Source organism: Agelaius tricolor, unplaced genomic scaffold, assembly GCF_023055355.1.
Source record: "Agelaius tricolor isolate 1412-34295 unplaced genomic scaffold, bAgeTri1.0.p SCAF_102, whole genome shotgun sequence".
NCBI classification, from domain to species: domain Eukaryota; kingdom Metazoa; phylum Chordata; class Aves; order Passeriformes; family Icteridae; genus Agelaius; species Agelaius tricolor.
The window spans coordinates 302,032-436,585 of record NW_027269362.1 but is presented as its reverse complement, the minus strand read 5'-3'; the positions used below and the strand labels follow the sequence as shown (position 1 = coordinate 436,585).

The window sequence follows — 134,554 nt, the reverse complement described above, 5'->3', positions numbered from 1 at the left end:
AAATACTTAAAATATTGGCCCGAAATGGGAAATAACTGAAATCCACCAAAAACTCCCAAAAAATCCCAAAGTTCTACCCAAAAAACCCCTAAGATAAAAACAAATTATCCCAATATAAAAAGAACTTTAAAAAAATCCCACAAAATTCAAAAAACTCCACCCAAAATCCCAAAAATCCGCCCTGAAATTCCCCAAAAATTCCCCAAAAAGTTCCACCCAAAACCCCCCCAAAATTGCTCTAAAAAGTTCAAAATTTCCCAAAATTCCCCAAATTTCCCAAAATTTCTACAGATTCCCCAGAATTTCCCAAAATTTCCCCAAATTTTCCCCCATTTTTCCCAATTCTCACCTGGGGCTCTCCCAGGGGCTCCTCGGGCTCCTCTGACCCCACCTGAAAAGACCCAAAAAAGCCAAAATTGATCAAAATTTCACAAAAATACCAAAATTCCCCAAAATCTCTCAGAAGTTCCCCAAAATCTTCCCCAAAATGGAGAAAAATCCCCCAAAAAAATCCCCCCAAAATCCCCTAAATTTTCCCCAAAATCCCTTCAAAATTTGCCCCAAATCCCCCAAAAATTCCCCAAAAATCAAAAAAATCTCCCGAATTCCCCAAAAAATCAAAAAAATTCCAATCAATTTCCCCCAAATCTCCCAAAATCCACTGAAATTGCCCCAAAATTTCCCACAAAATCCCATAAATTTCACCAAAATTGCCCCAAATTTCCCAAATTCTCCCAAAATCCCAAGAATTCTCCAAATCTCTAAAAATCCCCTCAAAATCCCCCCAAAATTTCGTAAAATTCCCCAAAAATTCCCGTAAAATCTGCAAATTTTCCCAAAATTCCTCCAAAAATCCCCCAAATTCTCCAAAATCTCCCCCAAAATTTCCCCCAAATTATCCCAAACTTCCCAAAAAATTTCCGCAAAATTTCCGCCAAATTCTCCCATAATTTTCCCCCAAAATCTCCAATTTTTTCCCAAAAATTCTCCAAAATTCCCAAAAAAAAATCCTCCTCAAAATGCCCCCAAATTCCACCAAAAATCCTCGAATTGTCCCAAAATTCCCCCCAAAATTTCCCAAAATTCCCCGTAAAATCCCCGAATTTCCCAGAATCCCCAAATTTTCCATTAAAATTTGCCCGAATTCCCCGGAATTTCCCCCAATTTCCCTCACCCGGCCCCTCCTGCGGTCGATCCTCCCCAGCTGCAGCCGGGCCCGGCTCAGCAGGTCGAAGACACGCCCCGTGACGTCATCGCTCAGCCCCGTGACGTCATCGCCCGGCCTCGTGACGCCCTCGGGTTCCGCCCCGACCTCAGCAGGCCCCGCCCCGCCCTCCCCGCCGCCGCTTCCGGTTTGGATGACGTCACTTCCGGCCGCGCCCTCAGCAGCCCCCAGCGGTCGGAGGGCGAGGTTGTTCAAACCGGAAGTGGGCAGGAGTTGAGCCGGAAGTTGTGTTGTTGCACCGGAAGTAGGCGTGGCTTGGGTCGGAAGTGGCGGGTTAGGGGCTGAAGTGGGCGTGGCTTGGACAGGAAGTTGTTGACTGGGAGATGGAGTGGGCGTGGCTTGCACCGGAAGTTGGAGGGCGTGGCTTACGGGCGGCGGGGAGCGCAGTGATTGGTAGATGCGGAGGTGGGCGGGGCTTGGGGTGAAGAGGGGAGTTTGCAGCAAAAGGGGGCGGGGCCGGAAGGGGGCAGGGCCTGGGGAGGTCAGCGCGGGGTCAAAGGTCACGGTGGGCTCGGCCAGGGTCACCTGCAGCAAACGCAGGGGCACCCCGGGGTCAAAGGTCACCGGGGGGTCAAAGGCCGGCCCAGGGTTCCCAAAGGGGGCGGGGCCTCCCGCTGTCCTTGAGATGCTCCCAGTGACGTCACCACTGGGCCTGATGACGTCATCGCCGTCCCCAATTGCGTCGTCAGCGTCCTGGGCGGCGGCTACGCCGTCGATGACATCACTGCCGTTCTCTGTGACGTCATCAGTGCCGTTGGCGACGTCACCGCCGCCTTTGATGACGTCACTGGCGGTCTCAGAAACGCGAGGCGGCGAGGCGATGACGTCACAGGCCGGTCCAATGGCATCGCAGGGAGGCTCGATGACGTCACAGGCTGGTTTGATGACGCCACAGGTGGGTTTGATGACATCACAAGTGGGTTTGATGACATCACAGGCGGGTTTTATGATGTCACAGGCTGGGTTGATGACGTCATGGGCGGGTTTGGTGACATCACAGATGGCTTTGGTGACATCACAGGCGGGTTTGGTGACATCACAGAGGGGTTTGATGACATCACAGGCGGATCCGACGACTTCCTGTCTCGGCGCGATGACGTCATCGGTGAGGTCGATGACGTCACAGCCGCGTTTGGTCACCTCGGGGCCGCCTTTGATGACGTCACAGCCGGGTTTGACGACGTCACGGCCAACCCTGACGACGTCGCGGCCGCCCCTGATGACGTCGTCGCACGGCTTGATGACGACGCGGCTCGGCCGGATGACGTCGTAGGCGGCCTTGATGACGTCACGGCCCAGCTTGATGACGTCACCGCCGTCCCAGCGGAACGTCGGCGCCCTCAGGATGGCCCGGCGGGGGGAGGGCACCCCCAAAGGGGCCCTGGGAGGGGCTTGGGGGGTCCCTGGGGTCACCCTGGGAGTCCCCAAGGGGTCCCCAAGGGGGTCCCAGGTGGATTTTGGGGGGTCCCGGGTGGATTTTGGGGCATCCTGGGTGGATTTTGGGGGGTCCCAGGTGTGTCTGGTGGGGTCCCGAGTGGATTTTGGGGGGTCCTGGGTGGATTTTGGGGGGTCCCAAGTGTCCTCATGGGGGTCCTGGGGTTCACTTGGGGTCCCCAGAGAGTCCCGAGGGGTCCTGGGGGGTTCCCGGGTGGATTTTGGGGGGTCCCTGGGGAGGTCCTGGGTGCCACATGAGGTCCCCAAAGGATCCCAGGTGGATTTTGGGGGGTCCCAGGTGGATTTTGGGGGGTTTTGAGCAGAATTTGGAGGGTCCCGGGTGGATTTTGGGATGTTTCGGGTGGATTTTGGGAGGTCCTGGGTGGATTTTGGGGTGTTTCGGGTGGAATTTGGGGGATTTTGGGTCTCCCCAAGGATCTCCTGGCTGTCCCCAAGGGTGTCCCAGGTGGAATTTGGGGGGTCCTGGGCAGATTTTGGGGTGTTTTGGGTGGAATTTGGGGGATTTTGGGTCTCCCCAAGGAGCTCCTGGCTGTACCCGAGGGGGTCCTGGGCAGATTTTGGGGGGTTTTGGGTGAATTTTGGGGCGGTTTGGGTGGATTTTGAAGGGTCCTGGATGTCCCCAAGGAGGCCCTGGCTGTCCCCAAGGTGGTCCCGAGTGGATTTTGGGGAGTTTTGGGTAAATTTTGAGGTGTTTTGGGCCGATTTGGGGGGATTTTGGGGGTCCGGGCCGTCCCTGGAGTTCCCGCCGATCACTTCCGGGGTGGGCATGTCCGCGAAGCGCCGCGGGGGCCTGATTGGCCGAGCCGAACGAGCGCTGACCAATGGCATCACGAACTGCCGCCGCAAGCCCCGCCCACTGCCGCTGCGGCTCCTGGCCCCGCCCCCTCGGCCGCGGGGGGCGGAGTCCGCGGTGGAAGCTCCGCCCCCTCTGCCGCCGCGCCCCCTCCGCCAGACTCCGCCCCTAAAGCGCAGCAGGCGGAGCCGAGGGCGGGGCTTGAGGCGAGGTGGGCGGGGTAAAGGCGAGGAGGCCACGCCCCCCACGCGGGGCGGGGAGGGGGCGGAGCCAGAGGGGAGCCGGGAGCCTGTGGGGGAGGAGAGAGGGGTCAGGGGGGATTTTGGGGGAATTTTGGGGGATTTTGGGTTCATTTAGGGGGATTTTGAGGGGAATTTTGGGTGGGATTTTGGGGGGTCCTGGGTGAATTTTTGTTGATTTTTGGGGGGGATTTTAGGGGGTCCTGGGGACATTTTGGGGGGTGGGGGGGGGGGAATTTGGGAAATTTTGGGCAAATTTTGGGTGATTTTGGGCAAATTTTGGGTGATTTTGGGTAATTTGGGGCATTTTGGGGTGATTTTAAGGTGATTTAGGGTAATTTTGGGGTGATTTAGGGTAATTTTTGGGGTGATTTTGGGCAATTTTGGGGTTATTTTTGGCAATTTTGGGGTCACTGACCTCTGCGGGAGCGCCGTGGGGGGAGGGGCATCTCCAGCTCCTCGGGGAGGAACCCCCGGAACTCCTCCTGTGGAGGGGGGCGGGGTCAGACACGGCCACGCCCACAAAGCCACACCCCCTTCCCATAGCCACGCCCCTTTTCCAGGCTAAAACCCAAAAATCTGCTCAAAAAAACCCCAAATTCCTGCCCCAAAATCCCTCAGGATCCTCCAAAACTGCCCCAAAAATCCTGAAATTCTCTCAAAATTTGCTCCAAAACCCCTAAGGACCCTTCAGACCCCTCAAAATCCCCTCAGAATTGCCCAAAATCTCCTCAGAATCCACAAAAATCCCCTAAAAATGCCCCCAAAACCTCTCAGGACCCTTCAGACCCCTCAGGATCCCCAAAATCTCCTGAAAACCCCAAAAATTTCATCAAGAACCCCCAAAATCTCCTCAAAATCTCAAAATCACTCAAATCCCTCTCAACCACCCTGAAATCCGCCCAATTTCCCATAAATTCCCTCGAGGACCACCCCAAACCCCACAGGACTCCTCAAATCCTCTCAGAACCCCCCCAAAATATCCCAAAATCCCCCCCAAAATCTCCTCAGAACTCCCCAAATTCCCAGAAATCCCCTCAAGAATCCCAAAACAACCGAAAAATCTCCTCAGAAACCCCCAAATCCACCCAAATCCCCTCAAGAATCCCAAAATCCCCCCAAAATGCCCCCAAATCCCCTCAGAACCCCACAATTCCTCCGTCACCCCCTCAGGACCCCTCAAATCCCCCCCAAATCCCCTCAGAACACCTCAAATCACCCCAAAATGCCCCAAATCCCCTCAGAACACCTCAAATCACCCCAAAATGCCCCAAATCCCCTCAGAACACCTCAAATCACCCCAAAATGCCCCAAATCCCCTCAGAACACCTCAAATCACCCCAAAATGCCCCAAATCCCCTCAGAACGCCTCAAATCCCCTCAGAATGCCTCAAATCACCCCAAAATCCCCTCAGGACCCCTCAAATCCCCCCCAAATCCCCTCAAAACGCCTCAAATTCCCCAAAAATCCCCCCAAATCCCCTCAGGACCCCCCAATTCCTCCGTCACCCCCTCAGGACCCACCAATTCCCCCAAAATCCTCTCCAGAATTCCCAAATCCCCTCAACATCACTGAACTTACCCCCCCCAAAACCACCTCAAGAACCTCAGATCCCCTCAATTCCCCCCAAAATCCCCTCAGGACCACCCAAATTCCCCCAAAATCCCCACAGGACCCCCCAATTACACCGAAATCCCTTCAGATTTCCCCCTCACCCCCTCAGGAGCCACCAAACAGGCCCAAATCCCCTCAGAACGCCCCAAAACCTCCTCAGAATCACCCAAATCCCCTCAGGACTCCCCAAAACCTCCTCAAAATCACCCAAATCCCCTCAGGACTCCCCAAAACCTCCTCAAAATCACCCAAATCCCCTCAGGACCCCCCAAAACCTCCTCAGGATCACCCAAATCCCCTCAGGAACCTCCAAACTCCCCCAAATCCCCTCAGGACTCCCCAAAACCTCCTCAGGATCACCCAAATCCCCTCAGAACGCCCCAAAACCTCTTCAGGATCACCCAAATCCCCTCAGAACGCCCCAAAACCTCTTCAGGATCACCCAAATCCCCTCAGAAAGCCCCAAAACCTCTTCAGAATCACCCAAATCTCCTCAGGATCCCCCAAAACCTCCTCGGGACCACCCAAATCCCCTCAGGAACCTCCAAACTCCCTCAAATCCCCTCAAAAGCCTCCTAAATTCCCCCCAAATCCCCTCAGGACCCTCCTCACCCCCTCAGGACCCCTCAAACAGGCCCAAATCCCCTCAGGACCCCCCGAAACCTCCTCAGGATCAGCCAGATCCACTCAGGAACCTCCAAACTCCCTCAAATCCCCTCAGGACCCCCCAAATCCCCTCAAAACCCCCCTAAATTCCCCCCAGATCCCCTCAGGACCCCCCAGATCCCCTCAGGACCCCTCAGATCCCCTCAGGACCCCCCCAGTTCCCCTCAGAACCCCCCGAAACCTCCTCAGGATCGCCCAAATCCCCTCAGGAATCTCCAAACTCCCTCAAATCCCCTCAGGACCCTCAAAAACCCCCTAAATTCCCCCCAAATCCCCTCAGGACCCCCCTAACCCCCTCAGGACCCCTCAAACCGGCCCAAATCCCCTCAGAACCCCTCAAATCCCCTCAGGACCCCTCAAATCCCCTCAGGAACCCCCAGTTCCCCTCAGAACCCCCCGAAACCTCCTCAGGATCACCCAAATCCCCTCAGGAATCTCCAAACTCCCCCAAATGCCCTCAGGACCCCCCTAAATTTCCCTCAAATCCCTTCAGCACCCCTCAGGACCCTCCTCACCCCCTCAGGACCCCTCAAACTGGCCCAAATCACCTCAGGACCCCTCAAATCCCCTCAGGACCCCCCAGTTCCCCTCAGGAACCTCCAAAACCTCCTCAGGATCACCCAAATCCCCTCAGCAACCTCCAAACTCCCTCAAATCCCCTCAGGATCCCCAAAATCCCCTCAAAAACTCCCTAAATTCCCCCCAAATCCCCTCAGGACCCCCCTAACCCCCTCAGGACCCCTCAAACAGGCCCAAATCCCCTCAGAACCCCTCAAATCCTCTCAGGATCCCTCGAATCCCCTCAGGAACCTCCAATTCCACCCTCACCCCCTCAGGACCCCTAAATCCCCCCCCAAATCCCCTCAGGACCCCCAGAAACCTCCTCAGGATCACCCAAATCCCGTCAGGAACCTCCAAACCGGCCCAAATCCCCTAAGGACCCCCCAAAACCTCCGCAGGATCACCCAGATCCCCTCAGGAACCTCCAAACTCCTTCAAATCCCCTCAGGATCCCCCCAATTCCCCCCCCCACCCCCTCAAAGCCCCTCAGGACCCTCCAAATCCCCCTCAGTTCCCTTCTCACCCCCTCAGATCCCCTCAGGAGCCCCCGATTCCCCCTCAGGACCCCTCAAACCGCCCCAATTCTCCCCAGATCCTCTCAGAACCCCCCAAATCCTCCCTCACCCCCCTCAGGACCACCCAATTCCCGCCTCACCCCCTCAGTTCTCCCCAGTTCCCCCCCCCACTCCCCCGAGGCCTTTCCCTCCCTCCGTCCCCTCTCCCCTCAGGCCGCTCCCGCCTCCGCTCGCCCCTCACCGTTCGGTTGGGCCCGGGGCGCTCCCCGAGCAGCGCCCGCAGGCGGCGGAGGCCGCGGCCCAGAGCCACGAGCGCCCGGAGCGCGGGGTCGGGCCGGGCCGGGCCCTCGGGGCCACCCAGCGGGGTCCGGGATCGGGGAGGGCCGGGAGGGACCCGAGGCCACGGCGGGGGCCGGGCGGGGAAGCGGCCGCGGGCGGCGGCGGCGGCGGGGCCCGCCGCCATCTTGGGCCGGGGGCGGGGCCTTGGGCGGAGCCAATGGGAGAAGGGGTAGGGAGGGAAGGAGCCAATGGAAGAGGGAGATGGGAGGGGTTAAGGGTGCGAGTGGCCAATGGGAGGGAGGGAAAGGAGGGGATACGGAGGCGGGAGATGGAGGGAAGGGGAGGTGGGGTTAAATGGAAGCGGAGCGAATAGAAAAGAGCGGTGGGCGGGGTTAAAAGCAACCGGGGCCAATCGGAGCGCGAGGTGGGCGGGATAAAGGAGAGGGGAAGGCTTAGCGTAACCGGAGCCAATAAAAAACGAGTTTAAGGGAAAGCAACCAATCAGAGCGAGAATAGGGCGGGGTTGGGCAAAGCAGCGCCCAATCAGAGCGGAAAAGAGGCGGATTCTAAAAGAGGGCGGGGCTACGGCTAACCGGATCCAATGGGAGAAGGGCTGGGTGGGAAACGAACCAATCAAAACACTGATTGGGCGGAGCTTAAGTAGGGGGCGCGGCCACCCCGTGCATAACCAATCAGAGCGCTGCTAACGCCGGGGGGGCGGAGTCTCGGAGTTGAGTGGGTCCCAAGTCCATTTTGGGGGAATTTTGGGGGAATTTTGGGAGATTTTGGAGGTCCCAGCCACTTCTGGTGTGAAATTCGGATGCATTTTGTGGAATTTTGGGGATTTTTTGCGTGAATTTGGGGGGAATTTTGTGTGAGTTTCAGAGAATTTGGGGAAAATTTTGAGGAATTTGGGAGAATTTCGTAGAATTCTGGGTGATTTTGGGGAAACTTTGGGCAAAATTGGGGGAATTTGTGTGGATTTTGGGCCCAGGTATGTAAATAACCCCCAGGTGTGCAGTGGGTGTGGCCCAGATATGCAAATGTGGCCCCTCCCACTCCCCCGTTCCCCACCCCGAGCAATAAATGCACCTGGACACACCTGAATGAGTCACCTGTGCCTTTATTTTCTGTTTTAATTTTAAATTAAATTAATTAAGTTAATTTAATTTTTATTAAAATAGATTTTATTAATTTTAAATTAATTAATTTTAATTTTAAATTACATTTCAATTTTAAATTACCAATTTTCTGCCTCCTAAATTCCCGAAAATTTTCTCCCTAAAATTCCACACAATTCCCAAAAGATTTCCCCTACTAAAATTCCCAATTTTCCCCCCAAAATCCCCAAATTTTTCTTCTTAAAATTCCCTCCAAAATTTCCCAATTTCCTGCCCCAAAATTCCCAAGTTTTTCCCCCAAAATTCCCTTCTTTTCTCCTCCAAATTTCCCGCTCCAAAATTCCCTTTTTTTACTCCCCAAAATTTCCAAAATTTCCCCCCAAGTTTCCCAATTTTTCCCTCCAAAATTCCTCATTTCCTCCCCCCAAATTCCCAAAAATTTTCCCCAAAATTCCCGAAAATTTTCTTCCAAAATCCCCAATTTCCCCCCCAACCCACCCCCAATTTTCCCTCCAAAAAAATTATAACTTTTCCCCTCGAAATTCTGCTTTTTTTCCCCAGAATTTTCTGAATTTTTCCCCCTAAAATTCCCAAGTTTTTCTACGAAAATTTCCCAATTTTTCCCCAAAAAAATCCCAATTTCCCTCACGAAAATTTCCCAATTTTTCCCCCAAAAAATTCCCAATTTCCCCCCCAAAAATTTCCCAATTTTTCCCCCCAAAAAATCCCAATTTCCCTCCCGAAAATTTCCCAATTTTTCCCAAAAAAATTCCCAATTTCCCTCCCGAAAATTTCCCAATTTTTCCCAAAAAAATCCCAGTTTCCCTCCCAAAAATTTCCCAATTTTTCCCAAAAAATTCCCAATTTCCCTCCCGAAAATTTTCCAATTTTTCCCCAAAAAAATCCCAATTTCTCTCCCGAAAATTTCCCAATTTTTCCCAAAAAAATCCCAGTTTCCCTCCCGAAAATTTCCCAATTTTTCCCCAAAAAATTCCCAATTTCCCCCCCCGAAAATTTCCCAATTTTTCCCCAAAAAAATCCCAATTTCCCTCCCGAAAATTTCCCAATTTTTCCCAAAAAATTCCCAATTTCCCCCCCAAAACTTCTAATTTTCCCCTCCATTAACCTCCCATTAATCGCTAATGATTCATATTTCCTTTATTTTCCTTTTATTTATATTCCAAAGCTGTGGTTTTGAGGAAAAAAGCAATATTGTAAAATTATATTTTTAAAATGCGATTTTTGCAGGGCTTTTTTGTGGATTAAATGCAAGCAAAAAGCGACGTCCTTAGTGTTAAAAACGTCAATCACTCATTTTTAAAATTAAAATTGGACAATTTCAAAAATTGTTAAAAGTTTAATAGTAATAAAATGGTTATAAAAATAGCAACACAATTAATAAAAATTGGACAATTTTAATTAGGGCAATATGAGACAATAAATACAAAGAGTTATGGATGTCCAATATTAAAAACGCCAAGCACTCGTTTTTAAAATTATTAAAAGTTTAAAAGTAATAAAATGGTTATAAAAAATAGTAACACAATTAGAGTAATAATAATAATAATTTGGACAATTTTAATTAGGACAATATGAGACAATAAAAAAAATAAAAATAAAAGCATGGACGTCTGGTGTTAAAAACGCCAATCACTTGTTTTGAAAATTTTTAAAAGCTTAATATTAATAAAGTAGTTATAAAAATAGTAATAAAATTAGAATAATGATAATTTGGACCATTATAAAAGTAGTAATGCAGTTAGAATAATAATCATTAGGAGAATTTTAATTAGGAAAACATGAGACAACAAATACAAAGAGTTATGGACAGTCTGGTGTGAAAAATGGCAATGACTTTTTTTTTAATTTTTAAAAATTTAATAGTAATAAAATGGTTATAAAAAAATAATACACTTAGAGTAATAATAATAATTTGGACAATTTTAATTAGGAAAATACGAGACAAGAAATACAAAGAGTTACAGATGTGTCTGGTGTTAAAAATGTCAATCACTCGTTTTTAAAATTAAAATTGGACAATTTTAAAAATTGTTAAAGGTTTGATAGTAATAAAATGGTTATAAAAATAGCAACACAATTAATAAAAATTGGACAATTTTAATTAGGGCAATATGAGACAATAAATACAAAGAGTTATGGATGTCCAATATTAAAAACGCCAAGCACTCATTTTTAAAATTATTAAAAGTTTAAAAGTAATAAAATGCTTATAAAAAATAGTAACACAATTAGAGTAATAATAATAATAATTTGAACAATTTGAATTAGGAAAATACGAGACAATAAAAAAAATAAAAATAAAAACATGGACGTATGGTGTGAAAAACGCCAATCACTTGTTTTGAAAATTTTTAAAAGCTTAATAGTAATAAAGTAGTTATAAAAATAGTAATAAAATTAGAGTAATGATAATTTGGACCATTATAAAAATAGTAATACAGTTAGAATAATAATAATAATTAGAAGAATTTTAATTAGGACAATATGAGACAATAAAAACAATAAAAATAACACAGACGTCCGGTGTTAAAAACGCCAAGCACTTTTTTTTTTAATTTTTAAAAATTTAATAGCAATAAAATGGTTATAAAAATAGTAATACAATTAGAGTAATAATAATAATTTGGACAGTTTTAATTAGGAACATATGAGACAATAAATACAAAGAGTTACAGACATGTCCAGTGTGAAAAACACCAAGCAATTGTTTTTAAAATTGTTAAAAATTTAAAAGTAATAAAATGCTTTTAAACAATAATATTACAATTAGAGTAATGATAATTTGGACAATTTTAATTAGGAAAATACGAGACAATAAATACAAAGAGTTATGGATGTGTCTGGTATGAAAAACACCAAGCAATTGTTTTTAAAATTGTTAAAAATTTAACAGTAATAAAATGCTTTTAAACAATAATATTACAATTAGAGTAATGATAATTTGGACAATTTTAATTAGGAAAATTCGAGACAATAAATACAAAGAATTGTGGACATGCCCGGTGTTAAAAACACCAAGCACCTGTTTATAAAATATTTAGAAGTTTAATAGCAATAAAATGGTTATAAAAAATAATAATACAATTAGAGTAATGATAATTTTGGACAACTATAAAAATAGTAACACAATTAGAGTAACTAATAACCATTTTATTACTATTAAACTTTTTTAAAAAAAATTTTTAAAACAAGTGCTTGGCGTTTTTAACACCGGACACGTCCGTAACTCTTTGTATTTATTGTCTCATATTGCCCTAATTCAAATTATCCAAATCATTATTACTCTAATTGTATTTCTACTTTTATAACCACTTTATTACTATTAAACTTTGAAAATTTTGGGCGTTTTTAACGTTTTGGGTCGAGAAATCTGCCCCAAACACTGGCGGGGACTCTGGAGCTGTTTGGGAACCGTTCTTTATCGGAATTCTTTTGTGTCGGGGATCAAAGGGTCGGCACTTACGGCGGCGAAATAATTCCCCGTCGGTCCTGGATTTATAAATTTGTCACATTCCAGCCTCGCCGCCCGGTTTGTGCGCGCGGATGCGGCCGAATCGTGCACACAAAGTAGTCCCACACCCGGTGCCGGGAGCGCGGAAGGCGAAAACGCGGAGGGATACCGGGTGGCGTGGGGTGCGCAGCGTCCCGCGCTGCGGTGGGATCTTCCGGTGAGGCTGAGATGGCGGAAGGATACACGCGAGCCGCTGCGGTTTTCGCCCGCTGTGCCGCCGTGTGCGGACCCGGTGGCGGCGGAAGCGGCGTGCCCGGGCACCGGGATGGTGCCGGACAGCGGCTCGGAACCGGGACCCGGCTGCACCAAAGCTGCGGCGGGAATGGCGGCGGGGCCGTGCAGCAGAACTGCGCATGCGCGCTGCCGATCCCGGAAGCGGCGCCGTGGTTGGATGAAGCGGCGCGGAGCGATATCGCTGGTGCGGCGGTTGTAGCGACCGCGCATGCGCGCCTTGCGTCACTGGCTCAAAATGGCGGGCGGGCAGCGCGGGAGGCGGCGGAGCCGCGGGAACGGGAGCCGGCGCCGCGGCCGCGGCCGTGGAAGGGAACGCCGGGACGGCCGCGGTTGCGGCAGACGGCGGCGGAGCCGCGCCATGCAGCGGCACTGAAGCGGGAGGGGTGCGGTGGGGGGAAGGCGCGGCTCGGCCGCCATGGAGCGGCGGCGGCGGCGGCAGAAGCGGGAAAACGACCACGGGCGGCGGCGGAGCGGCCGCGGCAGCGGCAGATGATCCCGGAGGGGTGGCGGGAGGCGGGAGGAGCGGCGGGGAGGCGGCGGGAGGAGCCGCGGCCGCCGGTGCGGACGCCGCGGCGCCGGCACGGGGTGGAGCGGCGGGCTCCGGTGCAGCGGCGGGACCAGGGCATGGCGCCGAAACGGCGGCAGGGACGGGGTTAACCGGGGGCGTCCGCCCCGCGCGGGGCCCGTGCGCAGCTCGGAACGCCGGGGTTGGGGGGGGCGGCAACGCGCACAGGGGGCGCTGAGGACGCGGCGCGGCCGCGCCAGGCGCGCGCGGCACCGCAGAGCCGGGAGCGGCGGGGAACGGCAAAGACGCAGCAGCAGCGGCGGGACCGGGGCCAGCAGCGGCCCCGCCGGGTCCGCAAAGGGGGCGGGGGGGCGGCAGGAGCGGCGGCACTCGCGGTAAACGGGGGGAAAATGGCGGCGGCGGGAAGGGGCGGGGCCGCGGCTACGGGAGCCGCGCGGTGCCAAGGGGAGGCGGGGGCGGGGCCGCGGCTACGGAAGCCGCGCGGTGCCAAAAGCAAGTGGGGGGCGGGACGCGCTGCGGACTCGCAGCGGCGGCGAGGGGCGGAGCTCGCAAAAGGGGCGGGGCGGCGGCTGCGGGCACCGCCCATGCAGCAAACGCGGCTCGAGCAGCGCCCGAGGGCTGGGAGTGGCCCCGCGGCAGCCACGGCGCGGCGGGAGAGGCCAATAAAGTGCTTTAAACACCCGTGTTCAAAGGCTCTGATAAACACGGCTGAACGGCAGCACTGGGGAAATGCAATAAAATCCAATCCGGGAGGCTGAACGGCCATTTTGCGACATTCGCGATATACGGCCCCTTTTACGACAGTCGCGGTTTTGCGACATTCGCGATATACGGCCCCTTTTACGACAGTCGCGGTTTTGCGACAGTCGCGCTTTGCGGCGCCTTTTACGACAGTTCTGCTTTACGGCCCCTTTTACGACAGTCGCGCTTTACGGCACCTTTTACGACAGTCGCGCTTTACGGCACCTTTTACGACAGTTCTGCTTTACGGCACCTTTTGCGACAGTCGCGCTTTACGGCACCTTTTGCGACAGTCGCGCTTTACGGCAGTTTTGCGACAGTCGCGCTTTACGGCAGCTTTTACGGCAGTCGCGCTTTACGGCCCCTTTTACGACAGTCGCGCTTTACGGCACCTTTTACGACAGTCGCGCTTTACGGCACCTTTTACGACAGTTCTGCTTTACGGCACCTTTTGCGACAGTCGCGCTTTACGGCACCTTTTACGACAGTTCTGCTTTACGGCACCTTTTGCGACAGTCGCGCTTTACGGCACCTTTTACGACAGTTCTGCTTTACGGCACCTTTTACGACAGTCGCGCTTTACGGCACCTTTTACGACAGTCGCGCTTTACGGCACCTTTTGCGACAGTCGCGCTTTACGGCACCTTTTGCGACAGTCGCGCTTTACGGCACCTTTTACGACAGTCGCGCTTTACGGCCCCTTTTGCGACAGTTCTGCTTTACGGCACCTTTTACGACAGTCGCGCTTTACGGCAGCTTTTACGACAGTCGCGCTTTACGGCACCTTTTACGACAGTCGCGCTTTACGGCACCTTTTGCGACAGTTCTGCTTTACGGCAGTTTTACGACATTCGCGTTTTACGGCACCTTTTACGACAGTCGCGCTTTACGGCACCTTTTACGACAGTTCTGCTTTACGGCACCTTTTGCGACAGTCGCGCTTTACGGCACCTTTTGCGACAGTCGCGCTTTACGGCACCTTTTACGACAGTCGCGCTTTACGGCCCCTTTTGCGACAGTTCTGCTTTACGGCACCTTTTACGACAGTCGCGCTTTACGGCACCTTTTGCGACAGCCGCGCTTTACGGCACCTTTTACGACAGTCGCGCTTTACGGCCCCTTTTGCGACAGTTCTGCTTTACGGCACCTTTTACGACAGTCGCGCTTTACGGCACCTTTTACGACAGTCGCGCTTTACGGCCCCTTTTGCGACAGTTCTGCTTTACGGCAGTTTTACGACATTCGCGCTTTACGGCACCTTTTACGACAGTTTTGCTTTACGGCAGTTTTGCTTTACGGCACCTTTTTCGATAGTTCTGCTTTACGGCAGTTTTTCTTTACGGCACCTTTTGCGACAGTCGCGCTTTGCGGCCATTTTGCGACAGCCGCCATTTTGCGACAACCGCCATTTTGTGACAGCCGCCATTTTACGGCAGTCGCCATTTTACGGCAGTCGCGCTTTACGGCCGCTTTTACGACAGTCGCCATTTTCGGCTTTTTGGGGTTTTTTTGTGTTTTCCGCAATTTCTTTTGGGTTTTTTGGGATTTTTTGTGCAATTTTTGGGGGAATTTTTTAAAATTTTGGCCGGATTTTTTTTTTTTCAATATTTTTTAAATATTTTGGGGGAATTTTTTCGTGCAATTTTTTTCAATTTTTTTAATTTTTTTTTTAATTTTTCGGCATTTTTTGGGATTTTTTAATTTGGATTTTGGGGCAGTTTTGCATTTTTTTCGGGGTTTTTTTTTTGCGGGGGGGGTTTGGGGAGATTTTTTCTTGCAATTTAATTCAATTTTTTGTTTTTTTTTTTTATTTTTCAGCATTTTTGGGATTTTATTTTTTGGATTTTGGGGGGATTTTGAATTTTTTTGGGGGTTTTTCCGGGATGATTATTTTGCTTGGAGGGGGTTTGGGGAGATTTTTCGTGCAATTTTTTCCAATTTTTGGGGTTTTTTTTTTATTTTTCGGCATTTTTTGGTTTTTTTTTTTTTTGGATTTTGGGGAGTTTTGCATTTTTTTGGGGGTTTTTCTGGGTTGATTATTTTGCGCGAGGGTGTTTGGGGGGATTTTTTCGTGATATTTTTTCAATTTTTGGGGGTTTTTAATTCATTTTTCGGTATTTTTTGGGATTTTTTATTTTGGACTTTGGGGGAGTTTTGCAATTTTTTGGGTTTTTCTGGGGGATTCTTTTGCGGGGAGGATTTTTTCGTGCAATTTTTTTCAATTTTTTGGGATTTTTTTTTATTTTTCGGCATTTTTGGGGATTTTATTTTTTCGATTTTGGGGGGATTTTGCATTTTTTTGGATTTTTCTGGGTTGATTATTTTGTGGGGGGGGGTTTGGGGGGATTTTTTCGTGGAATTTTTTTCAATTTTTTGGGTTTTTTTTTAATTTTCGGCATTTTTTGGGATTTTTTAATTTGGATTTTGGGGGGATTTTGCATTTTTTTGGGTTTTTCCGGGTTGATTATTTTGCGGGGGGGGTTTGGGGAGAATTTTTTTGTGCAATTTTATTCAATTTTTTGGGGTTTTTTTTTTATTTTTTTTATTTTTTGGGATTTTTTTTTTTTTTTTTGGATTTTGGGGGAGTTTTGCATTTTTTTGGGTTTTTCCAGGGGGATTCTTTTGCAGGGAGGATTTTTTGGGATTTTTTTGTGCAATTTTTTTCAATTTTTTGGGGTTTTTTTTTAATTTTTCGGCATTTTGGGGGATTATTTTTTTTTTATTTTGGGGGGATTTTTTAATTTTTTGGCGGTTTTCTGGGTTGATTATTTTGTGGGGGGGATTTGGGGAGATTTTTTTGTGCAATTTTTAAAAATTTCTTAATTTTAAATTTTTTTTATTTTGGGGGACTTTTTCGGGGGAGTTTTGCATTTTTTGCGGTTTTTCTGGGGGGATTCTTTTTGTGCAATTTTTAAAAATTTTTTAAGGTTTTTTTTTTATTTTGGGTGGTTTTTTGGATTTTTTTTCTTGGATTTTTGGGGGAGTTTTGCATTATTTTGGGTTTTTCTGGGGGGATTCTTTTGGGGAAGATTTTGGGGGATTTTTTTTTTTTTTGGTGCAACTTTTTTTAATTTTTTGGCTTTTTTTGGGGGGAGGATTTTGGGGCGATTTTTTTGTGAAATTTTCAAATTTTTTGGAGGAATTTTTTTTTATTTTGAGGGCGTTTTTTGGAGATTTTCGGGGTGGCTGGAGCTTAAACAATTTTTGTGGATTTTTTAATGATTTTTTTAAATTTTTTTGAGATTATTTGGGGCTCTTTTAGCAATAAACGCACCTGAACACACCTGGCTGAGTCACCTGTGCCTTTATTTGGGATTGGGGGGGGAAGGAAGAGAGGGGATCGAGTGCAGGGAGGGACCCAGGTGGGTCCCAGGTGAGTCCAAGGTGGGTCCCAGGTGAGATCCAGGTGGGTTTCAGGTGTCCAAGGTGGGTCCCAGGTGCCCCAGGTGTGCCCAGGTGAGTCCCAGGTGGATTTCAGGTGTTCAAGGAGGGTCCCAGGTGAGTCCAAGGTGGGTCCCAGGTGCCCCAGGTGTGCCCAGGTGGGTCCCAGGTGTGCCCAGGTGTGCCCAAGGTGGATTTCAGGTGTTCAAGGTGGGTCCCAGGTGAGTCCAAGGTGGGTCCCAGGTGCCCCAGGTGTGCCCAGGTGTCCAAGGTGGGTCTCAGGTAAGATCCAGGTGTGTCCAAGGTGACTTCCAGGTGTTCAGGGAGGGTCCCAGGTGGGCTCAGGTGAGTCCCAGGTGAGTTCCAGGTGTGCCCAGGTGTGCCCAGGTGGGTTCCAGGTGTTCAAGGAGGGTCCCAGGTGTGCCCAGGTGTGTTCAGGGAGGGTCCCAGGTGCCCAAAGAGAATCCAAGGAGGGTCCCAGGTGTGCCCAGGTGTGCCCAGCTGTTCCTTTCAGTAGTAAAGTTCCCGATCCCACCAACCTGGGAGGGGGGAAGAGAACCCAGACAGGTGAGGGTGGGGCAGTGCCCAGGTGCCCCCAGGTGTGCCCAGGTGTGCCCAAATTCCCCATTTCCCCCCATTTTTTTGCCATTTTTTCCCCATTTACCACCCCCAGGTGCCCCCAGGTGTGCCCAGGTGCCCCCAAATTCCCCATTTCCCCCCATTTTCTTGCCATTTTTTCCCCATTTCCCGCCCCCAGGTGCCCCCAGGTGCGCCCAGGTGCCCCCAGGTGCGCCCAGGTGTGCCCAGGTGCGTCACTCACTGCCCGGGTGTCTCCGCACTCCGAGTTTCCGGATTTCGTCGTAGACGAGGATGAGGAGCCCAAAGGGCATCGGCACCAACCACCACTGGAACCTGGACAGGTGCGCCCAGGTGAGGCCCCAGGTGTGCCCAGGTGTATTTTGGGGGGTGCCCAGGTGTTTTTTGGGGTCCCCAGGTGTTCCCAGGTGTGCCCAGGTGTATTTTGGGGGGGGTCCCCAGGTGTGCCCAGGTGTGCCCAGGTGTGCCCAGGTGTGCCCAGGTGTATTTTGGGGTGTGCCCAGGTGTATTTTGGGGGGGGGGGGTTTCCAGGTGTGCCCAGGTGTGTCTGGGGAGGTGCCCAGGTGGTTTTTGGGGTTCCCAGCTGCACCCAGGTGTGCCCAGGTGGTTTTTGGGCTGCCCAGGTGTGCCCAGGTGTATTTTGGGGGGTCCCCAGGTGTGCCCAGGTGCGCCCAGGTGGTTTTGGGGGGGGGTCCCCAGGTGTGCCCAGGTGTGCCCAGCTGTGCCCAGGTGTGCCCAGGTGTATTTGGGGGGGTTTCCAGCTGCACCCAGGTGTATTTTGGGGGTGTCCCCAGGTGTGCCCAGGTGTATTTTGGGGGTGCCCAGGTGTGCCCAGGTGTGCCCAGGTGGTTTTTGGGGTGCCCAGGTGTGCCCAGGTGGATTTTGGGGGTGCCCAGGTGCGCCCAGGTGCGCCCAGGTGTGCCCAGGTGTACCCAGGTGTATTTTGGGGGTGTCCCCAGGTGTGCCCAGGTGTATTTTGGGGGTGTCCCCAGGTGTGCCCAGGTGCGCCAGCCTCACCTGATGGGCATGAAGTTGAAGACGTTGGGCATGCCCGGGCAGTAGCAGAGGAAGCAGCCGATGCACACCTGGAACACGATGGCCACCAGCAGCGTCCGGTTCCTGACAGGGACACCTGAGGGTCACCAGGTGTGCCCAGGTGTGCCCAGGTGTGTGCCCAGGTGCGCGCCCAGGTGTGCCCAGGTGTGCCCAGGTGCCCCCAAATTCCCCATTTCCCCCCATTTTTTTGCCGTTTTTTCCCCATTTCCCGCCCCCAGGTGTGCCCAGGTGTGCCCAGGTGCGTCCAGGTGCCCCCAAATTCTCCAATTTCCACCGAATTTCCCCCAATTTCCCCCAATTTCCCTCAATTTTCCCCCGATTTTCCCCCAATTTCCCCCAAATTTCCCCCAATTTTCACCATTTCCCCCCCATTTTTGTGCCCCCAGGTGTCCCCAAAATCTCCAATTTTCACCAATTTCCCTCAAATTTTCCCCCAATTTTCCCTCAAATTTTCACCGATTTTCCCCCATTTTGTGCCCCCAAATTCTCCAATTTTCACCGATCTCCCTCAAATTTCCACCGATTTTCCCCCAATTTTCCCCATTTCCCCCCCATTTTTGTGCCCCCAGGTGCTCCCAGGTGCGCCCAGGTGTCCCCAAATTCTCCAATTTCCACCGAATTTCCCCCAATTTCCCTCAAATTTCCCTCAAATTTCCCCTGATTTTCCCCCAATTTTCCCCCATTTTCACCATTTCCCCCCCATTTTTGTGCCCCCAGGTGTGCCCAAATTCTCCAATTTCCACCAAATTTCCCCCAATTTCCCTCAAATTTCCCCCAATTTCCCTCAAATTTCCCTCAAATTTTCACCAAATTTTCCCCATTTTCGTGCCCCCAGGTGCGCCCAGGTGCGCCCAGGTGTCCCCAAGTTTCACCATTTTCCCCCCATTTTGTGCCCCCAAATTCTCCAATTTCCACCGAATTTCCCTCAAATTTCCCCCGATTTTCATCAAATTTTCCCCAATTTTCCCCATTTTCCCGCCCCCAGGTGCGCCCAGGTGTGCCCAGGTGTCCCCAAATTCTCCCAATTTCCACCGAATTCCCCCCAATTTCCACCGAATTCCCCCAAATTTTCCCCATTTCCCCCCATTTTTGTGCCCCCAGGTGTGCCCAGGTGCCCCCAAATTCTCCAATTTCCACCGAATTCCCCCAATTTCCCTCAAATTTCCACCAAATTTTCCCCATTTTCGTGCCCCCAGGTGCGCCCAGGTGCGCCCAGGTGTCCCCAATTTTCACCATTTTCCCCCCATTTTGTGCCCCCAAATTCTCCAATTTCCACCGAATTTCCCTCAAATTTCCCCCGGTTTTCATCAAATTTTCCCCAATTTTCCCCATTTTCCCGCCCCCAGGTGCGCCCAGGTGTGCCCAGGTGTCCCCAAATTCTCCAATTTCCACCGAATTTCCCTCAATTTCCACCAATTTTCCCCGAATTTTCACCATTTTCCCCCCAATTTTCACCGATTTCCCCCCCATTTCTGTGCCCCCAGGTGCTCCCAGGTGTCCCCAAATTCTCCAATTTTCACCAATTTCCCTCAAATTTTCCCCCAATTTTCCCTCAAATTTTCACTGATTTTCCCCCATTTTGTGCCCCCCAATTTCCACCGAATTTCCCTCAAAATTTCACCGAATTTCCCCCGATTTTCCCCCAATTTCCACCAAATTTTCCCCATTTCCCCCCCATTTCCCCCCATTTTTGTGCCTCCAGGTGTGCCCAGGTGCCCCCAAATTCTCCAATTTCCACCTAATTTCCCCCAATTTCCCTCAAATTTTCACCATTTCCCCCCCATTTTGTGCCCCCCAATTTCCACCGAATTTCCCTCAAATTTCCACCAAATTTCCCCCAATTTTCACCAAATTTCCCCCAATTTTCCCCATTTCTGTTCCCCCAGGTGCGCCCAGGTGCGCCCAGGTGCGCCCAGGTGCGCCCAGGCTCACCTGAAGAGGCCCTGCTGGAAGAGCGAGAGCCGCCGCGTCTTGCGGATCAGCACGTCGGCGATCTGGCACATCTCGATGCTGATGAAGAACACGGTGTAGCAGGTGTACTGCTGGTACCCGCCGCTGCTCGAACGTCTGCGGGCCAGGTGAGCACAGGTGAGCTCAGGTGAGACCCAAATTTTACCAAATTCCCCCTTTTTTCCCCGATTTTTTAAAATTTTTTTGCGGATTTCCCCACAAAATTGTGAATTTTTCACCATTTTCCACCATTTTCCACCATTTTCCACCATTTTTCCCCACTCTCAGGTGAGCTCAGGTGAGCTCAGGTGAGCCCCAAATTTACCAAATCCCCCCATTTTTCCCCGATTTTTAAAAAATTTTTGCGAATTTCCCCACAAAATTGTGAATTTTTCACCATTTTTCACCATTTTTCATCATTTTTCCCCATTTTCCCACCCCCAGGTGTGCCCAATTTCCCCATGAATTTTTTCCCAATTTCCCCACCCCCAGGTGAGCTCAGGTGAGACCAATTTTACCAAATCCCCCCATTTTTCCCTGATTTTTTAAAAATTTTTTTGCGAATTTCCCCACAAATTTGTGAATTTTTCACCCATTTTTCCCCACGCCCAGGTGTGCCCAGGTGTGCCCAGGTGTGCCCAGGTGTGCCCAATTTCCCCACAATTTTTTCTGGTTTTTTTTCCCATTTTCCCCCCATTTTCTCACCCCCAGCTGTGCCCAGGTAACCCCAAACCCCCCAAAATCCCCATTTTTCACCCAAATTTCACCCGGTTTTTTCCATTCCTCCCCACCCAGGTGCCCCCAGGTGCATGCCCAGGTGTGCCCAGGTGCGCCCAGGTGCCCTCAAACTCTCAAATTTTCACCAATTTCCCCCCAATTTTCACCGTTTTTCCCCATTTCCCGCCCCCAGGTGTCCCCAGGTGTGCCCAGGTGATCCCAGGTATCCCCAGGTGTGCCCAGGTAACCCAAAACCCCCCAAAATCCCCATTTCCCACCCAAATTTCACCGGGTTTTTTCCATTCCTTCCCTCCCAGGTGCCTGCCCAGGTGTGCCCAGGTGTGCCCAGGTGTGCCCAGGTGCGCCCAGGTGCGGGACACACCCACTGCTGGCCGTAGCTGTCCTGCAGCTCCTGCTCGTGCGCGTCCTCCCAGCGTGGGCGGAGCCCCAGCACCAGGTACGGCCACCAGCCCTCCTGGGCCATGGCCACGAAATAATCGGTGAAACCCGCGAAGGACTGGATGGCACCTGCACAGGTGAGACACAGGTGAGACACAGGGGGACGGGTGAGATACAGGGGGGATATGGACAGGTGAGACACAGGGGGACAGGTGAGATAGGGACAGGTGGGACAGGTGAGACATGGACAGGTGGGACCAGACAGGTGAGACAGGTGGGACACGGACAGGTGAGATAGGGACAGGTGAGACAGGACAGGTGAGATAAAGGTGAGATACAGGTGAGATAATGGACAGGTGGGACATGGACAGGTGAGACACAGGTGAGACATGGACAGGTGGGACAGGTGAGAAAGGTGAGATAGGGACAGGTGAGACACAGGTGGGACATGGACAGGTGAGATGGGACAGGTGGGACAGGTGAAACAGGTGAGACATGGACAGGAGGGACATGGACAGGTGGGACATGGACAGGTGGGACAGGTGAGACACAGGTGGGACATGGACAGGTGAGATGAGACAGGTGAGATAGGGACATGGACAGGTGAGACAGGTGAGACAGGGACAGGTGAGACACAGGTGGGACATGGACAGGTGAGACAGGGACAGGTGAGACAGGGATGGGTGGGACATGGACAGGTGAGATGGGACAGGTGGGACAGGTGAAACAGGTGAGATATGGACAGGTGGGACATGGACAGGTGAGACATGGACAGGTGAGATATAGACAGGTGGGACAGGTGAGACAGGTGGGACAGGGACAGGTGAGACACACCTGGGACAGCTGAGGGAAAACACCTGGACAGGTGAGGCCTCAGGTGCGTGAGCTCACAGGTAACCCCAAACCCGGGGCTGCCCCCAAATCCTCCAATTCTCACCAATTTTCCCCAAACTTTCACCGATTTTCCCCCTTTCCCCGCCCCCCAGGTGTGCCCAGGTGTGCCCAGGTGTGCCCAGGTGTGCCCCTCACCTATCTGGAAGTACGAGTAGGCCGCCAGGGGCTCGTTGACCAATCGGTCGCGCCGGGGGTTGCGGGGCCGCAGGTGCATGATGTCGCTCTCGGCGCGCTCGTAGGCCAGGGACACCGAGGGGAACTGCCCAGGTGAGCGCCCAGGTGAGCGCCCAGGTGAGTGCCCAGGTGTGAGCCCCCAAATTCCCCAATTTTCACCGATTTTTCCCCAAATTTTCTCCGATTTTCCCCGAATTTTTTGGTCATTTTTCCCCATATTTGTGCCCCCAGGTGAGCCCAGGTGTGCCCCCAAATTCCCCAGATTTTTGCCCAAATTTTCACCGATTTTCCCCAAATTTTTCTGCCATTTTTCCCCATTTTTGTGCCCCCAGGTGCGCCCAGGTGAGCACCCCCAAATTCCCCAATTTTCACCGATTTTCCCCCAATTTTCACCATTTTTCCCCATTTCCCCACCCCCAGGTGAGTGCCCAGGTGTCTCCCAGGTGCCCCCAGGTGTCCCCCAGGTGCACCCAGGTAACCCCAAACCCCCCAAAATCCCCATTTCCCACCCAAATTCCGCCCGGTTTTTTCCATTCCTCCCCTCCCAGGTGTGCCCAGGTGTATCCCAGGTGTGCCCAGGTGTGCCCAGGTGCCCCCAGGTGCGCCCAGGTGTGCCCAGGTGTCCCCAAACCCTCCAAAATCCCCATTTCCCACCCAAATTCCGCCCGGTTTTTTCCATTCCTCCCCTCCCAGGTGCGCCCAGGTGAGTGCCCAGGTGAGTGCCCAGGTGAGTGCCCAGGTGCGCGCTCACGATGTCGGTGCAGAGCTCGATGAAGAGGATGGTGATGCAGCCCAGGGGGAGGGGCACGCTGGCCGTGATGTAGACCAGGTACGGCGTCAGTTCCGGAATGTTCTTGGTCAGGGTGTAGGCGATCGACTTCTTCAGGTTGTCGAAGATCAGCCGGCCTGGGGGCGGGGCCAGCAGGTGGGCGGGGACAGGTGAGAGGGGACAGGTGTAAAGGTACCCAGGTGAGCGGGACAGGTGAGGGAATGGCTCAGGTGAGCGGGGACAGGTGAGGGAATGGCCCAGGTGTGTGACCCTCCCCAGGTGAGCTGGGACAGGTGTAAAGGTACTCAGGTGTGTAGGGCACAGGTGAGCCAGGACAGGTGTCAGGGAATGGCTCAGGTGTGTGGGGACAGGTGTGTGACCCTCCCCAGGTGAGCGGGGACAGGTGAGGGAATGGCTCAGGTGAGTGGGGACAGGTACAGGTGAGCAGGGACAGGTACAGGTGAGTGGGGACGGGGACAGGTGAGGGAATGGCTCAGGTGAGCGGGGACAGGTTCAGGTGAGCAGGGACAGGTACAGGTGTGTGACCTGGTGAGCGGGGACAGGTGTGGGAATGGCTCAGGTGAGCAGGGACAGGTGTGTGACCCTCCCCAGGTGAACAAGGACAGGTGTACAGGTACCCAGGTGTGTGGGGACAGGTGAGGGAATGGCTCAGGTGTGTGGGGACAGGGACAGGTGAGTGGGGACAGGTACAGGTGTGTGACCAGGTGAGCGGGGACAGGTGAGGGAACAGCCCAGGTGAGCAGGGACAGGTGTGTGACCCTCCCCAGGTGAGCTGGGACAGGTGTAAAGGTACCCAGGTGAGTGGGGACAGGTGAGGGAATGGCTCAGGTGTGTGGGGACAGGGACAGGTGAGCAGGGACAGGTGAGGGAATGGCTCAGGTGTGCGGGGGACAGGTGAGAGGGGACAGGTGTCAGGGAATGGCTCAGGTGAGTGGGGACAGGTACAGGTGAGCAGGGACAGGTACAGGTGTGTGACCAGGTGTGTGGGGGACAGGTGAGGGAATGGCTCAGGTGAGCAGGGGACAGGTATCCACATCTGTCCAGGTGTATCTCAGGTGTTTCTCACCTTGCTCCACGCCCGTCACCTGTCCCACACCTGTCCCAGGTACCTCACCTATCCCATACCTGTCCCATACCTATCTCAGGTGTGTCTCTCACCTGTCCCAGGTGTGTTTCTCACCTTGCTCCACCCCGGTTACAATCGATGCGAAGTTGTCGTCCAGCAGGATCACCTGTCCCACACCTGTCCCAGGTATCTCACCTATCCCACACCTGGCCCACACCTGGCCCACACCTGGCCCACACCTGTCCCACCTATCTCACCTGTCCCACACCTGTCCCACACCTGTCCCAGGTATCTCACCTATCCCATACCTGTCCCATACCTGTCCCAGGTGTATCTCAGGTGTTCCTCACCTTGCTCCACCCCGGTCACTATTGACGCGAAGTTGTCGTCCAGCAGGATCACCTGTCCCACACCCGCCCCAGGTCCCACACCTGTCCCATACCTGTCCCACACCTGCCCCAGGTATCTCACCTATCCCATACCTGTCCCAGGTGTGTTCCTCACCTTGTTCCACCCCGTCACTATCGACGCGAAGTTGTCGTCCAGCAGGATCACCTGTCCCAGGTATCTCACCTATCCCATACCTGTCCCACACCTGCCCCAGGTACCTCACCTATCCCACACCTATCCCATACCTGTCCCAGGTGTCTCTCACCTGTCCCAGGTGTGTTTCTCACCTTGCTCCACCCCTGTGACAATCGATGCGAAGTTGTCGTCCAGCAGGATCACCTGTCCCATACCTGTCCCACACCTGTCCCACATATCTCACCTGTCCCATACCTGTCCCAGGTGTATCTCAGGTGTGTTCCTCACCTTGCTCCACCCCTGTCACTATCGACGCGAAGTTGTCGTCCAGCAGGATCACCTGCCCCACACCCGCCCCAGGTCCCACACCTGTCCCACACCTGTCCCAGGTATCTCACCTGTCCCGTACCTGTCTCTCACCTGTCCCAGGTGCGTTCCTCACCTTGTTTCACCCCTGTGACAATCGATGCGAAGTTGTCGTCCAGCAGGATCACCTGTCCCACACCTGCCCCAGGTATCTCACCTATCCCATACCTGTCCCAAGTGTCTCACCTGACCCATACCTGTCTCAGGTGTGTATCTCAGGTGTATCTCAGGTGTTCCTCACCTTGCTCCACCCCTGTCACTATCAACGCGAAGTTGTCGTCCAGCAGGATCACCTGTCCCATACCTGTCCCACACCTGTCCCAGGTATCTCACCTGTCCCGTACCTGTCTCTCACCTGTCCCAGGTGTGTTCCTCACCTTGTTCCACCCCTGTGACAATCGATGCGAAGTTGTCGTCCAGCAGGATCACCTGTCCCATACCTGTCCCACACCTGCCCCGGGTATCTCACCTGTCCCATACCTGTCCCGTACCTGTCTCTCACCTGTCCCAGGTGTTCCTCACCTTGCTCCACCCCTGTCACTATCGATGCGAAGTTGTCGTCCAGCAGGATCACCTGTCCCACACCTGTCCCACACCTGTCCCACACCCGCCCCAGGTCCCACACCTCTCCCACACCTGTCCCAAGTGTCTCACCTGTCCCATACCTGTCCCGTACCTGTCTCTCACCTGTCTCAGGTGTTTCTCACCTTGTTCCACCCCTGTGACGATGGATGCGAAGTTGTCGTCCAGCAGGATCATGTCGGCCGCGTTCTTGGCGGCGTCGGAGCCGGCGATGCCCATGGCCACGCCGATGTCGGCTTTCTTCAGCGCCGGCGAGTCGTTCACGCCGTCGCCCGTCACCGCCACGATGGCGCCCTGCGGGCGGGTTTGGGTCAAAATTGTGAAAAAACGGGAAAAAACGGGGAAAAAGGGGGGGAATGGGGGAAAAAACGGGGAAAAACGGGCAAGAAACGGGGGAAAAAAGCAAAAAAAAAAAGGGAAAAAAATGGGGAAGAATGGGGGAAAACGGGGGGAAAAATGGGAAAAAAAAAACGGGGGAAAAAAACAGGAAAAAAACAGGGAAAAACGGGCAAAAAAATACCGGGAAAAAACAGGGAAGAAACCCAAAAAAAAGGGGAAAAAAATGGGGAAAAAGCCGGGGAAAATTGGGGAAAAAATGGGAAAAAAACCCCGAGAAAACAGGGAAAAAACGGGAAAAAAAAACGGGGAAAAATGGGGAAAAATGGGGAAAAACTGGGGGAAAAAAACGGGGAAAACGGGCAAAAATGAGGAAAAAATGGGGAAAAAACGGGGAAAAAACGCAAAAAAAAAGGGGGGAAAATGGGGGGAAACAAACGGAAAAAAACAGGGAAAAACCAGGGGGGAAAAACGGGGGAAAAAATGGGGAAAAAACGGGGGAAAAAACGAGGAAAAAGACAGGGGAAAAAATGGGGGAAATTGAGGTTTGGGGACATTGAAAAAAATGGGGAATTTGGGGAAAAAATGGGGAAAAACAACCCCAAAATTGGGTGAAAATCGGCCCAAAAAACGGGGAAAAAATGGGAAAAAATGGGGGAAATTGGGGTCTGGGGACAGCGGGGCCGCCGGGGCCGCCCCGCCAGGTGCGCCCAGGTGTGCCCACCAGGCGCTGGCAGCTCTCCACGATGACCAATTTCTGCTGCGGCGACGTCCGGGCGAAAACCATCTCGGGGTGGGCGCGGAGCAGCTCCTCGAGGGCGCCCGGGGGCAGCGCGGCCAGCTCGGAACCTGTGACCACCCGGGCGCGCGCCTGGCTGCAGGTGAGACACACCTGGGTTACACCTGGGACACACCTGGGATACACCTGAGTTAGCTGGGGTACACCTGGGTTACCTGGGGCACACCTGGGATACACCTGGGTTACCTGAGATACACCTGGGTTACCTGGGGCACACCTGGGATACACCTGGGTTACCTGGGGCACACCTGGGATACACCTGGGTTACCTGAGATACACCTGGGTTACACCTGGGTTACCTGGGACACACCTGGGTTATCTGGGATAAACCTGGGATACACTTGAGATTCACCTGAGTTACCTGGGACACACCTGGGACACACCTGAGTTACCTGAGATACACCTGAGATACACCTGGGTTACCTGGGGCACACCTGGGATACACCTGGGTTACCTGGGGCACACCTGGGACACACCTGGGACACACCTGGGTTATCTGGGATAAACCTGGGATACACTTGAGATTCACCTGAGTTACCTGGGACACACCTGGGATACACCTGAGTTACCTGGGACACACCTGGGACACACCTGAGTTACCTGGGACACACCTGGGATACACCTGGGTTATCTGGGACACACTTGAGATTCACCTGAGTTACCTGGGGCACACCTGGGACACACCTGGGACACACCTGGGTTACCTGAGATACACCTGAGACACACCTGAGTTACCTGGGACACACCTGGGACACACCTGAGTTACCTGGGACACACCTGGGATACACCTGGGTTATCTGGGGCACACCTGGGGCACACCTGGGTTACCTGAGATACACCTGGGACACACCTGGGACACACCTGGGTTACCTGGGACACACCTGGGATACACCTGAGTTATCTGGGACACACCTGGGACACACCTGAGTTATCTGTGACACACCTGTCACACACCTGGGATACACCTGGGACACACCTGAGTTACCTGGGCAGTGACACACCTGGGCCACCTGTCCCATACCTGGAAGGTGACACACCTGGGTGTTACCTGTGCTCACCTGGGCTGTACCTGCTCCAGGGGCAGGTGCAGGCGCTTGGCCACGTCCTCGGGGGTCTCGCTGCCCTCGGAGATGATCCCGACCTGCGCCGCGATGGCCTTGGCCGTCACCGGGTGGTCCCCGGTCACCATGATCACCTGGGGACACACGGGGGGGGGGACGGGACACACCTGGATCACCTGGGGACACACCTGGGGACACACCTGGATCACCTGGGGACACACCTGGATCACCTGCGGGACTCGCCTGAAACCCCCTGAACTGACCCCAAATGGCCCCGAATTCTCCTTGTCACCAATGTCCCCAAATCCCCCCAAATGTCCCCGAATTCTCATTGTCCCCAAATGGCCCCAAATTCCCCCAAATATCCCCAAATTCTCCTTGTCACCAAATTCCCCCAAACGACCCCAAATGTCCCCAAATTCTCCTTGTCGCCAAGATCTTCATTGTCCTCAAATTGTCCCCAATGTCCCCAATCCCATTTTTCCCCATTTTTCCCCATTTCTGCTCAATGTCCCCAAAATCCCAAATTCCCCAAACGTCCCCAAATCCCCCTAGTGTCCCCAATGTCCCCAAAGTCCCCAATCCCATTTTCCCAATTTTCACCCATTTTTTTTCAATGTCCCAGTGCTGTCCCAGATGTCCCCAAATCTCCCAAATCCTCCAGATGTACCCCAATGTCCCCTCATTGTCCCCAATGTCCCCAGTGTCCCCCAATCCCCCCACTGTCCCCATTGTCCCCAAAATGTCCCCATTGTCCCCTCATTGTCCCCTCATTGTCCCCATTGCCCCCAACCCCCCCATTGTCCCCAATGTCCCCTCATTGTCCCCCAAATGTCCCCACTGTTGCCATTGTCCCCCGTTGTCCCCCATTGTTCCCAATGTCCCCAATGCCCCCCAGTGTCCCCCAAATGTCCCCAACCCCCCCATTGTCCCCCAATGTCCCCAATGTCCTCTCATTGTCCCCATTGCCCTCATTGTCCCCAATGTCCCCCATTGCCCCCAATGTCCCCTCATTGTCCCCATTGTTCCCTGTGTCCCCATTGTTCCCTCATTGTCCCCCAAATGTCCCCATTGTCCCCCGTTGGCCCCCATTGTCCCCTCTGTGTCCCCCATTGCCCCCCACTGTCCCCAATCCCCCAATGACCCCCAATGCCCTCATTGCCCCCACTGTCCCCAATGTCCCCTCTGTATCCCCCATTGTCCCCATTGCCCCCCAATGTCCCCCAATGTCCCCAACCCCCCCAGTGTCCCCATTGTCCCCATTGCCCCCATTGTCCCCAGTGTCCCCCATTGCCCCCACTGTCCCCAGTGTCCCCATTGCCCCCAATGTCCCCAACCCCCCCATTGTCCCCAATGTCCCCAACCTCCCCATTGTCCCCAATGCCCCCATTGTCCCCAGTGTCCCCATTGATGTCCCCAGTGTCCCCGTACCCGTATCCCGGCTGTCCGGCACTTGCGCACGGCCTGGGGCACGGTGGCGCGGGGGGGGGTCGATGAGGGACACGAGCCCCGCGAAGCAGAGCCCGGAGGCCACCTGGGCCAGGTCCTCAGGCGGTGTCCCCGCGGGGACGGTGCCAGCCGGGAGCCAGCGGGCACAGAAACCTGCATTGGGGACAATGGGGACAATGGGGGATTGGGGACAATGGGGACGGTGCCAGCCGGGAGCCAGCGGGCGCAGAAACCTGCATTGGGGACAGTGGGGACAATGGGGACACCAATGGGGACGGTGCCAGCCGGGAGCCAGCGAGCGCAGAAACCTGCATTGGGGACAGTGGGGACAATGGGGACATCATTGGGGACATTGGGGACAATGGGGGCAATGGGGGCAATGGGGGCAATGGGGACAATGGGGACATTGGGGACAATGGGGACGGTGCCAGCCGGGAGCCAGCGGGCACAGAAACCTGCGATGGGGACAATGGGGACATTGAGGGGACAGTGGGGACAATGGGGACATCATTGGGGACAATGGGGGATTGGGGACAATGGGGACATCAATGGGGACAGTAGGGACAATGGGGGATTGGGGGCACCATTGGGGACAATGGGGGCAATGGGGACAATGGGGACAATGGGGACAATGGGGACATTGGGGACAGTGGGGACGGTGCCAGCGGGGAGCCAGCGGGCACAGAAACCTGCATTGGGGACAATGGGGACATTGAGGGGACAGTGGGGACACCAATGGGGACGGTGCCAGCCGGGAGCCAGCGGGCGCAGAAACCTGCGATGGGGACAGTGGGGACATCATTGGGGACAATGGGGACATTGGGGGCATTGGGGACAATGGGGGCAATGGGGGCAATGGGGGATTAGGGACATTGGGGACATTGGGGACAATGGGGACGGTGCCAGCCGGGAGCCAGCGGGCGCAGAAACCTGCGATGGGGACAATGGGGACATTGGGGACATCATTGAGGACATTGAGGACAATGGGGACAATGGGGACACCATTGGGGACAATGGGGGCAATGGGGGATTGGGGATAATGGGGACGGTGCCAGAGGGCGCAGAAACCTGCATTGGGGACAATGGGGGACAATGGGGACAATGGGGACATTGAGGGGACAGTGGGGACAATGGGGACATTGGGGACAATGGGGACATCATTGGGGACAATGGGAACACCAATGGGGACGGTGCCAGCCGGGAGCCAGCGGGCGCAGAACCCTGCATTGGGGACAGTGGGGACATCATTGGGGACAATGGGGACATTGGGGACATTGAGGGGACAATGGGGACACCATTGGGGACATTGGGGGTATTGGGGACATTGAGGGGGCAATGGGGGCAATGGGGGCATTGGGGACAGTGGGGACATTGGGGACATCATTGGGGACAATGGGGACACCACTGGGGACATTGAGGGGACAATGGGGGTAATGGGGGAATGGGGACAATGGGGACACCATTGGGGGACATTGAGTGAAAATGGGGAACAATGGGAAAAAATGGTGGAAAATTGGGAAAAAATGGGATTGGGGACATTTGGGGACATTGGGGACACAGAGGGGACATTGGGGGACAATGGGGACATTGGGGACATCACTGTGGTCATCAATGGGGTCATTTTTGGAGACAGTTTGGGGAGATTTTGGGACATTTGGGGACATCCTTGGGGTCATCCTTGGGGTCATTAATGGGGCCATTTTGGGGCCATTTAAGGACATTTGTGACCAATTGGGGCCATTTTGGGGCCATTTTGGGGCCATTTGTGTCCATTTCTGGACATTTTGGGGCCATTTTGGGGCCATTTTGGGACGTTTTGGGGCCATTTGTGTCCATTTCTGGACGTTTTGGGGCCATTTTGGGGCATTTTGTGTCCATTTCGGGGCCATTTTGGGGCTGCAGGGCGGCATGGAATGGGTGGGGGAGGGGTCGGTGTCGGGCGCCCTTTCCCCTCCCCCACCGCCCCCAGCCCCTCCCCCACTCACCGAGCACCCTCTCGCCCCGCCCCCCCAGCTCCAGACACGCCCCCTCCAGGCTCCGCCTCCACTCGGCGTCCAGCGGCTGCTCCTCCCCCCCCTGCAGCGCCCCCGAGCAGCGCTCGAGGACCCGCTCGGGGGCGCCCTTGAGCACCAGGAGCTGCCGGGAGCCGGCGTCGTGCACGGACACCTGCGGGACAGGTAAAACACACCTGAGACAGGTCAGGGACACACTGAGATACACCTGGGATACACCTGAGATACACCTGAGACAGGTGAGATACACCTGGGATACACCTGGGACCCGCTCGGGGGCGCCCTTGAGCACCAGGAGCTGCCGGGAGCCGGTGTCGTGCACGGACACCTGTACAGGTGAGAGAGACACACCTGGGATACACCTGGGATACAAATGAGATACACCTGGGACAGGTAAAACACACCTGAGGTACACCTGGGATACACATGGGATACACTTTGGGCACACTTGTCTCTCACCTGTCTCACCTGCCTGTCCATGTCCCACCTGTCCCATCTCACCTGTCTCACCTGTCCATGTCCCACCTGTCCCCATCTCACCTGTCTCACCTGTCCCCGTCTCACCTGTCTCACCTGTCCCTATCTCACCTGTCCCTGCCCCACCTGTGTCCCACCTGTCCATGTCCCACCTGTCCCTTATCTCACCTGTCCATATCCCACCTGTCCCTATCCCACCTGTGTCTCACCTGTCCCATCTCACCTGTCCCTATCCCACCTGTCCCGTCTCACCTGTCCATATCCCACCTGTGTCTCACCTGCCTCACCTGTCCCTATCCCACCTGTCCCGTCCCACCTGTCTCTATCCCACCTGTGTCCCACCTGTCCCGTCCCACCTGTCCCTGTCCCACCTGTCCCGTCTCACCTGTCCATATCCCACCTGTGTCTCACCTGCCCCACCTGTCCCTGTCCCACCTGTGTCTCACCTGTCCCTTATCTCACCTGTCCGTGCCCCACCTGTGTCTCACCTGTCCATATCTCACCTGTCCTTGTCTCACCTGTCCATATCCCACCTGTCCCTGTCCCACCTGTCCCTTATCTCACCTGTCCATATCCCACCTGTCCCCCCTGTCCCTTATCTCACCTGTCCCTTATCTCCCCTGTCCATATCTCACCTGTCTCACCTGTCCCTGTCCCACCTGTGTCTCACCTGTCCCATCTCACCTGTCCATGTCCCACCTGTCCCTGTCCCCACCTGAGCTCACCTGGAATTTGTTGCTGGAGTTGAAGGGCAGCTCCGCCACCTTCGGGAAGCGCCCCCTGGCGGCCGCCACCGGCCCCGACGTCGCCTCCGCGAATTTCAGCAGCGCCGACTCCGACGCGTCCCCGATGACGTCACGCTGCAAGGGGGCGGGGCAAGGGGCGGGGCCAGCGGTGAGGACACGCCCACACACACATACCCAGTACTGGTCACTCCCAGTGTGGACCGGTAAGGGAAAAGGCCCGAACCGGGGAAAACCAGTATAGACCGGTATAGACCAGTATAGACCAGTATAAACCGGTATAAACCAGTACAAACCAGTATAAACCAGTACGAACCAGTAACCCCAAACCAAACCAGTATAAACCAGTATGAACCAGTACAAACCAGTATAAACCAGTATAAACCGGTATAAACCAGTACAAACCAGTATGAACCAGTATAAACCAGTATAAACCAGTATAAACCAGTAACTTCAAACCAAACCAGTCCAAACCAGTAACACCAACCCCAAACCAGTATAAACCGGCGACCTCCAGTCCCCTCCCAGTATAAACCAGTAACCCCAAACACCAAACCAGTAAGAAAAAACCCAAACCAGTAAAAACTAGTAACCCCTAATCCCCTCCCAGTCCCTCCCAGTATAAACCAGTAACCCCAGATCCCCCTTTAACCCTGTCCCAGTCTCTCCCAGTAACCCCAGACCAGTCCAAACCAGTATATCCCAGTATAACCCAATACAAACCAGTACAAACCAGTATAACCCAGCATATCCCAGTATAACCCAGTCCAAACCAGTATGAACCAACCCCTCCCAGTCCAAACCAGTCCAAACCAGTATAAACCAGTCCCTCCCAGTATAACCCAGTATATCCCAGTCCAAACCGGCCCAAACCAGTCCAAACCAGTCCCTCCCAGTATATCCCAGTATAACCCAATACAAACCAGTACAAACCAGTATAAACCAGCTCCTCCCAGTCCCTCCCAGTATAAACCAGTATAACCCAGTATAAACCAGTCCAAACCAGTATCTCCCATTCCAAACCAGTATAACCCAGTATAAACCAGTCCCTCCCAGTATATCCCAGTCCAAACTGGCCCAAACCAGTCCAAACTGGCCCAAACCAGTCCAAACCAGTATAACCCAGTCCCTCCCAGTATCTCCCAGTATATCCCAGTATCTCCCAGTATAACCCAGTCCCTCCGGCCTCACCTGCGCCACGGGCACGCCCTCCTGGCCGGGTTTGAACTGGGCGCGGTTGCAGAGCGAGATCACCTGGCTGAGCATGGCCCAGGACGGGGAGCTCTGGTCAAAGGCCTCACCTGGGGACAGGTGGGACACGGACAGGTGGGGACACAGGTGGGACAGGGACAGGTGGGGACACAGGTGGGACATGGACAGGTGAGAGAGGGACAGGTGAGATGGGACAGGTGGGACATGGACAGGTGGGACATGGACAGGTGTGCCCAGGTACCCACCAGGTGTGTGCCCAGGTGTGCCCAGGTGTCCCCAGGTGTGCCCAAAATCCCAATTTTCCCTCCCAAACCCCCAAATTTCCACTGATTTTCACCCAATTTTCCCCATTTTCTCCCCCCCAGGTGTGCCCAGGTGCCCCCAGGTGTGTCCCAGGTGTGCCCAGGTGTGCCCCAGGTGTCTCCCACATGGTGGTGGGACCCATAAGGACCTCAAGGACCTCCATGAAGACCCTGCCTCAAAACCTCCAGAACCTTTGGTAGAACCCATAAGAAACCTCAAAGGTTCCTCACACCTGTCCAGGTGTCCCCAGGTGTGCCCCAGGTGTGCCCCAGGTGTCCCCAGGTGTGCCCAGGTGTCTCCCACAATGTGGTGGAACCCATAAAGACCTCAGGGACCTCCATGAAGACCCCACCCCTCTTCAAAACCTCCTTTGGTAGAAACCTCAAAGGTTCCTCACACCTGTCCAGGTGTCCCCAGGTGTGCCCAGGTGTGCCCCAGGTGTCTCCCACATTGTGGTGGGACCTCAAGAACCTCCATGGAGACCCCACCACCCCCTCTTCAAACCTTTGGTAGAAACCTCAAAGGTTCCTCACACCTGTCCAGGTGCCCCCAGGTGTCCCCAGGTGTCTCCCACATTGTGGTGGGACCCATAAAGACCTCAAGGACCTCCATGGAGACCCCACCTCAAAACCTCCAGAACCTTTGGTAGAAACCTCAAAGGCTCCTCACACCTGCCCAGGTGCGCCCCCCGGGCGGGGCCCTCACCTGAGAGGTCCTCGGTGGTGTCGGCCGCGTGCACCTGCCCGTCGAACCACAGGTGCGCCACGGCCATGCGGTTCTGGGTCAGCGTCCCCGTCTTGTCGGAGCAGATGACGGAGGTGGAGCCCAGCGTCTCCACGGCCTCCAGGTTCTTCACCACGCAGTTCCGGCGCGCCAGGCGCTTGGCCGTCAGCGACAGGCACACCTGGGCAGGTGAGGGCGGGGACAGGTGAGGATGGGACAGGTGAGGGTGGTGGGACAGGTGAGGATCTCGGAGCTTTCGCGGTTTTGGGTGGAATTTCACACACAGGAGGAACCTTGAGGGCTCCACACACGAGGTCCGGGCGCGCTCACCTGCGCACAGGTGTCCTCTACCTGTGCCACCCCACCCCCCAGACCGCGGATGTGGTGGTGGGGCCCCGTAAGGACGTTCAGAACTTCTGAAATTTTGGGTGGAAATTCATAAAAACGTCAACAGATCCCCAAAGTCCGACCCTCCCCAGGTGCGCCCAGGTGCGCCCAGGTGAGCTCAGGTGTCTGTGGTAGAGCCCATGAGGGACCTGAAGACCTCCAGAACCTTTGGTAGAACCCATAAAAAAACCTCAGAACCTCCACAGACTTTGCTGGAACCCCATAAGAAACCTCCCCAACGCCCCAGGTGTGTCCCCCAGGTGCGCGCCCAGGTGCGCCCAGGTGAGCCCAGGTGTCCCCCACACCCTCCCGCATTGTGGTGGAGCCCTTGAGGGACCCTCCAGACCTCCAGAACCTTTGGTAGAACCCATAAAAAACCTCGGAACCTCCACAGACTTTGATGGAACCCCATAAAACACCTGCCCCCAGGTGCGCCCAGGTGTCCTCCAGACCCTCCCACATGGCTGGGGACCCCATGAGGGAACCTCAAGACCTCCAGAACCTTTGGTAGGACCCATAAAAAACCTCGGAACCTCCACAGACTTTGATGGAACCCCATAAGAAACCCTTCACCACCTCCACTCCAGGTGTGCCCAGGTGCGCCCAGGTGTCCTCCAGACCCTCCCACATGGCTGTGAAACCCATGAGGGACCCTCCAGAACCTTTGGTAGAACCCATAGGGACCTCAGAACCTCCACAGATTTTGATGGAACCCCATAAAACACCTCCACCACCTTTGCCCCAGGTGTGCCCAGGTGCACCCAGGTGAGCCCAGGTGTCCTCCAGACCCTCCCGCATTGCCGTGAAACCCACGAGGGACCCTCCAGACCTCCAGAACCTTTGGTAGGACCCATAAAAAACCTCGGAACCTCCACAGACTTTGCTGGAACCCCATAAAACACCTGCCCCCAGGTGTGCCCAGGTGCGCCCAGGTGTCCTCCAGACCCTCCCGCATTGCTGTGAAACCCATGAGGGACCCTCCAGAACCTTTGGTAGAACCCATAGGGACCTCAGAACCTCCACAGACTTTGCTGGAACCCCATAAAACACCTCCCCAAGGCCCCAGGTGTGTCCCCCAGGTGCGCGCCCAGGTGCGCCCAGGTGAGCTCAGGTGTCCTCCAGACCCTCCCACATGGCCGGGGACCCCATGAGGGACCCTCCAGACCTCCAGAACCTTTGGTAGAACCCATAGAGAACCTCAGAACCTCCACAGACTTTGATGGAACCCCATAAAACACCTCCACCACCTTTGCCCCAGGTATGCCCAGGTGCGCCCAGGTGAGCTCAGGTGTCTGTGGTAGAGCCCATGAGGGACCTGAAGACCTCCAGAACCTTTGGTAGAACCCATAAAAAACCTCAGAACCTCCACAGACTTTGATGGAACCCCATAAGAAACCTCCCCAACACCACCACCTGCACTCCAGGTGCGCCCAGGTGCGCCCAGGTGTCCTCCAGACCCTCCCGCATTGCTGTGAAACCCATGAGGGACCCTCCAGAACCTTTGGTAGAACCCATAGGGACCTCAGAACCTCCACAGACTTTGCTGGAACCCCATAAAACACCTCCCCAATGCCCCAGGTGCGCCCAGGTGCACCCAGGTGTCCTCCAGACCCTCCCGCATTGCGATGGAGCCCATGAGGACCCTCAAGACCTCCAGAACCTTTGGTAGGACCCATAAAAAACCTCCACAGACTTTGATGGAACCCCATAAGAAACCTCCCCAACGCCCCAGGTGTGTCCCCCAGGTGCGCGCCCAGGTGCGCCCAGGTGAGCTCAGGTGTCCTCCAGACCCTCCCACATGGCCGGGGACCCCATGAGGGAACCTCCAGACCTCCAGAACCTTTGGTAGAACCCATAGAGGACCTCAGAACCTCCACAGACTTTGCTGGAACCCCATAAAACACCTCCCCAGGTGTGTCCCCCAGGTATGGCCCCCAGGTGCGTACCGTGACGGTGGCCAGCAGCCCCTCGGGCACGTAGGCCACCACGATGGCCATGAAGAAGACGAGGGCGCGCAGGAAGGGGTACCCGATGAGCATGGCCACCACGAAGAAGGAGCCGCCGAAGAGCACGGCCAGGCCGGCGATGATGTCCACAAAGTGCTCGATCTCCACCGCGATCGGCGTCCGCTCGTTCTCCACGCCCGAGGCCAGGCTGGCGATGCGCCCGATCACCGTGCGCTCACCTGTGCTGATCACCAGCCCCGTGGCCGTGCCTGCGTGGGACACAGGTGTGCTCAGGTGCGTCTAGATGGGACACAGGTGGGACCCAGGTGGGACCCAGGTGTGCTCAGACACCCCCAAATGTCCCCAAGTGTGTCCAAGTAGGACCCAGGTGTGACCAAGTGTGTCTACGTGGAACTCAGGTGACCCAGGTGTGTCTAGGTGTGAGCCAGGTGAGACCCAGGTGTGTCCCAGGTGTGACCCAGGTGCGTCCAAGTGGGACCCAGGTGGGACCCAGACACCCCCAGATGTCCCCAGGTGTCTCTAGGTGAGACCCAGGTGTGCTCAGGTGTGTCCAGGTGTGACCCAGGTGGGACCAGGTGTGTCCAAGTGGGACCCAGGTGTCCTCAGGTGTGTCTAGGTGTGAGCCAGGTGAGACCCAGGTGTGTCCAAGTGTGACCCAGGTGTGACCTAAGTGTGTCTAGATGTGACCAAGTGGAGCCCAGACACCCCCAGATGTCCCCAGGTGTGCCCCAGGTGTGCCCCAAGTGTCCGCTCGTTCTCCACGCCCGAGGCCAGGCTGGCGATGCGCCCGATCACCGTGCGCTCACCTGTGCTGATCACCAGCCCCGTGGCCGTGCCTGCCGGGGGGGGACAGGTGGGAGCAGGTGGGACTCAGGTGTGCTCAGACACCCCCAAGTGTGTCTAGATGTGACCCAGGTGTAACCCAGGTATGACCCAGGTGTGTCTAAGTGGGACCCAGGTGTGCTCAGGGGTGTCTAGGTGGGACTCAGGTGTGTCTAAGTATGACCCAGGTATGACCCAGGTGTGCCCAGGTGTGTCTAGGTGGGATTCAGGTGTGACCCAGGTGTGACCCAGGTGTGTTCAACTGGGACCCAGGTGTGCCTAGGGGTGTCTAGGTGGAACTCAGGTGACCCAGGTGTGTCTAGGTGTGACCCAGGTGAGACCCAGGTGTGCCCAGGTGTGTCTAGATGTGACCAAGTGGAGCCCAGACACCCCCAGATGTCCCCAGGTGTGTCTAGATGGGACTCAGGTAAGACCCAGGTGTGCCCCAGGTGAGACCCAGGTGTGCCCCAGGTGAGACCCAGGTGTGCCCCAGGTGTGCCCCAGGTGTGCCCCAGGTGTCCGCTCGTTCTCCACGCCCGAGGCCAGGCTGGCGATGCGCCCGATCACCGTGCGCTCACCTGTGCTGATCACCAGCCCCGTGGCCGTGCCTGCCGGGGGGGGACAGGTGAGGGTGTGGGATCTCCATCTGGGTGAGATCCAGGTGTGTCAAGGTGGGATGGAGATCCCCCAGGTGTGACCTAAATGTGTCCAAGTGGAGCCCAGACACTCCCAGGCACCCCCAGGTGTGACCCAAGTGTGCTCAGGTGTGTCTAGGTGGGACTCAGGTGTGTCCCAGACACCCCCAAATGTCCCCAAGTGTGTCTAGATGGGATCCAGGTGTGACCCAGGTGTGTCCAGGTGTGATCCAGGTGTGCCCAGGTGTGTCTAGATGGGACTCAGGTATGACCCAGGTGTGCCTAGGTGGAATTCAAGTGACCCAGGTATGACCAGGTGTGACCCAGACACCCCCAGATGTCCCCAGGTGTGTCTAGATGGGACCCAGGTATGACCCAGGTGTGACCAGGTGTGATCCAGGTGTGCCCAGGTGTGTCCAAGTGTGACTCAGGTGAGACCCAGGTGAGACCCAGGTGTTCCCTGATGTGATCCAGGTGTGCCCAGGTGGAACTCAGGTGTGCCCAGGTGAGACCCAGGTGTGACCCAGACACCCCCAGGTGTGCCCAGGTGTGCCCAATTGGATCCCAGGCACCCCCAGGTACCCCTCAGGTGCTCCCAAATCCCCAATTTTCCCTCCCCAAAACCCCCAAATTTCCACCGATTTTCACCCAATTTTCGCCGTTTCCCCCCCAATTTTCGCGCCCCCGGCTGCGCCCAGGTGAGCGCCCAGGTGTGCCCCGCCCAGGTGTGCCCCGCCCAGGTGTGCCCCGCCCAGGTGCGCTCACCCTCCAGGCACATGGTGGAGAAGAAGGCGATGTTCCGGGTCTCCAGGTGCGAGTCGTGGGTGCACTCAGGTGAGCGCGTCTGCGGCTCCGACTCCCCCGTCAGCGAGGAATTGTCCACCTGGGCAGGGCCCCGCCCACGCCTGAGCGCCCAGGTGTGCCCCAGGTGTGCCCCAGGTGTGCCCCAGGTGTGCCCAGGTGTGCCCAGGTGTGCCCCAGGTGAGCCCAGGTGTGCCCAGGTACATCCTCAGGTGCCCCAGGTGTGCCCAGGTGTGCCCCAACAGCCCCCAGGTGTGCCCCAGGTGTGCCCCAGGTGTGCCCCAGGTGTGTCACAGGTGTGCCCCAGGTGTGCCCCAGGTGTGGTACAACTGCCCTCAGGTGTGCCCAGGTACATCCTCAGGTGCCCGAGGTGTGCCCAGGTGTGCCCAAATTCCCAATTTCCCCCCTAAAACCCCCATTTTTAACCCGATTTTCACCATTTTCCCCCCATTTTTAACCCGATTTTCACCCAATTTCCCCCATTTTTCCCCCCCAGGTGTGCCCAGGTGTGCCAAATTTCCCCATTTTCACCCCCTAAAACCCCCATTTTTAACCTGATTTTCACCCAATTTTCACCATTTTCCCCCATTTCCCCCCCCCCAGGTGTGCCCAGGTGTGCCCAGGTGTGCCCAATTCCCCCCTAAAACCCCCATTTTTAACCCAATTTTCCCCCATTTTTAACCCGATTTTCACCCAATTTCCCCCATTTTTCTCCCCAGGTGCGCCCAGGTGCGCCCAGGTGCGCTCACCTTGCAGCCCTGCGCCGCCAGCACGCGGATGTCGGCCGGCACCCGGTCCCCACCTTTGATCTCCACCACGTCCCCGACCACGAGCTCGGCCGCGTTCACCTGCAGCACCTGCCCCGCCCGCACCACCGTGGCTTGCTGCAGGTGAGGCGCCGGGTATGCAAATGAGGGCTCGGGGATGCTAATGAGGCCAGCCGGGTGTGCGAATGAGGGATTGGGTATGCAAATGAGGGTTCAGGTATGCAAATGAGGCCCCTCAGGTGTGCAGGTGAGAGCCCAGGTGAGTGGGTGGGACTCCAGGTATGCAAATGAGGTCCTAGGTATGCAAATGAGGCCCGCCAGGTGTGTGAATGAGGGCTCTGGTATGCAAATGAGGCCCCCCAGGTGTGCAGGTGGGATCCCGGGTATGCAAATGAGGGCTCAGGTATGCAAATGAAGCCCCTCAGGTGTGCGAATGAGGCCCCTCAGGTGTGTAAATGGGGGCTTAAGTATGCAAATGAGGCCCCCCCCCAGGTGAGACAATGAGTCCTCAGGTGTGCAAATGAGGGATCTGGGATGCAAATGAGGCCCTGCAGGTGTGCAGGTGAGAGCCCAGGTGAGTGGGTGGGACTCCAGGTATGCAAATGAGGCCCCTCAGGGGTGCGAATGAGGCTCCAGGGTGTGCAAATGGGGGCTTAAGTATGCAAATGAGGCCTTTGGTATGCAAATGAGCCGCCCCTCAAGTGTGCAGGTGAGGACCTGAGGCTCTGGGTATGTAAATGAGGGCTCAGGTATGCAAATGAGGCCTCAAAGTTATGCAAATCAGGCTCCAGGTGAGCCCAGGTGTGTGCCCAGGTGTGTCCCCAAATTCTCCAATTTCCACCGATTTCCCCCGAATTTTCACCGATTTCCCCCCTTTCCCTGTCCCCAGGTGTGCCCAGGTGTCTCCAGCTGTGCCCAGGTGTGCCCAGGTGTCCCCAGGTGTGTCCCCAGGTGTGCCCAGGTGTGCCCAGGTGCGCTCACCTGCGGGACCAGGTTGCGGAAGCTGGCGATGATGTTGGTGCTCTTGAACTCCTGGTAGTAGCCGAAGCAGCCGGTGACCACCACGACGGCGATGAGCGCCACGGCCAGGTACAGCTGCACAGGTGTGCCCAGGTGAGCGGCCAGGTGTGCCCAGGTGAGCCCAGGTGCGCCCAGGTGTCCCCAAATTCCCCAATTTTCCCTCCCACACCCCCAAATTTTCACCGATTTTCCCCCAATTTTCCCCTATTTTCCCCATTTTCTCCCCCCCATCCGTCCCCAGGTGTGCCCAGGTGTGCCCAGGTGTCCCCAGATTCCCCAATTTTCACCGATTTCCCCCCAATTTCCCCCATTTCCTCCCCCCCATCCATCCCCAGGTGTCCCCAGGTGTCCCCAGGTGTGCCCAGGTGTCCCCCAATTCCCCAATTTTCTCTCCAAAACCCCCAAATTTTCACCGATTTTCCCCCAATTTTCACCGATTTTCCCCCAATTTTCACCGATTTTCCCCATTTTCTCCCCTCCAGGTGTCCCCAGGTGTGCCCAGGTGTCCCCAGGTGTGCCCAGGTGTCTCCCAGGTGCGCCCAGGTGTGCCCAGGTGTCCCCAAATTCCCCAATTTTCACCGATTTTCCCCCAATTTCCCCCATTTCCCCCCATTTCCTCCCCCCCATCTGTCCCCAGGTGCACCCAGGTGTCCCCAGGTGCGCCCAGGTGTGCCCAAAATCCCAATTTTCCCTCCAAAACCCCCAAATTTTCACCGATTTTCCCCCAATTTTCCCCTATTTTCCCCATTTTCTCCCCCCCATCCGTCCCCAGGTGTGCCCAGGTGTCCCCAGGTGTCCCCAGATTCCCCAATTTTCACCGATTTCCCCCCAATTTCCCCCATTTCCTCCCCCCCATCCATCCCCAGGTGTCCCCAGGTGTCCCCAGGTGTGCCCAGGTGTCCCCCAATTCCCCAATTTTCTCTCCAAAACCCCCAAATTTTCACCGATTTTCCCCCAATTTTCACCGATTTCCCCCATTTCCTCCCCTCCCCTCCATCCCCAGGTGCGCCCAGGTGTCCCCAGGTGCATCCCCAGGTGCGCCCCTCACGTTGTCGGAGCTGCCGCGGTCGCCCTGCCCCTCCTGCACGCCGTAGGCGATCAGGCAGATGCCGGCCGCCACCCACATGAGGCACTGCAGGCCCCCGGCCAGCTGCCGCCCGAACCGGACACAGCCCGGGGTGCCCCGGGGCGGCCGGAGCGCGTTCGGACCGTCCCGGAGGAGCCGCTCGGCCGCCGCTGCTTCGGACAGGCCCTGCGGGAATGGTCAGTCAATGGTCAGTGATTGGGTAATGGTCACTCAATGGGCAGTGAGAGCGTTGGGACCATCCCGGAGGAGCCGCTCGGCCGCTGCTGCTTCGGACAGACCCTGTGGGAATGGTCAGTCAATGGTTAATGGTCACTCAATGGTCAGTCATTGGTCATTGAGAGCGTTCAGACCGTCCCGGAGGAGCCGCTCGGCCGCCGCTGCTTCGGACAGGCCCTGCGGACACAGGGAATGGTCACTCAATGGTCACTGAGAGCGTTTGGACTGTCCCGGAGGAGCCGCTCGGCCGCCGCTGCTTCGGACAGACCCTATGGGGACATGGAGTGGTCACTCAATGGTCAGTCATTGGGCAATGGTCATTGAGGGCATTGGGACCGTCCCGGAGGAGCCGCTCGGCCGCCGCTGCTTCGGACAGGCCCTGTGGGGACAGGGAATGGTCAGTCAATGGTCAGTCATTGGGTAATGGTCACTCAATGGTCATTGAGAGCGTTCGGACCGTCCCGGAGGAGCCGCTTTGGCCGCCGCTGCTTCGGACAGGCCCTGTGGGGACATGGAGTGGTCAGTCAATGGTCAGTGATTGGGTAATGGTCACTCAATGGTCAGTCATTGGGCAATGGTCATTGAGGGCGTTCGGACCGTCCCGGAGGAGCCGCTCGGCCGCCGCTGCTTCGGACAGGCCCTGTGGGAATGGTCAGTCAATGGTCACTCAATGGTTAATGGTCACTCAATGGTCATTGAGGGCGTTGGGACCGTCCCGGAGGAGCCGCTCGGCCGCCGCAGACTCGGACAGGCCCTGTGGGAATGGTCAGTCAATGGTCATTGGGCAGTCATTGGTCATTGAGGAGTCAATGGTCACTCAATGGTTAATGGTCACTCAATGGTCACTCAATGGTCAGTCATTGGGCAATGGTCACTGAACACATTCGGACCGTCCCGGAGGAGCCGCTCGGCCGCCGCTGCTTCGGACAGGCCCTATGGGGACATGGAGTGGTCACTCAATGGTCAGTGATTGGGTAATGGTCACTCAATGGTCAGTCATTGGGCAATGGTCATTGAGGGCGTTGGGACCGTCCCGGAGGAGCCGCTCGGCCGCAGCAGACTCGGACAGGCCCTGTGGGAATGGTCAGTCAATGGTTAATGGTCAGTCATTGGTCAGTCATTAGTTAATGGTCACTCAATGGTCAGTGATTGGGCAATGGTCAGTCAATGGTCACTGAGGGCGTTCGGACCGTCCCGGAGGAGCCGCTCGGCCACTGCTGACTCGGACAGGCCCTGCGGACACAGGGAATGGTCAGTCATTGGTCACTCAATGGTCATTGAAAACATTGGGACCGTCCCGGAGGAGCCGCTCGGCCGCCGCTGCTTCGGACAGGCCCTGCGGGAATGGTCAGTCAATGGTCAGTGATTGGGCAATGGTCACTCAATGGTCATTGAACACATTGGGACCGTCCCGGAGGAGCCGCTCGGCCGCTGCTGCTTCGGACAGGCCCTGTGGGGACATGGAGTGGTCAGTCAATGGGCAGTGATTGGGTAATGGTCACTCAATGGTCACTGAGAGCGTTCGGACCGTCCCGGAGGAGCCGCTCGGCCGCCGCTGCTTCGGACAGGCCCTGCAGGGACAGGGAATGGTCACTCAATGGTCACTCAATGGTCAGTGATTGGGTAATGGTCAGTCAATGGTCAGTCAATGGGTAATGGTCAGTCATTGGTCATTGAGGGCGTTCGGACCGTCCCGGAGGAGCCGCTCGGCCGCTGCTGCTTCGGACAGGCCCTGCAGGAATGGTCAGTCAATGGTCACTCAATGGTTAATGGTCAGTCAATGGTCACTCAATGGTCAGTCAATGGTCACTCAATGGTCATTGAGGGCGTTGGGACCGTCCCAGAGGAGCCGCTCGGCCGCTGCCGCCTCGGACAGGCCCTGTGGGAATGGTCAGTCAATGGTCACTCAATGGTCACTCAATGGTCAGTCAATGGTCACTCAATGGTCAGTCAATGGTCACTCAATGGTCATTGAGGGCGTTGGGACCGTCCCAGAGGAGCCGCTCGGCCGCTGCTGACTCGGACAGACCCTGTGGGAATGGTCAGTCAATGGTTAATGGTCACTCAATGGTCATTGAGGGCGTTGGGACCGTCCCGGAGGAGCCGCTCGGCCGCCGCTGACTCGGACAGACCCTGTGGGAATGGTCAGTCAATGGTCAGTGATTGGGTAATGGTCACTCAATGGGCAGTGAGAGCGTTGGGACCGTCCCGGAGGAGCCGCTCGGCCGCCGCTGCTTCGGACAGACCCTGCGGACACAGGGAATGGTCACTCAATGGTCATTGAGAGCGTTCGGACCATCCCGGAAGAGCCGCTCGGCCGCCACTGCTTCGGACAGGCCCTGTGGGAATGGTCAGTCAATGGTCACTCAATGGTTAATGGTCAGTCATTGGTCATTGAGGGCGTTGGGACCATCCCGGAGGAGCCGCTCGGCCGCCGCTGACTCAGACAGGCCCTGTGGGAATGGGGAGTGGTCAGTCAATGGTCACTCAATGGTCAGTCAGTGGTTAATGGTCACTCATTGGTCAGTCATTGGGCAATGGTCACTCAATGGTCAGTGATTGGTTAATGGTCACTCAATGGTCACTCATTGGTCACTCAGTGGTCACTCATTGGTCACTCTCACCTTGGTGACGCTCGTGTTGTATTTCAGCTCGAGCTCCTTCACGTCCAGTTTGTGATCGTCCTGCACCAGCACAGACCAGTATAAACCAGTTCAAACCAGTATAAACCAGTATGGACCAGTATAAACCAGTATAAACCAGTACAGACCAGTATGGACCAGTGACCCCCTCCCAGTCCCTCCCAGTATAAACCAGTAACCCCAAATCCCCCTTTAACCCTTTCCCAGCCCCTCCCAGTTTAACCCAGTCCCTCCCAGTACAAACCAGTAACCTCGAATCCCCTTTTTACCCCCTCCCAGTCCCCCCAAACCCCTCCCAGTTTATCCCAGTTCCCTCCCAGTATAAACCAGTAACCCCGAATCCCCCTTTAACCCTTTCCCAGTCCCTCCCAATCCCCTCCCAGTTTATCCCAGTTTATCCCAGTCCCTCCCAGTCCATTCCCAGTCCATCCCAGTCCCTCCCAATCCCCTCCCAGCCCCTCCCAGTCGCTCCCAGTCCCTCCCAGTCGCTCCCAGTTTGTCCCAGTCCGCACCAGTTCCAGCTCCCGTTTCATCTCCTCCAGCCGCTCCCGCTCCTTCCGCCGGCCCCGCCCCAGCCGGGGGGGGCGGAGCTCCAACTTCTGAGGGGGGCGGGGCGAAGGGGGGAAAGGGGGCGGGGTCAGAGGTGGGGGCGGGGTCAGAGGTGGGGGGGGGAGGGGAGGAGGAGGATGGAGACCCCTCCCCTTCATCCCTCATCCTCATCCTCCTCATCCTCCTCTTCCTCCTCCTGCTTCCGTCTCTCCTTTCTTCCTCCTCCTCTTCCTCCTCTTCCTCCTCCCCTCCATCCTCCTCCCGTCCCTCTCCCTCTCCCCATCCTCCTCCTCCTCTTCCTCTTCTTCCTCCATCTCTCCTCTTCCTCCTCCTCCTCTTCCTCTTCTTCCTCCGTCCTCCTCTTCCTCCCCATCCTCCCCATCCTCCTCCTCCTCCTCTTCCTCTTCTTCCTCCTCTCCTTCCCTCTCCCTCCCCCATCTCTTCTTTCTTCTTCCTCCTCCTCCTCCTCCTCCATCTCTCCTTCATCCTCCTCCTCTCCTTCCTCCCTTCCCCTCCGTTTTTTCCTCCTCCTCCTCCTCTCCCTCTCCCCATCCTTCCTCCTCCTCCATCTCTCCTTCATCCTCCTCCGTCTCTCTCCTCCCTCCCTCCTTCCTCTCATCCCTCCTCTTCCTCCCTCCTTCCTCCTTCCTCCCTCTCTCTTCTTCCTCCTCCCTCCCCCCATTCCTCCCTCCATTCCCCTCTCTCCCTCCTCTTCCTCCCTCTCTCCTCCCTCTTCTTCCTCCCTCCCTCCTCTTCCTCCCTCCATTTCCCCCTCCATCTCTCCACGTCGCCCTCCCTTCTCTCCTTCCTCCCTCCCTCCTCTCCCTCCTCCTCCTCCTCCCTCTCTCCCTCTCCCCCTTCATCCCTTTCTCCCTCCTTCCTCTTCCTCCCTCTCTCCTCATCTCCCTCCCCTCCCTCCACCCCCTCTCCCTCTTGCCTTCCTCCCTTCTCTCTTCTTCCTCCCTCCCTCCTTCCTCCTTCCTCCATCTCTCCTCTCTCTCCTCCTCCCTTTCTCCTCTTCCTCCCTCCCTCCATTCCTTCCTCCCTCGCTCCTCTTCCTCCCTCTCTCCACGTCTCCCTCCCCCTCCTTTCCTTCCTCCCTCGCTCCTCTTCCTCCCTCTCTCCTCTTCCTCCCATCCCCTCTTCATCCTCCTCTTCCTCCCTCTCTCCTCTTCCTCCTTCCCTCCCTTCATTCCTCCATCTCTCCTCTTCCTCCCTTCTCTCCTTCCTCCCTCTCTCCTCTCCCTCCTCCTCCTCCTCCCTCTCCTCCCTCTCCCCCTTCATCCCTTTCTCCTCTTCCTCCCTCCCTTCCTCCTCTTCCTCCCTCTCTCCACGTCTCCTTCCCTTCCTCCTTCCTCTTCCTCCCTCTCTCCTCTTCCTCCTTCCCTCCCTTCCCTCCCTCTCTCCTCTTCCTCCCTCTCCCTCCCCTCCGTCCCCCTCCATCCCTTCCTCCCTCCCTCCTCTTCCTCCCTCCTCTTCCTCCCTTTCTCCTCTTCCTCCCTCTCTCCTCTTCCTCCCTCTCTCCACGTCTCCCTCCCCCTCTTTTCCTTCCTCCCTCCCTCCTCTTCCTCCCTCTCTCCTCTTCCTCCCATCCCCTCTTCATCCTCCTCTTCCTCCCTCTCTCCTCTCCCTCCTCCTCCTCCCTCTCCCCCTTCATCCCTTTCTCCTCTTCCTCCCTCCCTTCCTCCTCTTCCTCCCTCTCTCCATGTCTCCTTCCCTTCCTCCCTCCATTCCTCCCTCCCTCCTCTTCCTCCCTCTCCCTCCTCTCCCTCTCACCTCCTTGCCCATGGCTCTCCCAGTCTCTCCCAGTCTCTCCCAGTCTCTCCCAGTCCCTCCCAGTTCCCCCTTTATAAACCCCCGCCTCCAGGAGGGAAACGCCCCAAGGTGACCCCACCTGGGCACACCTGGGGAAAGGGGGGGGCAGGGACACCTGGGGGACACCTGGGGACACACCTGGGGATTTTTTTGGGGGGGGGGGATTTTGGGGCTTTTTGAGGATTTTTTTGGGGGAGAGGATTTTTTTTATTTGGATGCTTCAAGGGAAATTTTTGGGGAAATTTTTGGGGAATTTTTTGGGGAATTTTTTTTGGGGGGGATTTTGGGGGGATTTTTTTTGGGAGGTTTTTTAGGGAAATTTTGGGGGGTTTTGGGATTGGTTTTTTTTTCCGATTTTTGGGGGGATTTTTAAGGGGAATTTTGGGATTTTAAGGGGAATTTTTGGGAATATTTTTGGGATTTTTTTAAAATTATTTTTTGGGGTGGGTGTTGGGGTATTTGGGGGATTTATGGGAAATTTTTTGGGAGTTTTTAAAAATTTTTGGGGCTTTTTTTAAGGGATTTTTTTTGCAGTTTTTTTTTTGAGGGATTTTTAAGGGAAATTTTGGGATTTTTGGGGGAAGTTTTGGGAGAATTTTTTCTTGATTTTTAAAGGGAAATTTTGGGATTTTTGGGGGGAAGTTTTGGGAGAATTTTTTCTTGATTTTTAAAGGGAAGTTTTGGGAGAATTTTTTCTTGATTTTTAAGGGAAATTTTGGGATTTTTTGGGGGAAGTTTTGGGAGAATTTTTTCTTGATTTTTAAAGGGAAATTTTGGGATTTTTTGGGGGAAGTTTTGGGAGAATTTTTTCTTGATTTTTAAAGGGAAATTTTGGGATTTTTTGGGGAAGTTTTGGGAGACACCTGAGAGGGGGGGAAGGGAAACCTTGGGGACACCTGGGGGTCACACCTGGAGGGGGGCGGGGTCTCCCGTCCTTGCTGCCGCCCCTCCCCCCCCCCTTATCAAGATGGGGCTTATCGGGGTGGGGGAGGGGCGCCCCCCGCTCCTTTTGTGCCGTTGGTTAATGATTGATGAGACGTTAATTAATGATTAATTAGCGATTAATAGCGGCCTTTATTGATGATTCGTTAGCGTTAAATGGGAGATTTTAATTGAAATTAAAAATAACCCGCAAAAAACCCCAAAATCCCCCAAAAAATCCTCAAAAATCCCTAAAAAAAAAACCTCAAAAAAAATTTCCCAAAAAATTTGTGAAAAAAATCCCCTAAAAATTCTCAAAATTCCCTCCAAAAATTCCCCATAAAAGCCCAAAAAAATTCCTCAAAACCCCCTAAAATAATCTCAAAAAAATTCCCCCAAAAAAATCCCCACAAAATCCCAAAATTTCTGTAAAAGAAAAACAACCCCAAAAAAAAACCCCAAATCCCCAAAATATCCCAAAAAAATCCCCCCCAAAATTCCCTAAAAACCCCCCCATAAAATCCCAAAATTTCCCTTAAAAATCCCTCAAAAAAAAAACTGCAAAAAAATCCCTTAAAAAAACGCCAAATTTTTTTTTAAACCCCCAAAATGTCCCCCCAAAAATCATTTTAAAATGTCACAAAAAATTTCCCAAAACTTCCCCTTAAAATCCCAAAATTCCCCTTAAAAATCCCCCACAAAAAATCGGAAAAAAAAAATCCCCAAACCCCCTAAAATTTCCCTTAAAAAACCTCCCAAAAATTCCCCCCCCAAAACCCCAAAAATCCCCTAAAAAAATTCCCCAAAATGTTTCAAAATTTCCCTTAAAAACCTCCCAAAAAAATCCCCTAAAAATCCCCCCCCAAAACCCCAAAAATCCCCCCCAAAAAATTCCCCAAAATGTTCCAAAATTTCCCTTAAAAACCTCCCAAAAAAATCCCCTAAAAATCCCCCCCTAAAACCCCAAAAACCCCCTAAAAAATTCCCCAAAATGTTCCAAAATTTCCCTTAAACCATCCAAATAAAAAAATCCTCCCCAAAAAATCCTCAAAAAGCCCCAAAATCCCCCAAAAAATCCAATCCGGCCGCTCAGGCCACGCCCCCGCCGCTCACCATTACGTCAGTGGGCGTGGTTTCCCCCACCAAAACCATTACGTCATTGCTAAACGCCTGGTGGGCGTGGCGTCGCGGCCGCCATTACGTCACCGCGTAACGCGAGCCGAGCTGTGGGCGTGGTTTCCGGGCTCGGGGGCGTGGCCTGGGGGGCAATGGCGGCGCTGCGCGTGCTCGTGGGGGTGAAGCGCGTCATTGACTTCGCCGTCAAGGTAAGGGCGCACCTGGGCACACCTGGGCACATCTGGGCACACCTGGGCACACCTGGGCACCCCCAAACCCCCCCCGAGCCTGGCACCACCCGGCGAGCTCCAAAATCCCCAATTTTGGGTTTTTTTGGGGTTTTTTTGGGGGGGGTTTTTTCGGGGGGTTTTGGGGTGCTGGGCGCACCTGGGCGCTCACCTGGGCACCCACGAACCCCACCGGGGGTGGCGCCGCCCAGAGAGACCCAAAATGCCGAAATTTGGGGTTTTTTTGAGGGATTTTGGGGGTTTTGAGGGGGGCTGGACACAGCTGGGGAGGCCGAAATGACCCCAAAAATTGAGAGCAAATCCCCTAAAATTGGCAAAAATTGGTAAAAAAAACCAAAAAAACATCTAAATTCCCCCAAATATCCCAAAACCTGGCGACATTTATGGACTGCGGGGTTGGGCACTCACCTGGGCACACCTGTCAACCCCCAAAACCCCCGAAAAAGCTCCAAAAAAACCCAAAAAATCCTAAAAATCCCGAACCCTGGGGTTATTTTTGGGCATGGGGGCGGGCACTCACCTGGGCACACCTGGGCGCACCTGTCCACCCCTCCCAGCCCCAAAATCCCCCTAAAATAACCCCAAAAAATCCAAAAAAATTCCCAAAAAATTCCCAAAAATCCCCAAACCTGGTGACATTTATGGACTGGGGACTTGGGCACTCACCTGGGCACACCTGGGCACACCTGTCCACCCCTCCCAGCCCCAAAACCCCCCTAAAATAACCCCAAAAAATCCCCAAAAAATCCAAAAAAATTCCCAAAAAATTCCCAAAAATCCCCAAACCTGGTGACATTTATGGACTGCGGGGTTGGGCACTCACCTGGGCACACCTGGGCACACCTGTCCACCCCTCCCATCCCCAAAATCCCCCTAAAATAACCCCAAAAAAACCCAAAAAATCCCCAAAAAATCCCCAAAACCCCCAAATCCATCGACATTTATGGACTGTGGGGTTGGGCGCACACCTGGGCACACCTGGGCACACCTGGGCACACCTGTCCACCCCTCCCAGCCCTAAAATAACCCCAAAAAATCAAAAAAATTCCCTAAAAATCCCAAAAATCCCCTAAAAATTCCAAAACCCGGCGACATTTATGGACTGCGGGGTTGGGCACTCACCTGGCCACACCTGGGCACACCTGTCCACCCCTCCCAACCCCAAAATCCCCTAAAATAACCCCAAAAAAACCCCAAAAAACCCCCAAAAAATAAAAAAAAAAATCAAAAAAACCCCCCAAAAATCCCCAAAAAATCCCCAAATTTTCCCCCAAAGCCCCCGCCCTGAGCGGTGCCAGGTGTGCCCGGCAGGTGCGGGTGGCGCCCGGCGGGGGCGCGGTGCAGACGCAGGGCGTGAAGCATTCGCTGAACCCGTTCTGCGAGATCGCCCTGGAGGAGGCCGTGAGGCTGCGCGAGGCGGGCACGGCCTCCGAGGTCATCGCTGCCAGCCTGGGCACCAAGGCCAGCCAGGTGAGGGGGGCACACCTGGGCACAGAAATGGGGGGGAAAAAACGGCGAAAATTGGGCGAAAATTGGGCGAAAATCGGGCGAAAATCGGGTGAAAATTGGGCGAAAATCGGGTGAAAATCGGGCGAAAAACGATGAAGAAATGGGGTTTTTAAGGGAATTTTTGGGGGTAAATTGGGAATTTGGGCACAGCTGGGCACAGCTGAGGGCACCTGGGCGCACCTGAAAGTGTGAAAATGGCGAAAATTGGGTGAAAAATGGGTGAAAAATGGGGGTTTTAGGGGAAATTTAGGAATTTGGGAGACCTTGGTACACCTGGGCACACCTGGAAGTGTGAAAATGGCGAAAATTGGGTAAAAAATGGGTGAAAAATGGGGGTTTTAGGGGAAATTTAGGAATTTGGACACACCTGGGCACACTTGGAAGTGTGAAAATTGGGTGAAAAATGGGGATTTTAGGGGAAATTTTGGAATTTAGGCACACCTGGGCACACCTAGGCACACCTGGACACACCTGGAAGTGTGAAAATGGCGAAAACTGGGTGAAAAATGGGGATTTTAGGGGAAATTTAGGAATTTGGGCACACCTGGCACGTCCGGAAGTGTGAAAATTGGGTGAAAGATGGGTGGAAAATGGGGATTTTACGGGAAATTTCGGAATTTGGGCACACCTGGGCACACCTGGGCACACCCGGAAGTGTGAATATGGTGATAATTGGGTGAAAAATGATGATTTTAGGGGAAATTTAGGAATTTGGGCACAACTGGGCGCACCTGAAAGTGTGAAAATGGCGAAAAAGGGTGAAAAATGGGTGAAAAATTGGGATTTTAGGGGAAATTTAGGAATTTGGGCAAGGCTGGGCAGGGCTGGGAGGGCGAAACCAGCAAAATCTGGGTCAAAAACGGTGAAACCTTGGGCAAAAACGGGTTAAAAAATGGTATTTATAGGGGGGAAATTTCGCTTTTTTTCGGGCGCACCTGGGCACACCTGGAAGGGGAGAAAATGGGGGAAAATCGTAGAAAAACTGGGTATTTTGGGGGGGTAAAAAATGGGGAATTTAGGGGATTTAACCCTTGGCGTCCCGCAGGAGACGCTGCGCACGGCCCTGGCCATGGGCGCCGACCGGGCCGTGCTGGCCGAGCTGGGCGAGGGCGCGGCCGCGGGGCCCCGCGAGGTGGCCACGGCCCTGGCGGGGCTGGTGCGGAAGCTGCAGCCGCAGGTGGTGCTGCTGGGCAAGCAGGTATTGATCACCTATTGATCCCATATAGATCCCTTCTAGAACCTCTATTGATCCCCTATTGATCGGTTTTGTCCGTCCCCCTGCCCCCAGGCCATCGATGACGATTGCAACCAGACCGGGCAGCTCCTGGCCGCCATGTTGGACTGGCCGCAGGTAGGCCGCGCGCGCGCGGGGCACCACGGGATACATTTCCCCTCACGGGGGATAAATCCCAGAATCGCCTGCGAGAAACAAGGGGGGATATATCCCGTCATTCCTTGCGGTAAAGGGGGGATAAATCCCACAATCCCCTGCGAGAAACAAGGGGGGATATATCCCGTCATTCCTTGCGGTAAAGGGGGGATAAATCCCAGAATCCCCTGCGAGAAAAAAGGGGGATATATCCCGTCATCCCTTGCGGTAAAGGGGGATAAATCCCACAATCCATTGCGAGAAACGGGGGGGATATATCCCGTCACTCCTTGCGGTAAAGGGGGGATAAACCCCACAATCCCCTGCGAGACAAAAGGGGGGATATATCCCGTCATTCCTTGCGGTAAAGGGGGGATAAATCCCAGAATCCCCTGCGAGAAAATGGGGGGATATATCCCGTCATTCCTTGCGGTAAAGGGGGATAAATCCCACAATGCCCCGCGGTTTAACGTTTACTATATCCCACAATGCCCGGCGATTTAGGGGTGAATATATCCAAAAATGCCCCGCTATTTAAAGGGTGAATGTATCCCACAATGCTCCGGGATTTAGGGGTGAATATATCTAAAAATGCCCCGCTATTTAAGGGTAAATATCTCTCAGTCCTTCGCGATTTAAGGGTGAATATATCCCACAATCCCCTGCGATTTAGGGGTGAATTTTTCCCACAATCCCCTGCAAGATAAAGGGGGGATATATCCCGTCATTCCTTGCGGTAAAGGGGGGGATAAATCCCATAATCCATTGCGAGGAAAAAAGGGGGATATATCCCGTCATTCCTTGCGGCAAAGGGGGGCATAAATCCCACAACCCCCTGCGAGAAAATGGGGGGAATATATCCCGTGATTCCTTGCGGTAAAGGGGGAATAAATCCCACAAGCCCCTGCGAGAAAAAGGGGGGATATATCCCGTCACTCCTTGCGGTAAAGGGGGGGATAAATCCCACAATCCACCGCGGAAAAAGGGGGGATATATCCCGTCATTCCTTGCGGTAAAGGGGGGGATAAATCCCACAACTCCCTGCGAGAAACTTGGGGGGATATATCCCGTCATTCCTTGCGGTAAAGGGGGATAAATCCCACAATGACCCGCGGTTTAACGTTTACTATATCCCACAATGCCCCGCGATTTAACGGTGAATTTATCCCACAATGCCCCGCTATTTAAAGGGTTAATATATCCCACAATGCTCCGGAATTTAGGGCTGAATATATCTAAAAATGCCCCGCTATTTAGGGGTAAATATCTCTCAGTCCTTCGCGATTTTAGGGTGAATATATCCCACAATCCCCTGCGATTTAGGGGTGAATTTTTCCCACAATCCCCTGCAAGATAAAGGGGGGATATATCCCGTCATTCCTTGCGGTAAAGGGGGGGATAAATCCCATAATCCATTGCGAGGAAAAAAGGGGGATATATCCCGTCATTCCTTGCGGTAAAGGGGGGGATAAATCCCACAATCCCCTGCGAGAAAAAAGGGGGGATATATCCCGTCATTCCTTGCGGTAAAGGGGGTATAAATCCCACAACCCCCTGCGAGAAACTTGGGGGGATATATCCCGTCATTCCTTGCGGCAAAGGGGGGATTAAATCCCACAATGCCCCGCGGTTTAACGGTTAATATATCCCACAATGCCCCGCGATTTAACGGTGAATTTATCCCACAATGCCCCGCTATTTAAAGGGTTAATATATCCCACAATGCTCCGGGATTTAGGGGTGAATTTATCCAAAAATGCCCCGATATTTAATTGTGAATATCTCGCAGTCCTTCGCGATTTAAGGGTGAATATAACCCACAATCCCCTGCGAGAAAAAGGGGGGATATATCCCGTCATTCCTTGCGGTAAAGGGGGGGATAAATCCCACAACCCCCTGCGAGAAAATGGGGGGAATATATCCCGTCGTTCCTTGCGGTAAAGGGGGGATAAATCCCACAGCCCTCTGCGAGAAAAAAGGGGCGATATATCCCGTCATTCCCTGCGGTAAGGGGGGATAAATCCCACAATCCATTGCGAGGAAAAAGGGGGGGATATATCCCGTCATTCCTTGCGGCAAAGGGGGATAAATCCCACAATCCCATGCGAGAAAAAAGGGGGGGATATATCCCGTCATTCCTTGCGGTAAAGGGGGGATAAATCCCACAATCTATTGCGAGGAACAAGGGGGGGATATATCCCGTCATTCCTTGCGGTAAAGGGGGGCATAAATCCCACAACCCCCTGCGAGAAAAAAGGGGGATATGTCCCGTCATTCCTTGCGGTAAAGGGGGGATAAATCCCACAATCCCTCGCGGTTTAAAGGTGAATATATCCTACAATGCTCCGGGATTTAGGGGTGAATATATCCACCAATTCCCCGCTATTTAATCGTGAATATATCTCACAATCCCCCGCGGTTTTAGGGTGAATATATCTCTCAGTCCTTCGCGATTTTAGGGTGAATATATCCAACAATCTACTGCGATTTAGCGGTTACTGTATCCCACAATCCCCCGCGATTTAAAGGTTAAAATATCCCACAATCCCCTGAGATTTAAGGGTGAATATATCCCACAATCCCCTGGGATTTGAGGGTGAATATATCCCACAATCCCCTACGATTTAGGGGTGAATATATCCCACAGTGCTCCGCGATTTAGGGGTGAATATATCCCATAATCCCTTTCAGCAAATGGGGGGAATAAATCCCGGCATTCCTTGCGGTAAATGGGGGGATATATCCCGTCATCCTCCGCGGCGAAAGGGGGTATATATCCCGGCATTCTGTGCGGTAAAAGGGGGTATATATCCCGTCGTGCATCGCGGTGTTGGAGGATTGTGGGATATATTCCCCCTTTAATCGCGGGGGATTGTGGGATATATTCACCCCTAAAAATCGCAGTGGATTGTGGGATATATTCACCGTTAAATCGCGGGGTATTGTGGGATATATTCCCCCCAAAGGCTGTGAAACCGGGAGGGGTTCCAGTTCATTCTGGGAGGGTCTGGCTCATACTGGGAAGGTCCCAGCTCATACTGGGAGGCTCCCCAGTCCAAACTGGTCCAAACTGGTTTCCCCCAGGGCACCTTTGCCTCGCGGGTGCAGCTGGAGGCCGGGCACGTGCTGGTGGAGCGCGAGGTGGACGGGGGCCTGGAGACGCTGCGGCTGCGGCTGCCGGCCGTGCTGACGGCGGACCTGAGGCTCAACGAGCCCCGCTACGCCACCCTGCCCAACATCATGGTGAGTTGGGGGTGGGGGGGACCCCGAAATCCCGGGGGGAACCCCGAAATTCCCGAGGAATTCCATAAAACCCCCGGAATTCCACAAAAATTCCCGCGGCTCCCATAGCGGCCAATGCGGGTAGACCTGTTGTCCGGGATGCTTGGAGCCGTTTTTTGGAGGGGTTTTCCCCAAAATTCCTGGGGTTCCCCAAAATTCCTGGGGTTCCCCTAAATCTTTGGGTGTTCCCCAAATCCCCGGGATCCCCTAATTCCCAAGAAATTCCCAAAAATCCCTGAAATTCCCCAAAAATTCTGGTGGTTCCCATAGCGGCCAATGGGGGTAGACCTGTTGTCCGGGGATGCCTGGGGCCCCTTTCCCTAAAAAGTCCCAAAAAATTCCCCCCATAAAATTCCCAAATTTTCCTTTAAGAATCCAAAAATTAAAAAAAAAAGAATCCAGAAAAATTCCCCCAAGATTTCTACCCCCCCCACCAAAAAAAAGGTGAATATATCCTAAAAAAATCCCTTAAAAGATGCCCAAAAATTCCCCAAAAGCTTCCCAAGAAATCCCAAACTTCCCCAAAAAATCCCCCCCTAAGTTCCTAAAATATCAGCAAAAAATTCCTTAAAGCTTCCCAAAAAATCCCTCGAAAATTAAAAATAATCCCGAAAAAATTCCTCAAACTTTCCAAAAAAAACCTCCAAAAATATCCCCAAAAAATCCTGATAAAATTTTGGTAAAATCCCCAAAAAATCCCGAAAACATCGCCAATAATTGCCAAAAAAAATCTGAAAAATATCTCGAAAAATCCTAAAGACTCCTGAAAAATGTAAAAAAAAGAATTCTTAAAAAATAAAAAAAAAACTCCTATAAAGTGCTCAAAGAATCCCCAAAAAATGCCCAAGAATTCCTCAAAAAATCCTGAAAAAGCAAGAAAAATCGTCAAAATATCCCCAAAAAGTCCTGAAAAATCCTCAAAAAATTCTGATAAAATTCCAATCAAATCCAGAAAACATCCCAAAAAATCATTCAAAAATTTTTTCAAAAATCTGGGAAAAAAAAATCCTGAAAAATCAAGAAAAATCCCCAAAAAATCTGTAAAAAATCCCTAAAATATCCCCAAAAAAATCCGAAAAAAATCAAGAAAAATCCTTATAAAATCCTCAAAAAATCCCAAAAAATTCCGCAAAAAATCCTAAAAAAAATCCACAAATTTCTCTAAAAATCCCGAAAAATCCCACAAAAAAATCCCCCAAAAATCCCAAAATTTCTCTAAAAATCCCAATTTTGCAGAAAGCCAAGAAGAAGCCCCTGGAGGTGATCCCGGCGGCCGAGCTGGGGGTGCCCGCGGGCCCCCCAAGGCTGAAGGTGCTGCAGGTGCAGGAGCCGCCCCCCAGGGCCGGGGGGGAGAAGGTGGAGAGCGTCGAGAGCCTGGTGGGGAAACTGAGGCACGCCGGACGAATCTGACACACCAGTATCACCCAGTTCATCCCAGTAACGCCCCAGTGCCATCCCAGTTCATCCCAGTTCATCCCAGTGCTGTACGGGGGGCAGAGCGTCGAGAGCCTGCTGGGGAAACTGAGGCACGCCGGAAGAATCTGACACACCAGAGCCTCCCAGTTCGTCCCAGTATAACCCAGTTCGTCCCAGTACAACCCGGTTCAGTCCAGTGATGGCCCAGTGCCATCCCAGTCACCCCCCAGTGTTGGGGGAGCCGGCACCAGTAAGAACCAGTTCGTCCCAGTTCATCCCAGTTCACCACAGTGCCTTCCCAGTTCATCCCAGTTCATCCCAGTTCGTCCCAGTTCATCCCAGTTCACCTCAGTGCCTTCCCAGTTCACCCCAGTTCCCGCCCAGTCTGGCCCAGTTCCCCCCAGTGCCTTCCCCCCACCCCAATAAAGGCGTGGCCAGTCCATGACGTCATCGCGTTCTTTTGGGGGCGTGGCTTAAAGGGGCGGGGGCGGGGCCATACCCTGGCCCAGTTTTACTGGTTTTTACTGGTCTTTACTGGTTTTGGGGGGGTTTTTGCTGCGGGTGCGTCCCAGTATAAACCAGTTTGGCACTGGAGGGGTCCCAGTTTGTCCCAGTATAACCCAGTTCAGGCCCTGTTTGTCCCAGTTCAGATCCTGGTGGGCCCCAGTTTGTCCCAGTTCAGGGCCTGGTGGGTCCCAGTTTGTCCCAGTATAACCCAGCGAGGCCCAGTCCGGTCCTAGGGGATTCCCAGTATAATCCAGCGGCTCCCAGTTCGTCCCAGTCCGCTCCCAGTTCGTCCCAGTGCGTCCCTGGTGCCTCCGCGTTGCCCAGCAACGCCTCGCCCCTCCCCCCTCGCTGTCAATCAAATGCATCGCCCAATCAGAGCGCGAGTCGCTGCGCCGTCCGCATGGGCGGGCCTTCACCTGACAGACAGCGCCCTGAACGAATGGGAAGACGCGGTGGGCGGGCGCTGCGTCAGCGCCGACCAATCAGCGCCGCGGAAGCCCTGCAGGAGCGGAGCGGGCGGCCCCGTGCGGCCCCTCAGAGCCGGGGCGGCGGCGGCGGCGAAGATGGCGGCGGCGGACGGCGACGATTCGCTTTACCCCATCGCGGTGCTCATCGACGAGCTCCGCAACGAGGACGTGCAGGTACCGCTACCGGGACCTCGCCGCCATACCCCCGAGGCTTTTCCGGGGTTTCGGGGCCTCTTCCGTGGCCACCGGGGCCCGGCCGCCATCGCGCCTCTGGTCCGCGGCCCCGTTGCTGATGGACGCCATGAGACGGCCGCGCTGATTGGTTGAGGCGGCCCGGTCCCCTCAGACCCAGGCGAATGGGCGGGGGCGTAACATGTGTGGTGCGGTTGGGAAGGGGGGGGTTTCGGTGAAAGGCGCGTTCTGATTGGCTGGAGGAGCGATTTGGGTTTGTAAGGGCCGTTCTGATTGGTCCGAAGCGCGTTGAGGGGGTGGGGGGATCTGCCCCGCCCGCCTCAGCGCCCCATAGCGGCGGGGCAGCGCGGCTCCCTGCTCGCCGCAGCCAATGGCAGCGCGAGGCCGCGGCAGCGCCGCTCTCCATTGGCTGCCGCCTGCATGGGCGGGGCTTAGCGGAGCCAATCGTGGGCCTCCTCTCTGCCGCGGCGCCGCTGCGGAGCCGTGAGACGCCGCTCCTGATTGGTCGTGCCGCGTTGTGGGCGGGGTTTCCCCCTGAGGGGGGCGAATCCCGCCCCTTTTTTACCCCCAATTTTCCCCAAATTTTCCTGATTTTCCCCCATTTTCCCCTTCCCAGCTGCGCCTCAACAGCATCAAGAAGCTCTCAACCATCGCGCTGGCACTGGGAGTGGAGCGAACCCGCAGCGAGCTCCTCCCTTTCCTCACCGGTACTGAAATTTTAGGAGAAATTCTTAAAATTTGAGGGGAACACTCCCAAAATTTGGGTGGGAGGGACCCCCAGAATCCATGTGGGGGCGGGGAGGTCACAAAATTCCCCTGGAAACGCCAAAAATCGCCCAAATTTGGGATTGTGGGCGGGGTTTGGGGTGGTGGGTGGGGCGTGGGGGTGATTGACAGGTGTCAGGGGGCCAGGTGAGTGACAGGTGTGTCACCTGTGTGGTCACAGACACCATCTACGATGAGGACGAGGTGCTGCTGGCCCTGGCAGAGCAGCTGGGCACCTTCACCGCCCTCGTGGGGGGACCCGAGTTCGTGCACTGCCTGCTGGTAGGAGAAAAACTCACCTGGGGGGGATAAAAACTCACTTGGGGAACCCCAAAACTCACCTGGAGAACCCAAAAACTCACCTGGGGGGGGGAAAAACTCACCTGGGGGGGAGAAAAACTCACCTGGGGAACCCAAAATCTCACTTGGGACCTCTAAAATTCACCTGGGGATCCCCAAAACTCACCCGGGGACATGAAAAGGCTTCTGGGGGGGGGGACAAAAACACACCTGGGGAACCTCCAAACGCACCTGGAGAACATCAAAACACACCTGGGCAGGGCTAAAACGCACCTGGGAGCTCTGAACCCCCATCCCGTGTCCACCCACTGTCCATCTGTCCGTGCCGCGTGGATTTGTCCATCCCGCATGGCTCTGAGTACTCTGTATCTCTCTGTCTGTCCCACGTCCATCTGTCCATGTTGTGTCCATCTGTCCACCCAATGTCTATCTGACCACCCCATGTTCCTCTGTCCATGCCATGTCCATCTGACCACCCTGTGTCCATCTGTCCATCCCACATCCATTTGTCCATCCCGTGTCCACCTGACCACCCTGTGTCCATCTGTCCATGCTATATTCTTCTGTCCATCCCATGTTCCTCTGTCCATCCCGTGTCCATCTGACCACCCTGTGTCCACCTGTCCATGCCATGTTCCTCTGTCCATCCCACATCCATCTGACCACCCTGTGTCCATCTGACCACCCTGTGTCCACCTGTCCATCCCGTGTCCATCTGTCCATCCCGTGTCCATCTGTCCATCCCACGTCCATCTGACCACCCTGTGTTTCTCCGTCCATCCCACGTCCATCTGACCACCCTGTGTCCATCTGACCACCCTGTGTCCACCTGTCCATCCCACATCCATCTGACCACCCTGTGTCCATCTGTCCATCCCACGTCCATCTGTCCATCCCACGTCCATCTGACCACCCTGCGTCCATCTGTCCATCCCGCGTCCGCCTGACCCCCACCGTACGCCCACCTGTCCGCAGCCGCCGCTGGAGAGCCTGGCCACGGTGGAGGAGACAGTGGTGCGGGACAAGGCGGTGGAGTCTCTGCGGGCCGTGTCCCACGAGCACTCCCCGCCGGACCTCGAGGGTCACTTTGTGCCGCTGGTCAAGCGCCTGGCCGGAGGGGATTGGTTCACGTCGCGCACCTCGGCCTGCGGCCTCTTCAGCGTCTGCTACCCGCGAGTGTCCAGCCCGGTCAAGGCCGAGCTGCGCCAGTGAGTGACCAGTGGGGTGGCCGCGGGGTCATTGGGGTGGCCATGGGGTCAGTGAGATGGGTTTGGGGTCATTGAGATGGGCATGGGGTCATTGGGGTGGCCGCGGGGTCAGTGAGATGGGTTTGGGGTCATTGAGATGGGTATGGGGTCATTGAGATGGGCATGGGGTCATTGGGGTGACCATGGGGCCATTGAGGTGACCAATCCATCCTTGGGGTCATTGGGGTGGCCATGGGGTCAGTGAAATGGGTTTGGGGTCATTGAGATGGGCATGGGGTCATTGAGATGGGTATGGGGTCATTGAGATGGGCATGGGGTCATTGAGATGGGCATGGGGTCATTGGGGTGGCCGCGGGGTCAGTGAGATGGGTTTGGGGTCATTGAGATGGGCATGGGGTCATTGAGGTGACCAGGAGACCATTGAGGTGACCAGGGGGCCATTGAGGTGACCAATCCATCCTTGGGGTCATTGAGGTAACCATGGGGTCAGTGAGATGGGCTTGGGGTCATTGAGATGGGCATGGGGTCATTGAGATGGGCATGGGGTCATTGGGCTGACCATAAGGTTATTGAGGTGACCATAGGGCCATTGGGGTGACCAATCCATCTTTGGGGTCATTGAAGTGACCAATCCATCTTTGGGGTCATTGAGGTGACCAGGGGGTCATTGGGGTGACCATGGGGCCATTGAGGTGACCAGGGAGTTATTGAGGTGACCAATCCATCCTTGGGGTCATTGGGGTGACCATAGGGTCATTGGGGTGACCATGGGGTCATTGGGGTGACCAATCCATCCTTGGGGTCAGTGAGGTGACCATAGGATCATCAGGATGGGTGTGGGGTCATTGAGGTGACCACGGGGTCATTGAGGTGACCATAGGGTCATTGGGGTGACCAATCCATCCTTGAGGTCATTGAGGTGACCATAGGGCCATTGAGGTGACCATGGGGTCATTGGAATGGGTGTGGGGTCATTGGGGTGACCACAAGGTCACCAACCCATCCCAGGTGTACTCAGGTGCCCCCCAGGTGTACTCAGGTGCCCCCCAGGTGCCCCCAGGTGTGCCCAGGTGACACCCAGGTGTGCCCGCGGGTACTTCCAGATGCCCATAGGTGACCCTTAGGTGTACCTGGACCATACCCAGCTGCATCCAGGTGTACTTAGCTGCCCCCCAGGTGTACCCAGATGCCCCCCAGGTGTACCCAGATGCCCCCCAGGTGTGCCCAGGTGTACCCAGGTGTGCCCGCGGGTACTTCCAGATGCCCATAGGTGACCCTTAGGTGTACCTGGACCATCCCCAGCTGTACCTGGGTGTACCCAGATGCCCCCCAGGTGTGCCCAGGTGTCCCTCAGGTGTACTCAGGTGTGCCCAGGTGACACCCAGGTGTGCCCGTGGGTACTTCCAGAAGCCCATAGGTGACCCTTAGGTATATCAAGGCCATACCCAACTGTACCTGGCTGTACTCAGGTGTGCCCAGGTGCCCCCAGGTGTGCCCGGGTGACGCCCAGGTGTGCCCGCAGGTACTTCCGGAACCTGTGCTCGGACGACACGCCCATGGTGCGGCGCGCGGCCGCCTCCAAGCTGGGCGAGTTCGCCAAGGTGCTGGAGCTGGAGCACGTCAAGAGCGAGATCATCCCCATGTTCTCCAACCTGGCCTCCGACGAGCAGGTACGGCGCACCTGGGCGCACCTGGGGGCACCTGGGGGGGGTTTGGGCACACCTGGGAGGGGTTTGGGCACACATGGAGGAGTCTGGGGGGGACCTGGGCACACCTGAGGGGAGCCTGAGAGCACCTCAGGGTTACCTGGGCACACCTGGAGGTCACCTGGGCGCACCTGGGAGCACCTGGAGGTCACCTGGGCGCACCTGGGAGGGGTTTGGGCACACCTGGAGGGGGCTGGGGGGGACCTGGGCACACCTGGGAGCACCTCGGGGTTACCTGGGCACACCTGGGCACACCTGGGGGTGGTGTGGATATTCCTGGGCACATCTGGGGGTTACCTGAGCACACCTGGGGCTCACCTGTACACACCTGGGGGTTACCTGTACACACCTGGGGGTTACCTGAGCACATCTGGGGCTCACGTGTACACACCTGGGGGTTAGCTGAGCATACCTGGGGGTTACTTGAGCACACCTGGGGGTCACCTGTGCACACCTGGGGGTTACCTGAGCACACCTCGGGGTTACCTGAACACACCTGGGGCTCACCTGAGCACAACTGGGGGTTACCTGAACACACCTGGGGGTTACCTGTGCACACCTGGGGCTCACCTGTACACACCTGGGGGTCACCTGTGCACACCTGGGGGTTACCTGAGCACACCTGGGGCTCACCTGTGCACACCTGGGGCTCACCTGGACATTCCTGTGGGCATCAGGGGGTGGCCTGGGGGAAACTGGGGGCACCTGGGGGTTACCTGAGCACACCTGGGGGTTACCTGGGCACACCTGGGGGTTACCTGTACACACCTGGGGGTTACCTGAGGGTCACCTGTGCCCACCTGCGCAGGACTCGGTGCGGCTGCTGGCGGTGGAGGCGTGCGTGAGCATCGCGCAGCTGCTGCCGCAGGAGGAGCTCGAGGGGCTGGTGATGCCCACGCTGCGCCAGGCGGCCGAGGACAAGTCCTGGCGCGTGCGCTACATGGTGGCCGACAAGTTCACCGAGGTGGGCGCGCACCTGGGCACACCTGGGGGGCACCTGGGGTGGGTTCTGGGGAGGTTTGGGATGGGTTGGGATGGGTTTTGGGGAGTTTTGGGGGGTTTGGGGAGGTTTAAGAACTCTGGGGGATGTTTGGGGACGCACCTGGAGTCACCTGGAGTCACCTGGGCACACCTGGGGGGCACCTGGGCGCACCTGGGGGGCACCTGGGCGCACCTGGGGTGGGTCCTGGGGAAGGTTGAGAGGGGTTTGGGATGGATTTTGAGGGGGTTTGGGGAGGTTTAGGAACTCTGGGGGAGGTTTGGGGATGCACCTGGGCACACCTGGGTGCACCTGGGCACACCTGGGGTGGGTTTTGGGGGGGGGTTGGGATGGGTTTTGGGGGGTTTGGGGAGGTTTAGGAACTCTGGGGGAGGTTTGGGGATGCACCTGGGCACACCTGGGGTGGGTTTTGAGGGGGTTGGGATGGGTTTTGGGGGGTGTGGGAACTCTGGGGGATGTTTGGGGACGCACCTGGAGTCACCTGGGCGCACCTGGGGTGGGTTTTGGGGGGTTTGGGAACTTTGGGAGCTGTTTGGGGACGCACCTGGGTGCACCTGGAGTCACCTGGGCGCACCTGGGGTGGGTTTTGTGGGGGTTGGGATGGGTTTTGGGGGGTTTAGGAACTCTGGGGGAGGTTTGGGGACGCACCTGGAGTGATCTGGGCACACCTGGGCACACCTGGGCACACCTGGGGGTGAGTTCTGGGGGGGTTGAGGATGGGTTTTGGGGGGTTTGGGGACACACCTGGAGTCACCTGGGCACAACTGGGGGGCACCTGGGGTGGATTTTGGGGGGGTTTGGGATGGGTTTTGGGGGGTTTGGGGAGGTTTAGGAACTCTGGGGGAGGTTTGGGGATGCACCTGGACACACCTGGGGGCACCTGGGCACACCTGGGGGGCACCTGGGCACACCTGGGGGGCACCTGGGCACACCTGGGGGGCACCTGGGGTGGGTTTTGGGGAGGTTTCAGGGGGTTGGGATGGGTTTTGGGGGGTTTGGGGAGGTTTAGGAACTCTGCGGGATGTTTGGGGATGCACCTGGACACACCTGGGGGGCACCTGGGCGCACCTGGGGTGGGTTTTGGGGGGGGGTTGGGATGGGTTTTGGGGGGTTTGGGGAGGTTTAGGAACTCTGCGGGATGTTTGGGGACGCACCTGGGCACACCTGGGGTGGGTTTTGGGGAGGTTTGGGAACTCTGGGAGTTGTTTGGGGACACACCTGGGCGCACCTGGGGGTGGGTTCTGGGGGGGGTTTGGGATGGGTTTGGGGCATTTTGGGATCTCTGGGGGACACACCTGGGGCACACCTGGGCACACCTGGACACACCTGGGGCACACTTGGGCACACACCTGGGTAATACCTGGGGCACACTTGGGCACACACCTGGGTAATACCTGGGGCACACCTGGACGCACCTGGGGCACACCTGGGGCACACCTGGGGCACACCTGGGTAATACCTGGGGCACACTTGGGCGCACACCTGGGGCACACATGGGTAATACCTGGGGCACACTTGGGCACACACCTGGGTAATACCTGGGGCACACCTGGGGCACACCTGGACGCACCTGGGCCGTGCCCCCCGCAGCTCCAGCGCGCCGTGGGCCCCGAGATCACCAAGACCGACCTGGTGGGCGCCTTCCAGAGCCTCATGAAGGACTGCGAGGCCGAGGTGCGCGCGGCCGCCTCCCACAAGGTCAAAGGTCAGCGGCCACGCCCACCCCACGAGGCCCCAAAATGCCCCAAAACCCAACCTTGGTGTCACCAACCCAACTTTGGTGTCCCCAGAGTTCTGTGAGAACCTGTCCCCCGACTGCCGCGAGGCCGTGATCATGGGCCAGATCCTGCCCTGCATCAAGGTGAGCACCTGGGGGCACCTGGGGGGCATCTGGGTGCACCTGGACACACCTGGGGGCACCTGGGATATACCTGGGGGCACCTGGGACACACCTGGGATATACCTGGGGGCACCTGGGACACACTTGGGGACACACCTGGAGATCCTGTGGGGACACCTTGGGGTGGTGGAACACACCTGGGCACACCTGGGACACACCTGGGCACACCTAGGGGCACCTGGGCCACACTTTGTGGGTACACCTGCAGTGGTGGCACCCATCTTGGGCACACCCTGTGGGCACGCGTGGCCTCAGAGGCCTCTCCCCGAGTCCAGGTGAGCTCACCTGTGCCCGCCTGTGCCCACCTGTGCAGGAGCTGGTGTCGGATGCCAACCAGCACGTGAAGTCAGCGCTGGCCTCGGTGATCATGGGGCTGTCACCCATCCTGGGCAAGGACAACACGGTGGAGCACCTGCTGCCCCTGTTCCTGGCACAGCTCAAGGACGAGGTGAGGGGCACACCTGGGCATACCTGGGCACACACCTGGGCACACCTGGGTACAGCTGGATACACATAGAAACGCATAGAAACACATGGGCACACACCTGGGCACACACCTGCTGCCCCTGTTCCTGGCACAGCTCAAGGACGAGGTGAGGGACACACCTGGGCACACCTGGGCACACACCTGGGCACAGATAGAAACATATGGGCACACACCTGGGCACAGATAGAAACACACAGAAACACATGGGCACACACCTGGGCACACACCTGGGCACACCCCTGTTCCTGGCACAGCTCAAGGACGAGGTGAGGGGCACACCTGGGCACACCTGGGCACGCCTGGGTACAGATAGAAACACATAGACACACATGGGCACACACCTGGGCACACACCTGGGCACACAATGCATTCCCAGCGTTTATTTCGGCTCCCCCTGGTGGTGACTTTGTGAACTGCAGCTTCCTCCCAGTCACTCCCAGTCCATCCCAGTCTGCTCATATGCAGCTCTAGGCTCCTCCCAGTAACTCCCAGTGTGTCCCAGTGCCCTCCCAATCCATCCCAGTAACTCCCAGTTGCTCCCAGTTCCCCCCAATGCGCTCCCAGTGTTTTCACAGCTCCCCCTGGTGGTGACTTTGTGAACTGCAGCTTCCTCCCAGTCATTCCCAGTAACTCCCAGTGTGTCCCAGTGCCCTCCCAGTCATTCCCAGCGTGTCCCAGTGCCCTCCCAGTAACTCCCAGTCCCTCCCAGTGCCCCGAGGTGCGGCTGAACATCATCTCCAACCTGGACTGCGTGAACGAGGTGATCGGCATCCGGCAGCTCTCGCAGTCGCTGCTCCCGGCCATCGTGGAGCTGGCCGAGGACGCCAAGTGGAGGGTGCGGCTGGCCATCATCGAGTACATGCCGCTGCTGGCCGGCCAGCTGGTGAGACTGGGAGCCACTGGGAGCCACTGGGAGGGGACTGGGATAGACTGGGAGGGACTGGGTTATACTGGGAGCCACTGGGAGGGACTGGGAGGAGACTGGAGCAGTGTATGGGGCACCAGAATGGAGTTATGGGCTTGTATGGGGGCACTGGGATGGACTGGGAGGGGACTGGGATGGACTGGGAGACACTGGGGGAGGATTTGGAGGCACTGGGAGGGGACTGGGATGGACTGGGAGGGGACTGGGATATACTGGGAGGGACTGGGATGGACTGGGAGGAGACTGGAGCAGTGTATGGGGCACCGGAGTGGAGTTACGGGCTTGTATGGGGGCACTGGGATGGACTGGGATGGACTGGGAGGGTGTTGGAAGGCACTGGGATGGACTGGGAGGGGACTGGGATGGACTGGGAGGAGACTGGGATGGACTGGGAGGAGACTGGGAGGAGATTAGGATGGACTGGGAGGGGATTAGGATGGACTGGGAGGAGACTGGAGCAGTGTATGGGGCACCGGAGTGGAGTTATGGGCTTGTATGGGGGCACTGGGATGGACTGGGATATACTGGGAGGGGATTGGGAGGCACTGGGATGGACTGGGATATACTGGGAGGGGACTGGGAGGAGACTGGAATGGACTGGGAGGCACTGGGAGGGGACTGGGAGGGACTGGGATGGACTGGGAGGGGACTGGAGCAGTGTATGAGGCACCGGAGTGGAGTTAGGGGCTTGTATGGGGGTGCTGGGATGGACTGGGATATACTGGGAGGGTGTTGGGAGGCACTGGGATAAACTGGGAGGGGACTGGGATGGACTGGGAGGGGACTGGGATGGACTGGGAGGGGACTGGGATGGACTGGGAGGGACTGGGATGGACTGGGAGGGGATTGGGATGGACTGGGAGGAGACTGGAGCAGTGGATGGGGCACCGGAGTGGAGTTAGGGGCTTGTATGGGGGCACTGGGATGGACTGGGAGGAGACTGGGATGGACTGGGAGGCACTGGGATATACTGGGATAGACTGGGAGGGGACTGGGATGGACTGGGAGACACTGGAATGGAGTTATGGGCTTGTATGGGGGCACTGGGATATACTGGGAGAGGATTTGGAGGCACTGGGATAAACTGGGAGGGGACTGGGAGGGACTGGGAGGGTGTTGGAAGGCACTGGGATGAACTGGGATATACTGGGATGAACTGGGAGGGACTGGGATGAACTGGGAGGGACTGGGAGGGGTTTGTTCCCACTGATCCATGCTGGTTTATACTGGTGTGTACTGGTTTACGTTGGTTCGAATTAGTCCGTAGCGACGTAGCTCGGTTTATACTGGTTTGTACTGGTCTATACCAGTCCTAACTGGTCCATACTGGTTTATACTGGTCTATACCAGTCCTAACTGGTCCATACTGGTTTATACTGGTCTTTACTGGTGTCTTCCCCCCTCTCCAGGGCGTGGAGTTCTTCGATGAGAAACTGAACTCGCTCTGCATGGCCTGGCTGGTGGATCACGGTACTGGGATAAACTGGGAGGGACTGGGATGGACTGGGAGGGACTGGGATGGAACTGGGATAAACTGGGAGGGACTGGGAGGGACTGGGATAAACTGGGAGGGACTGGGATGGAACTGGGAGGGGATTGGGAGATACTGGGAGGGACTGGTCAAACTGGTTTATACTGGTTTATATAGCTCAGTACCAGTCCAAACTGGTCCCAACTGGTCCGTACTGGTTTATACTAATTTATGCTGGTTTATACTGGTTTGTACTGGTCTAAGCTGGTCCCAACTGGCCCGTACTGGTTTATACTAATTTATACTGGTCCGTATTAATTTATACTGGTTTATACTGGTTTGTATTGGTCCCAGCTGGTCCTTACTGCTTTATAGTAATTGATACTGGTTTATACTGGCCCGTACTGGTTTATACTGGCCCGTACTGGTTTATAGTAATTGATACTGGTTTATACTGGTCCATACTGGTTTATACTGGTCTGCACTGGTTTATACTGGTTTGAACTGGTTTATAGTAATTGATACTGATTTATACTGGTCTGTACTGGTTTATAGCAATTGATACTGGTTTATACTGGTTTTGTACTGGTTTATACCGGTCCGTACTGGTTTATAGTAACTGATACTGGTTTATACTGGTCCGCACTGGTTTATACTGGTCCGCACTGGTTTATAGTAATTAATACTGGTTTATACTGGTCCATACTGGTTTGTACTGGTTTATAGTAATTTATACTGGTTTATACTGGTTTGTACCAGTCTGTACTGGTTTATACTGGTTTATACTGGTCCGTAGTGGTTTATAGTAACTGATACTGGTCCATACTGGTTTATACCGGTCCGTACTGGTTTATAGTAATTGATACTGGTTTATACTGGTCCATACTGGTTTATACCGGTCCATACTGGTTTATACCGGTCTGTACTGGTTTCCTGGCAGTGTACGCCATCCGCGAGGCCGCCACCAGTAACCTGCGCAAGCTGGTGGAGCGCTTTGGGCACACCTGGGCCCAGGGCACCATCGTGCCCAAGGTGCTGGCCATGGCCGCCGACCCCAACTACCTGCACCGCATGACCACGCTCTTCTGCATCAACGTGGGTACCTGGGGGCACACCTGGGGGCACATCTGGGGGCATCTCAGATACACCTGGGCACACCTGGGGGCACCTGGGCACAGCTGGGGGCATCTCAGATACACCTGGGTACAGCTGGGGGCATCTCAGATACACCTGGGGGCACCTGAGAGGGATAGAACCACACCTGGGTACAGCTGGGATACACCTGAGAGGGATGGGAACACACCTGGGGGCACCTGGGTACACCTGGGGGCACCTGGGCACAGCTGGGATAGGCATGAGAGGGATAGGGACACACCTGGGAGCACCCACAGCACACCTGGGGGCACCTGGGGGCATCTCAGATACACCTGGGCACACCTGGGGGCATCTCATATACACCTGGGGGCACCTGAGAGGGATAGAACCACACCTGGGTACAGCTGGGATACACCTGGGCACACCTGGGGGTATCTCAGATACACCTGGGCACACCTGGGTACACCTGGGGGCACCCACAGTACACCTGGGCACACCTGGGGGCATCTCAGATACACCTGGGCACACCTGGGGGCACCTGAGAGGGATAGAACCACACCTGGGTACAGCTGGGATACACCTGAGAGGGATGGGAACACACGTGGGGGTACCTGGGCACACTTGGGGGCACCCACAGCACACCTGGGCACAGCTGGGCGCACCTGGGATACTCCTGAGAGGAATAGAACCACACCTGGGCGCAGCTGGGGGCATCTCAGATACACCTGGGCACAGCTGGGATACACCTGAGAGGGATGGGAACACACCTGGGCACACTTGGGGGCACACCTGGGCACAATTGGGATTTACCTGGGCACACCTGGGCACACCTGAGAGGGATAGGAACACACCTGGGCACAGCTGGGCATGAGTGATGGGTGTCCCCAATCCCTGTCCATGTCCCACCTGTCTCATCTCACCTGTCCCTATCTCACCTGTCCATATCTCACCTGTCCCATCTCACCTGTCCCTCACCTGTCCCACCTGTCCCATCTCACCTGTCCATATCTCACCATTATCTCACCTTTATCTCACCTGTCCCTATCTCACCTGTCCATGTCTCACTTGTCCATGTCCCACCTGTCCCATCTCTCACCTGTCCCCCTCTCACCCTTCCCTATCTCACCTGTCTCTCACCTGTCCCATCTCACCTGTCCCTATCTCTCACCTTTATCTCACCTGTCCCTCACCTGTCCCCATGTCACCTTTATCTCACCTTTATCTCACCTGTTCCATCTCACCTGTCCATCTCTCACCTGTCCCATCTCACCTGTCCCTCACCTGTCCCTATCTCACCTGTCCCTATCTCACCTTTATCTCACCTTTATCTCACCTGTCCATGTCCCACCTGTCCATGTCCCACCTGTCCCTATCTCACCTTTATCTCACCTTTATCTCACCTGTCCCTCTCTCACCTGTCCATGTCCCACCTGTCCATATCTCACCTGTCCCATCTCACCTGTCCCCATCTCACCTGTCCCCATCTCACCTGTCCCCATCTCACCTTTATCTCACCTGTCCCTATCTCACCTTTATCTCACCTGTCCCTATCTCTCACCTGTGCAGGTGCTGTCGGAGGTGTGTGGCCAGGAGGTCACCACCACGCAGATGCTGCCCACCGTGCTCCGCATGGCCGCCGACGCCGTGGCCAACGTGCGCTTCAACGTGGCCAAGTCCCTGCAGCGCATCGGGCCCATCCTGGACAGCGGGTACTGGGTTATACTGGGTTATACTGGTTTATACTGGTTTGTACTGGTTTGCGCTGGGAGCACTGGTTTGGGCTGGTTTTATTGGGCTTTATTGGGTTATAGTGGTTTATAATGGTTTGTAATGGTTTATACTGGTGTGGCTGCAGCGCATCGGGCCCATCCTGGACAGCGGGTACTGGTTTATACTGGGTTATACTGGGTTATACTGGTTTGTACTGGGAGCGCTGGTTTGGGGTGGTTTTATTGGGTTATAATGGTTTTTAATGGTTTTTAATGGTTTATACTGGTTATACTGGTGTGGCTGCAGCGCATTGGGCCCATCCTGGACAGCGGGTACTGCTTCTTACTGGTTTATACTGGTTTATACTGGTTTATACTGGTTTGTACTGGGAGCGCTGGTTTGGGCTGGTTTTATTGGGCTTTATTGGGTTATAGTGGTTTATAATGGTTTGTAATGGTTTATACTGGTGTGGCTGCAGCGCATCGGGCCCATCCTGGACAGCGGGTACTGGTTTATACTGGGTTATACTGGGTTATACTGGTTTGTACTGGGAGCGCTGGTTTGGGGTGGTTTTATTGGGTTATAATGGTTTGTAATGGTTTATATTGGTTTGTAATGGTTTATACTGGTTATACTGGTGTGGCTGCAGCGCATCGGGCCCATCCTGGACAGCGGGTACTGGTTTATACTGGTTCTTACTGGTTTGTACTGGGAGCGCTGGTTTGGGTTGGTTTTATTGGGTTATAATGGTTTTTAATGGTTTATAATGGTTGTACTGGTGTGGCTGCAGCGCATCGGGCCCATCCTGGACAGCGGGTACTGCTTCTTACTGGTTTATACTGGTTTATACTGGTTTATACTGGGAATGGCAATTTGTACTGGTTTGTACCAATTTGGAGTCATTTTAATGGGTTATACTGGGTTATACTGGGTTATAGTGGTTTGGGGCCTACACCTGTCCCTGTCTCACCTGTCCCTGTCCCACCTGTCCATATCTCACCTGTCCCTGTCCCACCTGTGTCCCACCTGTCCATGTCCCACCTGTGTCTCACCTGTCCCTGTCCCACCTGTGTCCCACCTGTCCCTGTCCCACCTGTCCATGTCCCACCTGTGTCTCACCTGTCCCCGTACCTGCAGGACGCTGCAGACAGAGGTGAAGCCGGTGCTGGAGAAGCTGACGCAGGACCAGGACGTCGACGTCAAATACTTCGCTCAGGAGGCGCTGACAGGTGAGGGCACACCTGGGGATACACCTGGGGACAGGTGAGGGAACACCTGGGATACACCTGAGATACCTGGGGACACCTGGGGACAGCTGGGATACACCTGGGGACACCTGGGGACAGCTGGGACAGGTGAGGGAACACCTGGGATACACCTGGGATACACCTGAGATACCTGGGGTGCACCTGGGAGGAGATTTGGGCACATCTGGGGACACATGGGGGGGATTTTGGAGATCTGGGGGCACCTGGGATACACCTGGGAACAGCTGGGGGCACCTGGGGGAAGCAACTGGGATACCTGGGGGAGCACCTGGGGGAAATTTGGGACACCTGGGGGGGAAATAATGGGGACAGGGGGTACCTGGGACACACTTTGGACTCTCTGGGCACACCTGGGCACACCTGGGGGGACACAGAGGGGACACCAAGGGACTTGGGTGGGGCACCCAGGTGAGGCTCAGGTGCCCCCAGGTATGCCCAGGTGTATTTTGGGTGCCCCCAGGTGTGTCCCAGGTGTGGTTTTGGGTGTGCCCAGGTGTGCCCAGGTAACCCCTCCCCCGTCTCTCTCTCCCCTCCCCCGCAGTGCTGGCGCTGGCCTGACCCCCCCTCCCCCAGGACGCCCCCGCATGAGAACCGGAGCTGCGACCGCCCCTCCCCCACCCCCGGACGGTGCCACCCCTCCCCCCACATCCCATCACCCCCCAAGCCCCTCCCCCCACCCCGCTGTTCATTCATTAACTCATTAAATAATTAATTGACGATGATTTCGCCGTTAATAAAAACCAGAACGAGGCTCCGGTGTCGTTTATTTGGGGGACGGGGAGGGGCAGGGTCACGTGGTCCGAGACTTTAATTCAATTGTAATGAAATAAAATTTTAAAAATTTTAATTAAATTAAATTTTTAGTTTAAAGCGCGCTGGCTCTTTAAATACAGGACACGCCCCTTTCGCGCAAGCGCAGCCGATCAAGTCACGCCCACAATTTCGCGCATGCGTGCAGCCGTGTCGGACCACGCCCCCTTGTAGTGAACATAAAATCATTGCCTGCAAGCCCCGCCCACACCGTCTCCGCGCATGCGCGCAGCTGCGGCGCTCGGACCACGCCCCCTTTCCCCTCAGGCCGCGCGCGGGGGCGGAAGCAGCGGGAAAGGAACCGGAAACGGCCTCAGGAGCCCTCAGGGGCTCCGGGAGCCACAAAAACCTCCCCGGGAACCCCAAAACCTCCCCGGGAACCCCAAAACCTCGCTGGAACACCAAAAACCTTCCCGGCGCCCTCGAAAACCTTCCCGGGAACCGCTCGGGGCCTCGCCGGAACCCCCTCAGGAGCCTCCGGGACCTCCAAAAGCCTCTCCGGGATCCTCCGGGACCCCCTCAGGACCCTCCGGGGCCTCGCTGGAACACTCAAAAACCTCTCGGGACCCCCTCAGGAGCCTCCGGGACCCTCCAGGAGCCTTTCAGAAGCCTCCGGGTCCCCCTCAGGAGCCTCCGGGCCCTCCCCGGGACCCCCAAAAGGCTCCCGGAACCTCCGGCAGCCGGTCGGGGCCCGGAGCCGCCCCGGTGCCGCCGCCGCCGCAACCATGTCGGACTCCGGGCAGAGCCCCGCCCCCGGCGCGCGGCGCCGCTGCTGGAACCGAGAGAAGGAACCGGAGGGAGGCGGAGAGAGGAGGGTGGGCGGGGCTAAGGGGGAGGAGCGTGGGTTTGATTGACAGCGGTGGTGTGGGGAGTGGGGCAGGGTTTGGGAATGATTGACAGCGGTTGTGTGGGGATGGGGCAGGGCTTGGGGTTGATTGACAGCAAGTGCGTGAGGGCGGGGCTTGAGATACATTGACACTTGCATGGGGGCGGAGCTGGCGGTTGATTGACAGCAACTACATGGGGTGTGGATTATGGGAAGGGCGGTGCTTATATATTATTGACAACAGCACAGGGTGGGGCGTGGCTTAGGGATGATTGACAGCCAATGCATGGGGGCCTGGAAGTGGGGGCGTGGTTTTGATGGGTGTGGCACACGGTGGGCGTGGCCTAGAGCCCTATAATGAACAAGGAGAGGCCTGGCAGGGGGTGGGGCTCCACCTCTGTGGGCGTGGCTGTATCTGGGTGTGGTGGGCGTGGCCTCAGTTACCTTGCCCCGCCCACAGGAGCTGGGGGAGGAGCCAGCGGGGCCCCTGCAGAAGACGCCAATCATCCTGGCCAAGCCCCCGGCTGAACGGGTGAGCCTGGGGGGCGTGGCCACCATCCAAGGAGGCGTGGCCACTCCTAAAAGTGAGCATGGCTCCTCCCACCTGTTTTAGCCACGCCTCATGACGTCATTTTCTATTTTTACCCAGCAGCCGCCTCCGGCCGCCCCGAAGGCGGGGCCAGCACAAGCCCCGCCCCCTCCAGCGCCGGCTCCGCCCATCGTGCTGATGAAAGCGCGGGGGGAAGAGGGGCGGGGAGGGGGCGGAGCTTCGGCAGCACCGGGGGAGGGGCCACAGCAAGCCCCACCCACCGAGAGGGAGGGGCCACGCCCCACCCAGCCTGTCTATCAACTGCACAGCCGGGGCCTGGCCCCGCCTGCCGCGCTTGACCGTGAGTGGGCGGGGCTTAAAGGGGCGTGGTCATGCTGTGGGGATGTGGGAGGAGTTAAACCAGGAGGGGTTAATTGAGTGGGCGGAGCTAAAGCTGAGGTTGTGAAGCGATTGGATAAAGAAGATGGGTTTGGTTTGGGTGGGGCGCGGCCAGTGGTGTGGTGGGCGTGGTTATGGCTGTGTTAGATTGTTGTGGGCGGGGCTAAAGGCTGAGACTCAAGGGGATTGGATGGACAAAAGGGGCATGGTTCGATTTGGGGGGTGTGGTCATGGTTGGGCGTAGTCACATTGTGTGAGCGGGGCTAAAAATGAGGCTCAAGGTGATTGGGTGGAGAAAATGGGCGTGGTTTGGGCAGGGGGCGTGGCCTTTTGTGGTGTGCTCACAGTGGGCGTGGCCAAACCCCAATTTCAATCCAATGACGACCCTGAAACACGCAGAGTTTTTTAGGGGGCGTGTCCAGTTTGATGCAAATTCCAACAAACATGGGCGGGGCTCGGTGTCTAGTGGGCGTGTCCCCAAGTGGGCGTGTCCCCCCTTGGCCCCTCCCCCAGCTGCCCAGGCCCAGGCCCGGCTGGCGGCGCCGGAGAAGATGAAAACCAGCATCAAACTGGTGGACGAGCAAATGAACTGGTGCGACAGCGCCCTCGAGGTGGGCGGGGCTTAGCGGCGGTGGGCCGGGCTGGGGGCGTGGCCTGGGACTTCCCAGTCACTTCCACTTCATGCTGGGGGCGGGGTTTAGTGTGGTGGGCGTGGCTTGGGACTCTCCCAGTATCTCCCATTTGATGCTGGGGGTGGGGTTTAGTGTGGTGGGCGTGTCTGGGGGTGGGGCCAAGATGTTCCTAATATGTCCCAGTTTGTACTGGTTGCGGGGGCGGGGCTTGCGACTCTCCCAGTTCCTCCCAGTTCATACTGGATGTGCTGGGGGCGGAGTTTCATGGGATGGGCGTGGCTTTGGCTTGGTGGGCGGGGCCAGGACCCTCCCAGTGACTCCCAGTCCGTCCCAGTTCCTGCTGGAGCAGACGGACGTGCTGGTGGTGGGGGCGCTGGGGCTGCAGGGAACCGGGAAATCCACGGTGATGTCACTGCTGGCCGGGAACCAGCCCGAGGAGGACCCGCGGTACTGGGATGGACTGGGAGGGACTGGGAGGGACTGGGATGGGATTGGGATAAACTGGGAGGGACTTGGAGGGACTGGGATGGGATTGGGATAAACTGGGATAAACTGGGAGGGACTGGGAAAGGGTTAAAGGGGGTTTGGGGTTACTGGTTTATACTGGGAGGGACTGGGAGGGGATTGGGAGAAACTGGCATAGACTGGGATTAACTGGAATGGGATTGGGAAAAGGTAAATTGGGATTTGGGGTTACTGGTTTATACTGGGAGGGACTGGGAATGGGCTGGAAGGGACTTGGAGGGACTGGGATGGGATTGGGATGGGATTGGGATAAACTGGGATGGGATTGGGATAAACTGGGATGGGATTGGGAGGGACAGGGAAAGGGTTAAATTGGGATTTGGGGTTACTGGTTTATACTGGGAGGGACTGGGATGAACTGGGATGGGTTTGGTCCATACTGGGATGGGTCTAGGATGGGTCCATACTGGTTTATACTGGTTTCTATGGGTTTTACTGGGTTATACTGGTCCACACTGGTCCATACTGGTTTATACTGGTCTATACTGGGAATTGGGATGACCTGGGAGGGCCCTGGGCGAATTCAGGGCTCTAAAATGGGCCAAAAAAAAGGGATTTTCCCCGGGTTTTTTCTGCTTTTTCTGGCCCATACTGGTCCATACTGGTTTGTACTGGTTTGTACTGGTTTGTACTGGTTTTTACTGGTCCAGGTCCTTCGTGTTCCGGCCGCAGCCACCGGAGCTGCGCGAGAGGGGCGGGGCCCAGACCGGGGGCATCGACCTCTTCATAACCCAGGAGCGCGTCCTGTTCCTGGACACGCAGGTAATTAACGCTAATTAACGCTAATTAACGCTAATTAACCTCAGTCACCCGCAGCTGCCTCTTGGGTGTCGGGAATTGGTGGGTGTCTGGCTTTAATTGCTGTTAATTGGGGTTAATGAGAGTGGAAATGCTGGTTATTGGGCCAGGAGTTGATTAATTGGGCTTAATTAGCTTTGTGTAGCTCGTGTTTAGTGTTGACTCTAGAAATTTAATTAATTACCCTAATTAGCATAATTACACCAATTACAGTTACCCTAGTTACAATAATTACCCCAATTACAGTTAGTCTAATTACAATAATTACCCTAATTACCATAATTACCCCAACTATGAAAGTCAATGCAATTGCTGATTACCCTAATTAGCAGAATTTTCCCAATTAATTACCCTAATTATCATAATTACCCAAATGACCGTAATTACCCCAATTTTAATTACCCCAATTACCATAATTGCTCCAGTTACCCTAATTACAAAATTATCCCAGTTACCATAATTACCCCAATTATAATTACCTTAATTACTGCAATTAAAGTGATTAACCTAATTACTGTAATTACCCCAATTATTCAATTTACTGTAATTACCATAATTACCATAATTAATTATCCCGCTTACCGTAATTACCCCAGTAATTAAGTTACCATAATTACCTAATTACTATAATTACCATATTCGCCTCATTAGCATTATTACCCCAATTACCATTGTTACCCCAACTATAATTACCCCAATTACCATAATTACTGTAATTCCCCAATTACAATAATTACCCCAAGTTTAATCACTCCAATTACCGTAATTACTCCAATTACCATAATTACCCTAATTACCATAATCACCTCAATTACCATAATTACTCTTATCCCCCAACCCCCTTCATTAGCGCCTTTCCACGCCCCCTCATTACCATATCCGAGGATGTGGGCGTGGCCTCATTGACTCCCACCCCTCTTGGCCACGCCCCCAGCCCATCCTAAGCCCCGCCCACCTGGATCACCTGATCAACAACGACCGGAAGCTTCCGCCCGAGTTTGCTCTGCCCCACGCCTACGTGGAGACCCAGGTGAGGGAGGGGTTAATTTATGCTAATGAGGGGTTGGTTTATGCTAACGGAGGTTAATTTATGCTAATTTATGCAAATGCAGTCGCTGCAGATCGCCGCCTTCCTGTTCACCGTGTGCCACGTGGTGCTGCTGGTGCAGGATTGGTTCACTGACCTGGGGCTCTACAGGTGACACAAAACGACCCAAAAACGACACAAAACGACCCAAAAAATGACCCGAAATGACCCAAAAATGGGCCCAAACGTGGCCTAAAAATGACCCCGAAAGTTACCCAAAAAATGACACAGAAGTGACACAAAATGACCCCAAAATTACCCAAAAAATGATAAAAATGCGGCCTAAAAACGACAGAAAAATAACCCCGAAAAATGACGCAAAGCGACCCAAAAATGACTCAAAAAATGATCTGAAAATGGACCAAAAATGACCCCAAAAATCACCTGAAATGACCCCAAAAGTGACCTGAAAGTGACCCAAAAATGACCCCAAATGTGGCCTGAAAATTACCCCAAAAGTGACCTAAAGATAACTCAAAAATGACCTAAAAATGACCCCAGAAGTGACCTAAAAATGACCCCAAAATTGGCCTGAAAGTGACCTCAAAATGGCCCCAAAGTGACCTAAAAATAACTCAAAAATGACCTAAAAATGACCCAAAAATGACCCCAAAACAGACCCGAAAGTGGCCTGAAAGTGACCCAAAAATGACCTAAAAATGATCTGAAAATGGACCAAACATGACCCCAAAACTGACCTAAAAATGACCCAAAAATGATCCCAAAGTGACCTAAAAGTCACCCCAAAAATGACCCCAAAATTGACCCAAAAGTGACCTAAAAATGACCCAAAAATGGCTCCAAAATTGGCCTGAAAATGACCCAAAAATGACCCCAAATGTGGCCTGAAAGTGACCCCAAAAGTGACCCCAAAATTGACCTGAAAATGACCCAAAAATGACCTAAAAATGACCCAAAAATGACCCCAAAACTGACCCGAAAGTGGCCTGAAAGTGACCCAAAAATGACCCCAAAATTGGCCTAAAAATGACCCAAAAATGACCCCAAAAATGGCCCCCAAAGTGACCCAAAAATGACCTAAAAATGACCCAAAAATGGCTCCAAAAGTGACCCAAAAATGACCTAAAACCGACCCAAAAATTATCCAAAAAATGACCCAAAACTGCCCCAAACCCACCCCAAACCCCCCAATAACTGCCCCAAACCCCCCCAATAACTGCCCCAACCCCCCCCCATAATTGCCCCAAACCCCAATAATTGCCCCAAACCCACCCCAAACCCCCCAATAATTGCCCTAAACCCCCCAATAATTGCCCCAAACCCCCAATAATTGCCCCAAACCCCCCAATAATTGCCCCAAACCCCAATAATTGCCCCAAACCCCAATAATTGCCCCAGGTTCCTGCAGACGGCCGAGATGGTGAAGCCCCCGACGCCGTCCCCCAGCCACGACTCGAGCGGGGCCGGGCCCGAGGAGCCCTCCGAGTATTACCCACACCTGGGTCAGTCGCTAATTAATTAATAGATAATTAATCTGGGGGTAATTAACCTTTGGGTTCCCCCCAGTAAAACCCTGACCTCCAAAAATTCCCCCTCAAAAATTCCTGGGAAAAAAAACCCCAAATTTCCACCTATTTTTCACCCAATTTTCCCCATTTCCCTGCCCCCAGGTGTGCCCAAAATCCCAAATTCGTTCCAAAAAACCCCAAATTTCCACTGATTTTCACCCAATTTTCACTGATTTTCCCCATTTCCCTGCCCCCAGGTGTGCCCAAAATCCCAAATTCCTTCCAAAAACCCCAAATTTCCACTGATTTCCCCCCATTTTCTTCCCCCCCAGCTGTGCCCAGGTGTCTCTTAATTCTCCAATTTTCACCAATTTCCCCCAAATTTCCACCGATTTTTCACCCAATTTTCCCCATTTTTGGAAATTTTAAGATGAATTTGGGGACCCAGGTGTTCCCAGGTGTGCCCAAAATCCCAATTTCCCTTCCAAAAACCCCAAATTTCCACCGATTTTCACCCAATTTTCACCATTTCCCCCCCCCCCCCCCCAGCTGTGCCCAGGTGTCCTTAAATTCTCCAATTTCCACCAATTTCCCCCAAATTTCCACCGATTTTTCACCCAGTTTTCCCCATTTTTGGGGGGATTTTTTTCCCCATTTCCTCCCCCCGAGGTGTTCCCAAAATCCCAATTTCCCTCCAAAACCCCCAAATTTTCACCCAATTTTCACCCAATTTTCCCATTTTTTTCCCCATTTTCTCCCCCCTGGACCTGTGCCCAGGTGTCTCTAAATTCCCCAATTTTCCCCAAATTTCCACCGATTTTTCACCCAATTTTCCCCATTTTTGGGGGGATTTTTTTCCCCATTTCTTCCCCCCCCCAATGTGTGCCCAGAATCCCAATTTCTCCCCGAAAAACCCCAAATTTCCACCAATTTTCACCAAATTTTCCCCATTTCCCTGCCCCACCTGTTCCCAGCTGTTCCCAAAATCCCAATTTCCCTCCCAAAAACCCCAAATTTCCACCCATTTTCACCCAATTTTCGCCATTTTTCCCCATTTCCTCCCCCCCAAGTCGTACCCAAAATCCCCATTTTTCACCCGATTTTCACCGGGTTTTTTGCACATTTCCCCTCCCAGCTGTTCCCAGCTGTTCCCAGCTGTGCCCAGCTGTGCCCATTAACCCCCTTTAACCCTTTGTTTCCCGCAGTTTTCGTTCAAACCCGCGCCCCCCCCGAGTGCTTCTCCCCGCGCCGCCTGGGGCAGATGCAGCGCGTGCTCGGCCGCCTGATGGCGCACTCGCGCCTCAAATACCGCGGTGATTTTGGGGCGAATTCGGGGCAATTTGGGGGGATTTTGGGCGTTTTGGGGGTCCCACGTGGAATTTGGGGGTTCCCAGATGAAATTTCGGGGGGGTTTTGGGGGGTTTTGGGGGAGTTTGAGGCTGATTTGAGGGGGAATTTCCGCCATTTTGAGGGGGGGGTTCCGCCATTTTGAGGGGGAGTTTCCGCCATTTTGGGGCCATTTTAGGATGATTTTGGGGTGAATTTTGGCCATTTTAGGGTGAATTTTAGTCTGATTTTGGGCAATTGTGGGGATTTTGGGGGTCCCGAGTGGAATTTGGGGGTTCCCAGATGAAATTTCGGGGGGGGTTTGGGGGGTTTTGGGGGAGTTTGAGGCTGATTTGAGGGGGAATTTCCGCCATTTTGAGGGGGGATTCCGCCATTTTGAGGGGGAGTTTCCGCCATTTTGGGGGTGAATTTCCGCCATTTTGAGGGGGAATTTCCGCCATTTTGGCGGTGAATTTCAGGCTGATTTGGGGCAATTTTGGGGATTTTGGGGGTCCCACGTGGAATTTGGGGGTTCCCAGATTAAATTTGGGGGCAGTTTTGGGGGAGTTTGAGGCTGATTTGAGGGGGAATTTCCGCCATTTTGGGGGGGTCCGCCATTTTGGGGGTGGATTTCTGCCATTTTGAGGGGGAATTTCCGCCATTTTGGGGGTGAATTTCCGCCATTTTGGGGTGAATTTCCGCCATTTTGGGGGTTCCGCCATTTTGAGGGGGAATTTCCGCCATTTTGGGGGGGTTTCCGCCATTTTGAGGTGAATTTTGCGGCCATTTTCGGCTGATTTTGATGGGAATTTTTGGGTGAATTTTGAGGTGAATTTTGGGGCGAATTTTGGGGCCATTTTAGGCTGATTTTGGGGTGAATTAAAGGGTGAATTTTGGCCATTTTCAGGTGAATTTTGGTGTGAATTTTGGGGCCATTTTACGTTGATTTTGGGGTGAATTTTAGGGTGAATTTTGGCCATTTTCAGGTGAATTTTGAGGTGAATTTTGGGGTGATTTTAGGCTGATTTTGGTGCGAATTTTGGGGCCATTTTGAGGTGGATTTTAGAGTGATTTTAGGGATATTTTGGGATGATTTTAGGGTGACTTTTGGGGTGAATTTTGGAGTAATTTTAGGCTGAATTTAGAGTAAACTTGCGATGAATTTTGGGCCATTTTAGGCTGATTCTGGGATGGTTTTTGGGTGAATTTTGGGCCGATTTTAGGCTGAGCTTTGGGTTAATTTGGACTGAGTTTTGGGTTAATTTGGGTTAATTTTATGCTGAATTTTGGGTTAATTTGTGCTGATTTTGGCCCCCCCCAGGCTCTCTGTCCATGCGGGAGCTGCTCCCCGCCCCCCCCCGGCTCCGGCCCCGCCCCCCCCGGCTCTGGCCCCGCCCCCCCCGAGCCCGAGGTCAATCTGTTCCTGCTGCCCCCCCTGGAGGAGGAGCCCGAGGACGCCCTGCCCCGAGGTGAGACCAGTTCGGACCAGTATAGACCAGTACAGACCAGTATAAATCATTATAGACCACTATAAATTATTATAAACCAGTACGGACCAGTATGGGCTGGTATAAATCATTATAGAGCAGGATAAATCATTGTAAACCAGTATATACCAGTATAAGCCACTATAAATTACTATAAACCAGTATAGACCAGTATGGACCAGTTCGGAGCAGTATGGACTGGTATAAACCAGTATAAATAACTGTAAACCAGTATAGACCAGTATAAATCATTATTAATCAGTATAAACAAGTATAAACCAGTTTGGGCTGGTATGGACCAGTATAAACCATTATAAACCAGTATAAACCAGTACAAGTCATTATAAATCATTATAAACCAGTATAATCCAGTATAAATCATTATAAACCAGTATAGATCATTATAAACCAGTATAAGTCATTATAAACCAGTATAAACCAGTATAAATCATTATAAACCAGTATAATCCAGTATAAATCATTATAAACCAGTATAAACCATTATAACCATTAAAAATCATTAAAACCAGTACAAACCAGTATAAATCTCTCAGGTGGGGGAGGGGCGCTGTTCCCAGCCCCCATTCAGGGTTCGGGGGGGGGGTCTGGGAATGGGGCAGCCCCATTATAAACCAGTATAAACCATTATAACCATTAAAAACCATTAAAAATCACTAAAACCAGTACAAACCAGTACAAATCTCTCCCAGGTGGGGGAGGGGCGCTGTTCCCAGCCCTGCCCCCATTCCGGGGCCGGGGGGGGCTCGGGGGGCTCCTGGCCCGGCTCAGGGGGAGGGTCCTGGCGGCCGCACGGTCCCAGTTATCCCACAGCCTGCTGACCGAGAGGAACTGGTGAGACTGGGACGGACTGGGAGGGACTGGGACGGGGTTAAAGGGGGATTTGGGGTTACTGGTTTGTACTGGGAGGGGCTGGGAGGGGATTGGGGGGGAGTGGGAGGGACTGGGACAGGATTGGGGGGGACTGGGACAGACTGGGAGGGGATTGGGGGGGACTGGGATAAACTGGGAGGGGACTGGGGGGGACTGGGAGAGACTGGGGTGGACTGGGAGGGACTGGGACAGGGTTAAAGGGGGATTTGGGGTTACTGGTTTATACTGGGAGGGGCTGGGAGGGGCTGGGACAGGGTTAAAGGGGGATTTGAGGTTACTGGTTTATACTGAGAGGGGTTTGGGGGGACTGGGATGGACTGGGAAAGGCTTAAATGGAGATTCGGGGTTACTGGTTTATATTGGGAGGGCACTGGGATAAACTGGGATGGATTGGGAGGGACTGGGAAAGGGTTAAAGGGGGATTTGGGGTTACTGGTTTATACTGGGAGGGACTGGGAGGGGATTGAGACCAACTGGGAGCTACTGGGAGGAGGTTTGGGGGCAACTGGGAGGGACTGGGAGGGCATTTCTTAACCTGTACTGGTCCATACTGGTTGATGCAGGTTCCATTACGCCGCCCGCATCTGGGACGGAGTGAAGAAATCCTCGGCCCTGGCCGAGTACGGCCGCTTACTGGGCTGAACTGGGAGCACTGGGAGGCTCCCCCCGCGCCAATAAACCACCAAAACCGCCTCGTCTCGCTCTTAATTAACGCCAAATCTTAATTAATTACCCGCCTCAAGCTTAATTAGGCGAATTTACCCTCACGGAGGATTAATTAAAGCCTTGCCCCTCACGGCTTCCCGCGCTTGGAAAAGAGCGGGAAACCCCCTCACGTGACCATAGAGGTGGGAGGGCTCGCGGGGTAGAGCGGCTCCGTGCGCATGCGCAGAAACGCCGGGAGGACTGCGCGGAACCATAGAGTTGGGGAAGTGTTGGACAGAGCGTCTCTTCCATGATGGAGCTCTGAGGCGGCTTCCGGTGGAGCTCTAAGGGGGCTTCCGGTGGAGCCGTGAGGGGAGGGAGGCGGCAATGGCGGAGATTCCGTTCACGCGGGTGGTGTCGGTTACCAGCGCGGATCCGGTGGGTTCAGAGGGGCTCGGTAGGACCGGGAGGCGGTTCCGGTCCGGTACCGGGGGTTGGGGTGGTTGTTGAGGCTCCGGTGCGTCCGCAGCGTCACCCGGCGGAGAATCTGCTGAGGCCCGAAGATGGCGGGAAATGGAGAGGAGCGACGGCGGGGGAGAAACAGCTGAGTGTGGTGCTGGAGGTGGGACTGGGATGGACTGGGAGGGACTGGGAGGAGATTGAGGGGCACTGGGAGGGACTGGGAAAGGGTTGAAGATGGATTTGGGGTTACTGGTTTATACTGGGAGGGGATTGGGTGGGTCTGGGATGGACTGGGAGGGACTGGGATGAGCTGGGGGTTATTGGTCTGAACTGGGAGTACGCTGGGAGGTTACTGGTCTGAACTGGGATGGCACTGGGACTGCACTGGGGGTTGCTGGGATGAACTGGGGGATTATTGGTGTGAACTGGTCCAAACTGGTTTCCCAGCTGGGCGACTCCCGGCCCATCCACTCCCTGCACATCGGCAACGACGGCGCCGCATTTGTGGAGGTGCTGCTGGGCTGCTCTGCCGGGGGCGAGTTCCAGGTGAGACCTGGGGGTACCTGGGCACACCTGGGGGTACCCAAAATACACCTGGGGGTACTTGGGATATACCTGGGCACACCTTGGGGGGGTTGGAGCACACCTGGGTCCCACCTGGGGTCACTTTGGGCCCACCTGGGCCTTCCCTGTTGTCCCTTGTTGTCCCCTGTTCCGAGCTCCTCAAAGCTCCCCTGTCTCACCTGTCCCAGGTGCTCCTGCCCAGTTCTGCTCTGATGTCACCAAGCGAGAGCCGGGCGGGGGCGGGGCCAGGCCGGGTGCGGCTCTTTGGGCCTCAGGCATTGGTCAAACGTCCGGCCACACCCACGGCCACGCCCACGACCAAGTACGACCGGCTACAGGTGGTGCTGAGCCAGCCCTACTGCCAGGTGAGCACACCTGAGGGAGGGAGGGGGACACACCTGGAGGGAGGGGTCAGCACTCACCTGTCAGTTCTCACCTGTTGGCCCCGCCCCCAGAGCCGCCCCTACGGCCTGGCCTTCATCAGAGCCTTCGCTGCCCCCGAGGAGGGACAGGAACCGCCCCCGGCCCCGGTGAGTGACCAATGGGTGACCACTGAGTGACCCCTGACCCCTGGCTGACCCCAAGGTGACCCCTCTGGCCCCTCCCCCCGCCCAGGTTCGCCGCCTGGGTCCGTTCACGCTGCGCGAGGAGGGGGAGGGGAGCCCCCGGCGCCCCCCCGGGGCCCTGTTCTACCAACGCCCTTCCCCCAACACAGGTGAGGCCACGCCCCCTTTAGCCCCTCCCCCACCCCAGGTAAGCCCCTCCCCCATTTGATGTCAAGCCCCTCCCCCCTGCAGCCTCAGCCCAGCCCCCCCCCGGGCCCAGCTACGCCGCAGCCGCGCTGCAGGAAACGAACAGGGAGAGCAGCCAGGTAAGGGAGCACCTGGGGACCCCAAAACGCACCTGGGGATACTCTAAAATGCACCTGGGGAGCCCCAAAATGCACCTGGGGAACCCCAAAATGCACCTGGGGAACCCCAAAATGCACCTGGGGAACCCCAAGCACACCTGGGGGAGCCTGAAATGCACCTGGGATACCCTAAAATGCATCTGGGGAGCCCCAAAATGCACCTGGGGAAGCCTGAAATGCACCTGGGGGAGCCCAAAATGCACCTGGGACTCCCCAAACCTCCCCAGAACCTCACCTGAGGACCCCAAATCTCACCTGAACCCCACCAAAATCCCACCTGGGACCCCTTAAACCTCACCTGGGACACCCAAACCCCCTCAAAATCCAACTTGGGGACTCCAAAACCCCCAAAATCCCACCTGGGACCCCCCAAACTCCCTCTGGGACCCCCAAACTCCCCCAAAATCCCACTTGCGACCCCAAACCCCACCTGGGACCCTCCAAACTCCACCCAAACCCCACCTGGGACCCCCAATACCCCCAAAATCCCACCTGGGACCCCCAAACCCCACCCGAACTCCCCCAAAATCCCTTTTGGTGGGACCCCCCCACTAACCCCGCCCCCATTTTTTTTTCTCCCCACAGCCCCCCAAGCGCCGCCTCCCCTCCCCCACCACCACCACCACCAACGGCACCCCCCAAAAAAAACCCAAAACCCCCCAAAAAACCCCTCCGAAAACCCCCAAAACCCCCCAAAAAAACCCGGCGCCCCCCCAAAAAACCTCGGCGACCCCCCAAAAACCCCCCCCGGATTCGGGGGGCCCCATTTTGGCGGGGGTGGTGCTGGCCCTGAGCGGATTCCAGAACCCTCTGCGGGGGCACCTGCGGGCGGCGGCCGCGGCCATGGGGGCGGAGTATCGGCCGGACTGGACGCCCGAGTGCACGCACCTGGTGTAGGTGACCCCTCCCACGACCGCCGCACAGGCCACGCCCACTCTCGGGGTGGCCACGCCCACTCTCGGGGCGGTTACGCCCACTTTCCCCTTTGTTTTAAGGTGGTTATGGCCATATATGGCATGGCCACGCCCATTTTTTTCGACTTTCTGTGTGTGGCCACGCCCTTTATTTTTGGTCTGCCATGCTCTTTTTGGAGTGGCCACGCCCATCTTTAAACAGTTATGTCCATTTATGGTGTGGCCATGCCCATTTGTGGGCAGTTATGTCCATTTATGGGGTGGCCACGCCCATTTTTTGGGACTTTTTGTGTGTGTGGACACACCCTTTATTTTGGGACATCCACGCCCTTTTTGGGGTGGCCACGCCCATTCTTGGCCAGTCATGTCCATTTATGGTGAGGCCACGCCCATTTTTGGGGAACTTTTTGTGTGTGGCCACGCCCTTTGTTTTTGGACAGCCAGGCCCTTTTTGGGATGGCCACGCCCATTCTTGGCCAGTCATGTCCATTTATGGTGAGGGCACGCCCATTTTTGGGGAACATTTTGTGTGTGTGGCCACGCCCTTCTCTTTAGGACATCCACGCCCTTTTTGGAGTGGCCACACCCATCTTTAAACAGTTATGCCCATTTATGGTGTGGCCACACCCATTTGTGGGCAGTCTTGTCCATTTATGGGGTGGCCACGCCTATATTTTTGATGCTCATGTCTATTTATGGTGTGGTCACGCCCAGTGCTGGGTAGCCACGCCCATTTCTGAGCAGTTTTGTCTATGATGTGACCACACCCATTTTTTGACCCGTTATTTCTATTTATTGGGTGGCCACGCCCATTTTGACTTGGCCACACCCATGTTTGAGCAGTTAGGTCCATTTATGGTGTGGCCACGACCAATTTTTTGGTAGCCACGCCCATTTTGATGCGGCCACGCCCATTTCGAAACAGTTTTGTCTATGGTGTGGCCACGCCCATTTTTTACCTGTTATAATCATTTATGGGGTGGCCACGCCCATATTTTTGACACTTATGTCTATTTATGGTGCGGTCACGCCCAAATTTACGTAGCCACGCCCATTTTTTGACTCTTGTTTCCTATTATGTATGGCCACACCCACCTTTTTTTGTCACACCCCTTTTTCACCTGTCATGTCCATTTATGGTATGGCCACACAGAATTTTGGGTGGCCACGCCCATTTTGAGGCACCCACACCCATGTTTGAGCAGTGATGTCCATTTATGGTGTGGCCACGCCCATTTTTGTAGCCACGCCCACTTCTAAGCAGTTTTGTCTATTTATGGTGTGACCACGCCCATTTCGTGACTATTATTCCCTATTATGTATGGCCACACCCACTTTTTTGGTCACACCCATTTTTGACTTGTTATTTCTATTTATTGTGTGGACACGCCCACTTTTGAGTGGCCACGCCCATTTTGAGGCAGCCACGCCCATGTTTGGACAGTTACATCCATTTATTATGTGGCCACGCCCATTTTTTGGCAAGTATGTCCATTTGTGGTGTGGCCACGCCCATTTTTTTTACTTTTAGGTTTAATTTCTGTATGGCCACGCCCATTTTGGAGTGGCCACGCCCGGTTTTTTTAACTTTTAGGTTTATTTTCTATATGGTCACGCCAATCGGCGTGGCCACGCCCACTTTTGAGTGACCACGCCCATTTTTTTGGCAGTTATGTCCATTTACAGTGTGCTCACACCCATTTATCCTTTGGCCACGCCCATTTTTGTAGAACCACACCCATTTTAGGCTGGCCACGCCCCTTTTGTTACTCGCCACCCCCATATTTTTACTTTCCCCCCCATTTTTAAGCTTTCCACACCCAATTTTTGGTGGCCACGCCCCTTTTTAGAGTGACCACTCCCATTTTTTACCTTCCCCCCCCATTTTTAAGCTTTCCCCACCCAATTTTTCGTGGCCGCGCCCCTTTGGGGCTACGGCCACGCCCCTTTTCCCTTCGGCCACGCCCATTTCCGGTTCCCCCCATCCCAGGTGCGCCTTCCCCAGGACCCCGAAGGCGGCGCGGGCGCGGCAGCGGGGCGGGGTCGTGGTGGGAGCCAGGTGGATCTGGGAGTGCCAGAAACGGGGCAGGAGGCTGAGCTGCGGGCCGTGAGTGCGGGGGGCACGCCCGGGAGGGGGAAAATGGGGGGAAAAAGCGAAAATTTGGTGAAATTTGGGCGAAAATTGGGTGAAAATCGGGTGAAATTTGGGTGAAAATCGGGTGAAATTTGGGTGAAATATGGAGATTTTAGGGGGGGTTTGGGGCGTTTTGGTTCAACTGTGAGCACCTGGGTACACCTGGGCACACCTGGGAGGGGGAAAATGGGGGAAAAAAGTGAAAATTTGGTGAAATTCGGGTGAAATTTGGGCAAAATTTGGTTTAAAAATGGGGATTTTATGGGGGTTTTATGGGCGTTTTGGTTCACCTGGGAGGGGGAAAATGGGGGAAAAAATGTGAAAATTGGGCGAAATTTGGGTTTAAAATGGGGATTTTTGGGGTTTTGGGCACATCTGGGCGGGGAAAACCCAAAAAATTCTGTGAAATTTGGGTGAAAAATGAGGATTTTTGGAGCCTTTTAAGCAAACCTGGACAGGCCACGCCCCCTTGGCCACACCCATGGGAGAGGGGGTAAATTGAAGTCACGCCCCTAAATGGGCGTGGCCACACTTTGCCCCTCCCCCAGGTACCTCCTGGACGGCTCCGCCTCCTCTGGCAGCGAGGGGGAGGAGCCTGATGAGGCCCCGCCCCCTCCCCGCCCTTCCCCCAAGGGGAAAAAAGGGGCGGGGCCTCCTCAGACAGACAAACCCGAGACTCCGCCCCCTGCTGCGCCGGCCACGCCCCCTGAGTCCGGTGACAGCGAGGACCAATCAGAGGAGTGAGTTTGGATTGAAGGGGGTGGGGTCAAAGCGCTGGTGGGCGTGGTCACACCAGGGGTTGGTGATGTCACATATGGGGTGGGCGTGGTCATGTCCTGACGGGGTGGAGTCACAATTTAAGTGGGTGTGGCCATTCTTTAAGTGGGCGTGGCCATACCTTAAATGGGTGGGGTCATCTGGGGTGGGCGTGGCCACATATGAAGTGGGTGGGGTCGTACACTAAATAGGCGTGGCCATGCCTAGAGTGGGTGTGGCCAGATTTAAAGTGGGTGGGGCTACTCCACAGGTGGGCGTGGTCACACCTTAATTAGGCACGTCCTAGTTTAAATGTAAGTGGGCGTGGCCACACGTTAAGTGGGTGTCTCTTTCTAAAACGGGCGTGGTCGATTATTAAGTGGGCGTGGTCAACCATTAAGTGGGCGTGGCCACCTCTGCCCTTTCCATCTCCATACATTCAATCCCCGTGGCCCCGCCTTAAGTGGGCGTGTCCTTAAATCAAACGGGAACCTCCCTACATCAAGTGGGCGTGGTCACACATCAAATAGGCGTGTCCAGCCTCAAGTGGGCGTGGCCATCCCTAAAGTGGGCGTGTCCTCCCCCCTTTAGCACCGACCCCTTTGGGGGCTCCACCGAGGAGAACACCGAGGATGAGGAAGATGAGGGGGCGGGGCCGCCCATCCCCCCCCTGCCTGGTGCGTGCCCCTCCCCCCCTTTTAAACCCCTCCCCCTTTATCCCCGCCCCCTTTTCTGTAACCCCGCCCTTTTTTCCCTTCCCCCACACAGATTTTTTTGAGGACAAAAAGTTCTTTTTGCACGGCCCCTTCCCCGAGGGGGAGCGGCGGCGGCTGCGGCGCCTGGCGGTGGCGTTCGGGGGGTGAGCGGCACTGGGAGGGACTGGGAGGGACTGGTTTATACTGGGATAAACTGGGAGGGGTTGGGAGGGACTGGGAGGGGCTGGGAAAGGGTTAAACAGGGACTGGGAGGGACTGGGAGGGACTGGGAAAGGGTTAAAGGGGACTGGGGGATACTGGGTTATACTGGGAGGGACTGGGAAAGGGTTAAACAGGGACTGGTTTGGACTGGGAGGGACTGGGATAAACTGGGAGGGACTGGGATAGGGTTAAAGGGGACTGGAGGATACTGGGATGTACTGGGAGGGAATGGGAAAGGGTTAAACAGGGACTGGGAGGGGCTGGGAAAGGGTTAAAGGGGGATTGGGGTTACTGGGTTATACTGGGAGGGACTGGGGGTTACTGGTTTGTACTGGGAGGGGATGGGAAAGGGTTAAATGGGGACTGGTTTGTACTGGGAAAGGGTTAAACAGGGACTGGGGGATACTGGTTTGTACTGGGACATAGTGGGAGGGACCGGGAAAGGGTTAAACAAGAACTGGGGGTTACTGGTTTACACTGGGAGGGACTGGGAATGGTTTGAACTGGGAGCACAAACTGGGCTGTACTGGTCCATACCAGTCCGTACTGATTTGTACTGGTTTATACTGGTCAATACGGGTTTTTACCGGTCCGTACTGGTCCATACTGTTCCATACTGGTTTATACCTGTTCATACGGGTTTTTACCGGTCTGTACTGGTCCGTACTGGTTTGTATTGGTTTGTACTGGTCCATACTGGTCTGTACTGGTTCGCAGCTCCCTGGCTCCCTACATGGACGAATCCGTGACCCACGTGGTGACCTCACAGGACTGGGACCCCGCCTTTGATGAGGTGTGGCCCAATAAGGGAAAGGGGCGGGGCTTTAGCTGGGTCTGGCCCCGCCCCTTTTAACGCCAAGCTCCGCCCTCTGCTCCCCCAGGCCCTGGAGCTCCGCCCCTCGCTGCAGTTCGTGCGTCCCCATTGGCTGCTGCTCTGCGGGGAGCGGCAACAACCAATCCCAGCCCAGCCCTTCCTGGTGACGTCATCGATGACATCATCGTCACGGCAGTGATGTCGTCGTTGTGGACACGCCCCCTTCTAAGCCACGCCCCCTTTTTGTTTAGGTGTTATTAAAGAGGATTTGGGTAGAAATGAATGAGGTCGTTAATGAGTTAATTAATGGGGGAAGTGGGCGGGGCTTTTACAAAGGTGGGCGGGGCCTTCTTAAAGGGGCAGTGGCTCTTTGAGATTTATATAAAATATAAATTTAAAAAGTTTAAAAATATAAATATACAAAAAGTAAATACAAAAATATAAGCAATAATTACAAGAAGTATGAAATATAAAATATTCAAAGGTAAAATGAAAATATAAAAATATGAATTATTAAAATATAAAGTATTTAAATATAGCTAGAAAATATAAAGATACAGAAATATATAAAGATAAAATCAGGAAATTACAAAAAATTTAACTTTAAAATATAAATATTAAAATACGGATTATAAAATATAAATATAAAAATACAAAAATGTATAAACATAATATTAGAAGAATACAAAAATATATTGATATATAAATATAGAATTATCAAATATATAGATATGGATATAAATGTTATAAAATATAAATATACACAAATTATAAAGTAATAAAAATAAATAACAAAAATGAAAATATAAAAATGTAAAATACACGAATATAAAAATAAATTTGAAATTACTATTATTTAATATATTTACTATTTACTATTATTTAATATGAATAAATTAATATTATTTAATATTGCATTTTTTTAAAATTCAAATATGCATTTTTATATAAATTCCTCTATAAATATATTTAAAATTGATATAAATATAGCAATTATAATTACATAAAAATAATTTCTATATTATTCTATAGAAAACTGGGACAAACCGGGAAAGGGTTAAAGGGGGATTTGGGGTTACTGGTTTATACTGGGAGGGACTGGGGCGGACTGGGGGTTCCTGGACCGTACTGGGAGCACTGGTTTTACCGGTTCGTGCTGGTTTTCACCGTTTTTTTAACGTTTTTTACCGTTTTTTACTGGTTTTTACTGGGACATTCCCACTCCTCCATGGGGCGCCAACGCCGCTCCAAACCCCGCCCCTCTGCTCCCGCGCAGTCCCGCCCCCTTTTCCTATTGGCCACCACTGACATCACCCGCTTCAAACCACGCCCACTCCACCCAGCGGAGTGGGCGCGGCCAAAACTCCCAGACCGGAACCGGAAGCGGCTCCGGTGGTCGCCGCACCGGAAGCCGGAAGTGGCCGCCGAGAGCGAGTGAGGGGCGAGGGGGTTTTGGGGGGTTCCGAGGGGATTTTAGGGGTTCTGGGGGGTCCCGGGGGGGTCTTGTGGGGATTTTGGGGAGTCTCTGGTGGTTTTGGGGGATTTTGGGGGGTCTTGGGGTGTTTTGGGGGGTCCCGAGGGGATTTTGGGGGTCCTGGGGGGGTCCCGGGCGGTGTTTGGAGGGTCCTGAGCGGGTTTGGGGGGTCCCGGAGGTTCCTGGGTGGGTTTTGGGGGTCCCGGCGCTTTCCGGGGTCGCCCCTGACCCCCCCCCCCCTTTTTCCCTTTCCCCTCCCCCAGCCCATGGCGCAGCCCCCGGATTTGGCCCCGCCCCCCTCGGAGTTGGCCCCACCCCCTTCGGCGCTCCCCTCCCCTCACCCTGAGGAGGAGGAGGAGGAGGAGGAGGATGAAGGAGGGGGAGGGGCCTGGAGCCCCCCCGGGAGCGGAGGAGCCGCCTGTGAGTGGGGGAGGGGCGGGGAGGGGCTCTGGGTGTCCCCAAATGTCCCCAGGAGGGTCCCTTGGGTGTCCCAGTGCCACCCCTGGGGTGTCACCAAGGTGTCCCCAAGGGTCTCTGGGGGGTCCTGGGGTGTCCCCAATGTCCCCAGAGGTGCCCCTGGGTGTCCCAGTGCCACCCCCTGAGTGTCCCAAATGTCCCTGGGCTGGGTCCCTGTGGTGTCCCCCAGAGATGTCCCCAATGTCCCCGTGGTGTCCCTGTGGTGTCCCCAATGTCCTCTTTGTCCCCCTGAGTGTCCCCGTGTGTCCCAGTGCCACCCCCTGAGTGTCCCCAGTGTCCCTGGGCTGGGTCCTTGTGGTGTCACCTCTGTCCCTGTGGGTGTTCCTTTGGTGTCACCTTTGTCCCCATGTCCCTGTGGTGTCACCTCTGTCCCTGTGGTGTCCCAGGGGTGTCACCTCTGTCCCCATGTCCCTGTGGTGTCCCCTGTGGTGTCACCTCTGTCCCCTGTGGTGTCACCCCTGTCCCCTTTGTCCCCTCAGACCGGTTGGGTGCCCCGGGCTGTGTCCCAGTGCCACCCCCAGAGATGTCCCCAATGTCCCTGGGCTGGGTCCCTGTGGTGTCCCCAGAGATGTCCCCAATGTCCCCCAGGTGTCCCTCAGGTGTCCCTCAGGTGTCCCTGTGTGTCCCCAGTGTCCCCGAGCTGTGTCCGTCTGTCCTGGTTCCATCTGTCCCGGTGTCCGTCTGTCCTGGTGTCCGTCTGTCCATCCTGAGGGGTGTCTGTCTGTCCCTATGGGTGTCTGTCCGTCCTGAGGGCCGTCTGTCCGTCCTGGGCTGTGTCCGTCTGTCCTGGTGTCCGTATGTCCATCCCGAGGGGCGTCTGCCTGTCCTGGTGTCCGTCTGTCCGTCCCGAGGGCTGTCTGTCCGTCCTGGGCTGCGTCGGTCCGTCCTGGTGTCCGTCCGTCTGTCCATCCTGAGGGGCGTCTGCCTGTCCCCATGGGTGTCTGTCCGTCCTGGTGTCCATCTGTCCTGGTGTCCGTCCGCCTGTCCCTATGGGTGTCCGTCCGTCCCTGTGTCAGTCTGTCCGTCCTGATGTCCGTCTGTCTGTCCCCCCCCAGACTCTCCGGGCTCCCAGCACTGCCCCAGGTGTTTGATCACCTTCCCCGACGCCGTTTTCGCCGCCCGCCACGCCAAGCGCCAGCACCCGCGCGATTTCGCCCTGGGCCTGCGGGGGTCGCTCTTCGTCTGCTTCGTCTGCGCCCGCCCCTTCGGCTCCTCCCCGGCGCTGCTGCGCCACCAGCGCGGCCACGCCCACAGGGGGGCGGAGCACAGGGAGGCCGCGCCCGCCGCCGCCGCCAGCAGGAAAGCCACGCCCCCAGCGCCGCTGGAGTGCCGGGAGTGTGGGCGGGGCTTCGCCCGGGAGGGGGCGTTGCACCGGCACTACATCCGCCATGCCAGGGGCGAGCTCTGAGAGGGGGCGGGGCTTGTGGGGAGAGGGGGCGGGGCTTGGCGGGGAAGGAATAAAGCGGAGGAACTGGGTTGTGATTGGTCGTGAGGGTGTGATGTCACTGGGGGGGGATGTGACGTCAGCGGTGAGAAAGGGGGAGGGGCTTTGGCGCTGATGACGTCATCCCGTCGACGTCAGCCTGATGACGTCACCCGGTAAAATCACCCCGGTGACGTCACAACAATGACGTCACCCGATTAACACCAGGCCCGGTGATGTCACATCGATGACGTCACTCCGGTGCCATTATCCCCGTGATATCACACCCCCCCCCGATGACCTCACCCCGATGACGTCACCCCGACCCATTTATCCCAACGACGCCAGTAAGATGACATCACGCTAATGTCATCATCTCATTAGCATAACCCCTTATGATGTCACAACTTCGCCATTAATCCGATGACGTCACAACGATGACGTCACATGTGACGTCACGCCACAAACATCACCCCCCCATCGTGACGTCACCCCGATGACGTCACACCGGCGCCACTCTCCCGATGACGTCAGCCCCATCGTCACAACCCCCGATGACGTCACCATAGTGATGCCACCCACATGACGTCACCATGATGACGTCACCAAATAAACCCATCCTGATGATGTCACGCCGATGACGTCACCCCCATTAACACCACCCCCAATGACATCACACCCACCCCATTCAAATATTTAAAAAATCATCCAGGCCACGCCCTCCATCCATGACATCACTTCCTGTTGCCGACACCGCCTCCTCCTCCTCCTCCTCCTCCTCCTCCCTCCCCCCCATTGGGCCGCACCGGGAGCGGGGTGGGCGTGTCCCCAACCCGAGTGGGCGTGTCCCCCTCGCAGTGGGCGTGTCCCCCCCGCGGTGGGCGTGTCCCCCCCGCGGTGGGCGTGTCCTAGAGCTCCCCCCTGGCGTGCAGCATGTAGTGCTCGTGCAGCTCGGCCACGAGGCCGAAGGCCCCGGCGCACTCGGTGCAGCGGAAAGGGGCGGGGCTCCGCGGGGCGGGGCTGGGCGGGGCGGGGCTTGGCGGGGGAGGGGCGGGGCGGCGCGGGGGTGGGGGGGAGGGGCCCCGGGGGGTGTTGGTGGGGGAGGGGCGGCGCTGTCGGCGGCGGCTCCGGTGGCACCGATGGGCGCCGAGGGCGCCGGGGGCCACGAAGCCGAGGCCGCACTCGGCGCAGATGTAATGGAACTTGAACGGGGCGGGGGAGGGGCTCTGGGAGCGCGGGGGCGGGGCCGGCGGAGGGGGCGGGGCGTGGGGGGGCGGGGGGAGGGGCCTCTTCCGGCCCACGTGGTAACTGCGGTGGACCTTGAGCGCCCGCGAGGTGCCGAAGCCACGCCCACACTCGGGGCAGCGGTGCCAATCCCCGCCCCCCGTGGGCGTGGTCACGGGGCCGCCGCTGGCGGAGGCCACGCCCCCTCCGGTGGGAGCGGTTCCGGAGGCTTCCGGGGAGGCCCCTCCCCCACAGGGCGGCTCCGGGAAGGGCCGAGGCTCCGCCCCCAATGGGCGGGTCCGGGAACCTGCGGGGGGGGAGGGGCCAATGAAAAGGGGTGGGGGGAGGAGGGAGGCGGGGTCAATGAGAAATGGGGGCGGGGCCTGACCTGCGCAGCCGTTGGCGGGGGGGGGAGGGGGCGCCGCCGCTGTCCCCCGATGACGTCACCGACGTGGCCTCCTCTGATTCGCCGTCGTCGTCCTCGGGCGGGGCCGGCGGCGCTGGGGGGGGGGGGGGGAGGGGAGGGGATGGGGGAGGGGCAATGGCACAGGTGAGCGCCCCTCCCCCACCCCTCCCCGTTAGGCCCCGCCCCCTCCTCCCCCTTTGCCCCTCCCCCGCTCACCGCCGGCCGCTTCTTCCTCCTCCTCCTCCTCTTCCTCCTCCTCCTCTTCCTCTTCTTCCTCCTCTTCCTCTTCCTCCTCCTCCTCGAAGGCTCCGTCCTCGCTCCCCGGGCCCCGCCCGGCCGCCATCATGGCCACGCCCTGCCGGGGGTGGGACACGCCCACATTGACCCAGGCCACACCCACCTGACCCCGGGGAGCCCTCACTGGGTCACAAGCCCCTCCCACCAGCTCAAAAGCCACGCCCACAAAGGCACCAGGCCCCTCTCACATCCCATAAGCCCCGCCCACAAACCCCGAAGCCCCTCCCATCTCCCCAGCCCCGCTTTGCATTCCCAAACCCCGCCCACAGCCCCACAAGCCCCTCCTATGTTCCACAAGCCCCTCCCCCAACCCTTTGGCGCCTCCCACCTTCCGAGGCCCCGTTTTCCCCTTTCTAAGCCCCGCCCACCACCCCATAAGCCCCGCCCCTTTATCCCTTCGCCCCTCCCCCCTCCCACAATGCCCCGCGCGCCGCCGCCGATACGGGGGGGGAGGGGCGGGGTTCCCGCGCTCCCCACGCCCCTCCCCCCCACCCTGCGTCCCTCCCCCACCCTCCGCCCCTCCCCCCTCCCCCCGCCCCTCCCCCCCCCCGCGCCGCTCGCACCGCTCGGAGCCGCTCCCGGAGCCGCCGCCGCCGCCGCCCGCGCCGCGCATGCGCGGGGGGGGCGGGGCCAAACGGCGAACCACGCCCCCTCCCCTTTCCCCTTGTAACTGCCCCCGAGGCCACGCCCACCCCGCGCTTCCGGCGCCCCCTGGCGGGAAACGGGAGAGTGGGGGAGGGGAGGTCACGTGGAAAGAGAGAGGAGGGGACACGTGATGGGGACACGTGACCGAGATCGGGGGGGAAGGAGGGGGGTACACGTGATGGGCGGGACACGTGACCGGGAGGGGACCACGTGACCGGGAGGAACCAAAACTCCGCCCCCGAGAGCGAAACTGAGGCGTGGGAACGGAGCGGGAGTGGGGGAGGGGCGGCGGACAAATATGGGGGGGGGGGAGGGGAACCCAAATATGGGGGGCAGGGACGGGGGGAGGGGGGGACCCCAAATCTGGGGTCAATATGGGGGTTATGGGGCTGAGAACCCCGAATTTTTGGGGCAAGGACCCCAAATCTGTGGGGCAGGGACTGGGGGGGGACCCCAAAATCTCTGGGGATCCCAAATCTGTGGGGCTGAGACTCAGAGACCCCAAATCTGTGGGGTTGTGGGGCTGAGAGCCCCAAATCTGTGGGGCACGAACAGAGGGGACCCCAAATGCGTGGGGAGCACTCGAGAGACCCCAAATCTGTGGGGCAGGGGGACTGAGAACCCCAAATCTGTGGGGCTGGATATGGGGGTGACCCCAAATCCGTGGGGCCGGATATGGGGGGTGACCCCAAATCCATGGGGTGGGACATTGGGGTGACCCCAAATCTATGGGGTGGGACCTTGGGGTGACCCCAGATCTATGGGGCCGGATATGGGGGGTGACCCCAGATCTATGGGGCCGGATATTGGGGTGACCCCAAACCCGGGGTGACCCCAAATCTGTGGGGCCGGATATGGGGGTGACCCCAGATCTATGGGGTGGGACCTTGGGGTGACCCCAAATCTATGGGGCCGGATATGGGGGTGACCCCAGATCTATAGGGCCGGATATTGGGGGTGACCCCAAATCTATGGGGTGGGACCTTGGGGTGACCCCAGATCTATGGGGCCGGATATGGGGGTGACCCCAAATCTGTGGGGCCGGACATTGGGGTGACCCCAGATCTATAGGGCCGGATATTGGGGGTGACCCCAAATCTATGGGGTGGGACATTGGGGTGACCCCAGATCTATAGGGCCGGATATGGGGGTGACCCCAAACCCGGGTTGACCCCAAATCCGTGGGGCCGGATATCGGGGGTGGGGGGGGGGAGGGGTGACCCCAAATTCCGGCCCCGCCCGGGGTCACTGGGGGTGGGTGGGGGGGGTGGGGCCGCCCCCATTAATTAATTTCCATTTCTTTAATTAATCCTCGCCGGGGTACCCCATAATTGAGGGGGGGGCGGGGCCGCCCCACATTCCAGGGCCGAGGCCGCCGCCCCTCCCCCACCCACGGGGCGGATTTTGGGGGTGCGGGGTGGGGGGAGGGGGGGGGAAGGGATTAAAGGGACCCCCCCTCCCCCCAAGCGGGGCCCGACCCCGCCATGGACGCGAGGGGGATGAAGAGGAGGAGGAGGAGGATGAGGATGAGGATGGGGGTGATGGCGCTGCTGGCGCTGCTGGGTGAGATTTGGGGGGCATTTGTGGGATTTTGGGGGGAATTTGGGGTTCTGTAGGGGATTTATGGTGGATTTATGGGGGAATTTGGGGTTCTGTAGGGGATTTATGGGGGATTTATGGGGGTCTATGGGGTGGGTTATCGGGGTCCTATGGGGGATTTGTGGGGTCCCATAGGGGATTTATGGGGAAATTTGGGGTCCTGTATGGGATTTATGGGGTTCCATATGGGATTTATGGGGTGCTATGGGGCGATTTTGGGGGGTTCATGGGGTGCTATGGGGGAATTTGGGGGGTCCTGTAGGGGATTCATGGGGTCCTATGAGGGAATTTGGGGTCCTATGGGGGATTTATGGGGGTTTTGGGGTGCTATGGGATGGGTTATGGGGTGCTATGGGGGATTTATGGGGGTCTATGGGGGGATTTGGGGTGCTATGGGGCGATTTTGGGGGAATTTGGGGTTCTGTAGGGGATTTATGGGGGATTTATGGGGTGCTATGGGGGAACTTGGGGTGCTATGGGGTCCTATGGGGGATTTATGGGGGAATTTGGGGTGTTGGGGGGGTTTATGGGGGATTTATGGGGTTCTATGGGCGAATTTGGGGTGCTATGGGGTGGGTTATGGGGTTCCATATGGGATTTATGGGGTTTTATGAAGGAATCTGGGGTCCTATGGGGGATTTATGGGGGAATTTGGGGTGCTATGGGGGATTTATGGGGGTCTATGGGGGATTTATGGGGGTCTATGGGGGAATTTGGGGTGCTATGGGGCCCTATGGGGCATTTACGGGGGAATTTGGGGTCCTCTAGGGGATTTATTGGGTTCTGTAGGGGATTTATGGGGAAATTTGGGGTGCTATGGGGGATTTACGGGGGTCTATGGGGCATTTATGGGGGTCTATGGGGGAATTTGGGGTGCTATGGGGTCCTATGGGGTGCTATGGGGGATTTATGGGGGAATTTGGGGTCCTAGAGGAGATTTATGGGGGGATTTGGGGGAATTTGGGGTGCTATGGGGTGGGTTTTGGGGTGCTATGGGGTTCTGTAGGGGATTTATGGGGGGATTTGGGGTCCTATGGGGGTTCTTGAGGGGAATTTGGGGTTCTATGGGGGATTTATGGGGTTTTATGGGGGAATTTGGGGTGCTATGGGGTGGGATATGGGGAAATTTGGGGTGCTATGGGGGATTTATGGGGTTCCATATGGGATTTATGGGGGTCTAGGGGCGATTTTGGGGGATTTTTGGGGTTCTATGGGGGATTTGGGGGCTCCCTTTGGGTCCCTTTTGGCTCCGGGGTCCCCTTGGGGTCTCTGGGGGTCCCTTTTGGGGTCTCTTTGGTGCCTCTTTGAGGTTTTGTGGATTTTTGGGGGGTCCCTTTGAGGTTTTGGGGGTCACTTGGGGTCTTTTGGGGTCCCTTTTTGGGGTTTTGGGGCCTCTTTTGGGGTCTGGGGTCTCTTTGGGTTTTTTGGGGTCTCCGGGGGTCCCTTTTGGGGTCTCTTTGGGGCTTTTTGGGGTGTTTGGGATTTTTTTGGGCTTTTTGGGATTTTTTTGGGGTCTCCAGGGGTCCCTTTTGGGGTCTCTTTGGGCTTTTTAGGCTTTTGGGGATTTTTTTGGGTTTTGGGGTCTCTTTGGTGTTTTTGGGGTCTCCGGGGGTCCCTTTTGGGGTCTTTTGGGGCTTTTTGGGGTATTTAGGATTTTTTTGGGGCTTTTGGGGATTTTTTGGGATTTTTGGGATTTTTTTGGGGGTCTCTTTGGTGGTTTTGGTGTCTCCGGGGGGTCCCTTTTGGGGTCTTTTGGGGCTTTTTGGGATGTTTGGGATTTTTTTGGGGCTTTTGGGGATTTTTTTGGGGTCTCTTTGGGCTTTTTGGGCTTTTTGGGATTTTTTTGGGTCTCTTTGGGATTTTTGGGATTTTGGGGTTTTTTTGTGTTTTTGGGGTCTCCGGGGGGGTCCCTCCATGACCCCCCCCTTGACCCCCCCCCCCCCTTTCTCCCCTCCCCCTCCCCCCCCAGCTCTCTGTGCCCCTCCCCCCTCCTCGGCCGCCCCCACCCCTCCCCCACCCCCACCCCCTCCCCCCTCCAGGCTCTGCGGCCCCGCCGCCCCTCCCCCACCGCTGACCCCTCCCCCACCGCCGCCCCCGGACTGCGAAGGAGCCGAGGGGACCCTGGGGACATCGGGGACATCGGGGACATCGGGGACACCTGAGGGGACATCGGGGACAACCCTGGGGACATCGGGGACACCCCTGGGGACATCCAGGGCCACCAACTGCTCCGGGGACGCCGCCATGGTGGCACCAGGGGGGGACATCGAGCTGGGGGGGACACGAGGACCCGGGAGTGGCCCTGGGGACAACGTGGGACACCCGAGTGAAGCCCCCGGAGATGCCACCACGGTGGTGGCACCTGTGACAGCGACACCGGGAGGTGACAAAGTGCTGGTGGGCACCCAGGGTGACATCAAGGTGGAGGGGACAGAAGATCCGGGTGTCACCGGTGACCCCAGGGACACTTTGGGACACCTCAATGAAGCCCCTGGAGATGCCACCACCACAGAGACCTCTGTCCCAGTGTCCCCAGGAGGTGACAAAGTCCTGGTGGGCACCCAGAGCGACGTAGCCATGGAGGTGACAGGTGACCCAGGTGTCACCACTGACCCCAGGGACACTTTGGGACACCTCAATGAAGTCTATGGAGATGCCACCACCACAGTGACCTCTGTCCCAGTGTCCCCAGGAGGTGACAAAGTGCTGGTGGCCACCAGTGGGGACGTGGCCATGGAGGGGACAGCCCAGCCCAGTGTCACCGGTGACCCTGGGGACATCGTTGGAGATGTCAGTGAAGCCCATGGAGATGCCACCACCGTGGTCACCTTTGTCACCACAGCCCCAGGAAGTGACAAAGTCCTGGTGGGCACCCAAGGTGATGTCGGTGTGGAGGGGACAGAAGATCCGAGTGTCACCACTGACCCCAGGGACACTTTGGGACACCTCAATGAAGCCCCTGGAGATGCCACCACGGTGGTGGCACCCGTGACCACGTCCCCAGGAAGTGACAAAGTGCTGGCAGCCACCAATGGGGACGTGGCCATGGAGGTGACAGGTGACCCAGGTGCCACCACTGACCCCAGGGACACTTTGGGACACCTCAATGAAGTCTATGGAGATGCCACCACCATGGTCACCTTTGTCCCAGTGTCCCCAGGAGGTGACAAGGTGCTGGTAGGCACCCAGAGTGACATCAAGGTGGAGGGGACAGAAGATCCGGGTGTCACTGTTGGCTCTGGGGACATGGTTGGACACCTCAATGAAGCCCCTGGAGATGCCACCACCGTGGTCGCCTTTGTCACCACATCCCCAGGAAGTGACGAAATCCTGGCAGCCACCAATGGGGACGTGGCCATGGAGGGGACAGATGAGACACGTGTCCTCTGTGGCCCTGGGGACACTTTGGGACACCTGAATGAAGCCCCCGGAGATGCCACCACCGTGGTCACCTTGGTCACCACATCCCCAGGAAGTGACAAGATGCTCCTGGCCAATGGTGGTGACGTGGCCATGGAGGGGACGGCCCAGCCCAATGTCACCGGTGACCCCAGGGACACTTTGGGGCACCTCAATGAAGTCTATGGAGATGCCACCACCACAGAGACCTCTGTCCCAGTGTCCCCAGGAGGTGACAAAGTGCTGGCAGCCACCAATGGGGACGTGGCCATGGAGGGGACAGCCCAGCCCAATGTCACCGGTGACCCTGGAGACATGGTTGGAGACCTCAATGAAGTCTATGGAGATGCCACCACCGTGGTGGCACCTGTGACCTCATCCCCAGGAAGTGACAAGATGCTCCTGGCCAACGGTGGTGACGTGGCCATGGAGGGGACAGAGGCGACACGCGTCCTCTGTGGCCCTGGGGACATCGGGGCAGGAGTCACTGAAGCCCCTGGAGATGCCACCACAATGGTGGCACCCGTGACAATGACACCAGGAGGTGACAAAGTGCTGGTGGGCACCCAAGGTGATGTGAGTATGGAGGGGACAGAAGATCCGGGTGTCACTGTTGGCTCTGGGGACATCGTTGGACACCTCAATGAAGCCCCTGGAGATGCCACCACCGTGGTGGCACCCGTGACAATGACACCAGGAGGTGACAAAGTGCTGGTGGGCACCCAGAGCGATGTAGCCATGGAGGGGACAGAAGATCCGAGTGTCACCCGTGGCCCTGGGGACATCATTGGACATCTCAATGAAGCTCCCGGAGATGCCACCACCACGGTGACCTCTGTCACAGTGTCCCCAGGAAGTGACAAAGTCCTGGCAGCCACCAATGGGAATGTGGCCATGGAGGGGACAGCCCAGCCTGGTGCCACCAGTGACCCCAGGGACACTTTGGGACACCTCAATGAAGCCCCCGGAGATGCCACCACCGTGGTCACCTTTGTCACCACAGCCCCAGGAAGTGACAAAGTGCTGGTGGGCACCCAGAGTGACGTCGGTGTGGAAGGGACAGCCCAGCCCAATGTCACCGGTGACCCTGGGGACATGGTTGGAGACCTCAATGAAGTCTATGGAGATGCCACCACCGTGGTGGCACCGGTGACCACGTCCCCAGGAAGTGACAAAGTGCTGGTGGGCACCCAGAGTGACGTCGGTGTGGAGGGGACAGCCCAGCCCAATGTCACCGGTGACCCTGGGGACATGGTTGGAGACCTCAATGAAGCCCCCGGAGATGCCACCACCGTGGTGGCACCGGTGACCACGTCCCCAGGAAGTGACAAAGTCCTGGTGGGCACCCAGAGCGATGCAGCCATGGAGGTGACAGGTGACCCAGGTGTGACTGGTGACCCTGGGGACATCGTGGGACACCTCAATGAAGTCTATGGAGATGCCACCACCACAGTGACCTCTGTCCCAGTGTCCCCAGGAGGTGACAAAGTCCTGGCGGCCACCACTGGTGACGTGGCCATGGAGGGGACAGAGGCTCCACGCGTCCTCTGTGGCCCTGGGGACACTTTGGGACGCGTCACCGAAGCCCCCGGAGATGCCACCACCATGGTGGCACCGGTGACCACGCCCCCAGGAGGTGACAAAGTCCTGGTGGGAACCAATGGGGACGTGGCCATGGAGGGGACGGCCCAGCCCGGTGCCACCAACTGCTCCTGGGACACTTTGGGACGCGTCCCTGAAGCCCCCGGAGATGCCACCACCATGGTGACATCTGTGACCACGCCCCCAGGAGGTGACAAAGTCCTGGTGGGCACCAATGGGGACGTGGCCATGGAGGTGACAAGTGCCACCAGTGACCCCAGGGACACTTTGGGACACCTCAATGAAGTCCATGGAGATGCCACCACCATGGTGACCTCTGTGACCACGCCCCCAGGAGGCGACCAATCCCTGTTGGCCAACGGCGGTGACGTCACCACGGAGGGGACGGCCCCGCCCAATGTCACCGGTGGCCCTGGGGACACTTTGGGGCACCTCAATGAAGTCCATGGAGATGCCACCACGGTGACGTCACCCGTGACCACGCCCCCAGGAGGTGACCAATCGCTGGTGGCCAATGGCAGTGACGTCACCACGGAGGCCGCGGCCCCGCCCCCCGATCCCGGCTGCTCCTGGGGCACCGCCCCCGCCCCCATGACGTCACCCCCGGCAAGCTCCGCCCCTTCCGCAGCCGACGCCATCATGGTGGCGCCGGGCGGTGACGTCATGGCCGGGGAGGCCCCGCCCCCCTGCCGAGGCCCCGCCCCCCACGCGGCTTTCCCGGTCACGGCCGCCCCTCCCCCCCCCGGGCCTCCAAAGCTCCGCCCCTTTCTCCTCCAGGCCCCTCCCCCTCCTGCTCCCCCTCCTGCTGCCCCTCCCCCTCCTGCTGCCCTGAGCGCCCCTCCCCCACCCCCAGGCCCTATTTATTGGCCCCTCCCCCACCTCATTTAAATAAAGCGGCTCTGATTGGTCAGCTCCGATTGGTGTCAATGAACGGGGGGGGGAGGGGCGGGCTCGGCCCCTCCCCCGCCTCCATCCCGCCCCTCCCCCACTCCTCATTTCCCCATTTCGTGCCCCAAAATAAAAACCCCAAAAAGAGGAAATTGAGGGTGGGGGAGGGGCGGAATGGATTGGGGGGGGAGGGGAGGGGGGGTGGGCGTGGTTTGCGCTCGGCCCCGCCCCCTCCCCCTTCCCCTCCTTATAAAAAGGGCGCCAAAAAACCCCCCGGGGGTGGGGGAGGGGCCCCAAAGGCGGCCGAGGATGGGGTGGGGGTGGGGGTGGGGCTGGGTCGTGGCCTGGGGGCTGCTGGGAACAGATAACCCCTCCCCCACCCCGGAAACCCCTCCCCCACCCACCTGGAACCCCCTCCCCCACCCCCTCCGGGTCGCCTCTGGGTGGGGGAGGGGCGGGGAAATTTTTTTGGGAATTTTTTGGGTTTTTTTGCGGGGGGGGGGTTTTGAGGGGTGTCCCCCACCCTATGCCCCTCCCCCATCTTTTACCCCTCCCCCACCCCCCCGGGGTTATTTTTCGGTGGGTGGGGGAGGGGTGGGAATTTTTTATTTTAAATTTTCCCCCTTTTTTTTGTGGGTGGGGGGTGGGGGTCTCACCCCTCCCCCCCCTTCCCCTCCCCTCCCCCCCCCCCTCCCCAGCCGTCCCCGCCCTGCGCTGTCCCCTCTGTGACGTCACCGGCTGCCGCCCCGCCCTCTGCCCCGCCCCCCGCGCCGTTTGCCGCCGCACGACGCTGACGTCACTCAGAGGTACCGGGGGGGGGAGGAGCCAAGGGGGAGGGGCCAAGGGGGAGGGGGCGGGGTCACTCCTCCTTGGTTCCCACCCCTCCCCCCCCCCCCCAGACGGGCTCGAGCTGCGGCGGGAGGAGAGCGGCTGTGACGTCACGGGCCCGCCCGATGTCGTCATCACGTTCCGATCCCGCGGGGAGCTCGTGACGCTGCGCGAGGAGCGCTGGGGGGAGGGGCCGGAGGAAAAGGGGGCGGGGCCCGGCGGGAGCCACGCCCACGACACGCCCAGCAACGGAACCGGTGAGTGAGGGGGGATGGGAGCGGCCCAAACTGGTCCAAACTGGTCCAAACTGGTTTAAACTGGTTTATACTGGTCCATACTGGTTTATACTGGTTTTTACTGGTTTATCCCGGTCCAGGCCCCGCCCCCCGGCTCTGCCCCACCTGTGACGGTTCCTGCCCCTCCCCCCTCCCGGCGCTGCCCTGCCCCCGCCCCCAGGATCGCTGCATTGACGTCATCAGCAGGGGACCCGATGGAGGTGGGGGAGGGGCTGGGGGGCGGGGCCACAGTGGGGGGAGGGGTCACGACGGGGGAGGGGTTTTGAGTGTGTGGGAGGAGCATGGAAAAGGGGGCGTGGCCACATCGGGGATGGGAGGAGTTTTTTAACCTGGGGGCGGGGCTTGGGGGCTTTGGGGTCTTTTTTTTTTTTTCTATGTGGGCGGGGCCATCCCCGTGACCCCGCCCCGTGACCCCGCAGAGGGGGAGGGGCGTCGGCTCCGGGGGTGTGGCCAGGCCGGGCCCTGCCGGGGCCTCCTCGCGTTCGATTCCGGCCGCGGCCGCCGGGTGGCGCTAAAGTGCTGCGAGAGCGCCCAGTGCGAACTGGGTGAGACTGGGGGCACTGGGAAAGGGTTAAAGGGGGATTTGGGGTCACTGGTTTATACTGGGAGCGACTGGGAATGGACTGGGAGCGACTGGGAGAGACTGGGATGGGATTGGGATAAACTGGGGGGGACTGGGATCAAACTGGGAGCAACTGGGAGTGACTGGGAGAGGGTTAAAGGGGGATTTGAGGTTACTGGTTTATACTGGGAGGGACTGGGATGGGATTGGGAGGGACTGGGATGGACTGGGAAAGGCTTAAATGGAGATTCGGGGTTACTGGTTTGTACTGGGAGGGCACTGGGATAAACTGGGAGGGACTGGGAGGGACTGGGAAAGGGTTAAAGGGGGATTTGGGGTCACTGGTTTATACTGGGAGGGACTGGGAGGGACTGGGATCAAACTGGGAGCTACTGGGATGGGATTGGGACAAACAGGAAGGGACTGGGAGGGACTGGGAAAGGATTAAATGGAGATTTGGAGTCACTGGTTTATACTGGGAGGGACTGGGAGGGATTTCAGTGTGACGGGGGCACTGGTTTATACTGGTCTGTGCTGGTTTGAACTGGTTTAAACTGGTTTTTACTGGTCCTTACTGGTTTTTACTGGTCCATGCTGGTGCAGAGGCCGGGCCGCCCTCAGGCTTGAGCTGTTGGGGCTATGACGGCCCCGCCCCTTCGGAAGGCTCCGCCCCCTCGGAAGGCCCCGCCCCCCTGCGCTGCGCGTGGGGGCGGGGCCGCTGCGTCACCGCCTGGGGCCGAGGTGGGGGAGGGGTGGAATTGGGGGGGGGGTCCCTATGGGGCCACGGGGGTCTCGGGGTCTCTATGGGGTTTCTATGGGGCCGGAGGAGTCTCTGTGGGGTCTCTCTGGGGTCTCTGTGGGGCCAGGGGGTCTCTATGGGGTTTCTATGGGGCTGGGGGTCTCTATGGGTTCTCTATGGGGTCTCTATGGGGCAGGATGATCTCTATGGGGTCTCGATGGGGCTGGGGTCTCTGTGGGGTCTCTATGGGGCCAAGAGGGGCTCCATGGGGTGAAGGTTCCTATAGGGTCTCTATGGGGTGGGGATTTCTATGGGGTCGCTATGGGGTCTCTATGGGGCTGGGAGGGTTCTCTATGGGGCAGGATGTTCTCTGTGGGGTTTCTATGGGGCTGGGGTCTCTCTGGGGTCTCTGTGGGGCCGGGGTCTCTCTGGGGTCTCTGTGGGGCAGGATGATCTCTATGGGGTTTCTATGGGGGTCTCTGTGGGGTCTCTATGGGGCCAGGGGGTTTCTATGGGGTTTCTATGAGGTCTCTATGGGGCCAGGGGGTTTCTATGGGGTTTCTATGGGGCTGGGGTCTCTCTGGGGTCTCTATGGGGTGGGGATTTCTATGGGGTCTCTATGGGGCAGGATGTTCTCTGTGGGGTTTCTATGGGGCTGGGGTCTCGATGGGGTCTCTATGGGGCCAAGAGGAGCTCTATGGGGTGGGGATTTCTATGGGGTTTCTATGGGGTCTCTATAGGGCCGGGGGGGGTCTCTATGGGGCCGGGGGATCTCTCTGGGGTTTCTGTGGGGCCAGGGGGTCTCTATGAGGTCTCTGTGGGGCCGGGGTCTCTCTGGGGTCTCTATGGGGCAGGATGATCTCTATGGGGTCTCTATGGGGTCTCTGGGGTCTCTGTGGGGCCGGGGCCCCCCTGACCCCTCCCCATTTCCCCCCCCAGGTCCCGCGGGGTCCCCGTGGCTGCTCCGAGGCTGCGCCAGCCCCGAGTGGTGCCAGAGCCCCGTGGGGCTGGGGGGGCTCTGGGGGGGCTCTGTGGGGCCGGGGGACCCTATGGGGGAATCTATGGGGCCGGGAGGATCTATGGGGCCGGGGGGCTCTATGGGGCAGGGAGAATCTATAGGGGATTCTATGGGTCCGGGCGGATCTATGGGGCAGGGAGGATCTGCGGGGGATTCTATGGGGGATTCTATGGGGCCGGGGGCCTCTATGGGGGCTCCTATGGGGCTGCGCTGCTGCCGCGGCCATTTTTGCAACGCCCTCCCCGGTGACCCCGCCCCTCCCAGCGCCGCCCCTCCCCCCCCGCTCGGGCCCCTCCCCCCCCTGCTCTTCCTCCCCCTCCTCCTCCTCCTCGCTGCCCCACAGGTTTAGGGTGGGGCCGGCCCCGCCCCATTGATGGACCTGGGGGAGGGGTGGGGGCAGGAAGGGGTTAAAAACCCCCAGGGGTGGGGGGAGGGGCGATTGGGGGAGGGGTCGGGGGGGGGGGGCTATGGGGCAGAGCTGTGGGGTTTCTATGGGGTTTCTATGGGGCAGAGACCATTTAGGACCCCGCTATGGGGCAGAGCTTTGGGGTTTTCTATGGGGCAGAGCTGTGGGGTTTCTATGGGGTTTTCTATGGGGCAGAGCTGTGGGACCCTCTTTAGGATTTTCTATGGGGCAGAGACCATTTAGGATCCTGTTAAGAGCAGAGTTATGGGGCAGAGCTGTGGGGTTTTCTATGGGGCTGGGCTATGGGGTTTTCTATGGGGTTTTCTATGGGGCAGAGCTCTGCTGTGGGGCAGAGCTGTGGGGCTTCTATGGGGTTTTCTATGGGGCTGTGCTATGAGATTTCCTATGGGGCCAAGCTGTGGGATTTTCTATGGGGCAGAGCTTTGAGACCCTGCTATGGGGCAGACCTATAGGGTTTCCTGTGGGGTTTCTGTGGGGCTTCTATGGGGTTTTCTATGGGGCAGAGCAATGGGATTTTCTATGGGGCTGTGCTATGAGATTTCCTATGGGGCCAAGCTGTGGGATTTTCTATGGGATTTTCTATGGGGCAGAGCTTTGAGACCCTGCTATGGGGCAGACCTATAGGGTTTCCTGTGGGGTTTCTGTGGGGCTTCTATGGGGTTTTCTATGGGGCAGAGCAATGGGATTTTCTATGGGGCTGTGCTATGAGATTTCCTATGGGGCCAAGCTGTGGGATTTTCTATGGGATTTTCTATGGGGCAGAGCTTTGAGACCCTGCTATGGGGCAGACCTATGGGGTTTCCTGTGGGGTTTTCTATGGGATTTTCTCTGAGATTTTCTATGGGGTTTCTATGGGGCAGAGCTCTGGGTTTTTCCCCCTCTCCATTCCCTGAACCCTCTCCGTGGGGCCCGTGGGGCTCCCTTGGCCTCGCCGTGGGGCGGGGAGCCCCGAGGGGGCCCCACCCGGCCCCACCCGGCCCCGTTCCCATAAATGGGGGCGGTTCTGCCCCACGGGCCGGGGCCGGGCCGGGATGTGGGGCCGGGCCATGGGGGGGGCGCGGCCGCTGCTGCTGCTGCTGCTGCTGCTGCCAGGTACGGGGGGGATTTGGGGGCATTTTGGGGCATTTTGGGGCACCTGGGGGGGATTTGGGGGGTATTTGAGGGGTGGGAAGGGGTCAGGACTTGTGGGGCAGGGAGGGTGTCAGGGCTGAGATCTGTAGGGCAGGGGGAGTTTAGGGTCAGATCTATGGGGCAGGGGCTGTTGGTGATCAGAGCTATGGGGCTCTGGGGGTCTTGGGGTCAGATTTATGGGGCGGGGGGGGTCAGGGATGAAATCTGTGGGTCAGGGGTCTGTGGGGCAGAAAAGGGGTGTTTGGGGTCGGATCTATGGGGCAAGTGAATGTCAGGGCTGAGCTCTGTGGGGCAGGGGTTGTGTGGGGTCGGATCTGTGGGGCAGGGGAGTTGTCAGGGCTGAGATCTGTGGGGTAGGAGGAGTTTGGGGTCGGATCTATGGGGCAGAGGGGGTGTCAGGGCTGAGATCTGTGGGGCAGGGGGGTTCAGGGGTCAGGATCTATGGGGCAGGGGGGGTGTCAGGGCTGAGATCTGTGGGGCAGGGTCAGATCTATGGGTCAGGATCAGATCTGTGGGACAGGAGGATTTAGGGTCAGATCTATGGGGCAGGGAGAGTTTGGGGTCAGATCTGTGGGGCAGGGCAGTGCCAGTGCCGGGATCTGTGGGGCAGGGGGTGTTTAGGGTCAGATCTATGGGGCAGACGGGGTGTCAAGTCTGAGCTCTATGGGGCAGGATCAGATCTGTGGGGCAGGGGGATTTAGGGCTGAGCTCTATGGGCCAGGGGGGGTTTCTATGGGGCAGGGGGGGTTTCTATGGGGCGGGGTCAGGATCTATGGGGCAGGGGGGTTCAGGGCGTGCCGTGGGTCGGGCAGGACAGGCCGGGGCACGTCCGGGCCCGCGGGGAGGGCGCGGTGACATTTGGGGCGTTCGGGGCCGGTGACGCGTGGGGTGGGGTTGGGGAGGTGTGGGGTGGGAATGTGGGGGGTGGGGATCCATGGGATGGGAATCTATGGGGCACTGATCTGTGGGGTCAGGGCTCTGTGGGGTGGGATGTATAGGGCACTGATCTATGGGGTGGGATTTGTGGGGTCACTGATCTATGGGGGCAGTTTATGGGGCCTTGATCTATGGGGCAGGGGTCTATGGGGCGGGATTTATGGGGGCACTGATCTATGGGGCAGGGATGTGTGGGGTCACTGATCTATGGGGCACTTTATGAGGTCAGGGCCCCATGGGGCACTGATCTATAGGGCAGTGATCTATGGGGTGGATCTATGGGGCAGTTTATGGGCTCAGGGCTCCATGGGGCAGTTTATGGGGCCAGTGATCTATGGGGCGGGATGTGGGACAGACTCTATGGGGTGGATCTATGGGGCAGTTTATAGAGTGTCTATGGGGCAGAATCTGTGGGGCAGGGCTCTATAGGGTGAATCTATGGGGCAGGATCTCTGGGGCTGCGCTGCCTCAGCTGCAGTGAGGATGATGATGGTGGGGTGGATCTATGGGGCAGTTTTTGGGGTCAGGGCTCTATGGGGCAGGGCTCTATGGGGCAGTTTTTGGGGTCCCTGATCTATGGGGCAGGGCTCTATGGGTCCCTGACCTATGGGGTGATCAATGGGGCAGTTTTTGGGGTCAGGGCTCTATGGGGCAGGGCTCTATGGGGCAGTTTATGGGGCCAGTGATCTATGGGGTGGGATGTGGGGCAGGTTCTATGGGGTGGATCTATGGGGCAGGGCTCTATAGGGTGGATCTATGGGGCAGTTTTTGGGGTCCCTGACCTATGGGTCCCTGATCTATGGGGCAGGGATCTATGGGGCAGGGCTCTATGGGGCAGTTTTTGGGGTCCCTGACCTATGGCTCCCCGATCTATGGGGCAGGGATCTATGGGGCAGGGCTCTATGGGGCAGTTTTTGGGGTCCCTGACCTGTGGGTCCCCGATCTATGGGGCAGGGATCTATGGGGCAGTTTTTGGGGCAGGGCTCTATGGGGCAGTTTCTGGGGTCCCTGACCCGTGGGTCCCCGATCTATGGGGCAGGGCTCTATGGGGCAGGGCTCTATGGGGCCGTTTTTGGGGTCCCTGACCCACGGCTCCCCAATCTATGGGGCAGGGCTCTATGGGGCAGGGATCTATGGGGCCGTTTTTGGGGTCCCTGACCCATGGCTCCCCCATCTATGGGGCAGGATCTCTGGGGCTGCGCTGCCTCCGCTGCGGTGACGATGATGATGATGACGATGGCGGCTCCTGCCGTGACGTCACCGATGTCGCCTGTCCCGACAGCAGCGACGTCTGCGGGGAGGCCCTGGCGGCCGTGACCTGGAGTGAGTGCGGGCTCCCAGTATAGACCAGTACAAACCAGTATAGACCAGTGACCCCAAATCCCCCCTGAACCCTTCCCCAGGCCCTCCCAGTATAGACCAGTATAGACCAGTATAGACCAGTAACTCCAAATCTCCCTTTAACCCTTTCCCAGGCCCTCCCATGGCCCCCAATCCCCTCCCAGTACAAACCAGTAACCCCAAATCCCCCTTTAACCCTTTCTCATTCCCTCCCAGTCCCTCTCAATCCCCTCCCAGTCCCTCCCAGTATAAACCAGTAACCCCAAATCGCCTTTAACCCTTTCCCAGTCCCTCCCATTGTCTCCCAATCCCCTCCCAGTCCATCCCAGTCCATTCCATCCCTCTCCCAGTTTATCCCAGTCCCCTCCCAGTCCCCTCCCAGTTCCCTCCCAGTATAAACCAGTGACCCCAAATCCCCCTTTAACCCTATCCCAGTCCCTCCCAGTTTATCCCAGTCCCTCCCCGTTTATCCCAGTCCCTCCCAATCCCCTCCCAGTCCCTCCCAGTCCCTCCCAGTCCCTCCCAGTATAAACCAGTGACCCCAAATCCCCCTTTAACCCTTCCCCAGTCCCTCCCAGTCCCCTCCCAGTCCCTCCCACCCCTCCCAAACGCCCCCACTGACCCCTCCCCCACTGACCCCTGTGACCTCTGACCCCCCAGGCCACGGTCAGCTGACCCTGGGCTGGCGTGGGTGTGGCCGGGGTCAGCCGGGGTCGCTGGCCAGGGCCCTGACCCTGCCCGGCCTCGTGGCCTTCGAGCGGCGCCGCAACTGCCGGGGGGAGGCGTGCAACGGAGAACTGCCCCTGGGGGGGCAACGGCAGCGGGAACCGCCCCAGGGCGGGCAGCAGGAACCGCCCCCGGCCGGTACGGGGCACTGGGAGGGGACTGGGAGGGACTGGGATAGACTGGGATAGACTGGGAGGGGATTGGGAGGGGTTGGGAGGGACTGGGAGGGAGTGGGAGGGGATTGGGAGGGACTGGGAGGGGACTGGGATAAACTGGGAGGGACTGGGAGGGACTGGGAGGGACTGGGAGGGGACTGGGAGGGACTGGGAGGGGCTGGGAAGGGACTGGGAGGGGCTGGGAGGGGATTGGGAGGGGATTGGGAGGGGTTCGGAGGGACTGGGAGGGACTGAGAGGGACTGGGATAAACTGGGAGGGACTGGGAGGGGATTGGGAGGGGTTGGGAGGGACTGGGATAAACTGGGAGGGACTGGGAGGGGATTGGGAGGGACTGGGATGGACTGGGAGGGACTGGGATGGACTGTGAGGGGAGTGGGCGGAGCCGGGAGGAGATTGTGACTGACTGGTTTATACTGGGATGTACTGGGAAGGCGTTGGGGGGGGCGGGGCCTCTCCCAGTGCAGGGATTTGGGGAGGGGCTTGTGGGGTTGACCCCCCCTGACCCCTCCCCCTGGCCCCTCCCCCCAGCCAACAGCTCCGCCCCCTCCCCCAACGGCCTGCGCTGCTACGGCTGCCCCGAGGCCGGGCCCTGCCCCCCCACCACCATCGTCCATTGCTACGGCGACCTCCGCGCCTGTTTCCATGGCAACGTCACCCTGCGCGCCGGTGAGGCCCCGAAACCCCGCCCCCTCCGCTCTAAGCCCCGCCCACTTCGCGCTAAACCACGCCTTCCTCCCTCAGGTAACGTCACCTTGTGGCGGGAGCTGCGGGGCTGCGTCCCCGATGGCGGCTGCGCCCCCGAGCGCCGCGGCGACGCCGACGCCTCATTGGCCGGCTCCTGTTGCCGTGGCGACCTCTGCAACGACAAGATGGCCGACAAGAGTTTGTTCTCGCCCGATTTGCCCCGGCTGGAGCTGCTGCCGCACGGCCACGCCCCCACGGCCGCGCCCGAAAATGCCACGGCAGACGGGGGCGGGAAAAATGGCACCCGCGGCAAGATGGCTGCCGCCGGTGGTGGTGGCGGCAATATGGCCGCCGGTGATCACGTGGGTGCTGGTGATGGGAAAACGGCCGCGCCCGAGCGCGACGTGGGCGCCGGGGGCAAGAGGGCTGCTGGGGGCAAGATGGCTGCCGGGGGCAAGATGGCTGCCGGGGGCAAAATGGCAGACGGGGACAAAATGGCGGACGGGGGCAAAATGGCTGATGGGGATAAGATTGGTGACGGAGACAAGATGGCTGCCAGTGGCAGGATGGTCACCAGGGACAAGATGGCCGACGGAAACAAGATGGCTGACGGAGACAAGATGGCCGACGGAAACAAAATGGCCGACGGAAACAAGATGGCCGACGGAGACAAGATGGCCGACGGAAACAAGATGGCCGACAGAGACAAAATGGCCGACGGAGACAAAATGGCTGACAGAGACAAGATGGCCGACGGAGACAAGATGGCCGATGGAAACAAGATGGCCGATGGAGACAAGATGGCCGACAGAAACAAGATGGCCGACGGAGACAAGATGGCCGACGGAAACAAGATGGCCGATGGAGACAAGATGGCTGCCGGTCACGTGGCCCCCAGGCGGCCAATGGGGCGCAAGGACGGGATCAAGGGCCCGGTGGGGCGGGGCCAATCGCTGGGCGGGCCCGGGTGGCTCCTCCCCTTCCTGCTGCTGCCCCTCCTCCGCTGAGGGCGGGGCTTGCTCTGCAATAAATGGGTGTGGCTTGAGCGCCGGTGCCGGAGTCGTTTTTTTGGGGGAAAATTGGGATTTTTTGATGGGAATTTGGTGGTAAAAAATTGGTAAATTTTGGGTTAATTATGTGATGGGTTTTAATTGGGTTTGAATTATTTTTTCCCTGTGTTTTTGGGTTTTTTTTTGTTATATTTTCGTTATTTTTCATAATATTTTCCTACTATTATTAGGAACATTATTAATTATTATTAATAATATTATTAATAACTTAATTATAATTATAATTTTAATTATAATTATAATTATTATTCCCTTAAGTCATAATTACCAATATAATTACCTACTATTAAAATTATTTTAATAATATTAAATTTTATTCATTCTAATTGGTGATTATAATTAAAGGTAATATTAATATTAATATTATTATTATTATTCTTTTGCCCTCAAGTCATGATTACTAATATAATTTATTATTATTATTATTATTATTATTATTATTATTATTATTATTATTATTATTATTATTATTTTACCCTCGCATCCTAATTACCAATACAATTACCAACCATTATTACAATTTTAACAATATTTAATTTTATTCACCGTAATTAACAAACATCATTAGCAAAACCTCATTAGGGCTCAGCCAGCCCCTCCCACAAAAATGACCAAAAAAAGGAGATTTTTGTCCCAAAAAACCTTTAATAAATACAAAAGGGGGCGGAGCCAGAAGCTCCCAGTGCTCCCAGTAAGGGGCAGGGGGGGGTCCCAGTTTGGGGGGGATTTTGAGGGGAAAAGGGCGGGAAAATGTGAGGGGAAAAGGGAAATATGGAGAAAAAAGGGAAATATGAGGAGAAAAGGGAAATATGAGGGGGAAAAGGGTGGGAAAATGTGAGGGGAAAAGAGAAATATGAGGGGGAAAAAAGGCGGGAAAATGTGAGGGGAAAAAGAATGGGAAACATGAGGGGAAAAGGGGTGGAAATATGAGGGGAAAAAGGCAGGGAAAACATGAGGGGGGGAAAAGGTGGGAAATGTGAGGGGAAAAGATGAAGGGAAAAGGGGAAATGTGAGGGGAAAATGGAGAAAAAATGTGAGGGAAAAAGGGAAATATGAGGGAAGAAAAGAGCGGGAAAATGTGAGGGGAAAAAGGTGGGAAACATGAGGGGAAAAGGGACGGAAATGTGAGGGGAAAAAAGGCGAGAAAATATGAGGAGAAAAGAGAAATATGAGGGGAAAAGGTGGGAAAACATGAGGGGAAAAGGGAAATATGAGGGTGAAAACGTGAGGGGAGCAAAAAGGGCGGGAAAATGTGAGGGGAAAAGGGAAATATGAAGAGAAAAGAAAAATATGAGGGGAAAAGGGAAATATGAGTGAAAAAGGTGGTGAAATATGAAGAGAAAAGAGAAATATGAGGGGAAAAGGGAAATATGAGGGGGGAAAAGAGCGGGAAAACGTGAGGGGAGAAAAAAGGGCGGGAAAACGTGAGGGGAAAAGGGAATTATGAAGGGAAAAGGGAAATATGAGGGGAAAAGGTGGGGAAATATGAGAGTGAAAAGGGAAATATGAAGATAAAAGAGAAATATGAGGGGGAAAAGAGCGGGAAAACATGAGGGGAGAAAAGGGCGGGAAAACGTGAGGGGAGAAAAAAGGGCGGGAAAACGTGAGGGGAAAAGGGAAATATGAGGGGAAAAGGGAAATATGAGGGGAAAAGGTGGGGAAATATGAGAGTGAAAAGGGAAATATGAAGATAAAAGAGAAATATGAGGGGGAAATGGAAATATGAGGGGGAAAAAGAGCAGGAAAACCTGAGGGGAGAAAAAAGGGCGGGAAAACGTGAGGGGAGAAAAAAGGGCGGGAAAACGTGAGGGGAAAAGGGAATTATGAGGGGAAAAGGTGGTAAAACATGAAGAGAAAAAGGGAATTATGGAGAGAAAAAGGGAAATATGAAGAGAAAAAAAGGAAATACAAAGGGAAAAGCGTCAGAAGGCGGCGGCGCCGCGGGTGAGGGTGAGCACGGCGTCCATCCAGATCCTCAGGGCCTCGGCGCTGGGCGCCACCAGCCAGAACAGGCGCTCGTAGGTCTTGAGGCAGAAGGTGAGGCGCGGGTTGGGGCTCTGGGGAGGCCATTTTGGGCTCAGCCATGACGGTTCCACCCCCTTTAATGTCCCCGCTCGAAATCCCCGAAATTCGCAGATTTTTTATTATTTTTTTTTTTAAATTCACCTTTCCGGCCACGCGGCCGGGGTCGTACCAAACCTCCTCGATGGCTTGGAAGTAGATGACGCCCTTGAGCTTCGTTTGGGCTTGGTCTGGGGGATATGGAAATGGTGGGGGGGACCCAAAAGCCAGGCCCAGATCCTCCTCCATCCCCTATACCCCAATATTTCACCAGGTACCTCCCAAAAAGGCCCCAAAACCCACCTTGGACCCCCCATATTGGGCCCCAAAACCCCCCCAGTTTTCCCTTATAGACCCCAGACCCACCCTGGACCCCCATATTGGGCCCTAAAACCCCCCAATATTTCCCCAAAATGCCTCAAAACCCACCCTGGACCCCCATATTGGGCCCCAAAACCCCCCAATATTTCCCCAAAATGCCCCCAAAACCCACCCTGGACCCCCATACAGGGCCCCAAAACCCCCCCAGTTTTCCCCTATAGACCCCAGACCCACCCTGGATGCCCATTCTGGGCCCCAAAACCCCCCAATATTTCCCCAAAATGCCTCAAAACCCACCCTGGACCCCCATATTGGGCCCTAAAACCCCCCAATATTTCCCCAAAATGCCTCAAAACCCACCCTGGACCCCCATATTGGGCCCCAAAACCCCCCAATATTTCCCCAAATTGCCTCAAAACCCACCCTGGACCCCCATATTGGGCCCCAAAACCCCCAAATATTTTCCCTATAGGCCCCAGACCCCAAACATTCACCCCAAATTCCCCCAACCTCCACACGCCACCCCCAATATCCCCCCGAGACCTCCCCAAAATGCCCCCAAATACCCCAAAATGCCCCAAATTTCCGCCCCAGTACCCCCATAATAGGCCAGGACCCTCCTCTGGGGGTCCAGGTGGAACCAGCGGCGCCTCCAGGTCTTGATTCTCCCACCCATTTTGGTGAGGGGACCCCTCAGGGACCCCCCCAAAATCCTCAGGCCCCCGACGGCCTCGGGGCGGTGCCCGCGGGCCCGGAGGGCGCAGAGGAGGTCGGGCTGGAAAAATATCCCCAAAAAAATAGAAAAAAAATTTAAAATATTGGAGTTAATGGTTGGAAAATTGGGGTAGGGAAGGCCCAAAGTGTTTCCTGAAATGACTCCCAAATGAATCGCCCGAAAATTTCCGCGAATCGACACGAAATCGTCTGAAAAACCCGCCCCAAAGTCTGCATAAAATCATAAAATCCGACGATGAATTGGCCCCCAGATCCTCTAAAAATAATAATAAAAAATCCCCCCAAAATCTCCCCAAAATCCACCCCAAAATTCGCATAAAATCCAACGATGAATTGGCCCCAAATCCCCTAAAAATAATAATAAAAAAATCTCCCCAAATTCCCCCCAAAATCCCCCCCAATCCCATCATTGAGGGGGCGGAGTCACCTCAGGAGGAGGCGTGGCCTGAGCTGGAGGGGGCGTGGCTTGTGCTGGAGCGGGCGGGGCCTCATCAGAAATGGGCGTGTCCGTGGTGGGCGGGGCCTTGACAGCTTTTCGAGCCTCCTGAGGTTTGGGGGGGCAGTGAAGCCACGCCCCCTTTGACAACACTCCCATAAAGCCACGCCCCCAAACCATTTAAACCACACCCCCATAACGCATTACATCACCCAATTCGCCCATTTTAGGCCACACCCACCAGGACCTCCCCTTCCAAGCCACGCCCACACCGTATCAAGCCACACCCACAAATCATTTAAATAACATTGCCACGCCCTAATATGACATCATAACCCCTCCATTTTCCGCCCCGCCCACCCCAAGACCTCACCCCCCAAGCCACGCCCACAAAAGACCACACCCAACCAAGCCACGCCCACAGACCAATTAAACCACACCCCCACCATGCATTAAATTGTTTAAAATTCCCTTTTTAGGCCACGCCCACTCCCACCAGGACCGCACCCGCCCAGGCCACGCCCACCATGACCACGCCCCGAGGCCACGCCCCCTCCCCCGAGGCCACGCCCCCTACCCTGGCGCGCAGGAGCCGCTCGCGCTCGGCCAAGGCCTCCCGGACCCGCAGCTCCAGTTGGGCCAATTGGAGACAGGCACTGGGCAAACTGGGGTTACTGGGAGGGACTGGGGGGCACTGGGGGATTTTGGGGCATTTTTGGGGCATTTTTGGGGCACTTTTGAGGTGGTTTAGGGTCAGTTTTGGGGTCAGTTTTGAGGTCATTTTTGCGTCATTTTTGAGGTGGTTTAGGGTCATTTTTGGGGCATTTTTGGGGCGCTTTTGGGGCATTTTTGAGGTGCTTTAGGGTCAGTTTTGGGTCAGGTTTTGGGCATTTTTGGGGTCATTTTTGGGGCGCTTTTGACGTGGTTTAGGGTCGGTTTTAGGGCCACTTTTAGGGATGGTTTTGGGGTCAGTTTTGGATCAGTTTTGGAATCAATTTTAGGATCAGTTTTGGTGTCAGTTTTGGGCTAAATTTGGGGTGGTTTTGGGGTCACTTTTGAGTCAGTATAGGGTCAGTTTTGGGGTCTGTTTTGGACCAATTTTAGGATCAGGTTTTGAGCATTTTAGGGTAAGTTTTAGGTTTAGTTTTGGGGTAATTTTTGGGTCAGTTTTGGGGTGTTTTAGGGCATTTTTGGGGTCACCCCCAGCTCACCTGTACGATTCAGGGTCCAGTGGCAGCGCCAGAGAACCTGGGGGAGAAAATCAGCACCAAAAACCCCCAAAATTCCACCCAAAACCGCCCAAAAATCCCCCCCAAATAAACCCCAAAATCGCCCCCAAAAACCCCCAAAATCCCCCCCCCAAAAAACCGCCAAAATCTCCCACAAAATCCTCCCCAAAACCCCAAAATCCTCTACAAAAAACCCAAAATCCCACCCTAAAAAAAACCAAAATCCCCCCCAAAAAACCCCCAAACTCCCGCCCCTCCCCCATCCCCTCAAGCCCCGCCCCCCACCCCCCAAGCCCCTCCCCCTCACCGTGCTGGGAGCGGGGCCGGGGCGGGGCTTGGGGGTGGGGGAGGGGCCCCGTTCCCGGCCTCTCCCCTCCCCCCACCCCGGCGGCGGGGGAGGCTCTCGGACCTTTGGAGACCAATGGAGCCCTGGGGGGAGGGGCCACGGAGGGGTCACGGAGGGGTCACACAGGGGTCACAGAGGGGTCAAGGAGGGGTCACGCAGGGGTCACGCAGGGGTCATGCAAGGGTCACTCATTGGTCACCCATTGGTCACCCAATGGTCACTCTGTGGTCACTCTGTGGTCACTCATTGGTCACTCTGTGGTCACTCTGTGGTCACTCTGTGGTCACTGTGGTCACTCAGTGGTCACCCATTGGTCACTCTGTGGTCACTCATTGGTCACTCATTGGTCACTCTGTGGTCACTCTGTGGTCACTGTGGTCACTCATGGTCACTCAGTGGTCACTCTGTGGTCACTCTGTGGTCACTCTGTGGTCATTGGTCACTCCTGGTCACTCTGTGGTCAGTGGTCACTCATGGTCACTCATTGGTCACTGTGGTCACTCCTGGTCACTCTGTGGTCACTCTGTGGTCACTCTGTGGTCACTCAGTGGTCACTCTCTGGTCATTGGTCACTCATGGTCCCTCATTGGTCACTCATGGTCACTCAGTGGTCACTCATTGGTCACTCAATGGTCACTCATTGGTCACTCTGTGGTCACTCAATGGTCACTCTGTGGTCACTCAATGGTCACTCTGTGGTCATTGGTCACTCAGTGGTCACTCAATGGTCACTCAGTGGTCACTCAATGGTCACTCAGTGGTCACTCAATGGTCACTCTGTGGTCATTGGTCACCCATTGGTCACTCTGTGGTCACTCTGTGGTCACTCTGTGGTCACTCTGTGGTCACTCACCCTGACCGAGCTGCTCAGCGCCAGCACCCGGGGGCGCTCGCAGGGCGGCCCCAGGAGGATCCAACTGCGGTCGGTGCGGTGCGAGAACATCAGCTGGGAAAAATGGGGCAAAAACGGCCAGAAACGGGAAAATTCAACCAAAATCGGGAAAATTCAACCAAAATTGGGAAAAATGGGGAAAATTGAACCCAAAATTGGGGAAAATCAACCCAAAATGGGCCAAAATCAACCCAAAATTGGGAAAAATGGGCCAAAATCCGCCCTGGAATCATCGCTCGGTGCGAGAACATCAGCTGGGAAAAATGGGGCAAAAACGGCCAAAAACGGGAAAATTCAACCAAAATCGGGAAAAATGGGGAAAATTCAACCCCAAAATTGGGAAAAATGGGGAAAAAATTGTGAAAAATCAACCCAAAATTGGCCAAAATCTGCCCTGGAATCATCGCTAGGTGCGAGAACATCAGCTGGGAAAAATGGGACGAAAACGGGAAAATTCAACCAAAAAATTGGGAAAAACGGGAAAAATCAAGAAAAAAATCGCTAAAAATTGGGAAAAATCAACCCAAAATGGGGAAAAAAATCGGAAAAATCAACCCAAAAAAATCGGGGAAAATTGGGAAAAATCAACCCAAAATCTCCCCCAAAATTTTCCCCCAAATTTTCCCCAAATTTCTCCTGAATTTTCCCCAAATTTTTCCCCGAAATTTCCCCCAAATTTTCCCCCGAATTTCCCCGAAATTTTCCCCAGAATTTCCCCCAAATTTTTCCCCAAATTTCCCCTTAATTTCTCCCGAATTTCCCCGGAATTTTCCCCAAACTTTCCCCCAAATTTCCCCTGAATTTCCCCCAATTTTCCCCCGAATTTTTCCCCAAATTTTTCCCCAAATTTCCCCTGAATTTCCCCCAATTTTTTCCCCAATTTTCCCCCGAATTTTTCCCCGAATTTCCCCCAAATTTCCCCCCAAATTTCCCCCAAATTTTCCCCAAATTTCCCCAAATTTCCCCTGAATTTCCCCAAAATTTTCCCCAAATTTTCCCCCGAATTTCCCTGAAATTTCCCCCAATTTTTTCCACCAATTTTCCCCAAATTTTTCCTCAAATTTCCCCCAAAATTTCCCCCCAAATTTCCCCAAATTCCCCCGAATTTTCCCCCAACCCCCCCCCGGCATTGTGTGGGGGAGGGGCCGCACCTGCCCCCCCACCGCCTCCTGCGGTGACGTCATCGCCTCCTCCGACGTCACCGCCTCCGACGTCACCGCCGGCCCCGCCCCCGCCTCCGACGTCGCCTCCGCCCCTCCCCCCCCTCCCTCTTCGGGGGGGGGCTCGTCCTGAAGGGGGGGGGAGGGGAGGGGGTTGGTGATGACGTCACAGGGGGAGGGGCTAAGGGGGTGGGGGAGGGGCGCACCTCCAGCCTCAGCCTCTCCAGCTCCGCCTCGGGCCCGTCCTGGATCCCAGTTCAGACCAGTTTGGAACGGAGACGGCCCCAGTACAAACCAGTACGGACCAGTACGGACCAGTATAACCCAGTATAAACCAGTACAGACCAGTACAGACCAGTACGGACCAGTACGGACCAGTGACCCCCTCCCAGTCCCTCCCAGTATAAACCAGTGACCCCAAATCCCCCTTTAACCCTTCCCCAGTCCCTCCCAGTTTATCCCAGTATCCCCCAGTCGCCCCCCAATCCACTCCCAGTCCCTCCCAGTACAAACCAGTGACCCCCAATCCCCTCCCAGTATAAACCAGTAACCCCGAACCCCCCTTTAACCCTTTCCCAGTCCCCCCCCAGTCCCCTCCCAGTGTAAACCAGTACAAACCAGTAACCCCAAACCCTTTCCCAGTCCCTCCCAGTTTGATCCCAATCCCCTCCCAGTATAAACCAGTAACCCCAAACGCCTCCCAGTTTGATCCCAGTCTCCCCCAGTTTGATCCCAGTCCCCCCCAATCCCCTCCCAGTCCCTCCCAGTATAAACCAGTAACCCCAAATCCCCCTTTAACCCTTTCCCAGTTTATCCCAGTTTATCCCAGTTTAATCCCAGTTTATCCCAGTTTATCCCAGTCTCACCCGCCTGGGGGAGGGGTCTCTGTCCCCCCCGCCGCGTTGCACCATGGGAGGAAGCCCCGGCCAGGGGTCAAAGGTCAGCTCCGGCCTCCCCCTCCCCCCTCCCCGGGCGCCCCCCGAGCTCCGCGCGCGCCGGGCCCGGCGGGGGGGGGGGGCGTGGCCTGGGCGGTGACGTCATCGCGCGCACCTGGACGCGCCGGTTCCGCCCGCACCTGGGGCAACGTGGGGTGGGCGGGGCCGAACCGTGAGAAGCGGCCACGCCCCCTTTTCCCACGCCGGGCCGCGCCCCCTTTCCCTCCACCCACCCCCAATAAAAGCCACGCCCACTCCAGCCTCGTTCTGGATCCGCGGTTTTTTTATTGGCGGAACGGCAAAAAGGGGGCGGGGCCACGCGCTAGGGGGGGTGAAACAAGGACGGGGCGTGGCCTCGCCAAAGGGGGGCGTGGTTTAGCCGCAAATGGAGTTTATTTCTGTAAAAGGGGGCGTGGCTTCGGCCAAAAAGGGGCGTGGCTAAGGCTCGTCCTGGATCCCGCAGCGGAGATTGGCCGGGATGGCGACGTCTGAGAAAAGGGGGAGATTTGGGGGGAATTCCGGGGATTTTGGGGAATTTTGGGGGAATTTGGGAGAATTTGGGTGATTTGGGGGAATTTTGGGGGATTTCGGGATTTTTGAGGGGATTTTGGGCCTTTTTGGGGGGGATTTTTTTAGGAGATTTTCGGGGAATTTTGAGGGAGATTTTGGGGGAGATCTTGGGGATTTTGAGGATTTTTGGGGTATTTGGCATTTTTTTGAGAAATTTCCTAATTTTTGGGAGATTCCGGCAATTTCGGGGAGGATTTGAGGGATTTAGAGGAGTTTGGGGGATTTTGGGGGGATTTTGGTGGAATTTCGGGGGATCCGCGGGACTCTGGGAGGTTTTGGGGGATTTGGGCATTTTTGAGGGGATTTTGGGGAGGATTTGGGGAATTTGGGGGGATTTTAGGAGATTTAGTTGGACTTTTGGGGGATTTTCAGGAGATTTTGGGGAATTCGGGGAGGTTTTTGGCATTTGGGGGGGATTTGGGCATTTTGGGAATTTTCCAGGGATTTTGGGATCATTTTGGGTTTTTTTGGAGGTGATTTTGGCTCGTTTTGGTTCAGGAGGATTTTTGGGGGGAATTTTGGGGTTTTGGGGTTCAGGGGGGGTTTGGGTGTTTGGGGGCGGGGTCAGGGGGGTTGGGGGCGTGGCCTCACCCACGAGGCGGGGGCGGGGCAACTCCGGGTTCCCTCCCCCCCCCATCGGCTCCACGAGGCCTTTGGGGAGGATTTTGGGGGGGATTTTGGGGGTTTTGGGGTTCGTGTGTTTTGGGGGCGGGTCCGGGGGGGTTTGGGGGCGTGGCCTGACCCATGAGGCGGGGGCGGGGCAGCTGCAGGTTCCCCATCAGCTCCACGAAGGCGTCGGCGCTCAGGGTCAGCCGGGGGTTGTGGCGCCGCTCCTCCCCCACCGTGGACATGGTGTGACCTGGGTGACCCCTGACCCCTGAGTGACCCCTGGGTGACCCCCGGGTGACCCCTGACCCCTGAGTGACCCCTCAGCGCCGCCCCTCCCCCACCGTGCACCTGAGGCGGGGGGAGGGGCAGAGCCCTGGGTGACCCCTGAGTGACCCCTGGGTGACCCCCTTGGTTTGCCCCTCCCCCCACCCCTTTGGCCCCGCCCCTCCCTGACCCTTTCTAACCCCTCCCCCACATCCGTTTAGCCCCTCCCCCTCTCCATTTAGCCCCTCCCCTTCCCATTTAGCCCCTCCCCTTTCCCATTTAGCCCCTCCCCTTCCTATTTAGCGCCTCCCATTTAGCCCCTCCCCCTCTCCATTTAGCCCCTCCCCTTTCCCATTTAGCCCCTCCCCTTCCTATTTATCCCCTCCCCTTCCCATTTAGCTCATTCCCCTCCCATTTAGCCCCTCCCACTCTTCATTTAGCCCCTCCCCCTCCCCATTTAGCCCCTCCCCCTCCCCATTTAGCTCCTCCCTCTCCATTTACCTCCTCCCCTCTCCATTTAGCTCCTCCCCCTTCTCATTTAGCCCCTCCCCCACCCCTTAGCCCCGCCCCCTCCCATTTGGCCCCGCCCCCACCATTGTATTTGTGCCCCGGGTCCACCCAGCCCTGCATGCATGGAACCATTGCCCCGCCCCCACCCCTTTAGCCCCTCCCCCACACCCATTTAGCCCCGCCCCCTCCCCCTTGGCCCCGCCCCCACCGTGGTAGTCGTGCCCCGGGTACACCCGGCCCTGCATGCACGGAACCATTGCCCCGCCCCCATACCCATACCCCCTCCCCCTTCCCATTTAGCCCCGCCCCCTCCCCGTTTGGCCCCGCCCCCACCGTGGTAGTCGTGCCCCGGGTACACCCGGCACTCCTCGGGGAGGCTGAAGATTCGCTCGTGCACCGAGCGGTGCAGGGTGCGCGCGCAGCCTGCGGGGGGCGGGGCCGAAAGGGGGCGGGGCCGCGTCGCCATGGCGACCGAGACGCGCCGCGGTCACCATGGAAACCGGGGGGGGGGGGGGTGAGAGAGAGAGAGAGGGAGGGGAGGGGGGAAACCAGTGAGTCCCAGTACAAACCAGTAACGGGAAATGGCCCCGGGAGGCTTGGCCGGTTCACAGCCCCAGTGCGTCCCAGTATGAACCAGTAACCCCAAATCCCACTTTAACCCTTTCCCAGTCCCTCCCAAACCCCTCCCAGTCCCTCCCAGTCCCTCCCAGTATAAACCAGTAACCCCAAATCCCCCTTTTTACCCCCTCCCAGCCCCGCCAATCTCCTCCCAGTATAACCAGTATAACCCAGTCCATCCCAGTCTATCCCAGTCTATCCCAGTTTAAACCAGTATAAACCAGTCCAACCCAGTCCCTCCCAGTCTATCCCAGTATAACCCAGTATAACCAGTATAAAGCACTATATCCCAGTATAACCCAGTCCATCCCAGTATAACCCAGTTTAACCCAGTATAACCCACTATAACCCACTATAACCAGTCCATCCCAGTCCATCCCAGTATAACCCAGTATATCCCAGTATCCCCAGTACCCTGCTGGAAGTCGGTGTGGCCGCAGCCCCGCACCAGCAGCCCCTCCCAGTATAACCCAGTATAACCCAGTATAACCCAGTATAACCCACTATAACCCACTATAACCCACTATAACCCAGTATAACCCACTATAACCAGTCCATCCCAGTATAACCCAGTATAACCCAGTCCATCCCAGTATAAACCAGTACCTTGCTGGAAGCCGGTGCGGCCGCAGCCCCGCACCAGCAGCCCCTGCCAGTATAACCCAGTCTATCCCAGTATAACCCAGTCTATCCCAGTATAAACCAGTACAACCCCGTACCTTGCTGGAAGTCGGTGTGGCCGCAGCCCCGCACCAGCAGCCCCTCCCAGTATAACCCAGTATAACCCAGTATAACCCAGTATAACCCACTATAACCCAGTATAACCCACTATAACCCACTATAACCCACTATAACCAGTCCATCCCAGTATAACCCAGTATAACCCAGTATAACCCAGTCCATCCCAGTCTATCCCAGTATAAACCAGTATCCCCAGTACCCTGCTGGAAGTCGGTGCAGCCACAGCCCCGCACCAGCAGCCCCTGCCAGTATAACCCAGTCTATCCCAGTATAACCCAGTCTATCCCAGTATAACCCAGTCTATCCCAGTATAACCCAGTCCATCCCAGTATAACCAGTATCCCCAGTACCCTGCTGGAAGTCGGTGCGGCCGCAGCCCCGCACCAGCAGCGCGTCCCCCGTGAAGGCCATGGAGGCGTCGTCCAGCACGAAGGTGACGCAGCCGGGGGTGTGCCCGGGGGTGGGCACCACCCGCAGGGCCTGGGACCCCGAAAAAAACCCAAAAACGGGGTCAGGAACCCCAAAAAACCCCAAAAACGGGGTCAGGAACCCCAAAAACGGGGTCAGGAACCCAAAAAACCCCAAAAACGGGGTCAGGAACCCCAAAATGGGGTCAGGGACACCAAACATGTGGTTAGGGACCCAAAAAAACCCAAAAACAGGGTCAGGGGACCCAAAAATGGGTCAGGAACCCCAAAATGGGGTCAGGGAACCCCGAAATGAGGTCAGGAACCCAAAAAACCCCAAAAATGGGGTCAGGAACCCCGAAATGGGGTCAGGAACACGAAAAACCCCCAAAATGGGGTCAGGAACCCCAAAATGGGGTCAGGAACCCCGAAAATGGGGTCAGAAACCCAGAAATGGGGTCAGGAACCCAGAAATGGGGTCAGGAACCTAAAAAACCCCAAAAACGGGGTCAGAAAACCCAAAATGGGGTCAGGGGAGAAAAAAAACCCAAAAATGGGGTCAGGAACCCCAAAATGGGGTCAGGGGACCAAAAAACCCCCCAAAAATGGAGTCAGGAACCCCGAAATGGGGTCAGGGAACCCAAAAAACCCCAAAAACGGGGTCAGGAACCCCAAAAATGGGGTCAGGGCACCCGAAATTGGGTCAGGAACCCCAAAAACCCCCAAAAATGGGGTCAGGAACCCGGAAATGGGGTCAGGGAACCCCATAAACCCCAAAACCTCCAAACTCTGCCCAGGGACCCCCAAAACCTCCCCCAGGGAACCCCAGAGGCCCCTCCCCCTTCCACGAAGCTCCTCCCCTTTTAAAGCCCCTCCCCATTTCCCAAAGCCCCTCCCCTTTTAAAGCCCCTCCCCTTTTAAAGCCCCTCCCCATTTCCCAAAGCCCCTCCCCTTTTAAAGCCCCTCCCCTTTTAAAGCCCCTCCCCCTTTCCCAAAGCCCCTCCCCCTTCTTCCCAATTTCACCCCCAGAGGTGACCCCGATCCGCCCCTCCCCCACCCCAGATCCGCCCCTCCCCCACCGTTATCGGGGTGGGGGATGGGCAGGGCCGGGTGGGGGATGGGTCAGGGTCAGTGTGGGGGATGGGTCAGTGTGGGGGATGGGTCAGGATGGGGGGCGGGGCTCTCACGAAGGCCCCGAAGCGCAGCTCGTCCCCCTCCCCCAGCCGCAGGTCGGCGCTGGCGCCGCTCTCCCGGCCGATGGCGCTGCTGCAGCCCAGGGCGCGGCGCAGGGCCCCCGAGCCCGTCACGTGATCAGCGTGGCAGTGCGTATTGGCTGGGAGGGGAGTGACGTCATCAGCTCGGGGGTGACGTCATCGGCACCCCCAGTACATCCCAGTAACCCCCAGTACATCCCAATACATCCCAGTAGCTCCCAGTACTTCCCAGTAGCTCCCTGTATAACCCAGTGCCCTCCCAGTAGCTCCCAGTAGATCCCAGTAGGCCCCAGTGCCCTCCCAGTACATCCCAGTTGACCTCATTACATCCCAGTAACCCCCAGTACATCCCAGTACATCCCAGTAACTCCCAGTAACCCCCAGTAGCTCCCCGAGCCCGTCACGTGATCAGCGTGGCAATGGGTATTGGCTGGGGGGGGTGACGTCATCAGGGTGACGTCATCGGGGTCCCCAGTACATCCCAGTATCTCCCAGTAAGATCCCTGTAGCTCCCAATGCCCTCCCCAGTAACTCCCAGTAGGCCCCAGTGCCCTCCCAGTACATCCCAGTAGCTCCCAGTATAACCCGGTGCCCTCCCAGTATCTCCCAGTACATCCCAGTACATCCCATGTTGGTGATTTTGGGGTGAATTTGATCATTTTAAAAATGATTTTGAGATTATTTTGGCCATTTTTAGTGAATTTTTGGGGTGATTTTGGAAAATTTCAGTGATTTTCTGTGATTTTGGGTGATTTTGGCGATTTTTGGTGATTTTTGGGTGATTTCAGTGATTTTCTGTGATTTTGGGTGATTTTCTGGTGAATTTTGGGTGATTTTGGAAGATTTCAGCAATTTTCTGTGATTTTGGATGATTTTGGCAATTTTTTGGTGATTTTTTGGGTGATTTTGGAAGATTTCAGTGATTTTCTGTGATTTGGGGTGATTTCGGATAATTTCAGCAATTTTCTGTGATTTTGGCAAATTTTTTGTGATTTTTTTTTGGGTGGCTTTGCATCATTTTGGGGAATTTGCATCATTTTGGGTCATTGTGGTGATTTTTGAGTGATTTTTTTTGCTGATTTCAGCGATTTTTTTGATGATTTTGGATGATTTTGTTGATTTTTGGGTGATATCAGCTGATTTTTGGTTGATTTTATTGATTTCTGTGATCATGGCTCAATTTTGGTGATTTCGGGTGATTTCTGAATTAATTTTAGTTGATTTTGATGATTTTGCTGATTTTTGGCTGCTTCTTGGTGATTTTTTAATTATTTCAGTGATTTTTTGTGATTTTGGGGATGATTTGGGCTCTTTTTGGGTGATTTTTGGTTGATTTTTAGGTGATTTGGGGCGAATTTGGTGATTTTTGTCTGATTTTCAGTGATTTTGGTGAATCCAGTGAATTTTGGGTGAATTCAGTGAACTTTGGGTGATTTTGGTGATTTTTGGGCCGATTTTGCTTCTTTTTGACTCCCCAGGGCCCTTTAAGAGCGTGGGAGGAGCCGTGGGTGGGGCTTGACAGGACAGGTGGGAGGAGCTTAAATGGGCGTGGCCTTGAACTGGGAGGGGCTTAAGGGAAGATGGGCGGGGTTTAAATGGGTGTGGTGATATGGGCGTGGCCTAAACCACCCCATGGGAGGGGTTTAAAGGGGCATTGTCCTGTGGGTGGAGCTTAAACTGATATAGCATTGTGGGCGTGGCTTTGTAGATGGGTGGGCGGGGCTTAAAACAACAAGTGGGTGGGGTTTAAATGGGTGTGGTGCTGTGGGCGTGGCCTAAACCGCCCCATGGGAGGGGTTTAAAGGGGTGTGGCGCTGTGGGTGGAGCTTAAACGGAAAGAGCATTGTGGGCGTGGCCTCGCAGGTGGATGGGCGGGGCTTAAACCAACAAGTGGGTGGGGTTTAAATGGGTGTGGTGCTGTGGGCGTGGTCTAAACCGCCCCATGGGGGGGGTTTAAAGAGGCATTGTCATGTGGGTGGAGCTTAAACGGATATAGCATTGTGGGCGTGGCTTCGTAGCTGGATGGGCGGGGTTTAAACCAGCAAGTGGGCGGGGTTTGAGGGGGCGGGGCCTGACCTGCGTAGCGCAGGGTGAGGCCGAGCTCGCGCAGCAGCCGCAGGTCCCGGGGCACCGTCTCCAGCACGGGGTCGATGATGACGGCGTCGCCGGTGGCGGCGTCCGCCAGCAGGTAGGTGTAGGTGCAGGAGGAGGCCTCGAAGAGCTGGGAAAACAGCCCCAAAACGGCCCAAAACGGCCCCAAAAAATCGCTGAAATAATGGTGAAAATGGCCTCGAAAATAGGCCGGAAATAGGCCAAAATAGCCCCAAAAAATCGCTGAAATAATGCTGAAAATAGCCTCAAAAATAGCCCAAAAATAGCCGAAAATAGCCTTAAATATAGCCCAAATATGGCCTCAAAAATAGCCCAAAATAGCCTTAAATATAGCCCAAAATTGCCTCAAAAATCGCTGAAATAATCCTGAAAATAGCCTCAAAAATAGCCCCAAAAAATCGATGAAATAATGATGAATAGCCTCAAAAAACAGCCCCAAAATAGCCCAAAATCGCCTCAAAAATCGCTGAAATAATGCTGAAAATGGCCTCAAAAAATAGCCCAAAAATAGCCCAAAATAGCCTCAAAAATCGCTGAAATAATGCTGAAAATAGCCTCAAAAATAGCCCAAATTAGCCTCAAAAATCGCTGAAATAATGCTGAAAATAGCCTGAAAAAATAGCCCAAAATAGCCTCCAAAAATCGCTGAAATAATCCTGAAAACAGCCCCCAAAAATATCCCAAAATAGCCTTAAAAATAGCCCAAAATAGCCTCAAAAATCGCTGAAATAATCCTGAAAATGTCCTCAAAAATAGCCCGAAAATAGCCCAAAATAGCCTCAAAAATCGCTGAAATAATGCTGAAAATGGCCTCGAAAAATAGCCCGAAAATAGCCCAGAATCGCCTCAAAAAATCGCTGAAATAATGCTGAAAATGGCCTCGAAAAATAGCCCGGAAATGGCCTCAAAAATAGCCCCAAAAATCGCTGAAATAATCCTGAAAATAGCCTCAAAAATAGCCCGAAAATAGCCTCAAAAATAGCCCCAAAAATCGCTGAAATAATGCTGAAAATAGCCTCAAAAATAGCCCAAATTAGCCTCAAAAATCGCTGAAATAATGCTGAAAATAGCCTCAGAAATAGGCCGAAAATAGCCCAGAATCGCCTCAAAAAAATTGCTGAAATAATGCTGAAAATGGCCTCAAAAAATAGCCCAAAATAGCCCAAAACAGCCTCAAAAATCGCTGAAATAATGCTGAAAATAGCCTGAAAAAATAGCCCAAAATAGCCTCCAAAAATCGCTGAAATAATCCTGAAAACAGCCCCCAAAAATATCCCAAAATAGCCTTAAAAATAGCCCAAAATAGCCTCAAAAATCGCTGAAATAATCCTGAAAATGTCCTCAAAAATAGCCCGGAAATGGCCTCAAAAATAGCCCCAAAAATCGCTGAAATAATCCTGAAAATAGCCTCAAAATAGCCCGAAAATAGCCTCAAAAATAGCCCCAAAAATCGCTGAAATAATGCTGAAAATAGCCTCAAAAATAGCCCAAATTAGCCTCAAAAATCGCTGAAATAATGCTGAAAATAGCCTCAGAAATAGGCCGAAAATAGCCCAGAATCGCCTCAAAAAAATTGCTGAAATAATGCTGAAAATAGCCTCAAAAAATAGCCCAAAATAGCCCAAAACAGCCTCAAAAATCGCTGAAATGATACTGAAAATAGCCTCAAAAATAGCCCAAAATAGCCTCAAAAAATCGCTGAAATAATCCTGAAAATGTCCTCAAAAAATAGCCCGAAAATAGCCCAGAACCGCCTTAAAAAATCGCCGAAATAATCCTGAAAATGCCCTCAAAAAATACCCCCAAAATAGCCTCAAAAATAGCCCAAAATAGCCCCAAAATAGCCTCAAGAAATAACTGAAAATCTCCAGAAATTGTCCTGGAAAAAAACACCAAAATATCCTCAAAAATGAATTCAAAATCTCCTGGAAAGATCCTCAAAAAATAACTAAAAATATTCCGAAAACATTCTCAAAATATCCACAAAAAAAACACTTGAAAAATACCACAAAACCTCATTAAAAAAACCCCAAAAATCTCCTAAAAAAAACCCAAAAATCTCCACAAAAAACCACTTGAAAAATACCACAAAACCTCATAAAAAACCCCAAAAAATCTCCTCAAAAAACCCAAAAAATCTCCACAAAAAAATCCCCAAAATCTCCTCAAAACCCCCCTGAAAAATCTCCTCAACAAAACCCCAAAACCCCCGAAATCTCTTAAAAATCTCCTCACAAAACCGCCAGAAAATCAAAATTTCCTCGAAACCCCAACCAAAAACCCGAAAATTTCCTCGAAACCTTCACCAAAAAAACCCCAAAACCTCAAAATCTCCTAAAAAAAAACCCCAAAACCTCCTCAGAAAACCCCAAAACCTCCTCAGAAAACCCCAAAATCTCCTCAACCCCCCCCCCCATTTCCGCCCCTCCCCCGCTCCCCTCACGAACCCTCCCCTCCCCCCCCGCGACCTTTGACCCCTCCCCCCCAATTAAACCCCCCCCCCCCCGGCCCCTCCCCTCCCCCACCTGCCGGAACAGCAGCCGCCGCCCCTCCCCCCGCGGCGCTGTCGCGAGGCCTCGCGCTGTCGCGACAGAGGCGGCGACAGAAGCGGCAACAGCGCGGAGCAACATGGCGGCGGCGGTGGGGCCACAGCGGGAAGGAGCGGCCGCTTTAAGAGGGGAAGGGGCGGGGCTTGAAGGCCTTAAAGGGAGGCGGGGCCGCGCTTAAAGCGGCGACGCGGCTTAAAAGGGCAATGGCGGGGCCGGAAATGGAATTTAATGGGGGGAGGTGGGGCCCGCCTTAAAGGGGCAGGGCTTGGGGGCGTAGCTTATATTTATTATATATTTATTGAGGCTATTTAAATATTCATTATATATTTATTTATTATTGTTGTGTATTTCTTATATATTTATTTGGAATATTTGTATATTTATTATACATTTATTTATAATCTTAATTTATTTTTATTTTAATATTTTTATTATATATATTTCTTTATAATCTTTATATATTTATTATAGATTTATTAAATATTTATTTACATTATTTATATATTACTTGTATATTCCTTTACAATATTTCTAGATTTAGTATACATTTATAATCTATTTATTTAGACTATTTTCTGTTTTATATCCATCTCTTATAGATATTCATTATGTATTTATTTAGAATCTTTTTACATTTATCATCTATTTATTTACAATATTTATGTATTTATTTAGAATATTTAAATATTTTTATATTCGTTATATATTTATTATCTATTAATTTTAAATATTTACATATTTATTAGATCTTTATAATCTATTTTTAGACTATTTTTATGCTTGTTATGTATTATATATTTCTTATATATTCATTATATATTTATAAATAATATCTGCATATTCTGTTTATTATTCTGTAATATATTTCAGATATTATAAATATCTGCATATAATTACATCTGCATATTCAAAATCTCTTTATTATGCAGATTTTTTATGTCCGAGAGTTTTCACGTGCTCGTTATGCATTAATTACGTACTAATTAAAACAAAATAGATCAATTATTCTTCCACAAAAACTTTTATCTATTTAATATGTAAATTATATGTAGATTAATTATTCTTCTACAAAAACTTTTATCTATATAATACGTAAATTATATGTCCAGTATGGACCAGTATAAACCAGTACAGCCCAGTTTAAAGCTCCCAGTCCCTCCCAGTCCAAACCAGTGACCCCGAACCCCTCCCAGTTGGATCCCAGTCTCTCCCAGTGCCCTCCCAGTACAAACCAGTAACCCCAAACCCCCCCTTTAACCCTTTCCAGTCCCTCCCAGTTTGATCCCAGTCCCTCCCAGTATAAACCAGTGACCCCAAACCCCTCCCAGTTTGATCCCAGTCCCTCCCAGTACAAACCAGTAACCCCAAACCCCCCCTTTAACCCCTCCCAGTCCCTCCCAGTTTGATCCCAGTCTCTCCCAGTACGAATCGGGGTTGTTTTTATTGCATTTGTATCAAAGGTGGTTAAAAGGTTATTTACAGGCCACACCCACCGGGGGCGGGCGTGACCTCCCTTGGCCACGCCCCCCTCATACATTATTCGTTCCCCCTGCCCCTCCCCCCCAACCCCCACCCCCCCCCCCCCAAATTGTGCACGCGTGGGGGGGAGGGGCCGAACCCACGCCCCTCCCCCCACCCCAATGGCTTTGAGGCCCCTCCCCCACTCGCAGGGGGCGTGGCTTCTGAAGGGGGTGGGGTTTATGGGGTGTGGGCGGGGTTTACCCCATTTTAACCCCTCCCCCTTTTTGTCTCTGAACATCCCCAAATCTCCCCCACCCCCACCCCATAATGGGCGTGGCTTCCGAGAGGGGCGGAGCTTATGGGGCTGTGGGCGGGGCTCATCGCATTTTAACCCCTCCCCCTTTGAACATCCCCAACCCCCTCCCCCTCCCCTCCC

General features: G+C 55.5%; 12 protein-coding genes and 3 long non-coding RNA genes across 21 annotated transcripts in view; 9 read left to right on the top strand and 6 right to left on the bottom strand.

Moving 5' to 3' along the window:
• Positions 1–7,568, bottom strand: part of LOC139586094 (proline-rich protein 36-like) — a 15,221-nt gene extending 7,653 nt beyond the window's left edge. For both annotated transcript variants that reach the window (XM_071419250.1, XM_071419249.1), the window contains exons 1-4: positions 7,311–7,568; positions 4,131–4,197; positions 1,175–3,762; positions 350–391 (exon numbers count right to left, since the gene is read on the bottom strand). In XM_071419250.1, the coding sequence (XP_071275351.1) occupies positions 350–391; positions 1,175–3,762; positions 4,131–4,197; positions 7,311–7,532 (2,919 nt within the window). In that variant the 5' untranslated portion in view covers positions 7,533–7,568. The remainder of the gene's footprint in view (positions 1–349; positions 392–1,174; positions 3,763–4,130; positions 4,198–7,310) is intronic.
• Positions 7,569–13,895: 6,327 nt separating this feature from the next.
• LOC139586095 (uncharacterized) lies at positions 13,896–15,808 on the top strand (the record flags this gene model as incomplete). Its single annotated transcript, XM_071419251.1, has 1 exon — positions 13,896–15,808. A coding segment is annotated over one exon (921 nt), but the record flags the coding sequence as incomplete, so codon positions are not given.
• Positions 15,809–17,281: 1,473 nt separating this feature from the next.
• On the bottom strand, positions 17,282–46,301 carry LOC139586089 (potassium-transporting ATPase alpha chain 1-like). Its single transcript, XM_071419248.1, is given in 24 exon segments — positions 17,282–17,422; positions 17,704–17,795; positions 18,498–18,599; positions 20,469–20,584; positions 20,586–20,603; positions 21,586–21,731; positions 22,632–22,755; positions 23,422–23,576; positions 26,125–26,293; positions 27,060–27,210; positions 28,193–28,329; positions 29,627–29,683; positions 29,685–29,797; positions 31,630–31,810; positions 32,859–32,993; positions 34,068–34,177; positions 35,097–35,295; positions 37,448–37,716; positions 39,691–39,808; positions 40,476–40,610; positions 41,475–41,588; positions 42,562–42,765; positions 45,441–45,500; positions 45,971–46,301. Coding segments are annotated over 24 exon segments (3,129 nt in total). The 5' UTR covers positions 46,166–46,301; the 3' UTR covers positions 17,282–17,393.
• LOC139586092 (uncharacterized) lies at positions 24,577–25,604 on the top strand. The gene is made up of 3 exons (XR_011677442.1): positions 24,577–24,705; positions 24,815–25,017; positions 25,171–25,604. It is a non-coding gene; the product is annotated as an uncharacterized lncRNA (long non-coding RNA).
• A 3,610-nt stretch (positions 46,302–49,911) lies between the features above and the next one.
• On the top strand, positions 49,912–58,128 carry ETFB (electron transfer flavoprotein subunit beta). Its single transcript, XM_071419246.1, has 6 exons — positions 49,912–50,068; positions 51,419–51,577; positions 52,662–52,814; positions 52,905–52,967; positions 56,070–56,228; positions 57,504–58,128. The coding sequence occupies exons 1-6, from the start codon at positions 50,012–50,014 to the stop codon at positions 57,675–57,677; spliced, it is 765 nt and encodes a 254-aa protein (XP_071275347.1). The 5' UTR covers positions 49,912–50,011; the 3' UTR covers positions 57,678–58,128.
• A 543-nt stretch (positions 58,129–58,671) lies between these two features.
• Positions 58,672–73,435, top strand: PPP2R1A (protein phosphatase 2 scaffold subunit Aalpha). Of its 2 annotated transcripts, XM_071419239.1 has the most exons (15): positions 58,672–58,831; positions 59,466–59,556; positions 59,796–59,896; positions 60,890–61,122; positions 62,645–62,792; positions 63,637–63,792; positions 65,419–65,533; positions 65,619–65,689; positions 66,042–66,176; positions 66,925–67,098; positions 68,550–68,610; positions 69,552–69,706; positions 71,273–71,415; positions 72,554–72,645; positions 73,226–73,435. In XM_071419239.1, the coding sequence occupies exons 1-15, from the start codon at positions 58,754–58,756 to the stop codon at positions 73,240–73,242; spliced, it is 1,770 nt and encodes a 589-aa protein (XP_071275340.1). In that variant the 5' UTR covers positions 58,672–58,753; the 3' UTR covers positions 73,243–73,435. The 2 variants fall into 2 exon arrangements, with proteins under 2 accessions (XP_071275340.1, XP_071275341.1); XM_071419240.1 differs by lacking the exons at positions 71,273–71,415; positions 72,554–72,645; positions 73,226–73,435 and adding an exon at positions 70,225–70,471 and having other exon boundaries at positions 69,552–69,726.
• Positions 69,665–73,171, bottom strand: LOC139586090 (uncharacterized). Its single transcript, XR_011677441.1, has 12 exons — positions 72,751–73,171; positions 72,525–72,691; positions 72,387–72,494; positions 71,196–71,247; positions 71,055–71,151; positions 70,833–71,017; positions 70,517–70,756; positions 70,453–70,473; positions 70,235–70,410; positions 70,122–70,203; positions 69,780–69,986; positions 69,665–69,726 (listed from the first exon to the last, which is right to left on the bottom strand). It is a non-coding gene; the product is annotated as an uncharacterized lncRNA (long non-coding RNA).
• A 285-nt stretch (positions 73,436–73,720) lies between the features above and the next one.
• On the top strand, positions 73,721–84,155 carry SMG9 (SMG9 nonsense mediated mRNA decay factor). Its single transcript, XM_071419222.1, has 14 exons — positions 73,721–74,309; positions 74,781–74,852; positions 74,970–75,210; positions 75,762–75,859; positions 76,215–76,327; positions 77,056–77,167; positions 78,138–78,233; positions 78,316–78,401; positions 79,650–79,753; positions 80,965–81,072; positions 82,407–82,554; positions 83,127–83,218; positions 83,283–83,424; positions 84,027–84,155. The coding sequence occupies exons 1-14, from the start codon at positions 74,220–74,222 to the stop codon at positions 84,103–84,105; spliced, it is 1,581 nt and encodes a 526-aa protein (XP_071275323.1). The 5' UTR covers positions 73,721–74,219; the 3' UTR covers positions 84,106–84,155.
• A 45-nt stretch (positions 84,156–84,200) lies between these two features.
• On the top strand, positions 84,201–91,862 carry XRCC1 (X-ray repair cross complementing 1). Its single transcript, XM_071419243.1, has 14 exons — positions 84,201–84,546; positions 84,638–84,730; positions 85,018–85,116; positions 85,323–85,499; positions 85,590–85,664; positions 85,750–85,849; positions 85,932–86,005; positions 86,630–86,937; positions 88,949–89,065; positions 89,641–89,832; positions 90,440–90,525; positions 90,617–90,707; positions 91,483–91,558; positions 91,647–91,862. The coding sequence occupies exons 1-14, from the start codon at positions 84,496–84,498 to the stop codon at positions 91,776–91,778; spliced, it is 1,671 nt and encodes a 556-aa protein (XP_071275344.1). The 5' UTR covers positions 84,201–84,495; the 3' UTR covers positions 91,779–91,862.
• On the bottom strand, positions 86,020–86,510 carry LOC139586093 (uncharacterized). The gene is made up of 3 exons (XR_011677443.1): positions 86,374–86,510; positions 86,248–86,342; positions 86,020–86,184 (listed from the first exon to the last, which is right to left on the bottom strand). It is a non-coding gene; the product is annotated as an uncharacterized lncRNA (long non-coding RNA).
• Positions 91,863–92,897: 1,035 nt separating the features above from the next.
• On the top strand, positions 92,898–95,012 carry ZNF576 (zinc finger protein 576). Its single transcript, XM_071419247.1, has 3 exons — positions 92,898–93,013; positions 93,317–93,473; positions 94,586–95,012. The coding sequence occupies exons 2-3, from the start codon at positions 93,320–93,322 to the stop codon at positions 94,936–94,938; spliced, it is 507 nt and encodes a 168-aa protein (XP_071275348.1). The 5' UTR covers positions 92,898–93,013; positions 93,317–93,319; the 3' UTR covers positions 94,939–95,012.
• A 310-nt stretch (positions 95,013–95,322) lies between these two features.
• LOC139586084 (WAS/WASL-interacting protein family member 1-like) lies at positions 95,323–97,581 on the bottom strand. The gene is made up of 4 exons (XM_071419241.1): positions 97,444–97,581; positions 96,800–96,938; positions 96,566–96,677; positions 95,323–96,484 (listed from the first exon to the last, which is right to left on the bottom strand). The coding sequence occupies exons 2-4, from the start codon at positions 96,927–96,929 to the stop codon at positions 95,650–95,652; spliced, it is 1,077 nt and encodes a 358-aa protein (XP_071275342.1). The 5' UTR covers positions 96,930–96,938; positions 97,444–97,581; the 3' UTR covers positions 95,323–95,649.
• A 303-nt stretch (positions 97,582–97,884) lies between these two features.
• LOC139586080 (apomucin-like) lies at positions 97,885–105,028 on the top strand. 2 transcript variants are annotated; one of them, XM_071419235.1, is made up of 3 exons: positions 97,885–99,088; positions 101,094–101,507; positions 101,820–105,028. In XM_071419235.1, the coding sequence occupies exons 1-3, from the start codon at positions 99,010–99,012 to the stop codon at positions 105,011–105,013; spliced, it is 3,687 nt and encodes a 1,228-aa protein (XP_071275336.1). In that variant the 5' UTR covers positions 97,885–99,009; the 3' UTR covers positions 105,014–105,028. The 2 variants fall into 2 exon arrangements, with proteins under 2 accessions (XP_071275336.1, XP_071275335.1); XM_071419234.1 differs by having other exon boundaries at positions 101,094–105,028.
• A 269-nt stretch (positions 105,029–105,297) lies between these two features.
• On the top strand, positions 105,298–114,923 carry LYPD3 (LY6/PLAUR domain containing 3). Of its 3 annotated transcripts, XM_071419236.1 has the most exons (10): positions 105,298–105,377; positions 105,712–105,819; positions 105,913–106,098; positions 106,218–106,337; positions 106,557–106,682; positions 107,303–107,440; positions 112,136–112,273; positions 112,952–113,155; positions 113,723–113,860; positions 113,936–114,923. In XM_071419236.1, exons 1-10 carry the CDS (start codon positions 105,323–105,325, stop codon positions 114,883–114,885), a joined length of 2,163 nt encoding a protein of 720 aa, XP_071275337.1. In that variant the 5' UTR covers positions 105,298–105,322; the 3' UTR covers positions 114,886–114,923. The 3 variants fall into 3 exon arrangements, with proteins under 3 accessions (XP_071275337.1, XP_071275338.1, XP_071275339.1); XM_071419237.1 differs by lacking the exon at positions 106,557–106,682 and having other exon boundaries at positions 105,302–105,377; XM_071419238.1 differs by lacking the exons at positions 106,557–106,682; positions 107,303–107,440 and having other exon boundaries at positions 105,308–105,377.
• Positions 114,924–123,328: 8,405 nt separating this feature from the next.
• ETHE1 (ETHE1 persulfide dioxygenase) lies at positions 123,329–132,792 on the bottom strand. 2 transcript variants are annotated; one of them, XM_071419244.1, is made up of 7 exons: positions 132,634–132,792; positions 130,073–130,217; positions 127,970–128,115; positions 126,726–126,855; positions 125,350–125,439; positions 124,376–124,492; positions 123,329–123,551 (listed from the first exon to the last, which is right to left on the bottom strand). In XM_071419244.1, exons 1-7 carry the CDS (start codon positions 132,736–132,738, stop codon positions 123,502–123,504), a joined length of 783 nt encoding a protein of 260 aa, XP_071275345.1. In that variant the 5' UTR covers positions 132,739–132,792; the 3' UTR covers positions 123,329–123,501. The 2 variants fall into 2 exon arrangements, with proteins under 2 accessions (XP_071275345.1, XP_071275346.1); XM_071419245.1 differs by lacking the exon at positions 125,350–125,439.
• Positions 132,793–134,554: the final 1,762 nt, after the last annotated feature.

Bases quoted from the DNA above. Each gene is read 5' to 3' on its own strand.
- ETFB (XM_071419246.1), top strand. From the start codon at position 50,012: ATGGCGGCGCTGCGCGTGCTCGTGGGGGTGAAGCGCGTCATTGACTTC. The intron at 51,578-52,661 runs GTGAGGGGGGCA...GGCGTCCCGCAG, and splicing joins TGGGCACCAAGGCCAGCCAG to GAGACGCTGCGCACGGCCCT. The intron at 52,968-56,069 runs GTAGGCCGCGCG...GGTTTCCCCCAG, and splicing joins CCATGTTGGACTGGCCGCAG to GGCACCTTTGCCTCGCGGGT.
- PPP2R1A (XM_071419239.1), top strand. From the start codon at position 58,754: ATGGCGGCGGCGGACGGCGACGATTCGCTTTACCCCATCGCGGTGCTC. The intron at 58,832-59,465 runs GTACCGCTACCG...TCCCCTTCCCAG, and splicing joins TCCGCAACGAGGACGTGCAG to CTGCGCCTCAACAGCATCAA. The intron at 61,123-62,644 runs GTGAGTGACCAG...GTGTGCCCGCAG, and splicing joins GTCAAGGCCGAGCTGCGCCA to GTACTTCCGGAACCTGTGCT.
- SMG9 (XM_071419222.1), top strand. From the start codon at position 74,220: ATGTCGGACTCCGGGCAGAGCCCCGCCCCCGGCGCGCGGCGCCGCTGC. The intron at 74,310-74,780 runs GTGGGCGGGGCT...CCCCGCCCACAG, and splicing joins AGGGAGGCGGAGAGAGGAGG to GAGCTGGGGGAGGAGCCAGC. The intron at 82,555-83,126 runs GTGAGACCAGTT...TAAATCTCTCAG, and splicing joins CGAGGACGCCCTGCCCCGAG to GTGGGGGAGGGGCGCTGTTC.
- XRCC1 (XM_071419243.1), top strand. From the start codon at position 84,496: ATGGCGGAGATTCCGTTCACGCGGGTGGTGTCGGTTACCAGCGCGGAT. The intron at 84,731-85,017 runs GTGGGACTGGGA...CTGGTTTCCCAG, and splicing joins AGCTGAGTGTGGTGCTGGAG to CTGGGCGACTCCCGGCCCAT. The intron at 85,850-85,931 runs GTGAGGCCACGC...TCCCCCCTGCAG, and splicing joins ACGCCCTTCCCCCAACACAG to CCTCAGCCCAGCCCCCCCCC.
- ZNF576 (XM_071419247.1), top strand. From the start codon at position 93,320: ATGGCGCAGCCCCCGGATTTGGCCCCGCCCCCCTCGGAGTTGGCCCCA. The intron at 93,474-94,585 runs GTGAGTGGGGGA...GTCCCCCCCCAG, and splicing joins CGGGAGCGGAGGAGCCGCCT to ACTCTCCGGGCTCCCAGCAC.
- LOC139586084 (XM_071419241.1), bottom strand. From the start codon at position 96,929: ATGATGGCGGCCGGGCGGGGCCCGGGGAGCGAGGACGGAGCCTTCGAG. The intron at 96,678-96,799 runs GTGAGCGGGGGA...CCCCCCCCCCAG, and splicing joins GGAGGAAGAAGCGGCCGGCG to CGCCGCCGGCCCCGCCCGAG. The intron at 96,485-96,565 runs GTCAGGCCCCGC...CCCCCCCCGCAG, and splicing joins CCCCGCCAACGGCTGCGCAG to GTTCCCGGACCCGCCCATTG.
- LOC139586080 (XM_071419234.1), top strand. From the start codon at position 99,010: ATGGACGCGAGGGGGATGAAGAGGAGGAGGAGGAGGATGAGGATGAGG. The intron at 99,089-101,093 runs GTGAGATTTGGG...CTCCCCCCCCAG, and splicing joins GGCGCTGCTGGCGCTGCTGG to CTCTCTGTGCCCCTCCCCCC.
- LYPD3 (XM_071419236.1), top strand. From the start codon at position 105,323: ATGGGGTGGGGGTGGGGGTGGGGCTGGGTCGTGGCCTGGGGGCTGCTG. The intron at 106,099-106,217 runs GTGAGTGAGGGG...ATCCCGGTCCAG, and splicing joins CACGCCCAGCAACGGAACCG to GCCCCGCCCCCCGGCTCTGC. The intron at 106,683-107,302 runs GTGAGACTGGGG...ATGCTGGTGCAG, and splicing joins GAGCGCCCAGTGCGAACTGG to AGGCCGGGCCGCCCTCAGGC.
- ETHE1 (XM_071419244.1), bottom strand. From the start codon at position 132,738: ATGTTGCTCCGCGCTGTTGCCGCTTCTGTCGCCGCCTCTGTCGCGACA. The intron at 126,856-127,969 runs GTGAGAGCCCCG...TCGGGGTCCCAG, and splicing joins AGCTGCGCTTCGGGGCCTTC to GCCCTGCGGGTGGTGCCCAC. The intron at 125,440-126,725 runs GTACTGGGGATA...CGCCCCCCGCAG, and splicing joins CCGCACCGACTTCCAGCAGG to GCTGCGCGCGCACCCTGCAC.